This window comes from Trichomycterus rosablanca, chromosome 9, assembly GCF_030014385.1.
Source record: "Trichomycterus rosablanca isolate fTriRos1 chromosome 9, fTriRos1.hap1, whole genome shotgun sequence".
Classification (NCBI taxonomy): Eukaryota; Metazoa; Chordata; class Actinopteri; order Siluriformes; family Trichomycteridae; genus Trichomycterus; species Trichomycterus rosablanca.
In genome coordinates this window covers 13,001,070-13,145,248 of record NC_085996.1, presented here as the reverse complement: position 1 = coordinate 13,145,248, position 144,179 = coordinate 13,001,070, and the positions used below count along the sequence as shown (strand labels likewise).

Sequence of the window (144,179 nt, the reverse complement as noted above, 5' to 3'; positions counted from 1 at the left end):
TTCTGACCTTATAGTTCTCTACAAAACATAACACCAATGTGGCATTGCAAAATATTTATTTACCTCCAACTCACTAAAGAACAATCCATGCTGTTCGCGTTGCCAAATCCACTCAGATTCATTAATTTTTTCTCCCTGATTTTACGCTGCACATCAGCGCACAAACTTTGATCGCTCGCTACTTGTTGACGTGCATTTTTGGACGTTTTCATTAAACCCCTCGTCACTTTTCGCGTTTGTTTTCGTGTCAGAACGTAGTTTAGGGGACCAGACAGACTCCCCTGCGATTCCAGTTGGTGATAGATGGTGTAGTGTGAACCCCCCCTATCGCCGATCAGTCTTGTAGTGTGAAAGCCACACCGACTTGAAAGACTGCCGATTACAAGAGATTCAGTCGTGTAGTGTGAACTGTACAGCGATCTGACGACTTGGAAAGTCGTGTAGGGTGAACTTGGCATAAGCCCCTCCAACTTCACCATGATTGCTAATTGTTGTTTGAAATCTTCCCAATCGGAAACATTTGAATAATGAAATTAGGTGCAAGAACATCATTTAATACCTAGATCAGGGGTGCCCAAGCAACAGATGCTGGTAGATTGTGCCTCATTCAAACAGGTCAACGTGATTGACGTGAAATCTGGCATTTTCTCCCTATTTTCCTCTTGATTTAGAGCACTCAATTTTGTCTTCTGCTGCTGAGAGATACCAGATTGCATCTGAGGAGAGCACGTCGCTGTACACACCTCTTTCAACACGTGCACAGCCCTCCTCTTCTCGCCCCTGCCTTCTGCACAGCCGTCTCTTCTGCCAATCAGAAGTCCCACCCACCCACACATAGTCCGGCCCTCACCCTGCAGATACGGTGGCCAATTAGTATCTGCTACAGGCACTGCCATCTAGCGGGTATAATTGACAGTGCCTGGTGTGCCTGGCGGAATATCCCGCTACGCCACCTGGGCGCTCACTGTTTCTTTAATTTGCGAATTGTTCCCATAGCTACGCCTCAGTCCGCCTAAAGCACTGCGAATATAGAACGTTTTCATTCATCAGTGGCCAGTTTGTGCCATTTTTGAATTTTTTTTCTTCTTCTCATGACCTGTCAATGGAAAAAAATAGATCTCAAGCCACGAAAGTATGAGCACCCCTAATCTAGATCTTTTTTTTTTGCATTTTTTGTGCATTTAAATTGGCTTAATTCTCTGAACATCTTATTAAAATGAAATAATATAATTTGTTTAATAAAAAAAAACTATAAAAATATCAAATATTTGCCATACTGCCAACCATTATTATGAGAGAATTTACAAGAGCACAATGTGTGGAAATAATCTCTATTAAAGCTGAGAAAATATCACTGGTTTACAACGAGGACCTTTTACTTTTCTGAAGGGATTAGATGACATAATCAGTGATGGAAAAATCTCTCTCTTGCTCTCTCTCTCTCTCTATGAGAGTGTGTGTGTTTGGTTCAGTCTGTTTATATGTATTCAGTGGAGGCTAATCCTCTCATAGTCTCCTGATAGAATTCACGTACATCAGAACAACAAACTCTGTTCAATCTGCCCAATTAAATCTATTCTTTTCAAGAGATCAATAAATAAGTGTGCACTTTTCTTTCCACTTTGTAAAACTAGGAATAGCTTGGGAAACAAGCAGCACATTACCATACCAACACTATTACCTCTTTGTGAGGTCTAGTATTATTATTATTGAATTTCCCCTCATTTTCCTCCCACCTAGTTGTATCCAATTACCAGATTGTAATATACACTATATTGCCAAAAGTATTCGCTCGTCTGCCTTCACACACATATGAACTTGAGTGACGTCCCATTCTTAATCCATAGAGTTTGATATGATGTCGGCCCACCCTTTGCAGCTATAACAGCTTCAACTCTTTCGGTAAGGCTTTCCACAAGGTTTAGGAGTGTGTTTATGGGAATTTTTGACCATTCTTCCAGAAGCGCATTCGTGAGGTCAGACACTGATGTTGGCGAGAAGGCCTGGCTCGCAGTCTCCGCTCTAATTCATCCCACAGCTGTTCTGTCGGGTTGAGGTCAGGACTCTGTGCAGGCCAATCAGGTTCTTCCACACCAAACTCGCTCATCCACGTCTTTATGGACCTTGCTTTGTGCACTGGTGCGCAGTCATGTTGGAACAGGAAGGGGCCATCCCCAAACTGTTCCCACAATGTTGGGAGCATGAAATTGTCCAAAATCTCTTGGTAAGCTGAGAAAGAGTTCCTTTCACTGGAACTAAGGGGATGAGCCCAACTCCTGAAAAACAACCCCAATATAGTGTGCAATATAGTGTACTTCCCCTCCACTCCTGACTGAGGAGAGCCGTGACTAACGCACGCCTCCTCCGACACGTGTGCAGCTGCACGAGGCGAGTTCATATGTGGATCAGCTTTGCGTCCGGAGAGTCACACCCTTATCACATTATCCCTAGTCTCTGTGAAGGCGCCATCAATCAGCCAGCAGAGGTCGTAATTTCATCAGTTATGAGGAATCTCCTGCGACACCCTCATTTACATTTACATTTTTCGGCATTAGCAGACGCTTTTGCTGTGACAGTATACAGTCTAGGCAATTGAGGGTTAAGGGTCTCGCTCGAGGGCGCAACAGTGGCAACCTGGCAGTGGTGGGGCTTGTCAAACTCGCTCAAATCCTTACGCTCACCCAATTTTCCTGCTTCTAATACAGCAACTATGAGGATAAAATGTTCACTTGCTGCCTGATATATCCCACCCACTAACAGGTGGTGTGATAAAGAGATGATCAGTGTTATTCACTACACCTGTCAGTGGTCATAATGTTATGCCTCGTCGGTGTATTTCACATTACCATTATCCAGAATTCAAAACTTCGCCAGACTTTCTAAAGAAGCTGATTGAGAGACGTTTCTTTTAAGAAAGAAGGAGAAAGATTTAGCGAAGAAAAAATCTACACACCATACACACCCCACACAAAAACGCTTAGGACACAAAGCACGGAGAGGACATTCCATTCCTTTCTAGCCAATGTGTGTTTTTCCTGGACAGCCCAGGCGTCTATATGTGTGTGTTTGCAGTTGTTGGAATGTGTATGTTTGCGTTTGTGTATACAGTGAGGAAAACGAGTACTGAACCATTATGATATACACTGATCAGCCATAACATTAAAAAGACACTCACTGTCCATTTTATCAGCTCCACTTACCATATAGAAGCACTTTGTAGTTCTACAATTACTGACTGTAGTCCAGACTGTACTACATACAGAGCAGGTATTATTTAGGTGGTGGATCATTCTCAGCACTGCCGTGACACTGACATGGTGGTGGTGTGTTAGTGTGTTGTGCTGGTATGAGTGGATCAGACACAGCAGCGCTGCTGGAGTTTTTAAACACCGTGTCCACTCACTGTCCACTCTATTAGACACTCCTACCTAGTTGGTCCACCTTGTAGATGTAAAGTCAGAGAAGATCGCTCATCTATTGCTGCTGTTTGAGTTGGTCATCTTCTAGACCGTCATCAGTGGTCACAGGGCGCTGCCCACGGGGCGCTGTTGGCTGGATATATTTTTGGTTGGTGGACTATTCGGGGTGGGATATATTAGGCAGCAAGTGAACATTTTATCCTCAAAGCTGATGTTTTAGAAGCAGGAAAAATGGGTGAGCGTAAGGATTTGAGCGAGTTTGACAAGGGCCAAATTGTGATGGCTAAAGGACTGGGTCAGAGCATCTCCAAAACTGCAGTCTAAAGTGGTCAGTATCTATCAAAAGGAAGGAACAGTGGTAAACCGGCGACAGGGTCATGGGCAGCCAAGGCTCATTGATGCTCGTGGTCAGCGAAGGCTGGCCCTTACCTGGGGAACACATGGTATTTCACATGCACTATGGGAAGAAGGCAAGCCGGCGGAGGCAGTGTGATGCTTTGGGCGATGTTCTGCTGGGAAACCTTGGGTCCTGCCATCCATGTGGATGTTACTTTGACATGAACCACCTACCTAAGCATTGTTACAGACCATGTACACCCTTTCATGGAAACAATATTCCCTGATGGCTGTGGCCTCTTTCAGCAGGATGATGCGTCCTGCCACAAAGCAAAAATGCTTCAGGAATGGTTTGAGGAGCACAACAACGAGTTTGAGGTGTTGACTTGGCCTCCAAATTCCCCAGATCTCAATCCATTCCAGCATCTGTGGGATGTGCTGGACAAACAAGTTCGATCCACAGGAATTAAAGGATCTGCTGCTAATATCTTGGTGCCAGATACCACAGCACAACTTTAGCGGTCTAGTGGAGTCCATGCCTCGACGGGTCAGGGCTGTTTTGGCAGCAAAAGGGGGATCAAGATTAGAAAGGTGGTTTCTTGATGCAGTGCAATGAATTTTATATCCAATATTGTCCATCATCCTACATTATATATAAATAGGTTTATTATAGCTGGGTGTGAATGTGTTTACTTTGCATAGACCACGACAAACGATCACCAAATAAGGAAAGGGGGTGTCGGTCCACCAAACCCCTCGCTTTATCCAATCAGAGGGCTTGGACCGAGGCGTGTTCACTGTGTTCCAGCTGTCATCCGACTGATAGATCACACACACGTGCACTTATACAAACACACACAGTTTCCACAGTCCGCTACTACCTAGCACCGAACTACCTTAGGATAGAAATGTCATTTCCAGATGTATCATGACATAAAGTACAAAGCATTCAGATTCATATTCATGCATTTTCTTACATTAAATGAACAAGTGCTGTAACCCTGCTGGTGCAACAACAAGATAGTAGCTCAGAACATATTTATCAGAGTATCTGGTGTGATTTGTTCTGTGCCTCCAAATTTTGTTTCATAGCCAAGAACTGCACGTCCCATCTTCCAGAGCGAGCCAATGTAAACACACACGAACATCAAACTGGCTAAGAGAAAATTAAAGTAGTGGAGCAAGGCAGATCTTTGGTCTCAGACATCGTTAATCCCTTTCATGTGCTTTTTCTTTGCTGTGTTTTATTTTCACATTGTTTGATCCATTAACAATGTAATGTGACAGTTCAGGAATGTCTGTTTTCCCTTCTGGAAACACTCTTCACAGGTACCTACACTGATCAGTATTTCTTTACATACTTTTTAAGCCTGTTTCACCCTGTTCTTCAATGGCCAGGACCCTCACAGGACCACTACAGAGCAGGTATTATTTAGGTGGAGGATCATTCTCAGCACTGCAGTGACACTGACATGGTGGTGGTGTGTTAGTGTGTGTTGTGCTGGTATGAGTGGATCAGACACAGCAGCGCTGCTGGAGTTTTTAAACACCTCACTGTCACTGCTGGACTGAGAATAATCCACCAACTAAAATATCCAGCCAACAGTGCCCCGTAGCAGCGTCCTGTGACCACTGATCTAGAAGGTCTAGGAGATGACCAACTCGAACAGCAGCAATAGATGAGTGATCGTCTCTGACTTTACATCTACAAGGTGGACCAATTAGGTAGGGGTGTCTAATAGAGTGGTCCATTCATACCAGCACAACACACACTAACACACCACCACTATGTCCTTGTAACTGCAGTGCTGAGAATGACCCACCACCTAAATAATACCTGCTCGGTAGTGGTCCTGTGGTGGTCCTGACCATTGAAGAACAGGGTGAAAGCAGGTTAAAAAGGTATGTAGGTATGTCATGTTTATATTATCTAAGCAATTAAGGGTTAAGGGTTAAGTCAAGGGTTAAGTCCCAGCAGTGGCAACCTGGCAGTGGTGGGGCTTGAACCAGCTACCTTTGGATTACTAGTCCAGTACTTTAACCACTAGGCTACAACTGCTCAAATCACTTCTGGGAATCTGACCGTCGATCAGACCAAGCTGGGCGGGGGACACCTTCTTCCCCCCAATCAGGAAGCACTAAATGGCCCTTTCCTGTCAACAGTTGACAATGACCACAACCTAAGAGGAAAACCATGACCATCGAAATGCACTACACACACCAAGATAATCTGGACAGACCTGATGGATGGTAAGCTCGGACCAGGCCGCAGAGTGTAACCTGAGCCTGGTCGCTTCACCTCTCTTGCGAACACATACTCACCCCGTATTGCTCAATCCCTTTCCCGCTTGTCTGTCTGGCCATCCCTATCCAATTTTAGCATCTACTATAGGAATGGATACCCAACCATAAAGCTTTCCTGGATGCCCCACCCGAAGGGAGGGTGGGGGGGAATTCCTCACACACTTAAAACACACATAGTGAGCAATACAGGCGTATAAAGGTATTTTTAGTAACAGTAAAGTACACTCTGTTCTTTAAGCTCTTGCATAAGGTGATATCACAGTGACACTTTCAGGCGACCTTTGACCAGACGACTGCTGGGGCTGCCAAGATACCAGCTTGTTGAAACCCTTACTAATCAAACACGGAAAAGTGGGAAGAACCAGATATTCCACCACCGCTGTGAAGCTGATTCCATTTCAGATATTGTTTAGAGTCAGCCTGGCTAACTTTAGGTGTTTTGGAGTTGTATTTATTCAAGCAACATTGAAATCAAAAACATGGTTTATATGAATCCTGTTTGAAATCCTCTCACTAATGCTGATCCCTGCTCCTGATCGGGGAAAACGAGGCTGCTCCACGCCCCTCCGACACGTGCACAGCAATCGAACATCTTATCACCTACACTTGACGAGCGCAACGCAATACAGCGCTGTGTACGGAGAGCCACTCCCTCTACCGCACTCCTTTCCCATCTCCGTGCAGGCGCCACCAACCAGCCGGCAGAGGTCGTGATCACACTAGTCCGGCTTAATCCCGGCCCTATCTGAACAACAGGCCAGTCGTTGTTCATGTGGCCGCTCAGCCTCAGCCGGCAGGCAGAGCCGAGATTCGATACGATGTATTCGAGATCTCGGCTCTGGTGAACAGCGTGTGTTTTTACCGCTGCGCCACCTGAGCGGCCTAAACTGAAGATTGCAGATGGTCAGGTTGATTTCACTGATGTATTTATTAATTTATAAAATAAGATAAAATAAGATTCCTTTATTGATCCCCATGGTGGAAATTCGATTGTTACAGCAGCTCCAGTACAGTGTAAGTACAGTAAATAGAGTAAATAAAATAGAGTACAATAAAATAAAATAAGAAAATTATAAAAAATATTAGCTATGAGATGCAATTACTATTATACTACATCAGTATGGTAAAAGTATGGTTATTAGAATGGTTTGTATGGTTATTACTGGAGACAAGATCCATCAGTTCAAGTTTTAATATCAAACAGTCATGGACAATTTTGTATCTCCAATTCACCTCACTTGCATGTCTTTGGACAGTGGGAGGAACCCGGAGCAGACACGGGAAGAGCATGCAAACTCCACACAGAAAGGACCTGGACCACTCCACCTGGGAATCGAACCCGGGACCTTCTTGCTGAGAGGCGACAGTGCTACCCACCGTGCCACTCCAGTGAAAAGTAAGTGGACACCTGAACACAGAATTGTTAGACATTGTTAGCTATAACTGCTTCAGGTCTTCAGGATTTTGGACTGTGTCTGTGAGAACCTGTGCTCATTCAGACGAAAGAGCATTTGTGAGGTCTGGCACTGATGTAACAACCCAACTAAACAACTGTTTGATAAACTGGGAAAATCCCAGGTCCAGGCTTTGTGCAAGCAATTCCCCAAACTGATGACACAATAGCACAACCTCTATGTATTTAGCAAATAAAACAAATAAACTAAATTATGAGAAAAAATCCAACTATTATGCAAAGATAAAAAAATTCATAATGGAAGTTTTAAATCCATGTTACTGTGTGCTAATATTAGCCAAGGCTGCTAATAACAAACTATTAATAATTATAAATAATAAATAACATTTTATAGTGACTTTTTTGTAACCCAGTATAAGTATTGCATAAAAGTGCTAATCACACTTTCAGTGTTTATAACAGTTTAGTGGCTTAAAACAGCAATAATACCACAAAAAACAGCATGCTAAACATTACTAGCATGTTTAGCACGTTTTGGTATTGTAATCTACATGTTACATTTAGCTTCTGTTACTGTTCATGAATATTGCTGTTGGAATCTGATACTACCCACTTCTCACTGTGATAATGCAGGCTAATTAGCTAGTTAGCACTTTAGCTCAGTGGTTTTGTTTACATACATACATTTGCAGTTGTTTTGGTATAATATGAAATATTTAGCAAGTGTTAGCAACACTGAAAGTATAATATTGAAAATATACACCGATCAGCCATAACATTAAAACCACCTCCTTGTTTCTACACTCACTGTCCATTTTATCAGCTCCACTTACCATATAGAAGCACTTTGTAGTTCTACAATTACTGACTGTAGTCCATCTGTTTCTCTGCATGCTTTGTTAGCCCCCGTTTATGCTGTTCTTTAATGGTCAGGACCACTACAGAGTAGCTATGCATTCTCAGCACTGCAGTGACACTGACATGGTGGTGGTGTGTTAGTGTGTGTTGTGCTGGTATGAGTGGATCAGACACAGCAATTCCGATGGAGTTTTTAAACACCTCACTGTCACTGCTGGACTGAAAATAGTCCACCAACCAAAAACATCCAGCCAACAGCACACCATGAGCAGCGTCCTGTGACCACTGATGAAGGTCTACAAGATGACCGACTCAAACAACAGCAATAGGGCCGCTCAGGTGGCGCAGCAGTAAAAACACCCACTGTTCACCAGAGCTGAAATCTCGAATACATCGTATCAAATCTCGGCTCGGCTTGCCGGCTGAGGATGAGCGGCCACATGAACAACGATTGGCCTGGTTGTTCAGATAGGGGCGGGATTAAGCCGGATGGGGACTCTCTCTCAGACTAGTGCGATCACGACCTCTGCTGGCTGGTTGGTGGCGCCTGCACGGAGATGGGAAAGGAGTGTGGTAGAGGGTGTGGCTCTCCGTACACAGCGCTGTACTGCACTGCACTCGTCAAGTGTAGGTGATAAGATGTTCGATTGCTGTGCACGTGTCGGAGGGGGCGTGAGCAGCCTCGTCCTCCCCAATCAGGAGCAGGGACCGGCATTAGTGAGAGGATGATTGACGGGCAGAAATTGGAGTACTGCTGTGTCTGATCCACTCATACCAGCACAACACACACTAACACACCACCACCATGTCAGTGTCACTGCAGTGCTGAGAATGATCCACCACCTAAATAATACCTGCTCTGTGGAGCTGATAAAATGGACAGTGAGTGTAGAAACAAGGAGGTGGTTTTAATGTTATGGCTGATTAGTGTATATTTTGATGAGTTACATTTAAAAAAATAATACTAATTCCACTGACCTAGCCAGCCTGGTATAAAGGACATGTGTCTTTTCTGAACTCTCCTGATATTTTAATAAGGTTAAGGGTGTGGAGGTGTTCCTAGGCTATTTTTGAAGTAAAAACATGCTCCTATAAAGGGCTCTAGTGGTTCTGCAAAATATGATATAACTTGTGTTTGGCTAAGACCGTCTGCACGTGTGTACGTTCCTTGCGTGCCCATCTGTGCTTGATTATAGCAAGGGGCATGCTGTGCTTTATTTTCCTGTGAGTTTGAGGGAGTGGGACCAAATCTGAGAAAAAAAAAACACAGCAGGGCGCGGCTGACTTCAAGAGGCCCACTGAACTCCTCTCCGAAACATAATATCTCCTCGCATGCTGCAGTGTAAGATCTGTATTCGACGCTGGTGATGGATTGTACTTTTACCTAGTGTTTTATTTTAATTTTGAGTTCGTTATTGTATCGTTTGTAATCGTGGTATTGTTGTTTGAGTTCTGTGGGTCACCAGAGACGTGTGTTCTGACTTTCCTCGCTTATAAATGCTGAGTCTGAGTCACAGCCTTATCAGTACTGAGCAGTAGGTTTTTTTCTATGTCCATGTACAAACTGAAACTTGCTGAGCTCATCAGTCTAGGCCGAGCCAACACACATATACAAAATGTTCTAGTTTGTTAAGGCTCGCTAAAAAATCCTTAATTCTCATAATTCATATACACTATATGACCAAAAGTCATGTAAGTCTTATAATTATTGAGTGAATTGGCACACTAATTGCTAATAAGTGTGTAAAATCCATTCATGCTTATGACTATACACCGATCAGCTATAACATTAAAACCACATCCTTGTTTCTACACACTGTCACATACTTTGTTAGCCCCCTTTCATGCTGTTCTTCAATGGTCAGGACTCTTCCAGGACCACTACAGAGCAGGTATTATTTGGGTGGTGGGTCATTCTCAGCACTGCAGTGACACTGACATGGTGGTGGTGTGTTAGTGTGTGTTGTGCTGGTATAAATGGATAAGACACAGCAGCACTGCTGAAGTTTTTAAACACTTCACTGTCACTGCTGGACTGAGAATAGTCCACCAACCAAAAATATCCAGCCAACGGCGGCCCGTGGGCAGCGTCCTGTGGCCACTGATGAAAGTCCAACTCAAACAGCAGCAATAGATGAGCGATCGTCTCTGACTTTACATCTACAAGGTGGACCAACTAGGTAGGAGTGTCTAATAGAGTGGACAGTGAGTGGACACGGTATATAAAAACTCCAGCAGCACTGCTGTGTCTGATCCACTCATACCAGCACAACACACACTAACACACCACCACCATGTCAGTGTCACTGCAGTGCTGAGAATGATCCACCACCTAAATAATACCTGCTCTGTGGTGGTCCTGACCATTGAAGAACAGCATGAAAGGGGGCTAACAAAGCACGCAGAGAAACAGATGGACTACAGTCAGTAATTGTAGAACTACAAAGTGCTTCTATATGGTAAGTGGAGCTGATAAAATGGACAGTGAGTGTAGAAACAAGGAGGTGGTTTTAATGCTATGATGTTATAGTGTATTTGCTTTTATTTTGACTGTAAACCTGCAGCACAGCTTGTGTCATGGGATTTTCTGCTGCACCAGCAATTCTTATCCCCCATAGTTCCCCTTCCCTTTCCCCTTGTTAAGTCACATGACTTCCTGTTTCTGCTGCTATAAAAGGAGGACACATATTTCTTTAAATGTGGACTGCACATTTAATACAATATAGCACTTGACGTAGGACTGTATAAATATTTCCAGTGTGGGTGTAAATAAACACAAATATTTAACCGTAGTATTAGTGCAGATTACAATTCCACAATCTGTTCAAACATTTCAATGGAATTGTTTGAAAGATATAAAAAATCCACCCATCAATCTACTGCCAGAGGAAAAATGGTTAGGATTCGAGCCAAAGTAAACATTTATATCAATTCACAAGAAGATAAATATAACAATGATGGCTTTTGGAGGACAATTCGAGTCAGGTCAGACCGGTCCAGTAGGGGATTCCAGTAATTTACATGGTAAGTGTTGTTACTGTAAATGGAATGTTTAAGAGGAGCCTGATGTAAAGCACAAGCCGTTGGATTCTGGAGCAGTGAGAAGAGACTCTAAAAATGATAAATTGGATTCCATTATCTGATCTATGGTAGCTCCACCTACCATATAGAAGCACTCTGTAGTCCTACAATTACTGACTATAGTCCATCTGTTTCTCTACATACTTTTTAACCTGATTTTAACCTGTTCTTCAATGGTCAGGACCCCCACAAGACCACCACAGAGCAGGTATTATTTAGGTGGTGGAGCATTCTCTGCACTGCAGTGAAACTGTCATGTCGTGGATCAGACACAGCAGCACTGCTGGAGTGGACACTGCAGAGTCCACTCACTGTCCACTCTATTAGACACTCCTACCTAGTTGGTCCACCTTGTAGATGTAAAGTCAGAGACGATCGCTCATCTATTGCTGCTGTTTGAGTTGATCATCTTCTAGACCTTCATCAGTGGTCACAGGACGCTGCTCATGGGGCAGCTGGACTATGGGGCAGCTGGACTATTCTCAGTCCAGCAAGGACAGTGAGGTCTGATCCACTCCTACCAGCACAACACACACTAACACACCACCACCATGTCATTGTCACTGCAGTGCTGAGAATGATCCAGAACCCACATAATGCCTACTCTGACCATTTGAAGAACAGCATGAAAGGCGGCTAACAATGCATGCAGAGAAACAGATGGACTACAGTCAGTAATTGTAGAACTACATGGTAAGTGGAGCTGATAAAATGGACAGTAAGTGTAGAAACAAGGAGGTGGTTTTAATGTTATGGTTGATCAGTGTATTAACGAATGGTCCAGCATGTTCCAGCTCTTTGCAAAGCTTGAGGTCAGTGCTGTAGAATTTCACTGGTCTGCACAGAGCCCTGATTTCAATCCTATTTAATGCAGCCGCGATTAGCATCGCTGCTTGATCGCACTAATGCTTATGTGGTTGAATGAAATCAAATCCCGTGTTTGTAGTCATGCGCCAAGATCTACTGGGAAGTCTACAAAGTTTAGACTGTTTTGGGGATAAAATATTAATGCCCCTGGTTATAATAACCTGCACTGATTTCTACAAACCAATCAATCACTAACAGAACTTGAAAGAACGACAGCTTGACAACCAGTAAACAAACAAACCTAAGTGACCCGTGGGTTCCCTGCTGCTTGGACCTTGTGCACTTTAGGGTTAGGGTTTTGTGCTAGACCACAGACCTTTCCTTTGTACACCAAACAAGACGCTCTTATTAGTCACTCCTCCATTCAGCTCCCTTTGGCTTTTTTATTCGGCATTTCTCTCTCCCTCTGTGTCTTTGTTTGGGCTCTGTGAGGTGCGAGGGCTTAGCAGCATTCTCCGTAATGCATCTTAGTAGCATGACGAAAACCCACTGCAACCCATCACACAGGCTAAACATTACAACCCCCTTCTTTTCTCGTAACACATCATTGTGTGCAGTACTGGGTTTGCGCAATATGCAAGGATGAACATTTACATACAGGAACAGTGTTGACACAGTGTTGGGATTTTTCCCAAGATCTTGGGATTTGGGGATTTTGCCAAGTCATTTTAATCTGCAATTAAAATCTGCATGCAATTTTATGGTCTACAGTCGTAAATAAGGAATACCAAAGCATACTAGTACTAAATAATGACATTTTTCAGTCGCTGGCCATTTCTACGGCCAAAGGCGTAACTAGGAGCTCATGGGCCCCAGTCCAAAAAATTTTGGGCCCTCTTAACAAATTTCATATTGATATTCACCATGTTCTTCAATGGTCAGGACCCCCCACAGGTATTATTTAGGTGGTGGATCATTCTCAGCACTGCAGTGACACTGACATGGTGGTGGTGTGTAAGTGTGTTGTGCTGGTATGAGTGGATCAGACACAGCAGCACTGCTGGAGTTTTTAAATACCGTGTCCACTCACTGTCCACTCTATTAGACACGCCTACTCCTAGTTGTAGATGTAAAATCAGAGACGATCGCTCATCTATTGCTGCTGTTTGAGTTCATCTTCTAGACCTTCATCAGTGGTCACAGGGCGCTACCTATGGGGCGCTGTCGGCTGGATATTTTTGGTTGGTGGACTATTCTCAGTCCAGCAGTGACAGTTATGTGTTTAAAAACTCCATCAGCATTGCTGTGTCTTATCCACTCATACCAGCACAACACACACTAACACACCACCACCATTTTCAGTGTCACTGCAGTGCTGAGAATGATCCATCATTCAAATAATACCTACTGTAGTGGTCCCAGGAGAGTCCTGACCATTGAAGAACAGCATGAAAGAGGGCCAACAAAGCATGCAGAGAAACAGATGGACTACATTCAGTAATTGTAGAACTTCAAAGTGCTTCTATATGGTAGGTGGAGCCCTTAAAATAGATGTGTGTAGAAACAAGGAGGTGGTTTTAATGTTATGGCTGATTGGTGTATATATATACACGTATCCGGTGAGAATGCTAGGGGTCTTTTTCTGCGTGCGGTGGTGGAGGTGTGGGAATAATTGCACACGACAAGGTAGAGTTCACGTTAACTGTTTAGTCAGGACTTCAATGAGCGTTACAACACTTTAGACTGCCTAGCTCCAGCACCCGAACTACCTACTGGGTTCAATGCTGGGGCCATACGGCGAGTCTCATATACAAAACTAACTAACTACTGCAGAACGTTCGAACGCACATGTATAAACCGGGTGCTGCATTCTGATTGGCTGAGCTGAATGTCACTCACATATCGCCGCTACAATATTGTAATATAATAATAACGGTGGGGGGTTGAGTTCATCACTCAAGCCAAACGTACGCTAAAGATGTGCATACATCATATAACACACATGCACCAGTTAGATAAAAGTACATTCAAATCAGATAATCAAAAAAACTAATGCAAGTCACCGTGTTGCATCCTGAGCTGCAGAACAGAATGTACTTTTGCAGCGACTGCAAGGCTTTATGGGTGCAGGCTAATTTCCCCCCTCCCCCATTTTACTGACTGACTGCCTGACTTTAGGCTAAAACTGTGAACAAAAGCCTGCCAGAAAAGACTGTGTGGGTCTTATTGGCTTTGTGCCAGGATACACACACACATACACACATACCCTTGTACCCTAGTGCTGGAACCATGCCAGAATAGTCATACACCAGTGGAGCTGCACCCTTTTCTGCACAAATGTAAAACAGTAAACAAACCGGATTAATTTCGCTAAAAAAGCAGCACTTGATAAGCTTTACATATAGTTAAATCCAGGTGGGGTGGAAAGTTCTAGAATGGCATTCTTTCTTCTTGGTAAAGCCTTTTAATTCCTTGTAAGTAATTATGAGTAACTACCGCTTATACAGATACAGTTTCTAATTCATGGCAGTTCTTGCATTGCCAAATTTCCATTTCCAAATAGGATGCCAGATGGGTTTTTTTCCAACCCTACCAGTAACTAGAAACTAGAAAAGACACTAGTTTGGTATACACTGATCAGCCATAACATTAAAACCACCTCCTTGTTTCTACACTAACTGTCCATTTTATTAGAAGCACTTTATAGTTTTACAGTTACTGACTGTAGTCCATCTGTTTCTCTACATACTTTTTTAGCCTAATTTCACCCTGTTCTTCAATGGTCAGGACCCCCACAGGACCACTACAGAGCAGGTATCATTTAGGTGGTGGATCATTCTCAGCACTGCAGTGAACATGACATGGTGGTGGTGTGTTAGTGTGTGTTGTGCTAAGTGGTACGGTGGTAAATTACGCTAACCCACTGCAACAGGGATCCAGAGTTTAAAACTCCAGCGGTGATCCAGAGCGAATCATTCACGTTGTAGAATTCCTATATAAACACGTATCAATCATTTAAAATTCTCAGTGGTTGTTTGTCTATAATCTTGACATTTTATCCACCTTTACATGGCTTTTCTTTTGTCAAGCAGTGTAAAGTAAAAACAACATTCACACCCCCTAATTATTATAACAAGCCTATACATTCATAAACCGAAGGCTGTATTCCAAACTGCTTACCAAATAGTATACCTAAATTGGTTTAGCATTTAGTATGTGGTTTGGGGTAGGTATTCAAGCCTGAATATATACATATATGGTATTAAATGTACCACAAATCCAAAGTTGTTAAGAGAGCTTGACCAAAAATGGTTCAATAAGGGTTTTTGGATTGCTAATGGGATCTAGAGAGGACCAGTTATGTCTTTAAAAATCACATGAGCATTTTTCCCCACCTTATTAAATTTATATAAACATGTGTATTAATCATTTAAAATGTTAAATGGTTGTTTATTTATAGGGCGGCACGGTGGCTCGGTGGGTAGCGGTGGCTCGGTGGGTAGCACTGTCTCCTCACAGCAAGAAGGTCCTGGGTTCGATCCCCAGGCGGGTCGGTGCGGGTCTTTTCTGTGCGGAGTTTGCATGTTCTCCCCTTTTCTGCGTGGGTTTCCTCCGGGAGCTCCGGTTTCCTCCCACAGTCCAAAAACATGCAGTCAGGTTAATTAGAGACGCTGAATTGGCCTATAGGTGAATGGGTGTTTGTATGTGTGTCTGCCCTGCGATGGACTGGCGTCCAGTCCAGGGTGTTACTGTGTGCCTTGCGCCCATTGAAAAGCTGGGATAGGTTCACACCCCCACCAGACGCGACCCTGATTGGATAAGCGGTTAAGAAAGTGAGTAAGTGTTTATTTATAATTATTTTATCCACCTTTAGACTGAATGATTTTTAATTCTTTTGTCAAGCAGTGTAGAGAAAAAAAACAACATTCACACCCCTAATTATTATAACAAGCCTATACATTCATAAACTGAAGGCTGCATTCCAAACCTGCATGCCAAATAGTACACCTGAATTGGTTTTGCATTTAGTATGTGGTTTGGGATGCAGCTCTAATTGGTTTTTGAGTCCGAGTATATAAATATCTCTCATTGTTATTATTTCAGTATAATGAGAGTATTACATAAATAAAAAATCAACATATCTGTTACAGTCACCCAGTACTAGCTGAAAAAGCAAACCCTCATAGCAAGTTTTAGCAAGCGGGTAAATGTTAGCACTTTTATACTGTTTTTAAGGCTTCCCCCTATAGAACTTACAAAGAATGTTTAATGTTGCTGAGTATTTCTTATGAAATGAAAGTACATAAAACAAACACACTTGGTTTTCAGTAAAACAGAGAATTGCAACTCTCAGAAGACCTGAAAAACCTGCAAAACTACCTTCTGACTGACGGTAACGTCCTCCACCCTGCCCGAGGACACATTACACTACCTACGTTCAGTTCATTTCCATTTATTCAATGCAGTTCAAAAAAACATCATATATGCATCCCATTCCAAAATCTAAAGCATTAATATAGAGTTTTGCAGGTATAACAGTCTCCGCTTATCTGGAAAGGGTTTATTCAATATTCTGGACTGTGTTTTTTGTGTGCTCTGATGTTGTAGTCACAACTAACATTTCAATTCTAGCTTTCAAGGCGGCTTCACGGAATTTTTCAAAACGCCCACTACCACTGGGATCCAGTTCTTGGATTACATACGACCATCTGGACATTTTTTTCATGCTGACTGCACAAGACCGTTGTATTCAGGTATTTTTAATGGGTTCAGTGCAAATAAACTTACTGGTCTTCATTAGGAACACATACTGTTGGTGTATATTTAGAGACTAGGGCTATTTTATTATTTTATCCACAATATGTATTATTATACTTTATGATCACTGGATGCTGCTGGTTTTGTATTTTTGGTTGGCGCTCTATTTTCTTTCAAGCGTTGACACTGAGGTATTTAACCTTCCTATTGGGTAGAGCTTTGGGCTATCAATCTAAAGATTGTCAGTTCAGCTTTGGGCTATCAATCTGAAGATTGTCAGTTCAAATCCAGGCTCTGCTATGCAGCCACTATTGGGTCCTTGGGCAAGGCCTTTAACACTGTGTTCTCCAGGGGCGCCGTACAATGGCTTTATTTATTCGATTGTAACTGCTTCATTCTAATCACCTCATCATCTTACTGCATTGTGTCCAGTGATTTCAGGACACTTGGACCTGCAGGAACTCTGCCCAGAATAATACGGAGGTACAACACTTACCCACTTACTCACAACTAGGGGCAGTTTGGGGTAGCAATTATCAATTGCGCCTACTGCCTGTTTACAGGCAAGTTGGCTGACTCCTTAAGACAGTGCCCATGGCCATAAAACAAACCAAGGCACACAGGTCAGTAATAATGTGCAGCACCCACACTAACTGCTCTGCCACTGTCACACCCTAAGCATCACCTTGTCTTGAATTTGATCAAGACAAAATAATCCTTTGGCCAAACACTAAACAGACACAATTGGCCATTTCTGTGGAAGCAGTATGATAGGAGTCCACTGGTGGTCAGTATAAAGAGTAAAGAGAGTCTGGTCAGGTTGGCAAAAAATTTGACACTGAAGTATTTAAAAATCCCAATAATAGACAGTGGTAGCCTAGTGGGTAAAGCTTTGGGCTATCAATCTGAAGATTGTTGAATCAAATCCAGGTTGGGTCCTTAAGCAAGGCCCTTAACCCTGTCTCCTCCAGGAGTGGTGGACTGAGAATAGTGAACCAAAAATATATCCAGCCATCAGCGTCCTATGACCACTGATGAAGGTCTAGAACAGGGGTGTCAAACTCATTTTCACCGAGGGCCACATCAGCATTATGGTGGCCCTCGAAGGGCCGATTGTAACGTATCCTGCTGTGATTGCAGTCACATTGCTGTTTTTCTTGGAGGCTGAATTCTGCATTTATGTTGTTCTACTTTAACACAGACACGGCCTCATAACACAAGAGACGCACCGGTTTTTCTTCCTGAAGCACAAACTTGTTTTCACTTTCATTACATTTCCTCCTTCTGCTTAATTTTCTTATTTATCTTCTTGTACATTTTAGGATCATGTGTAAATATGTGTAACATCATCTACTGGCGGGATGTGTCACTTTGCAGGTCACAAAATCAGCATGCATTTTGAAAGATGCAGTTTATTTAGGATTTTACAGTGTGTTTTTAAGACAATCATTCTGCCCTCACTAATAGTTTATCCGCCTTTCTCAGCTAGACAGACAGACAGACAGACAGACAGACAGACAGCTCTCTTCAGAATACAGTCGGTTTATTTGCTTCCTAGCTGTGTGATACACTGTGTGCATCAAAATGAAGTAAAAATACAAACAATAAAAACAATAAAGAACCTAATACAGTACAAGCACACAGCTGTAGTCAAGTGTTACATCTGGTACAATATGAGATTTAACCAAACGTAAAATAATGAGTTAAAATTTTGTGTAAAGTTACTAATTGCTATAGTAACGGTAACAACAGTATTTAATTACGGTAAATTTGTAACTAAAACGCTGTGATATACTCTTACTATATATACTCTTTACTAACAACTGAGAATATAAACGCCACTACTTACAGACAATGCTTGGGTATTATATTGCAATATAATTATTTGTATTTATTTATTATTGTTTACATTACTGACTACGCTACCCCGCGTTCTTTTGCCGTAAAAGTCACATGGCTTCTTAGCGAAGGTTAAAGTTAGTTGCCATGACTACGATGTCACGTTGTCTCTTAAAGGCGCAGGAGCGCATTAAATTATAAGCGCGTCTCTGTAACGACTCGAACCATCACAACAATCATACAGTCGTTTAAGCTCTCGCGGGCCGGATCAAATGACGCGGCGGGCCGGATCTGGCCCGCGGGCCTTGAGTTTGACACCTGTGGTCTAGAAGATGACCAACTCAAACAGCAGCAATAGATAAGTGATCGTCTCTCACCTCCCATCTCTCAAGGAGGTGGTTTTAATGTTATGGCTGATCGGTGTATATTTACACCATGTCTATATTGTCTCCTAGCCAGATAGAAGTGATAGTAAGATCACAAGACTACAGTGAGCTAAACAAGGTGTGATATTGTTTGTAGGTTCTTCTGAGTATACAGTCACGCTTCAGGTAGACTTGTTCACCTGTTTGCTAGTTTGTTTAAAGGTGTGTGTTGAATGTCTGTCTTGAAAAGTCCTGCATTATCTGACACTGGAGCTGTCTGAGTGTTTAGGAGGGTTAGCAAAGTGCTTAGGTAAACATAGCCTTCTCACACTATGGCTTAAGCGGACTTGCGAGGACGTTTGCGGCTTTTGTAACCAGCCGTAAGGGGACGTTTATTACTTTGGGAACTGACCGCAAAGCCAAACTGGATAACGAGGCTGGTTTCTGGCAGTGTTGGGTAGAAGTGGTACTACAAGTACTGACGCTAATAACTGCTTTATTCTAATCACCTGGAACACTTGGTGCAAAATCACAATCCATCACAGGCCAATCAATCATTTCCCCCACTCATTTACTCACTCACTGACCTAGGGGCATCTGGGTGGACAGCGGTAAATTACTAGCCCACTACCACAGGGATCCAAGGTTTGAATCTCCAGCTGTGCCACTGGCCGGTCAGACTGATACACATATAAACATTACCATAACCACTTTGGGACAGTGGTAGCCTAGTGGGTTAAGCTTTGGGCTATTCAAAAGGTTGAGAGTTCAAATCCAGGCTCTGCCATGCTGCCAATGTTGGGCCATTGAGCAAGACCCTTAACGGTCTCAGCTCCAGGGGTGCCGTACGGCTGACCCTGCATTCTTACCCCAGCTTCCAAAACTGGGATATGTGGAAATTTTTTTTTGTTGTACTATACACCTGTATACACCAACCAGGCATAACATTATGACAACTGACAGGTGAAGTGAATAACACTGATTATCTCTTCATCACAGCACCTGTTAGTGGGTGGGATATATTAAGCAGCAAGTGAACATTTGATCCTCATAGTTGATGTGTTAGTAGCAAGAAAAATGAGCGAAGTTGAGCCAGTTTGACGAGGGCCAAATTGTGATGGCTAGACGACTGGGTCAGGGCATCTCCAAAACTGCAGCTCTTGTGGGGTGTTCCCGGTCTGCAGTGGTCAGTATCTATCAAAAGTGGTCAAAGGAAGGAACAGTGGTAAACCGGCGACAGGGTCAAGGGCAGCCAAGGCTCATTGATGCACGTGGGGACCGAAGGCTGGCTCGTGTGATCCGATCCAACAGACGAGCTACTGTAGCTCAGATTGCTAAAGAAGTTAATGCTGGTTCTGATAGAAAGGTGTCAGAATACACAGTGTAGCGCAGTTGCAGGGCTGGTTTTGGCAGCAAAAGGGGGACCAACACAATATTAGGAAGGTGGTCATAATGTTATGCCTAAATGGTGTATATATACTGTATATATACAGTGGGGAAAATAAGTATTTGATCCCCTGCTGATTTTGTAAGTTTACCCCCTTACAAAGACTTGAACAGTCTATAATTTTTATGGAAGGTTTATTTTAACAGAAAGAGACAGAATATCAACAAAAAATCCAGACAAAAAACATTAAATAAAAGTTATAAATTAATTTGTATTTAATTAAGGGAAATAAGTATTTGATCCCCTACCAACCAGCAAGAATTCTGACCCCCACAGACCGGTTATGTGCACAAAAGGCCCACAAATTAGTCCTGTCCCTGTATAAAAGACTCCTGTCACAGAATCTGTTTCTTCCGTTCAAATCTCTCGACCACCATGGGCAAGACCAAAGAGCTATCAAAGGACGTCAGGGACAAGATTGTAGACCTGCACAAGGCTGGAATGGGCTACAAGACCATCAGCAAGAAGCTTGGTGAGAAAGAGACCACTGTTGGTGCGATAATTCGAAAATGAAAGAAATACAAGATCACAGTCAATCGCCCTCGCTCTGGAGCTCCATGCAAGATCTCACCTGGTGGGGTAAGAATGATTCTGAGAAAGGTGAGGTCAGTCCAGAATTACACGGGAGGAGCTTGTCAATGATCTCAAATAAAGGCATTCTATTATTGACTATGTCTGAGAAGTGGGATGCCCAAACAGGTCTCACTGCATTACGCCCAGTGATTCCAGAAAAATCGGTCCAGGTCCAGATAAAACATGAAAATAAAATAGGGTAAGGGTTAGGGTTACATACAACCAGGGGCAATTTAGGGTGGAAGGTTGGCTTCTCACTGACTCCTCAACACTGTGCCTATGGAAACCAAACGAATCAAGGTACACAGGTCAGAAATAATGTGCAGCACTAAACAGACACAACTGATCATTTCTGAGGAAGGGGCACGATAGGAGTCCACTGCTGGTCAGTATAAAGATGTAGCCTAGTCAGGTTGGCAAGCATATTTATATTGAGTACAATAATAATGCGCTACAAACCAATATTTGATTCATGATTTGAGTCTTTACAGATGCCTCATTCGCTGCGGCACTTTTTTCAGAGAAGCAGCATTCACACATGTACGTGTGTGGGCAATATGAAATCTGGGTAAAGGCTGAGAACTGAATAATTCATTGGCACAGGCTTTCACAGCATGCGTTTGTGCCCATTTTAAAGCCAAGTCACACTGGACGTGTATCTATAGCTCTCCCGGCCCCCACTCGACGTTTAAACAAGCGTTTCAATTCATCCCAGACGCACAGGGCCTGGTTTATGCGCTTCGCATCAGGTGTCGCGTGATCACAATTTTAGATTCAGTGTGGCCACCTTTGATGTGGCGTGCTGGCATTCTAGTATTGAGTAAATGCCACTGTTATGATCTTACACTTACACGCAGACCTTGTCATAAACGTTGTATAATATAGCCAGATTGGCAGCGTCCACTCTATTGAGAAGGCTGTTAACAAGACTTTGGACTGTATCCATGGTAATTCGTGCCCACTCTTATTTAGATAAAAGAGCATTTGTAAGTTGAATGAGAAGGCCTGGCTTGCGATCAAAGTTCCAATTTATCAATTCATCAATTCATGTTTGACTGACGTAGTGGAGCTTCGCCAAACCCTGGTCACAAAGTTAGAAGCATATCATTGATTTAATATGCCTCTAACACCTGTTAGCTATGGGTGTGGCTAAAACACATGAACTCAGTCATTATGAGGGATGTCTACATACTTTGGCTATATATAGTGTATATGAATAATGATAGGTTATGGGGTCATTGTGTTAATTATAGACAGTGGGTGTGTTCGAAAAGCTAGTGAGCTCTCTACATAGGCAGCATTTTACGTCATCCTGTGCGCGCTCCCGAGAATGAGGCTGTTCGAAATCCTAGATGCCTTAATATCCTCACTACTGAGGCATCTTAATATTTCAATGTTATTTTGACTCAGAAACGAGTGAGCATCCGACGCTGACTTTGTGATCAAAGCAATCCCAGAATTCATTGCGGCTCGGGTTCTCTTCTCTCACAGAAAAATAAACATGGCTGACGGTGTGGACAAACGAATGGAGTTATTTTCAAACGTAAATAAAATATTACTGATTTTTAACTTGTATAAACTTGTACCGAGTGTTTTTATTTGCAAGTTCGGGCTTGTCAGGAAATGTAACCGTTATCGGTACAAGAAGGGAGGCTATATTGACATGTTAGCGTGCTGTGCTACCTCAATCCATTGGTTTTAATGGCAAGATGCTAAATGCTAAACCCGATGGAATCGCTGTCTAAGTAGCACGTTCGAATAACCTGCCTCATAAGTCATTGACTTATTAGAATCCTTTCTACTTAGGCAGCTGCCTACGTAGACAGTAAGACAGCTTCCTAGGTTTTCGAACACACCCAGTATAAGGTGTGTAATGTGTCTCTGGGTCACTGTGTTGGTTTATTAAACCACGTTCAACCATGTCTCTGCACGGTGCTACTTGAGAAAGTGGAGCTGGTGTATATTTGTGATTGTATTTGTTTGTATATATAAAGCAGGGGTGTCAAACCGCCACGTCATTGTATGTGGCCCGCGAGAGCTTTAAAGACGTATGATTGTTGTGATGGTTCGAGTAGTTACAGAGACGCACTTATAATTTAACGAGACATCTGCGCCTTTAAGCGGCAATCGTCTACATTGTAGTCATGTCAACTCATTTTGACCTTTGCTAAAAAGCCATGTCACTATTACGTTTAGCGGCAAAATAAAGTGGCGTAAAGTCAGTAGTGTCAACTATAATAAATAGAAGTGAATTCTCTTGCAGTCCAATACAGAAGCATCGTCTGTTAGTAGTAGACATTTATACTCTCAGTTGTTTGTAAATGTTTAGCGAGGATGTTACAGCATTTCAGTTTACGAATTTACCGTCATTCTGTAATTAAATACGGTTGTTACAGTTACTATAGCAATTAGTATTTTTACACAAAATGCTAACTCGTTAGCGCTATTTTACGTTTGGTTAAATTTCATATTGCACTAGATGTAACACTTATTAACAACTATGTGCATGTACTGTATTCACTGATGGTCTGTAACGCGTTACTTAGTAACGCGTTACTCTAATCTGACCACATTTTTCAGTAACGAGTAATCTAACGCGTTACTATTTCCAATCCAGTAATCAGATTAAAGTTACTTATCCAAGTTACTGTGCGTTACTATTTTTGTCATTTTCCTTAGTGAAAAGATATTTTTGCTTTCTTCTTGGCAGGGGCGGAGCCAGGGGGTGGCCAGTGGTTGCCATGGCCACCATAAAGTAATCTTCGGCCACCCCTCTGGCCCCCCCACCACCGCTTTGCCGGCAATTTTTTTGCGGAAGCATTTCTGCACGCAGGAGCAGCGCACCTCAGATGAGTAGTTCTTCACCAAAACAGTGCAGTAATACACTCAACATAAATGTCAACACAATTACAGAAGTAGTACTATTTAGTAGTATTCGTGGCGCGCTACGAGTAAAAGCGCCAGCTGGCTCTGCGCATTCCAGTGTTGCCAGATTGGGCGATTATCCGCCAAATTGGGTGGATTTTGTTGGAAAACAATTTAATAGCAGGTAAATAACACTTCTATTTAAAAGAAAATCTTCCGTTTTAAGAAGCTCCAGCATTGTAGAAGGCTATTAAAAGTAAAGTCAATTTTCAATGCTGATTTAGCGTAATAGTGTTGGTCAGTCTGTATCATATTCTTGAAAGAAAATTACAATTTGTTTTCCATGCATTCACACTAGCATGTTCTGGGATTCAATTGAGTCTCATCAGTACACACAAGTTGGCAGCCAAATGATAAAGTATTGCAAAGGAATATCTTTGAAATATTCCGCATTATATAACTAATAAAGTAACTTGTAATCTAACTTAGTTACTTTTAAAATCAAGTAATCCATAAAGTAACTAAGTTACTTTTTAAAGGAGTAATCAGTAATCAGTAATCAGATTACTTTTTCAAGGTAACTATGCCATCACTGACTGTATTAAGTTTGTATTTTGTAATTTTACTCCATTTTGATGCACACAGTGTACAGTTGGGAAGCAAATAAAACCAACGTAACTGTATTTTGGAGGGAGCTGTCTGTCTAGCTGAGAAAGGGGGCAGAACAATTGTCTTATAATACACTGTAAAATCCTACATAAACTGCATCTCCCACAATGCATGCCGATTTTGTGACCTGCAAAGTGATCGCATCATGCCACTGCATTTTGACACCAAATACAGAATTTAGCCTCCAAGAAAAACAACACATTGTCCAACACTTAAAAGACAGACTGCAATCACAGCAGGATACGTTACAATCGGCCCTTTGAGGGCCACCACAATGCAGATGTGGCCCTTGGTGAAAATGAGTTTGACACCCCTGATATAAAGGATGACTGAGAAAACATTACCGTCATATCAATGCCTTTATTTTTAGATTTTTCCAACTTTAAGGTCCTGGGACCAAAGGAGGAATGTCGATCCACTTGCTGGGTAGCACTATCGCCTCACAGCAAGAAAGTCCTGGGTTCGATTCCCAGGTGGAGCGGTCTGAGTCCTTTCTATGTTTCTATAGTTTGCATGGCCTGTTCTCCCAATGTCTGGGTGGGTTTGTCTTTAGAAGCTCTGGTTCCCTCCCACAGTACAAAGACATGCAGTCAGGTATGACAGTGATGGACTGGTGATCTGTCCGGGGCCTGTTTCCTACCTCTCGCCCAATGAATTGTACCCACAGAGACCCTGAATAGGATAAAGCGGTGGTAAAACAGACAATGAATGAATGAACCTATTTAAATTCACTAGATTGGGTTGGGTACTGTCTTGGTCCACTGTCTTGGATGCTTTGATGGACTCTAATTAGAGGGAAAGGTTTGAAGTTTTGGAGCCATTTAGGTATCTCTATGGTCTCTTATAGACTGGTCCTAAAAATGCCTGTTGAAGCACCTTGATTTCGTAATTCCTGGTGATGCATCGAGTCTTAAGCTTAAGCAACGTAGCTGAACCACCATGAAAGACACGCATAGGTTGCTTCTAAAGGATGAGGGTCACTTTGGCAAAACTGGATGAATTTAAATAAAGATACAGCATCAGATTCGCTTGCCAACTGGGCAGCCCTGTAATGTTCTCGCTTGGCATGTCTGGTGTGATTTCAATGTTAGAGCTCGTACAGTGTGAACCTCAGGCACTTGAGTGTTTAGTCTGGCCTTATTATCTCCGTCTAGACAGCTTCTCTCTGATGTCGCAAGAAAAGTGACACTTCAGGTTTACTTCTATTACCAGTTTGGCTGTCTGTGTTCAGTTGGGTATATTTGGTCATTTCCCACTATAGTTCTCCACACTTGGCGCTGCAAAACAGCTGGCAAGCTCTAAGGCTGACAGGGTATTTTGAGGGCGAGGACTCCCCGAGGAAATAATCATTTTCACAAACATTTAAACTGGTTGAATGCAATCTGATCACAGATTTGGGTAAGAAGTTCAGCAAGAGTGCAGTTACATGCACACAAATCCAATCACAATCACATTTTGGTGTTATTAATACAGTGGCAATGATGGTAGCCTGGGTAGTCCTGCCAGAGCAACACGGGTGCTGGGGACCTGGGTTTGTCAGCACGGGTTCTCGTATGATATTCCAGAGACCCTTCACCTCCCAAAAACCTCCAATTAGGTATTTTGGCTGCTCTAAATTTGCCCCTACATGGGTAACTAAATGTGTGTCATGGTGTTTAGGGTTTGTTTGCCATGTGTTTCTAGGTTTTGGCCCAGTGCAGTTTGTGTATATTGTTATTTTGATATGCTGTAAATTTTTGGTTGCCCACCTCTGGTTGCTACCTGAGAAGTTCTGGATGGTCTTCCAGTGTCTGTGTGGGATCCAGCTGGTATGTCATTCATTCAATTATCATTCAATTATCTGTTTGACCACCGCTTTATTTGTTTTAGGGTCGTGGTGAGTCCGACTCACTGGGCGAAAGCTAGGAAACACCCCAGACAGGGTGGCCAGTCGTACCTGGGGGGACTTTAGCATCTCCAATTAACCTGACTGCATGTCTTTGGACTGTGGAAACCCATGTCCAGAAAGGCTCCCAGATTGCTCCACCTGGGAATCGAACCCAGGACCTTCTTTCTGTGAGGCGACAGTGCTACCCACCAAGCCTCCTTTTGCTTTTATGCCATTGTTGCCACTGCTAGGTGCTGTTCTTTCATTACATTATGAATATTGATTACATTTAGACAACAACATGATAAACTACAAGGCCAAATGATAAAGAACCGTTGTCCGCAGCCGCTCAGGTGGCGCAGCGGTAAAGTACGCTAGCACTCCAGAGTTGGGGTTTCAAATACATTGTATCGAATCTCAGCTCTGCCTTTCCGACTGGTACACTAGCATTCCAGAGTTGGGGTTTCAAATACATTGTATCGAATCTCAGCTCTGCCTTTCCGACTGGGCTGGGCAGCAGCATGAACGACGATTGTCTGTTGTTCAGGGTTAGAGGGTAAGAAAGTCGGATCATAGGTCCTCATAACTGGTGCAACTGTGGCCCCTGCTGGCTGTCTGCACAGGGCTGAGGAATAATACTGATGGGGGTGTGGCCCTTCATACACAGTGCCCGTCAAGTGCAGGTGAAAAAAATGCAGTCTGTACTGACTGTACATGCCGGAGGGGGCGTATGTCAGTTGAGAGGCGTCCTCAGTTGGCGGTGAAGTGTTCCAATCAATATAGAGGACGCAATCAGGGTAATTGGACACGACTAGATTAGGGGGGAAAAATTGAAAACCCTTGTTCGCTAGCACACCAGCGCTGAGATTCCGTTGGCTGGGTGTCCTAGCAGGCACAGTTGGCAGTGCCTGCAGCAGACAAAATTGCCCACTAGTCTGCTGGGTGGGGAAAAAGGGGTGGTGTTTTCGATGCTGTGGTTCCGGTTAGTAGCCCGGAGGCGCCTGTATAGAAGTGAAGGAACGTGGAAATCAGTGCATGACTCTCCATGAGCAAGACTGGCCTCATGCGCAAATCCACCGAAGTATGGGGGAATAAAAAGGGGTCAGTGGACCGCACACACGTCGGAGGGAGCGTGCACCCTCCTCAGATGTGATCAGGGTCCCTCATCCTTTCTTACGGTCGCTTAGCTGTGAATGTCAACTCTGGCTTTGCAACAAAGGACTAATTTGTGCTGTATGAACAAATTTAAAGATAATAATATATTAAATAACAAAACTAAAAGGGGCTGAATCCTCGTTTCCCCCCGCTGTATATTAGGAAAAGCAGCTGCGTTTCTTTTCTCATTCGCTGAGGGACAGCAGTAGCGTAAGAGGCCTTGCAGTCAACTCTCGCCTCTGTACTTCTCTCTTTCGTTCCCTCCCCCTCCATTCTCTCACACTGAACAAGAGAACTGGAGATCTGCCAGGGTACACGGCCCCGGCTCACAACTCACAACCCGCTGCACGCACACACATAAACACGGCAGCCGCACTGACCTACATACACTTCCAAACCACCGATCGAGCCCTGCTGCGTGTTCCAGCCAATCGGACGCGTGGGTGGAGTGCTGCCTGGCCAATGGCGTCGGCTCCCGTACTCGTCGTGTAAAAAAAACGAGCGAAAGAGAAGCAAAAGATGGTCTGAAAACGCAGTAAAGAACGACTGGGGGAGGGAGACACCGCAGAAGGAGTCTGGCTTAGAAACGGATTCGATGACATGACATTGCTAATGCAAAGCGCTAACGAGCAGACCGCGCGTTCAGGACGATCGGCGCGGCTCATCACATCCGTGCGCTCCCCGGGTCCCGTCGGATGGACCTTCTAATTTTGGAAACGGCATCACTTGGCAGTGTAAACTGAGCAGAGCTACTGGTTTCAGTCTGGTTTTTAAAGGTTCAGTTGGTGCTAGTTTCCTGTTCTGTGGTGCGCACTAGATTTGACCTCTTATTTGGTTTTGGGCAGGAAAGCAGACGCAGAATCATGTCTGCGTTACACAAATAAATATACGCTGTATGGTCAAAAGTATGTGGACGCCTGTCAAATAAGGTTGAGAATTAGAATGTCCAGTTTAAAAGACATTGAATCATTACATTAAAACCACCACCTGGTTTCTACACTCACTGTCCATTTTATCAGTTCCACTTACCATATAGAAGCACTTGTAGTTCTACAATTACTGACTGTAGTCCATCTGTTTCTCTGCATGCTTTGTTAGCCCCGTTTCATGCTGTTCTTCAATGGTCAGGACTCTCCCAGTACCACCACAGAGCAGATATAATTTAGGTGGTAGATCATTCTTAGCACTGCAGTGACACTGACATGGTGGTGGCGTGTTAATGTGTGTTGTGCTGGTTTTTAAACACCTCAATGTCACGGCTGGACTGAAAATACTCCAACAACCAAAAACGTCCAGCAAACAGCTCCCCATGGGCAGCGTCCTGTGACCACTGATGAAGGTCTAGAAGATGACCAACTCAAACAGCAGCAATAGATGAGCGATCGTCTCTGACTTTACATCTACAAGGTGGACCAACAAGGTAAAAGTGTGGACGGTAAGTGGACATGATATTTAAAAACTCCAGCAGCGCTGTTGTGTCTGATCCACTCATACTGGCACAACACACACTAACACACCACCACCATGTCAGTGTCACTGCAGTGCTGAGAATGATCCTCCACCTAAATAATACCTGCTCTGTGGTGGTTTTGTGGGGGTCCTGACCATTGAAGAACAGGGTGAAAGCAGGCTAAAAAGGTATGTAGAGAAACAGATGAACTACAGTCTCCACCAATGCTGAACCCTGCTCTGATTGAGGAGAACGAAGCTAACCCATGCCCCCTCCGACACGTGGGCAGCATGTATCACCGTATGAATCTTATCACCTACACTTTGACAAGTGCAGTGCAGCTGAGAGCACTCTTTTCTATTCTCTGTGCAAGCGCCATCAATCAGCCAGCAGAGGTCGTAAATGCACCAGTCATGGGAGAGAGACCCCATCTGGCTTAGATCCGCCCATATCTAAACAACAGGCCAATCGTTGTTCATGTGTTTTTATCGCTGCGCCACCTGAGCGGCCGGTACCACTGTATTTGTGTGGAGTTTTCTTTAATGCTACAGCCCAACCCCTGTACTTATGCTAACTGGTTGTCTATTATTTACGCTTTGACAAATGTCAATAAAACCCTGATCCAAAAATCTGATCCAAATCAATCACCAAACCTTCAAGTGTAAACTAATAAAATAACACCTCCTGTATTGTATCCGCATCCGTACACACTCAAGTGATTAAACCAAAGTCGTTATGAGGTTTTATCATGTGCCTTCGAGTAACTGGTGACCTCATTACCATGTCTGATAAGCAAATAAAGATCAGACTATCAGTAAAAGCATCTTATCTTGTCTTTTTCATCTATTTCAGTCCATCTCTTTATCTCAGTCTTTCTGTTTCTGTGAATTACTTTCAGAACATGCTAGTGATGGTGTGGCAGATTTAATCAGAGACATCTGTGGGGAGGATTACTGTACAATCTTTTTTTTTTTTTTTCGTACCCAGTGTAATCATACACATCACACGCACAGCAGCTCACAAGGCCAAGCACCTGATAAAGCCTCTGGTTTACATCTTTAATCCAGTACAATTACATTCATACTGGTGAAAATCTGATTTACGCAGCAGCACACAGAATGTACAGAAATACAGCTGGCTGATTATTAACACATGCAAATGTTTATTGCTCTACAATTACTAACTGTAGTCCATCTATTTCTCTACATACTTTGTTAGTCTGCTTTCACCCTGTTCTTCAATGGTCAGGACCCTCACAGGACCACCACAGAGCAGGTATTCTTTAGGTGGTGGATCATTCTCAGCACTGCAGTGACACTGTCATGGGGGTGGTGTGTTAGTGTGTGTTGTGCTGGTATGAGTGGAGTTTTAAAACACCTCACTGTCACTGCTGGACTGAGAATAGTCCACCAACCAAAAATATCCAGCCAACAGCGCCCCATGGGCAGCATCCTGTGAGCACTGATGGAGGTCTAGAAGATGACCAACTCAAACAGCAGCAATAGATGAGCGATCGTCTCTGACTTTACATCTACAAGGTGGACCAACTAGGTAGGAGTGTCTAATAGAGTGGACAGCGAGTGGACACGATATTTAAAAACTCCATCAGCATTGCTGTGTCTGATCCACTCATACTAGCACAACACTCACTAACACACCACCACCATGTCAGTGTCACTGCAGTGCTGAGAATGATCCAACACCTAAATAATACCTGCTCTGTGGTGGTCCTGTGGGGGTCCTGACCACTGAAGAACAGGGTGAAAGCAGGCTAAAAAGGTATGTAGAGAAACAGATGGACTACAGTCAGTAATTGTACAACTACAAAGTGCTTCTATATGGTAAGTGGAGCTGATAAAATGGACAGTGAGTGTAGAAACAAGGAGGTGGTTTTAATGTTATGGCTGATCGGTGTATATATATAATATACAGTACATTTCCCATACCCACTGTGTGTGTGTGTGTGTGTGTGTGTGTGTGTGTGTGTGTGTGTGTGTGTGTGTGTGTGTGTGTGTGTGTGTGTGTGTGTGTGTGTGTGTGAGAGACTAAACATAGAAGCACATCTACCAGTTTCTATGCAACTGAGATTTGCATGAACTGCTGTGAGACTGCTGCAGTAGTCCCAGGGGAAAACCGTGAGATATGACAGGTATATACGCCGCTTTGCTACATACTTATACTACACAGACCATCAGCAATTAAAACACTTCACATTCTCACAAAACACACTATTTTATTTTCACAGAAGCAGAACTCCACAGGAGCAGATTCAAAGTAAATTTCTTAGGAATGTGAAACAACAATAAGTTTAGGTTGTGATCTGAGGTTGTGTGTTTTGTCGCTGCAGCTTTTTGTACTTGAATGGAAAAACCTTGGATCTCTCCTCACAGCTGCAGGAAGCGAGGGAAAGGGGGGAAAGAAATACTGGGTGAAAGAAGTAAAACTAACAAAGAGACGGGAAAGGCACAGTAACCCGATTTTACGAAGCTGAGCTGAAAATAATAGGAAGGATATGTGTACGGGTATGTGTACGGGTATGTGTGAGCGCAGGGATACTGATACTGTATATAGGTTTGAAACATTAGACACAAGTGCAGTCCTGTACGTTATGTAAGAGATTACAGCCAACATGATGGTCTGTTATACAGAAATACCTGATGAGGCGGAAACTAGAGCTGGGCGATATTGCAAAAAAAAAAAAATCTCGATTATTTTCAAATTTATTATGATTCTCGATTCCGATTGCGATTTTTGTTTGTTCTTGTACACTGCCTGGCCAAAAAAAAGGTCACCACCTGGATTTAACTAAGCAAATAGGTAAGACCCTCCCATTGGATAATTACTGCATGGGTGATTATGTTTCAGCTGGCAGCAAGTTATTTAACCCTAACCATTGCAGTGAGTAGCTTCTCATTAGTTCAACAACCATGTTCCACGAACACATCCTGTGGTCGTGGAAAAGATGTTAATCTGTTTCAGAAGGGTCAAATTATCGGCATGCATCAAGCAGAGAAAACATCTAAGCAGATTGCTGAAACTACTAAAATCGGGTTAAGAACTGTCCAACTCATTATTAAAAAGTGGAAGGACAGTGGGGAAACATCATCTTCGAGGAAGGAATGTGGTCGGAAAAAAATCTTGAATGATCGTGATCGGCGATCACTTTAACGTTTGGTGAAATCAAATGGTAGAAAAACTCCAGTAGAACTCATGGATAAGTTTAATAGTGAAAGTAAGAGCATTTCCACACACACAATGTGAAGGGAACTCAAGGGATTGGGACTAAACAGCTGTGTAGCCTTAAGAAAACCACTTGTCAGTGAGGCTAACCGGCAAACACAGCTTCAATTTGCTAGGGAGCATAAAGATCGGACTCTGGAGCAATGGAAGAAGGTCATGTTGTCTGATGAGTCCAGATTTACCCTGTTCCAGAGTGATGGGCACATCAGGGTAAGAAGAGAGGCGGCTGAAGTGATGCACCTATCATGCCTAGTGCCTACCATACAGGCCTGTGGGGGCAGTGCTATGATCTGGGGTTGCTGCAGTCGGTCAGGTCTAGGTTCAGCAACGTTATGTGCCCAAAGAATGAGGTCAGCTGACTACCTGAATATACTGAACCACCAGGTTATTCCATCAATGGATTTTTTTCTTCCCTGATGGCACGGGCATATTCCAAGATGACAATGCCAGGATGGATTCATCGGGCTCAGATTGTGAAAGAGTGGTTCAGGGAGCATGAGACATCATTTTCACACTTGGATTGGCCACCAAAGAGTCCAGACCTGAACCCCATTGAGAATTTTTGGGATGTGCTGGAGAAGACTTTGCGCAGTGGTCCAAATCTCCCATCATCAATACAAGATCTTGGGGAAAAATTAATGCAACTCTGGACAGAAATAAATGTTGTGACATTGCAGAAGCTTGTGGAAACGATGCAGTAATCAAAGCTAAAGGCGGTCCAATGAAATATTAGAGTGTGTGACCTTTTTTTTGGCCAGGCAGTGTATAATGCCATTGAAAAAGTGCAAAATAGTAACAGCACCACCTATAATTATCCTTTCAAGGGACTCAAACTTTAAGCAGTCAGCTCAGCTTTGATTTTGTCCTCTTATGATGGGGGGTGGGGGTGGAGGTGACATGGACCCCTTCTAACAATATGGACTACAATTCCCATTCTCCCACGGACTCTCACGTGACTATCAGCCAATCCTGATCGGTCCTCAGGAGTTTTGATTCAGTTCAGCTGTGTTCAATTCCACGACTCTTATTTAAAACTGTTCGTGTCTTGTTGTGAAGTTTTGCTGACTGTGTTTGCGTGCATACCGAGCGGTCCTTGTTTCTGAATCTAGCGTTACTGTGTATGACCCTTGTTGTCTTCCGTTTACTGTTTTTGTCTGCGCCCTTTGATTCTCTCTGCCTGTGTGATTATCCTCTGATTTTGCACGCTGCCTGATTTTGTCTGATTTTAGATTGCCCCTTTAATATTAAACTTTCCTTGATATATATTCTGCCTCATGACGTTGGTATTTTAATTAAAATATAAAGTATGTAAACTTGTACAATCGTGATTGTTACATTTCTTTTTTTCTTTTTTTTTCTTTTTTTTTTTTTTAAATGCATTTTCTCCAATTGCTCAATTGCGTTCTTCCTCTGTCTATGCCGATCTCTGCTCTGACCGAGGAGATCGAAGCTAACCCACGCTCCCTCCTTCACGTGAGCAGCAAGCCGCATGCATCTTATCACCCACACATTGACGAGTGTTGTGCGTTGTGTACGGAGGGACACACCCTAAGAGCACTCTTTCCTCATCTCTGTGTAGGCGCCTCTAATCAGCCAGCAGAGGTCATAACCGCACCATTCTGACAGAGAGAGACCCATATCTGGCTTTTAGTTCCACCCATCTGAACAACAGGCCAATCGTTGTTCATATAGCCACTCAGCCTTGGTCGGTAAGGCAGAGCTGGATTCGATACGACGTATTCGAGATCCAGCTCCGGTTGCAGCACGTCTTTTTACTGCTGCGCCACCTGAGCGGCTGATTGTCACATTTCTAACATCGTGTGAAAAAGTTCATTCGAATTAACCGAATTAATCGTGAAAATCACCCAGCACTAGCAGAAACCAAGATCACCATGTTGAGAAGCGGAAGGTTTGGCAGCAGTTGTCGAGTTTGATGTGTGGCTACTTGAGGGTATTAAAAAAGTAGTTTTAAGGATGTTTTACATAGTGGTGGCTTAAAATAGATACATACACTATATGGGTAGAAGTGTGTGGACACCCCACCCCCCTCCCCACGGCTAAGAAAACAGAAAAGTATGCTTTTCTATCCACCTTAAAACCAAATCAGTTTAACACACACAAGATTCTCCAGACGTTTTTATATTAGGTGTAAGGTCAAGCCAGGACATTGCCTCCTAATTACACTACATACACTACAGTGAATTTACAGTATTACAAGAGCATTTCCCAGATTGCCTTGCGAGCTTTTATTGTACAGTATTTAAAACTTCAAGTCTCAAGGACATCTGTATGAACGATTGTCTAAAGGAGCAAAATACATGGACTTAAACCCCATGCTGAAAGGCATTTGTCCAAATAGACAGATGTTATCCAAGGAACACAAAAACAAGTATGCCATGAATTAGAAGCTGCTGAAACCCAGGTGTCACAGTCCACAGTCCTCAGACAAGCAAGCTTTGCCATGCAAAAACAAGCCAGTTTAAGGATTTGCACATTAAAGCTGGATCAGACAAAGCAAATCCCACCAAAACTGGAGCTGCAGCCAAAAATGTTTGCGCTGGCACGGTTTGCTGCCAGTAGAACTGGTGCTTTGCAGAAAAGTTGAAAAGATGAAGCATTTTGGATGCATTTCTGTTTTTTTTTTAAATTTTATATTCATCAAACAGCTCTATCCTGGCCAGGTTTGCGCTGGTTTGGGTTCCATCTGGAATAGGTTGCCACCTTGTAGAGTTTCGCACCCTTCCCATATCCCAGACGTAGCCAATCAATTCCCTCTGAGAATATGTGGACTGTAATAAAAAGTCAGGTTTGTGGCCGCTCAGGTGGCGCAGCGGTAAAAACGCACGCTGGAACCAGAGCTGGGATCTCGAATACATCGTATCGAGTCTCGGCTCTGCCTGCCTGCTGGGCTGAGCGGCCACACGAACAACGATTGGCCTGTTGTTCAGATAGGGGTGGGATATTAAGCCGGATAGGGTCTCTCTCATAACTAATGCGGTCATAACGACCTCTGCTGGCTGATTGATGGCGCCTGCACAGAGATGAGAAAAGAGCGCTGTCAGGGTGTGTTTCTCCATACACAGTGTTGAGCTGCACTGCACTCGTCAAAGTGTAGGTGACAAGTGACTGCGTACAATGACTGACCCTGCGCTCTGACCCCAATTTCCCACCTGTATATGTATATATGACAAATAAAGACATTCTATCTATTCTATCTATGAAACATGTGGAACCTGTGTCTACCTGTCCTGTCAAGGATGTAACCAAAGTGTAAAATATGACATTAACAACATCTGCCATGACTTACACATTCCTCAAAACTGTAGGTAAAAATTTTATCATACTCATGTACTCGTGTACTCATGGACATAAGTCTATACACTAAGTGCATTACTTGCACGACTAATAAAACACCTTTCTGTATGGCGTCTATATGTGGAACAGCATGCTTTTCATAAATTATGAATCATTTACTGTAAATGGATTATGGCCTGCTGTTGAGAGAAACACAAAGCATGTATATCTGCATTATGGCTGTCCAGTCTACAGTATCACTGTTCCATTTAATCAACCATTTATTCAGTACCCATTTGACATAACATTATGACCACCTTCCTAATATTGTGTTGGTCAAAACAGCTAGGCATGGACTCCACTAGACCCCTGAAGGTGTGCCCAAAGCATCACACTGCCTCTGCCGGCTTGCCTTCTTCACATAGTGCATTCTGGTGCCATGTGTTCCCCAGGTAAGCAAACTGTGATCTAAAAGAAAACACGATTCATCAGACCAGGCCTCCTTCTTCCATTGCTCCGTGGTCCAGTTCCGATACTCACGTCACGTGCACATTGTTTGGTTCAGAATGAGCACCCTGACTGGTCTGTGGCTATGCAGCCTTAAATGCAACAAACTGCGCTGCACTGTGTATTCTGACACCTTTCTATCAGAAACAGCGTTAACTTCTTCAGCAATTTGAGCTACAGTAGCTCATCTGTTGGATCGGACCACACAGGCCAGCCTTCGCATCAGTAAGCCTTGGTCGCCCATGACCCTGTCGCCGGTTTACCACTGTTCCTTCTTTAGAGCACTTTTGATAGATTGACCACTGCAGACCGGGAACACCCCACAAGAGCTGCAGTTTTGGAGATGCCCTGACCCAGTCGTCTAGCCATCACAATTTGGCCTTGTGTGTGACATGGTTTGGTGTGTGACAGTTCCCTAATTTGGGAGGTGGGGGGTCGGATAGGAGACGAGCAAGCCAGATCAAAAAGAAGCCTGACTTTGAAGTGACTCATCACAAAGCGGACTCAATTACATTAATTGCCGATTAACAGCAGGCTCCAGTCGTAAAGGCTCAGTCAAGTCACACTTTGATCTGAGATTCAAACATGAGGCAACTTACAAAGTTCCAAAGAGGCCAAAATGGTAAGCAGGTTTACGTACTGCTGAACACGTGGGCAAGGTGGTGGGTGCCGCATTGCAGCATTGTTCCTGAGGACCTGAGTTTCTGTGAGGAATTCTGAATGTTCATTTGATTCCCACATTGAATCAGATTTGGTATCGTTGATTCCTTTTACCTCCCAGAACACACATAGGACATATCTGCTGCTCCGAACTGGCCCTAAAATTAAGTGATTGAGTTAATGTGTAAGTGTATCTGTATTCCAAGTGTCCAGCCAAGCCTTTCTGTATGTTGCTGGACCCACCCTGACCCTAAATGCACGTAATGAATGTTGTACATATACACACGACCCCCTCACTAGAAGAATGGGACAAAAGGGCTCCTACTTTTGGCACTCTGCAACAATCCACAGGGTCACATGACATGTCTTTGCTCTGTCCCTTGTAAGCTGAAGCACTTAGCACTCAAAAGGTTGCCTGGGAATGGCTTGAAAGGATGTGGTGTCCTTCACGCATGATTAATATAGCTCTGTTTGCCTACCCAAATCGGTGGTTGTGCTGGTGAGCTACAATATATGACCAAAAGTATGTGGACATTTACATCTGTGCTTGTTAGACAACCTTTTCCAGCCTTCCATGCAGCTCTAAGAGCTTGACTGTAAGCATAGAGAGGTCCAATGTTGGATGAGAATTAATGTTCCAATTAATCCCGACGGTGTTTACAGGACTTCTTTTAGATCAAACTTGACAAACAGGGTTTAATAACGTTAGCCCACTGCAGCTGGGATCCAGGGTTCGAATCCCCAGGCATCTACATACACACATGATTGGCTGTGTCTGGAATGGAAGGTTGTTTGGCCGAATCCCAGCGATGAATTGGCGTCCTGTCTGGGGTGTGTTACTGCACTGAATTAAATAAACTATCGTAACGATTATTGAACAAATTAGCTATGAATCAATTGAATACTAAATCAATCATTAGTTGCAGCAATACACTGCACTGCACTGTGTTTATACATGTGTGTTTTAGATAAGGAATCACTTACCAGCTAAACACAGGGGATTAACAGGGGTGTGGGGGGGGGGGGGGGGGGGACTGGTATGTAGGAAAGTACATCAGGGGATTTGGGGACTGGTATGTAAGAAAGTACATTCACTAAGGCTCATGACCCTGAGTGCTCTGTGTTTGAGATTCAAACTAGTGTGAGAATCTGTGCAGTGAATGCACTGGCTACAAAACAGTAATGCTATAGCGTGATGTATGTGTCATGTGAATTTAGCTAAACAGGAAGTCCATGGTTTACCATATTGCAGACAGAGATATACCCTCATGCATGGATGAAGGCCTGTACAAATTTGCATGTGAATGCTGTGTGATCCAGAACATGTGCGTGCATGTGCGCCTGCTTAAGCGTGTACACGAGCAAGCTGTGTCCCACTGCACATGTGATTACGGGCGTGCGTGTTAACATACTGTGAGGGGTTGTGCAGGCTTGCATCACACCCTGTTCTAACAAGTGGATTGAACTATTCCCGCCAAGCCTTGCATGCATGCGTAACATGAAGCATACAGTCATACAATCCCTATAGACAAAACAGCTTTTTTAAACATGGTACTATCATGGTAAAGCTGCCCATGTGGGAGCACAATGGTGTCTTGATTTGGATTGTTTCAGGATAACACAAGTCTTAATGCTATTTAATTTAAAAATCACTATCTATAACTGTTATGCCAGCTGTGAAGTATGGTGGTGGAAGTATGAAGCTCTGGTGCTGTTTAATGGTGGCTGACAAGGTAATTCTATTTTAAAATGACCTCTCAGCAATGTTTGCAAACTTAAATGGCCTGGACACAGCCCTGACCTCGACCATGTTCACAATTTTCAACAATTATCCAACAACAACATCCATCCAAACAGTCATGTGTCAAATTTTTGTGGGCAAGTAAAGGCTGCCAGGGCAGCAAAGAAGGGACAGATTATATATTAATGCCTATTGTTGTAATGTGATATCTATGGAATGTGAGAGCTATGGCTAGACAATGCAACAATATACACCAATCAGCCATAACATTAAAACCACCTCCTGGTTTCTACACACATTGTCCATTTTATCAGCTCCACTTACCATATAGAAGCACTTTGTAGTTCTACAATTACTGACTGTAGTCCATCTGTTACTCTGCATGCTTTGTTAGCCCCCATTCATGCTGTTCTTCAATGGTCAGGACTCTCCCAAGACCACTATAGAGTAGGTATTATTTGGGTGGTGGGTCATTCTCAGCACTGCATTGACACTGACATGGTGGTGGTGTGTTAGTGCGTGTTGTGCTGGTATGAGTGGATAAGACACAGCAGCGCTGCTGGAGTTTTTAAATACTGTGTCCACTCACTGTCCACTCTATTAGACACTCCTTCCTAGTTGGTCCACCTTGTCCTCATCTATTGCTGCTGTTTGAGTTTGTCATCTTCTAGACCTTCATCAGTTGTCACAGAATACTGCCCACGGGGCGCTGTTGGCTGGATAAATTTTTGGTTGGTGGACTATTCTCAGTCCAGCAGGGACAGTGAGGTGTTTAAAAACTCAATCTGCGCTGCTGTGTCTGATCCACTCATACCAGCACAACACACACTAACACACCACCACCATGTCATTGTCACTGCAGTGCTGAGAATGATCCACCACCCAAATAATACCTACTCTGTGGTGGTCCTGTGGGGGTCCTGACCATTGAAGAACAGCATGAAAGGGGGCTAAAAAAGTATGTAGAGAAACAGATGGACTACAGCCAGTAATTGTAGAACTACAAAGTGCTCCTATATGGTAAGTGGAGCTGATAAACTGGACAGTGAGTGTAGAAACCTGATCGGTGTATATTAACAGATCGCTGTTATACCCCTTTGTGGGTATAACAGACTTAGTGCCTGTTTAGTCAAAATACCATTTATGAGGTGGGCATTAACGGTGGATAAGAAGGCCCCGGCTTACAATCGCCATTTGAACCAAAGGTATTTAGTGCGGTTTGGATCAGCTGAGCAAACCATTGGTGTTCCTCTATACCAAAAGTATCAAACCACATCTTTTACCTCATTGTGCACAGTCATGCTGGTCATGCTGGTTGAAAAAAACCACCTTTCCATAAACTGTCCCCACAAATTTGGAAGCATATAATTGATTTTTTACACTTTGATTTCAATGTGTGGATAAACCCTAAAGTCAGTCATTTAAAAGGGTGATCACATACTTTTGGCAATACAGTGTATATCGTTTCCATGTTATAAAATAAAATGACCCCTATTAGAACCCAAAAGAGAAAAAATTGAGAAGTGACAGCAGTCTGAGTAAGCCATGGCTCGAGATGCCTCGCAGCTCTAGAGCAATTTCATGCCCTTATAAACACTGCACTGCATGCGAGATGACCGAGAGTAAACGTGGGGGAGGGGAAAGAGGGGTAAGGTAAATGAAACCGAACAAAACGCACACCTCCAGCCACAGAAAGTCAGCTGTAAATCTAGATCAGTACCGCAGCCTCAAACCGGTGTCAAAGCGCTGATAACGTTACGTGCTTAAACCTGTTCAGCCACTTTCTGAGAGACTGAACAGGCACTGAAAGTTTACAGCGCGAGCAGGGCTGGAGTGCTGACGCTGCACTTTTTTTAAACACCGGCTCACATATCAGCAGAGCTGCCCTGGGGTCAAAGCAAAAACAGGTGAGCAAACACTGAAAGTGTAGAGAATTGTGATAAAGAGTTTCAGATAGCGAATGGAAACCTGGCCCGCACGCCTTAGCCGCATGCTCAATGTAATCCATCGCGAACTATGGAGATCGGCCTGCGGACGGTCGTGCGGGGCCAGACTTTTACTCGGCGTGGATTAGAGTCTGAAGAATCTGTTGGTTGAATTTGATTTAAAGGTGGGTTGGAACGAAAACTTTAATTACTAAAATAACGGCTGTGTCTCAAATCATACTGTACTGCATTAAATGGTACACTATATGAAGAAAATGTTATTTTATTCTAATTATTAAAGTCATGTGTTTTAGCCACATCAAATACATCTTGGTTGAAAGAAACTCCAGTTGTCAGCATAGAGCCCTGACCTCAACCCCACTGGAACTTTAATTGAGGCTTTCTTGGTCAACGTCAGTACCCAGCCATACAAATGCTCTTTTGACTAATTGGGAACAAACTAGTCTAGTGAGAAGCCTCAGATATCTGAAAATACACTATATTGCCCACCCATCCAAATAATTGAATTCAGGTGTTCCAATCACTTCCTGCTTCTACAAACATTTGTGAAAGAATGGGTCGCTCTCAGGAGCTCAGTGAATTCCAGCATGGTACTGTGATAGGATGCCACCTGTGCAACAAGTCCAGTTGTAAAATTTCCTCGCTACTAAATATTCCACAGTCGACTGTCAGTGCTATTATAACAAAGTGGAAGTGATTGGGAACGACAGCATCTCAGCCATGAAGTGGTAGCCACGTAAAATGACAGAGCGGGGTCAGCGGATGCTAAAGTGCACAGAGATCGCCAACTTTCTGCAGAGTCAATCGCTACAGACCTCCAAACTTCATGTGGCCTTCAGATTAGCTCAAGAACAGTGTGTAGAGAGCTTCATGGAATGGGTTTCCATGGCCGAGCAGCTGCATCCAAGCCTTACATCACCAAGCTCAATGCGAAGTGTCGGATGCAGTGGTGTAAAGCACGCCGCCACTGGGCTCTAGAGCAGTACAGACGTGGTCTCTGGAGTGACGAATCACGCTTCTCCGTCTGGCAATCCGATGGACGAGTCAGGGTTTGGCGGTTGCCATGAGAACGGTACTTGTCTGACTGCATTGTGCCAAGTGTAAAGTTTGGTGGAGGAGGGATTATGGGGTGGTGTTGTTTTTCAGGAGTTGGGCTCGGCCCCTTAGTTCCAGTGAAAGGAACTCTTAATGCTTCAGTGTACCAAGAGATTTTGGACAATTTCATGCTCCCAACTTTGTGGGAACAGTTTGGGGATGGCCCCTTCCTGTTCCAACATGACTGCGCACCAGTGCACAAAGCAAGGTCCGTAAAGACATGGATGAGCGAGTTTGGTGTGGAAGAACTTGACTGGCCTGCACAGAGTCCTGACCTCAACCCGATAGAACAGCTATGGGATGAATTAGAGCGGAGACTGCGAGCCAGGCCTTCTCGTCCAACATCAGTGTCTGACCTCACAAATGCACTTCTGGAAGAACGGTCAAAATTTCCCATGAACACACTCCTAAACCTTGTGGAAAGCCTTCTCAGAAGAGTTGAAGCTGTTATAGCTGCAAAGGGTGGGCCGACATCATATTAAACCCTATGGATTAAGAATGAGATGTCACTCAAGTTCATATGCATGTAAAGGCAGACGAGCGAATACTTTTGGCAATATAGTGTATCACAAACAGGTCACTCTGGACCTGTAAAAGGAAACTTTGTCATAATTTGTCTTTAATTTCATCGTATCGTGAACCCAGTATCGTGAATCGTATCGCATCGTGGGTAGAGTGTATCGTTACATCCCTACAAAGTGGTATTAAACCATCTGAGAATACAAACTGAAGCAGAGTTTTCAGAGTTCCACAAAAAACAGGCTGAGTAAAAGCTAAATAATAAAATGAAATTAAATATACCTCGAGAGTCAAACCTGGAATCCACCAATGCTGAAGACCCCAACACTAACACTATCAATCTCTCTCTCACTCACCCTTGTATTGGTTGTATTGTTTTCTTTGTCCAGATCTGCTTAGCTTAGCTTTTTTTCCACTGAGGTTTTCACACCACAAGATATTTTTTGAATTGTTTTTTGTAAACATGGTACACTAGACGACACATTTTCCATTGTATAAAAAGCCTAAAGAAACAAATAAAGCTATGACATTTACATTCATGGCATTTAGCAGAAGCTTTTATCCAAACTGACTGTAAGTGTAAATTAGGGATGTCCCGATCCGATCTCAAAGATCGGAATCGGGGCCGAACAAGGCATTTTTTAACTGATCTGTATCGGCTTTACTAAAGCCGATCGTAACTCCGATCCTTTGTTTTACGTCAGCAGGTCCGCTGTGTGTAAATACTTTAAATTGGAAAGTGAAACAAGTCCAACAGCGAAGTGTAATGTCTGCAATGCGAGCGTTTCACGAGGCGATAGGAGCAGAGCTTTGTTCATTACTGTAGAATTTTACTATTTATATGGTGTGTGAGTCAAGGATCACACCGGTTTACAAAACAATAACTTTTAATCCCAGTATGAAAACTTCAGGACCATAACATACAGCTCTTACAAGTTTACGTGTTACAAGACTGAACGACATCTCAGTATCAAGCACTCTGATTGGCTTAGTTATGTAACCGAGCGTGGTAGTGATGCACTTGCTTAATGAAGAAAGAAATACACGGTATATTTACAAATTGTCGGGAGCATAACACTTTATTAACTTCTTCTGTTACGGTACCGAATAGCAGACAGCTAGTCATCGCGTTAGCCAAGCACGCTATTTCATGCACTATGGAAGCCCCAAAGGGTCAAAACACACTCACTTGTGTAGAAACGTCCATCAAACCATTGTCACAATACAACCACAGAAAAGTTTGTTACAGTTACAACACGGCAGGCAATTTTTTTCCTACAGCACTGCAGAGCTATTCAGTTGTACTGAGCTATTGTTCATGTCAACATATACATTGGATTAATTTGAATAACTGTAATGTACTTGAAGTGTGCACTGTGTAAACAGTGTTATCTAGTTCTTATCTAGACAATATCTAGAAAATACAAGTATCAGTTTGAGACTCGGTATCGGATCGGGATCAAAATTAAAGATCGGGATCGGGAACAAAAAAACGTGATCGGGACATCCCTACTTACAATTGTTATTAAATACAATGAGGGTAAAAGGCCTTGCTCAGGGGCTCAACAGCAGTCAACAGCGGTTGTACGGCCTGAACCAGCAACCTTCTAATTACTAGGCCAGTACCTTAATCACTAATCTACCACTGACCATTATACAATACTGTACAATGAGAAATGTCCAGACCTTCATAACATAAGATCCTGCAGGTACATAAACAAAGGAAGTTCTCTCACAAGACGTGACCCACTAAAACAGGACTAAAGTAACTGAGAGGCACGAGGCACCGAAACGGAGAGAGAAAAAAAGAGATACAAAATGCAAATCAAAAGTGAGAATCACAAACATCAAGATTAACCATTTGCATCATAGCAGCTATTTTAATATCAGCCCACACAGTCAGCTCAAACACTGCCGTTTGGTTATTGTTCACCAGGCAGATGAATTACAATACTTGAGTCAGTAATGTCCTTCAACGCTGTCAGCTTTTTTTTCCCTCCCCCTGTTCGAAGTCATTTTTTCAATACATCTTTTCAGCACTGCCATCTCTGTGTGGCCGGGAGCTTTTGACACAGAACGCTGGCTTTATTATAATCAATTCGTTTTTAATCAAGGACAATTTAGCTTTCTTCGCTTAGGGAGGAGAAGGAGGGTAGGAGTAATTGGAAATGACAGGTTGTGGGGAAAAGAAATTAAACTTTCAAAAGCCTTGGGTCAAAGTGTGTCTCTGAGGGGGGTGGGGTGGGTTAGGCAAGGGAGTACAAGAGGGAGGGGAGGGGTGGTATTTGTTGCAAAGAAGAGTTGGGATAGATAGCAAGTTGGCCGCCGCTTTCACTGGGTACGATTCACTGGGCGAAATGCAGGAAACACCACGGACAGGTTGCCAGTTCATCACAGGTCAAACACACACACATAGCTAGGTGGGCATTAGTATCTCCAGTTAACCTGACTGCATGTCTTTGGACTGTGGGAGGAAACAGGAGCACCCGGAGGAAACCCGGAATTCCACACAGACACAGAAAGAACATACAAATTCCACACAGATGGGACCCAAGCCGCTCCACTTGGGAATTGAACACAGGATCTTTTTGCTGTGAGGCGACCATCCCATGCAGTTGCATATTTAGGACCCTTAACTGTGAATTGAGTTACATTTAGTGATTACAGGGTGAACTTTAAAACACTGGAAAGATCAATTTACTTCTTAAGGCCACAACAGTAACCCAGAGATGGGGAATCGAGTCGCACGTAAGTCGTACACACGGTGACTTCAGACTCGACACGGACTCGTTTCAAATGACTCGGACTCGTGACTCGCATAAAATGACTTGTGGACAACAAAAGTCAGCAACATTAGTTAGGTGTGACAATTATATATATGAATGATCCGACATCATTCTGATCGTGTCATTTTCTGCTCTCTAATAACGCTCGGGCCGTTTTAAACCGCAACACACGCAATGGGTAAATGTTCCAGCCAGCTTCCGGCGTAGTGATGAAGCGTCACTCCCTACTTAAATTGGTGGAATACCCTACATAGTGCACTTCACAGTAACAGATAATGTGAATGGAATGCGCCTACAAAATTGGCGCTAATGATTGTAAGAACCGCATCTGAACCAATCAGACCTTCTGATTTTAATTGTTAGTAAATGCTGTTATTTGCGTGTGTTTGCAGTGTCACACAGATGATTGGCAATGAGATGCTTGATTGACTTTCTAACGAGTTCGTGTTTTACTTCACAACCGGGAAAAGTTTGGAGGTTTTTAATTATAAGCACATTTACAAAATAACGGATTCTATTCCTAATGGGAAACACGGTTATAAATTTAATAGCATCTGGAAGAACATAAGCTAAGGTAAGCAGTGTTATGGATTTTTTTTTTGCTGTGTTTGGGATTTTGGCCGCTGTGCCGTAATTTGCAATGAAAACAAAACATCAGTTTTAGCTTTTAACTGGTACCTAGGAAAGTAAAACCGCAAAATACAGTTGCTAATCTGTTGTTTTTGTCCGAACTTACATATTATTTGTTTATTTCTACGCTACATTTCCAATATGTTTTGTGTAGATTATATTGACTCGTGACTTGACTCGAACTCTAGCCTAAAGACTCGTGACTTGACTCTGACTCGTATTTTGTGACTTGTGAACATCTCTGCAGTAACCATTAAGAGCGGTTTGACTGACAAAAGGGATGCAAACAAAGAAAGGAGTCCAGCCCAGACCTGTGCTTTTAAGAAACTGTGCTGTTTTTTATTGTAATAGTAAAAAAAAAAAAAGCATAAAAAGCATAAAGGTTTTACTGCTTCTCCCAAACATGTCTGACTGATGATTTAATGTCGCTAAAATGATCACACTTAGCCACTGGTTGACAGATACTCCACACCCATGAAGTTTCGATCACACCACAAACTTGCTGTTTGCATCAGTTTGCGAAGTGGGAGTGTTCAAACTGGGATTAGGAGCTCGGTAATGGAAAAAGTTGTGTTGACAAAAAAAAAAAATGCTGGTCGGTCAGGAATTTAGCCATATTACAACACACTCTATGGAACACAAGTTTGTTGTGCAGATGCATATGTGGTTATCATGAAGGGCATCTGCCACATAGTTATCACAGAGCATGGGGAAAGGCAGGTTAAACAAATTTTGGGTGGGTTGATGTGGGAGGGCATAATTTGACTACCCATTCCAACTAATTATTTATGAATATTTTCATTTGCATGGAAGAAGTCTTAAATGGAAAATCCAAAAATGTGTAAATTGTTGTGTAAAAATGGTTTTACTGAGGTAGGGAGGTAGAAAAATACACCATATTGATACTTGGCCTTGGAAACATCTGGGTAACTTTGTATCTATCAGACTGCACATTGAACTGCCACTTTACACTCTGGAAGTTCCCGTGATAACACACCTGTGCCATCAAAAAACATGTCATACTGTATCGGTGACTATCTACCCTTACCAATCAACCACCCTTCGTTCTGTTCTCTTTTTCCTGTCTGGCTTACACACACGTGTGCTTTGTGGTCTCAGTGCCAGCCAGAGTTGGTTCCCACATCACCTCCCCCACTCGTGACCCTACACCACACATAGGCAGCATTCTAATTGCCACCGATCATATGATGGTATGTATGTAAACATCATTTACTCTAGCATTATGAGCATGGTTTTAGTCACAGTGCCACTGTAATGATACTAGATGTAATACCCTGAATGTATCCCAATAGGGGTGCAATTATGCTCATGTACATGCTACTGAAACTGTGTACCACCTGACCATAAGCTGGCTGGACATCCAAACCCATATGCCAAATCCTTCTTTTCAGCTACAGACTCTACTCTTCTAAATAGGCTTTCCATTTTTACATTTTGTCTGTGATAAACCATTTAAGAGCTCACTACCAACGAGGTGTAGAGTAGATCATTTGGCAACGCAGTGATGAGCCACACGCTGTAATGAAATGCAAAATCAATACAATATCTCTCCCACTTTCAACTCTACCACATATACACATACACCGAAAGTGACGGACTATTAGGAATCCCAACGACTATTAGGAGTCATGCCACGTTACGTAGCTCCCAGGATTGGTAAACTTTACAGACCTTCACAGAATGTAATGCAATTATGATACAAGGTGGCACAATGTGAATATAAACCTTGACGCATCTCAATTCTAAATATACCTAACATCCTATTCCAAAGCCAATTAATGTATGAATTATTGTGTATTTTCCCTGCACCCCCTTTTGCAACTATAACAGCCTCCACTCCACTGAAAAGGCTTTCCACAAACGGTGTATCTTTGTTTATTGGTAAGGTTGGATGAGAAGGTTGACATTTACCGCATTCATCAGACGCCTTTATCCAAAGCGACTTACAGTACTGTGACAGTATACAGTCTGAGCAATTGAGGGTTAAGGGCTTTGCTCAAGATGCTCATGGTGGGGCTCAAACCAGCAACCTTTCGATTACTAGTCCAGTACCTTAACTGCTAGGCTACAACTGCCCTAGGATAACAAGGCAGTGCACACTTGGTCAGTCACATGGTCAGTTGACCACGACAGGATTTTTTTAGTTGCTGACCAAAAGTGTTGATTGGCCCAGCACTTGAGGTAACTCCCTACATATTTATTAATATCCCAATGCTGCTGGCCAATACTGATCAATAATCAGGCAGTGTGTCCTTGTTGTAGCTATTTATAAACTACCTTTCAGTAATCTATTGGGATTTCTGTGGGCGGGCACAATATTTACATCGGATAATGGTTAAAATATAAAAAGGTATATATATAAATTATAAAATAAGGTACATTTTTCTCATTTTCCTCTGCTGTATACAATCCACCTTAACCAAGAAGAGCTGCGTACTATCACTTGCCCTTCTGACATGCACACAATCAACAACCGCTTCTTTTCACCTGCCAGGGACGGGGTCTTACAGAGAGCAGTAGTGTAAAGAGTCACTCACTACTATCTGTGAATCAACCAACCCTCAAAGCAAAGACCAAGTTGTAGAATCCATTCGACCCTTTCTTCACTCGGATACAGCTCGGCTGGTCTGACTTGCTCCATCAGGCGGCACATGAACCACAGGAAAGATGCTAAAGATGATTTGTCTCAATCCATCCAATAGTCTAGTGTGCTCAAAAAAGTGAGTTAAATATTGGTGAAGATTTGTGATTGGTACATTTTGTGATATTTGGGACACAACAGCTCTCCTCTGCTTCATGTGTAGTGGTAGCTCAGTGGTTAAGGTACTGGACTAGTAATCAGTAAGCTGATTGCTAGTATTCATACATAATTGCAAGCAGTTTGGGCTTTATTAGCTGTTTCTAATCACTAGGCTTTCAACTAACCATTAAGCAGTACCTCTACATGACTGGTCGCCAGTGATTTCAAGCATGGTCCAAATTAGCCGATTATTGACTGTGGGAAAATCGGTACACTAAGCGCTTCATACCACACAAGCGCCTGTGATGGACATGCGCCGAGTCTACTCTGCTGGAAAATCAGGCCGAACATGGAGTAGTGTGCACTAGGCATTAATGGTAACTGGAGGTTTACGAGCACTGCAATATCACCTACTCTGTGAGTCCAACCCCCATCCCCCTCTTCTGCAAGTGCAGACAAAGGAAAGTCCTTCACCAGCCATATATGCTCATTAGTCTGGACAAAGACTCGTCCCGTTTTATCTCGTGTGGACAGGGAATGAAATATGTCGATCATTTATGTCTGTGTGCCTCCTTTTTAATAAATCTACCTTATAGACCAGGAGCTGTTCACCAATTAATGCTTTTTAAGGTAGACGTGTCTTAAATGGGCATTTCTAATCTTACTATTACAATAATTAAAAGCACTATAGTGTAGCATTTAATGTTCCCCCACATGAATAGAATTAGCTGTATAGCTAGTGGGGTGTTTTAGCTAGTGATACCAGTCAGTAGCTAATTTGTCTTCCTTCTTGTATGTGTCCAGACTTAATTTGACATGTGGGCAGAGTGCCAAGTCTATAGGAAGCGCTCTATGAAGGAACTTGTTTGGTAATAGACAGGATATTTTCCTCGATCAGAATTTTCCATATTAGACTGCGGCTAGACCATATGGTCAAAAATCAGTGGACACTTTTATATATAAGAAGATCAAGTCATGCCAATGGTGTTCAGCAGGCTTAAGGTTAAGACCTCACTACGTAAACAGGGGCACAGTCATGCCGAAACAGAAAAAGCCCTCCCACAAGCTACTGCCACAAACTAGCATATCATTTGTATCATGTAATTCATTTTACACACCTGTGAGCAACTGGGTGTGGCTGAATTCAATAATCAGAAGAGCTGTCCACATGTTTTAGCCATATAGTGTATATAGATACACCGATCAGCCATAACATTAAAACCACCTCCTTGTTTCTACACTCACTGTCCATTTTATCAGCTCCACTTACCAGATAGAAGCACCTTGTAGTTCTACAATTACTGACTGTAGTCCATCTGTTTCTCTAGATACCTTTATAGCCTGCTTTCACCCTGTTCTTCAATAGTCAGGACCCACACAGGACCACCACAGAGCAGGTATTATTTATGTGGTGGATGATTCTCAGCACGGCAGTGACACTGACATGGTGGTGGTATGAGTGGATCAGACACAGCAGCGCTGCTGGAGTTTTTAAATACCGTGTCCACTCACTGTCCACTCTATTAGACACTCCTACCTAGTTCGTTCACCTTGTAGATGTAAAGTCAGAGACGATCACTCATCTATTGCTGGTGTTTGAGTTGGTCATCTTCTAGACCTTCATCTGTGGGCAGAGGACGCTGCCCACGGGGGCGCTGTTGGCTGGATATTTTTGGTTGGTGGATTATTCTCAGTCCAGCAGTGACAGTGAGGTGTTTGCTATGTCTTATCCACACACACTAACACACCACTACCATGTCAGTGTCACTGCAGTGCTGAGAATGACCCACCACCTAAATAATACCTGCTCTGTGGTGGTCCCGTGGGGGTCCTGACCATTGAAGAACAGGGTGAAAGGGGGCTAACAAAGCATGCAGAGAAACAGACAGACTACAGTCAGTAATTGTAGAACTACAAAGTGCTTATATATGGTAAGTGTTATAATGTTATGGCTGATCAAGGTCTTCTTTTGTCTTGTGGAAGTCTTGTAGAAAGCTTTTCCAGAAGGATGAATGCATATAAATGTCCACTGTTTTGGAATGGGATTCCCAACATGCTCATGGTTAGGTGTCTATGTACTTATAGACTCTACTTTCTTGTGTAATATTTTATGCCGTGTCAGATATGTTAAATAAAGTACTAAAACACTACTAATAAGCAGTTTTATTACTCGTCCTTACCTCCTACACTACTTGTGTCAACAAAAATGGCAAAAGCAACCACATATCAGCCAAACACAAAAATACCATGTGAGACAAATGTATGACAAAAGTCCACTAGTGGCGGATGCACAGTGCTAACCACAAGCATCCTGCGTTCCACCTGTGGTTTATGATGTGTGTCAAAACTCAAGATTCCAGACTGTAACTGGTGTAACATTAACATAAAGTGTCTTTACATGTTGTTGTTGTCTTGTACATGTTGTCTCTTTACCCAAAGTACATTCCTTTGAGAAGAAATCTTTATTATCTTTGGTATTGTCTAAGATCAATGCTTACCAAGTGCACCAGGCACCTAAAACAGGTTTCCATTGTGCAATTTAAGTGGTCCTATAGGATCACTACCTCCCCCATATATGAGATTATTCAAAAATATATTGTCTGATTTTATATGACACATTGTGTGATATGTCATGTGTAGGGATGTAACGATTCACCACAAGACAGTTAATAACCGATTCATAAATTTCACGATTCGAATCGATATTCACTTTAAACAGCAGAGGGCGCTGGCGCTATTCACTTCGCCTGGTTCACGTCACTGGCGCTATACGCCTGGTTGCCAAATTCGGGGTTTTTCAGCCAAATTGGGCTTAATTCAAAATTGTTTTGCATAGCTTGTACCTACCTCAGAAATAAAAGGGAATTTATTATTTAGATAAATAAAAAATAATCACAAAACAGTATTTCATTTTCTTTTTTTTAAGAGAAATAATAAATGGAAACTTTGTCATTTGTCTTCAATTTCAGTCTAGTCATATCCAATTACCCAAATGTATTTCTCTACCTTATCTGCTGCTAACCTCCATTCTGACCAAAGAGAGTGACTAACACATGCCCCCTCTGACACGTGTGCAGTAGCCCACCACTTCTTTTTCACATGCACAAGATGGGTTCATATAAACATCTGTATCGCACACAGAGAGTCACGCACTGATCTCTATTATCCCTCCATTCTCAGCACTGCAGTGACAATGACATGGTGGTGGTGTGTTAGTGTGTGTTGTGCTGGAATGAGTGGATCAGACACAGCAGCACTGCTGGAGTTTTTAAATAACGTGTCCACTCACTGTCCACTTTATTAGACACTCCTACCTAGTTGGTCCACCTTGTAGATGTAAAGTCAGAGACGATCACTCATCTATTGCTCCCTTCTGCATTCCCAACCCTTTTAAACCACACAAAATAGTAATGGCACTAAAGTTGTGTACTGACTTGACGTGTGTTTGGTAAAAAATAATGTGAATTGGGACACAGCCATTGAATAGAATATAGAATGCTTTTATTTGTCATACAGTATGTACATGTACACTTGTACAGTACAATGACATTCTTTTTTCGCATATCCCAGCTCATTCGGGAGTTGGGGTCCGAGAGCAGGGTCAGCCATTGTACTGTACCCCTGGAGCCAAGAGGATTAAGGGCCTTGCTCAAGGGCCCAACAGTGGCAGTCTTCATTAACCTTAATGACTTTTTTTTATTTAGTTGTGTGGTTAATGCATGGTTATGTTGGGCCCATTACAAGTAAATGATCTGGATGCCCACCAATAAATTCTGGTGGTTCTAAACACCACCCAGCTCACTGTTTGCTGTGTTTGTTGTGATGGATTACAGGTGAACAATGGTTCTTAATCTATCAGTATAAATAGCATAGCATGAAATCACACATTTTGTAGCTGAGGTTTGTGACCCGACGTCAGCGTTAGTCATCCTCCGTGCGCTCTTTATCCTCGAGAGAACAGGTCTGCCAAAATCCGTGTTTAGATTGAAACCTTTTGTTGGCGCCTGGCTAATGATGTCATTCGGTTCACTACAAAGTCACACTGAGTCACGCGAGCTGCACTGAGATGATTGTGCTCCACTACTAAGATGCTCACGCATACCAGAACATGTGGTCATGTTGGGTGTTTTTGTTTTGGTTGTTTCGGGTCTTTAATTACACATACTTAAATTAATATACACACCAGCTATAAAATACTGTCCATTTGTTTTTTAAATGTACAAACAATGGTAGCCAAAAGTAGACTATCATACCATGGTTGAGTCTGGTTAAAATATCATTTTATTAGTCATTTGTTAATACAGTGGTACCTTGTAACTCAACATCCCCTAAACTCATCAAGAAATTCATACCTTTGAACTCAACGTTCCCCTTAAACTCAACAGCAAGGCGAATTTGCATTTGTGTGAAATAACTATCAAATTCACTCTGAAAGCTCCACATGTATCTGTGTTTATCTGGATTTTCCTCTGTTTCACTTTTAAACGTGTGTTACAGCTCGAGGTTCTGAGAAATTGTGAGAATCAGCTTTTTTGTTAAAATAAAGCTTAACATGGGTTAATGTACTAAAAGAAGGAGAAGAACACTAAACTTCTCCTAATTATTAATGATTATAAGTTCTCTCCACTAATTAAGAAGCATAAGAAAACAAAGTTAAGGTAAAGTGGCGGTTTTATGGTATTTTTTATTGATTTGAACTGTTTTAATTGTATTTCAGTGTTTTTATATTATATTTGTGTTATTTTCAGTATATAAGTGTCAAAAACAACCCCATTATTTACATTAGACTAAAATCTATGCAGTTCCACAGGACCATGGAACACCATTTTCCATACATTCTTATGGAAAAAAATACCTTGAAACTCAATGCCACTCCCACAATTCATATTCATATTAGACATTTCCAGTTTCCCACTGAAGTTTCTTTCTCGTATGCACTACCAACACTGGACTGCAGGCTTTATTTCTTCACCACTTGTGTTGGCACTTTAACCACACAGTAGGTGTAGGTGTTGCATGGCCAAAAAAGTGAAATCTCTTATCATGGTGTCGGGCAAGAAAAAAGCCCCTGCTCATTAATCAGGACCTTAAATCTGATATTGCTTGAATCTTATAAAGCTTGTTTGCCTAATCTAATCTCCTCTAATGCTGTCAGTTAAAAATGTCATTTAAATTCATTTCCAACAACTAAAACTTGATTTACATTGAGAGCAGAGCTACAGTAGTTACAGTGTAAGAGCGCTGATTTGAAACACACCAATATGATTTCTTTCTATCCATTTGTTTTTCAATGTACAACCAATGGTAGCCAAAACATAAAGAAGGCATTTTCTCCCTATTTTCCTCCCCATTTAGCGCACTCAATTTTGTCTTCCGCTGCTGAGAGATACCAGATTGCATCCAAGGAGAGCACGTCGCTGTACACGCCTCTTCCTGTTCTCGCTCGTGCTTTCTGCACAGGCGTCTCTTCCTCCAATCGCCCACCCATCCACACATAGTCCGGCCCCCACCCTGCAGATACGGTGGCCAATTAGTATCTGCTGCAGGCACTGCCAATTATGCCCACCAGATGGCGCCCAGCCGACCGGTGGCAACACCGAGTTTCGAACCGAGGTGTTCAAAAACTTGGTGCTGGTGTGCTAGCGGAATATCCCGCTGCGCCACCTGGGCGCCTTCAAACAAGTGAATCTTGATTTACATTGAGAGCAAGAGCTACAGTAGTTACAGTGTAAGAGCGCTGATTTGAAAAACACCAATAGAGTTTCTTATCTAAGGTTCATAATAAACAACAAATCTATTACAAGTTAAAAGCTCAAACGGTGAAGCTTTTTAGCTTCAGTATGGAGTCTGAATGCATGTTATGTGGATCTGTGTGTGTGTGGTTTTTTTAATCCACAAAATAATGTGGATATTTTGCATCATGCCCCAGTATGAAAGTAAAACTCTGCTTATCATCCTAAAATAACTACACCAATGTTAACAGGATGAGCTTTAACACACTGACTGCATCTCTTAGGTGCTATTTGATTAGCAAAAGTAAATTCTACTACATTGATGATGCTGAACTGGTTCTGCTTATGGTAATCATGACCATCTTACATCTTACTGTTCTACAGTACTGCCATGTTTGCTACATTACGCTGTTTATTAATTAGTAATACGTGTGACTTGTTGATCTATGTTTGGTTTGGTTGGCAGGGAATGTGGTTTACACATGACTTTCTATTTTAAAATGTATGCATTTTAATCTTAAGACTGTATATGTGCATAAAAATACTTATACACTCTTATTTAAATGGTAATGTACTGATTTGTTTTTTTATCCCTAATGTCAATAGAGGAGGTACTACACGGGTCCATTTTTTTCTCAGAGGCCAAGACAATACAGAATCATAACAATGCATCTAGGCTATTTACAGTATAGATCAGTTAAAGATTCAATACAGTCAGTTTTAAAATGTATATTTCAAATGGTATACTCTCTGTATTGATAAGCCTTACAGCCTATAATACAATTACAATTTTTATATTTATTGACAGTGTACAGTACTGAGCTGCCTGCACACATCATGACTTGCATTGTTTTCTTCAAGCAGCTGGAAAGCAGAACAATAGAAATATACCAATATGGTCCATGTGCTCTTTTTATGTACACTCCTGGCCAAAACCCAAATTTATTTTATGGTCTTAACAACAAATCATTGGTCAGAAAATTAGAAAGAATAAGAGAATGGACTCCTGAGTCATGTGCCACCATTTGCTCATCATTGCTTGTTAGTACAGTGAACTGTTGTATGCAAAGATGCAAAGTGTTTGAGATTTTGCAAAATATCTAATGGCTGTTTTTTTTTATTGAGATTAGTGCAATTTTGGCCCTTTTCATACCAGGAGTGTAGAGTCCAAATCAGGTGAAGTAGAAAGTTCTAGAATTGCATTTGATTTTATGGACAGGTCTTCTAATTCCTGCAAAGTAATTATGAGTTACTTCAGCTTGGAAGGTCTTGCATTACATATGCAAATTACATACAGACAAATATCCTTTCCTAACCAGTTATAGTAACCAGTGATACCAGTCTGATACATACAGGCCCATGAAAGTCAACAGGGGAAATCTTACAAATAATATTTTTGTATGCATTTTTTCCCTTCAGCTATAAATCGCCATCATATCATGTTCAATTTTATATTCCGAAATATCTTCTGGGTGGCACAGTGGTGAATTACTCTAGCCCACTACTGCTAGGATCCAGGGTTGGTGCATTGCGCCCTGTGTTTTGGGTTTGGCCAGTTTTTTGCCCAGGACTATAGGTCTAGGTACAGAGGTACAGTGGGGGGATCTATTGTATACAATATAATATACTGTATTTGACCCAGTATTAAAACTATGGCACTCAAGCCTAAATTCCATTACATTAATATATGAAGTCAACAGACTGTGTATTGTTTGTATTCTAAACAATGGAAGTGTAAGTGGTCCGAATGCTCTAATTGTGTGCCTTTTATGGCATTTATATGTATTTTATGTTCATTTTATGTTGTTTAGCCTAGAAACTGATGAATACCTGACACAGATGAGAAATTCACAACACTGCATCCGAAACAATTGTCTTATGTAACAGTTTTAGATTAAGTAAAATGTAAAATGTATAAAAACATATTATTTACAAGCCGTATAGCCTAAACCAGTACAGATCTACTGATTGGATGTATTTATTGACAGTGTAGAAGTGCTGAGCTGCCAGCCCAAATCAAAACCTGTGTTGTTTACATGCAACTGGCAATCAGAACAATAGAAATCTACCAATCTGGTCATTGTGGTCTGTAAACATACATTTCCTGAGCATTACACCCTAGTGGAAATTGTTATACTAAGCAAGTGAGTCGAGCAGCTGCACTGGATGCGCGCCTTGTGCGCGTGTGCGCGCGCCCATCCCGAGAAGCTCGTGCATGCCAGAGCATGTGGTCATTGTTATTGTTTTTGTTTGGGGGGGGGGGGGGGTACTGCGTGATGCTATGCAAATATGATCAGCTTAATGATCCTAAAAACTACATTCAGCTCTATTTTGACATTTTTACTACATGCCCCCCTGGGGGTCCTTGTTTACCAACGACATTTGGAAACATTCCACATTCCCTTGCTTAACAGCACCCCACGTGCTTAACGGTTCCACTCTGCCATGCGTAATTGCCTGAAGGATCCAGCTTAATGGGGTGTACAAATGTACCACTTACCTTCCATCCAGCAGAGCTGTTGCTGTCCCCTTTGTCCTTGAAGTAGGGCACACTTCTGACCATCCAGTCGTAGATCTGAGACAATGTGAGTCTCTTGTCCGGGGTGCTTTCGATGGCTTTCGTTATGAGATCTGCGTATGACAGGTTCCCCCATGCGTTCCTGCGCGATGAGGACTTGCGCGGTGTTTGCTGTTGCGCGCCCTGTCCGTTCACCTCCGTGGAGAGCGTTTTGTTCTCGATCTGGCTTTGGGAAGCTCCTGGTGACCCGGTGAGATCCTGATCTCCTCCAGAGTTGAGTCCATCACCATGATCAGTGGATCTCATGGCGTCCTGCACGGCCATCGCGCTGTCCTCTTCATCATCCTCTTCTTCAGGGATGATGTCCGGCTCTGTGGCTCCAGGTTTCACCGAGCTGGACTCGGGCAGGGGCCAAGTGCATGATCTGGGTCGCTTTTGGGGTTCAAAGTCAGGGTCGATAGCCACGTCCAGACCGGACAAGGGCTCGTTGGGTGTCGATTCAGCCATCGTACCTGGTGTATAGGTGTATAGATGCACGGAATAAAACTCAGTAGATGACAAGAAGCGCGCTGGCCATGAATGCCATGAATGCGCCCGCACACTAGAGTTTTTAGAGTATTTAGAACAATGCGCACCTTCAATGAACAAAACAGCTGTCCATAAGAGTTGCAAAGGTACCCACAGATGTTGTCCCTGTGTTAAAACAGCGATCAGATCCTGCTGTATCCGTTTCGACTGATAATGCAGCTATATCTCCAGCGCACTTCGCCAATAGGCATGTACCAAGCCGTGCAACGTCACTAAAACCATCCCATTCAGTCGGTCACTCAATGCACTAAGACTAGCCCAAGATTCGGATTAAAATGCACCTGTACAGACCGCGGATTTGCCCGATCGCTCAAATGCTCATTTGCGGAAAAGGCGCAATCTGCTGCACAAACTACTCAGTCAGTACTACTCTCTCCAGTCTAACTCAAAGCACTGGCTGAGCAGACTCACACAGTAAGAGATGTACTTAGTCTAAACCCGTCATCCTGCCCCCTTTTGCGCATAGGATCGCCTTTTAAAGGGCCACAGCGCACAATACAGTAAAAGCGCACGCACAAGGGCATGTTCAGACAAGCCTCGTGTGATTGCCAAAAATAGAGCAAGCTGTGCAAGAATGAAGACGCTTAAATGCTCGCAATATTACCTCTGGACTCTCAGATATATATATACCAAACTCTCCACTTCACACACAAGTTCCAAGAAATGTTATTATTCGTGTTTTGTTTGAACTAAAACGTGTGCTGGGAATAAAATAGATTAAATCGATAAGACTGATATAGACTGACTAACAAGATACAAACAGATCAATAGAATTAGAATAGAATAGAATAATAAGTCGAGTTATTATGTATATTTCGGTATAAGTAGCTCTGTGTTGGCCCTTTAATCAAAATATGACGACACACCTTCTTCAAAGAGGTGACGTCATTAAAATTGAAATAGTGAACTATTACTTACAGCAAACCAGAATAATGTTATTAAAACTAATAATGTATAAAATTCATATTGGTCATCAATATTTGTATTTGAACCAGCTGGAAAATATGGGGACAATTATTTTATTAATACAATTAAGAAACTTACATTTAAAATGTACATAATTTACTTTATTAGGTACACTTATCTGCTACACACATTTATTGATTATTATATAAGCTACACCTACCACACAGAGGACTATTATGTCTATACAATTACTGACTGTAGCCCATCTGTTGCTCTGTACACTTTGCACCTCTCTGTTCCCCATTTATCAGTCGAAAGGGACCCCCATGAACTGATAATATTTAGGTAGTAGACCATTCTCAGCACTCAGACACAAGCGTTTTGTTTGGACTAGAACGTGTGCTGAGAAAAAATGGATTGACAAGACTGATATAGACTGACTAACAAGATACAAACAGATCAATAGAATTAGAATAGAATAGAATAATACGTCGAGTTATTATGTATATTTCGGTGTAAGTAGCTTTGCACTGGCCCTTTAATCAAACTATGACGACACACCTTCTTCAAAGAGGTGACGTCATTAAAATTGAAGAAGTGAACTATTACTTACAGCAAACCAGAATAATGTTATTAAAACTAATAATGTATAAATTTATATTGGTCATCAATATTTGCATATGAACAAGCTGGAAAATATGGGGACAATTATTTTATTAATACAATAAACACCTATCTGCTACACACATTCATTAAATATTATATAAGCTACACCTACCACACAGATGACTAATTTGTCTATACAATTACTGACTGTAGCCCACCTGTTGCTCTGTACACTTTGCACCCCTCTGTTCCCTATTTATCAGTCGAGAGGGACCCCCATGAACTGTGTTTAGATGTTTAGGTAGTAGACATTTACATTACATTTACATTTTCGGCATTTAGCAGACACTTTTATCCAAAGCGACTTACAGTACTGTGACAGTATGCAGTCTAAGCAATTGAGGGTTAAGGGCCTTGCTCAAGAGCCCAACAGCAGCAACCTGGCAGTAGTGGGGCTTGAACCAGCAATCTTCTGATTACTAGTCCAGTACCTTAACCACTAGGCTACCCTAGACCATTCTCATCACTCAGACACAAACATTCTAATGATGTGTGATATTCTAGATTGAAGTATCAGGTGCAGCAGTGTTGTTGGGATTTTTAAATACTGTTTAAACATATTGGCCGATTTATTAGGAACACATGTCCTGTTAGCACTTAGAGATTAGAGCTTTTTCTTTTTTTAATCAGAATGTGTTAATCTACTTGTAGGGTTTTTATTTGTGGGCACTTTGTTTTTTCAGTATTGACTTTGAGATGTTTAAAAATCCCAACAACACTGCTGCACCTGCTATACTTAAGTAAGTCCAAGTATTTTTATAGTAATTGTGTAAAAAAAAATACAGCCCACGTTTGTCAGGTGTAGAGGTTCAGAATGCTTTTATCCTTTTTATCTTCAATTTTTGATTTGAGGTGTCTCCAGTTTTGGTGTTTAGTGCCTCATTCAATAGAATCAAACCACACTTCTCATATTAAGCTTTTGGTTCAGTGTTGTATCTTTGAAATCCCATTTTTGTAATCCTTATGTATTTGGAGATGTACTTGCAGAGAAATAATTAGCTGCAACCTGCATGTCATAGCAAATCTGTGAACAATAACATCCCCACTGGAGATTTCTGTCTGTATTAGCCTATCATTTGATTATATCATGTTTTAATAAGGGCGGCACAGTGGCTCAGTGGGTAGCACTGTTGCCTCACTGTGCAGAGTTTGCATGTTCTCCTCGTGTCTGTGTGGGTTTCTTCCGGGAGCTCCGGTTTCCTCCCACAATCCAAAGACATGCAGTCAGGTTAATTGGAGACACTGAATTGCCCTATAGGTGAATGGGTGTGTGTATGTGTGTCTGCCCGGCGATGGACTGGCGCCCCGTCCAGGGTGTTACTGTGTGCCTTGCGCCCATTGAAAAGCTGGGATAGGCTCCAGCACCCCCCGCGACCCTAATTGGATAAGTGGTTAAGAAAGTGAGTGAGTGATGATGTAATAATTGACCTCTTTACTAAATACACCCACCCACCAAATTAACCTTTTTGAACACACACATACTGGACATGGACTCAACCATTAAATGCCTCAGCCTGTATAATGGCCTGGGTACAACTTGTCCATCTAATAATGGCTATTTCCACCACTATAAGCCATGTCACAAAACAGTCATGCTAAACTGGTTCCATAAACATGACAATGCGTTCAGTGCATTTTACAAATTTGAATACCTGTGGATGTATATCCTCTAGTTTTCCTCCAATGCACCAGTAGAACTACAGCTTCCTATATTTATAAAAATGTTGCTCATCCAAGGCACTATCATGATGGCAACAGTCACATGACCATCCATTTTCTTCATTCTCAACAAGTGTGGAATATTATTTTATTATTTTTATATTACATATCAGATATTCCGTGTGGGATTTATTTCGTAGTACGTTTTGGAAAGAAACCTCTTGTAAGGGTTTGAATTGTAAAATGTCAATTTCAGTTTGCCAGGGTCACGTTGAGTATCACTTAGCAATGCTTCAAGTACCACCACCAGTACTTGTATCACACTTTAAAAACCACTGATGTATGCTAATGTGATTCACAGTTAATTCCATCTGGGTGGAGTTCCACCCTGTGATGAGAAAAATAAATCTCAGTGTGTCATTTACTGCCATTTTTTAAATGCTTATTAACGAAAGCCTGGTTTATTAATTACGAGTTATAGCCATTAGCCACAATTAGTCTCAATTAAATGTTTTGTAATATGTATTGCATACAAATGATAACATTATTATCTAGGGTTGTGTGCTGCTTCTTCTCAAACATGCTCTTTTTACAGTATCATCACTGACCCTTCCCCCAACACTCATCCCTTTCTTCAGTCTTTTGTTTCCACCTGAGGCTGAATCTGTGGTTTTGGTCAGCTGGTGGCAATGAAAGATTTACGAACATCTATAACATATAATTTAGTAATTGTGTGTACATACTGTATATACAATAGAATTCTAACACAAAGATGTTGCATTCAGTATGACAATCTTGCTTATTAAATTGGTGACCACTGGTCATCATTAATTCATTTATTTATTTAAAACAAATGACACATTTAATCTATGTACACACTCCAGCCTGGTCATTATTGAATAGTCAGTCTACCTACTGTCATGTTTTTGGGAGGTAGGAGGAAGTCGGAAAAAGGATACAGCAACCCATCATCCCAAGTCGATGCAAAACTAACAGACAGTGAACCTCAACCTCTACGCCTTTGTCTACAACCTTGGCTTAAAAGGGGCAGAACCCAGTACATCCAGATGACCCAATTTAGTTAATTACCTGGTCAGCACTCAAGGCAAAGCAAAGAGGTCATTGATCACACAAGACTTCAAACTCTCAAGACAGGAGCTGTGAACTCCTGGTCTAGGGTGACTGATAAAAAGCCGTAATAAATGAGTCCACTTGAATGTCCAACTTGCCATGTATAAAGGCACATATGTTTTTAATTTCAAAATAAAATAAGTCCTGGCTGCTCAGGTGGTGCAGCGGTAAAGTGCGCTAGCGCACCAGAGTTGGGGTTTCGAATACATCGTATCGAATCTCAGCTCTGCCTTTCCGACTGGGCTGAGCGGCAGCATGAACAACGATTGGCTGTTGTTCAGGGTTAGAGGGTAAAAAAGTCGGATCATAGGTCCTCATAACTGGTGCTGGTGATGGCGCCTGCACAGGGCTGAGGAATAATGCTGATGGGGGTGTGGCCCTCCGTACTCAGTGCCCGTCTGTGTATGAACCCGACTCGTGCAGGTGAAAAATGCAGTCTGTACTGACTGTACGTGCCGGAGGGGGCGTATGTCAGTTGAGAGGTGTCCTCAGTCAGCAGTGAAGGGTCGAATCAGTATAGAGGACGTAATCAGGGTAATTGATTAGGGGATTAGGGGAGAAAACCTGGATTGTAGGGTTAATGAGTTCATACAGATACTGTAAAGCCAGGGCATGGATAGCTTTCTATGCTGGTAGACGTTTTTGTATGGTTATGCATTTATGCACAACTATATCCATTTTTGTCATTTTCATCAACCGCATTATCCTGGTCAGGGTCCCGTTCAAATCAAAGCGACAATCCATTGCAAGGCTTTTGTTCATCTCTCCTCAGACATAGCCAATCATGTCTGTCTAGACACCTGGCCCTGAGATTCAAACCTGAATCTAAGCACTGGTGGTGGTGGGCTAGCATAACAGACCACCTGAGTGTTGTACACACCTCTACCTTAAATGCTAATTTGCAAAACGTTATCAGTAAATTAAAACAAGTGAGTGGTAGTCCTATGGTTTAGCTATCAAAAAATCCCTTTATCATTAATATAAAAATGTAATTCCTGGTCCATCACAGGGCAGCATATTTACTCGCTCATGCCAACAGTTAGTTTAGAGCCAACAGTCCATCCATCTACTAGCATGTTTAAAAGGTGTGGAGAAACCAAAATACCCAAAAGTAACCCACACAGACACATTGACAACATTGTATAAAACTTTTGACAGACTATAACCAGAGGCTGTGATATATTTATGACTATTTATTAATGACTAGAGAGCATTATTCATGCTAGTTGGGTTGAGTAGCCTCACAGGCGGGGTGCACAGCTTTCTTTTGCTGCCATCTATCGGCCAACAAGAGAAACTATGTTAAAAGAGGCAACTTTTAACCTGTATCGTGATCTTGAGATCTAGACCTCATTGGAGGTCGTTTGAGATGTTCAGGGGGAGATTATTCATCAATAATAATAACAGTAATGGACTGCAAAAACCTGGAGTGAGGAGTGGGGTTGAGTCCCTAAAATAAGGTCACCAGTCAAAACCAAGGACGGATTAAGGATAGTCTGGGCCCCTGGGCAAAGAGTTGCCCAGGGATACACCCCCCCACCCCAACCCTGCACGCGCCCCCCCCCCCTCCAAAAACATAAATAAATTAATACATTAAACAACCTGTCAATAACTAACCCTAACACAAGAATCTATTTTATATAAGTTTCTTTCTACTCTTCTTTCTTGCAAAGTCATCCACTAATTCATCAAAATTAAGCTGTCTGACCAAATCTGATTCAATGGCCAGAAGTGACAGTGAGTTCAGGCGGTTTTGGTGCATCCTAATCCTGAGTTCATTCTTAATACGAGCCAGTTTGGAGAATGAACGCTCCCCTTTACAATTTGTGATAGGCACAGTCAAAATAAGTCTAAGTGCTATGTAGACATTTGGAAAGGTTGACTCTAAATTCAAATTTATCATGGTTTTGAGCATTTTACTAGGACATTTTTCTTTTTCTGTTATGAATGATTTATATTGTATCAATTCATCTGCCAGGCTCATGTTCAGATCTGAAGGATATGCTGCAGCGAGTGAGTTAGCCTTTAAAGTGAGCTCACTGTTGGACATGTTGTCAGGCATGAAAAGAACATCAAATAGCTCAGTTAAGTGTGTGTATGCATTCAAACTGCTTGAAATTGCTTGTCTTAAATTTAAATAATTGCAAAATTGCTAAATTAATTTGTGTCTCTGCGCTTAAGAGAAATTGAACATAATAATTTTGAAACAATACAAGTTCAGAAACATTAAGTAAGGGCCTGAATCGCATATTTGCAACAAAACGTCTGTTATGAAATATGGTAGCTTGCCTGGCAATTTGTAGGTCCCTAGAAAGTCAAGGAGCCATGGTAAACGACTTCTATGGAAGTCAAGGGCCCCATAGCAGGGGCCCTCGTGATCAAGGGCCCTCTAATGGTATGCCCTGCTCTTCTCTAGGGCCCCCTGGTAGGGGCTCTCATAACCAGGGCCCTCGAAAAATATGCCCCCCTCTTTCCTAGGACCCCTAATAGCCAGAAGTCGAAGTCAGAGCAGTGCCACAACGCCTCATCCATTTTCATAAGGGGCCCAAAAGCATGGCTAGGGCCCAAAAGCATGGCTAGGGCCCCCAAAAGCATGGCTAGGGCCCCCAAGAGGCCCTGGGGTCAAAGTCCCTAATAGTCAGAGGATCCTTAAAATGGAGGGCCCTCGGAAATAAAAATATATTGTATCATAAATGTTGATAGGCATCGCAAAATGTTTTGGGCCAGGGCCCCCCCGGGGGCCCCCTGACCTCAAGGGCCCCTGGGCGCTGGCCCCACTGGCCCGGTCAGTAATCCAGCCATGGTCAAAACCCTTGAACTAGAATGTCTATAACTTAACAAACACATGACCTCCATACAACGTTGTTTCCACCTTTCTGGAACATACCAGTCATTCTTTTGTCAGTGAGCAGGAGACAAAAATGGTCTGTTGGTGAAAATGTCAGTTTGGCTTTAAATGTTATTTAATGTACAAAGAAATTACTGTTACTGTTTCCACAGGGGCAACACGGTGGCTTAGTGGGTAGCACTGTCTCCTCACAGCAAGAAGGTCCTGGGTTCGATCCCCAGACAGGGTGGTCCGGCTCCTTTCTGTGCAGAGTTTGCATGGTCTCCCCGTGTTTGCGTGGGTTTCCTCCGAGAGCTCCGGTTTTCTCCCACAGTCCAAAAACATGCAGTCAGGTTAATTGGAGACACTGAATTGCCCAATAGGTGAATGAGTGTGTGTGTGTGTGTGTGTGTGTGTGTGTCTGTCTGCCCTACGATGGACTGGCGTCCCGTCCAGGGTGTTACTGTGTGCCTTGCGCCAATTGAAAAGCTGGGATAGGCTCCAGCAATCCAGCAGTCATTGATAAGCACTTGGAAAATTTAAGCAGGCCAAATATTTCTGGGTGTACTTACTACTATACTATATACAGGGGCTGTATATAGGAATAGTTTTCACAGGCCGACTTGATTGTATTTTGTATTTGTAACAGCATTGTCTATTAGTTAGCAAATGATTTAGATCTTCTACCATCTACCATGCATAATATTGTAAAAAGATTTATAAAATACTGAGAAATCTCAGTCTGGGCAACAGTGGGACCTTTGAGCCCTCAGACAGACTGCATAATAAACATTCATATATATACAGTATATATATATATAAAAAAAATAGGCAATATTTACCACCACAATGTGGCCACGTCTGCATTTTTTTTGGTGCACCCATTGTTGCACCCACGTTCAGTTGCTCTGTCCATAGAAGAAATCCATAGAAGTCTGGATCGCAGTTTTTTTTATTTGAAATAAGCACTGTTTACTGTTCTTGTGTAGTCTCTTTTGTATTGAGATTCAACACTGACCTTATTCGAGGCTCAATACATCTGCAGAACTTCAGATGTAGTTCTGGGAACTTTGTGACTTGAATGGGTCATTGATGCTGGTTAAGCACTTGGAAAATTTAAGCAGGCCAAATATTTCTGGGTGTAATTACTACTATTGAATATACAGGGGCGGCATGGTGGCTTAGTGGGTAGCACTGTCACCTCACAGCAAGAAGGTCCTGGGTTCGATCCCCAGGCGGGGCGGTCCGGGTCCTTTCTGTGCAGAGTTTGCATGTTCTCCCCGTGTCTGCGTGGGTTTCCTCCTGGAGCTCCGGTTGCCTCCCACAGTCCAAAAACATACAGTCAGGTTAATTGGAGACACTGAATTGCCCTATAGGTGTATGAGTGTGTGTGTGTGTGTGTGTGTGTGTGTGTCTGCCCTGCGATGGACTGGTGTCTTGTCCAGGGTGTTGCTGTGTGCCTTGCGCCCATTGAAAAGCTGGGATAGGCTCCAGCATAATAGGCTCCAGGCTCCCCCTGTGACCCTAATTGGCTAAACAGATAAGAAAATGAATGAATGAATTTACAGGTTTTCTTGATTGGAAAACAATAGCTCTTACTGTGGTTCTGTTAGTCCTAAAGCTTTGGAAATGACTTTTTTTTAAGAACCTTTGGGAGACGCTTTTATCCAAAGCGACTCACAGCACTGTGACAGTATATGGTCTAAGCAATTGAAGGTTAAGGGCCTTGCTCAAGGGCCAAACAGTGACAACCTCTCAGTGGTGGGGCTTAAACCAGCAACCTTTTCATTACTAGTCCTAAAACTTAACAGCTAGGCTACAATCTTATTTGGCATCTCTTTTGTAAACTGCTTAGGTAGGGGTGTAGTGTTTCTATAAAACTTCATTTAAACTCAAGGCTCAAGACTAGTGAGATTAACATTTAATGTGGCTAAGATAAGCTTGGCTTACAAAGCTCACAAGAGTGATATGGGTGTTGGGCAACTTTGTTCTCTAGATAAATCAAGTGATATTTTGTAATATTGTGTTATGTTTAATCGTATGCAAGAACGTTAAGGATATAATGGATTACATGGGTGGATTCATTTATTATTATTATTACACTTACAACACCCCAATAAACAAAACAGTAATATTCCTAACACTACACTTGTGCATGCCTTTCTTTACTAATTTCACCAGTCAAACATTAGGTGGTGCTGTGTACCTTTCATTCTCAGTCCAAACAATTCCTGATCACCTATGAAACCCTGTTAATGAATAAAATACTGTACAGATTTAATGTTATGGGGAAGTACAGTGTGGAATACAACTAATCACTCTTGTACTTTAATATACTCCCAATGTACTTGTTTAGTATGTTAGCCCATTACCACTGAGGTCCAGGATTGAATAGTACAGTAGTAATACACATCTTACTGGACTTGGCTACTATAAATATGTAACCCCTTGCCTCCTTTTACAGAGATACCAGCCTTCACTGTCCAACAAAACTTTCAAATGTGTCAATGGGAATGTGTGTGTGTCAAAAGACCATTTTTGCTAGCATTGCCAGCATCCTTCAGCTCAGGTTTTTAGGAACTCAGTCACTCTTTAGTCCCCCATGATGAATTATGTATTCTTTAGCTGCTGCCTGTCTCTAGTTTAGGTTGTAACTTACCAGTGGACTACGTAACTTACCAATGGACTACGTAACTTACCAATGGACTAAGTAACTTACAAATGGACTAAGTAACTTACCATTGGAGTAAGTAACTTACCAGTGGACTAAGTAACTTACCAGTGGACTAAGTAACTTACCAGTGGACTAAGTAACTTACCAATGGACTAAGTAACTTACAAATGGAGTAAGTAACTTACCATTGGACTAAGTAACTTACCATTGGACTAAGTAACTTACCAGTGGACTAAGTAACTTACCAGTGGACTAAGTAACTTACCAATGGACTAAGTAACTTACCAGTGGACTAAGTAACTTACAGTGGACTAAGTAACTTACCAGTGGACTAAGTAATTTACCAGTGGACTAAGTAACTTACCAGTGAACTAAGTAACTTACCAATGGACTAAGTAACTTACCATTGGACTAAGTAACTTACCAATGGACTAAGTAACTTACCAGTGGACTAAGTTACTTACAGTGGACTAAGTAACTTACCAGTGGACTAAGTAATTTACCAGTGGACTAAGTAACTTACCAATGGACTAGGTAACTTACCAGTGGACTAAGTAACTTACCAATGGACTAAGTAACTTACCAGTGGACTAAGTAATTTACCAGTGGACTAAGTAACTTACCAGTGGACTAAGTAACTTTGGACTAAGTAATTTACCAGTGGACCAAGTAACTTACCAGTGGACTATGTAACTTACCAGTGGACTATGTAACTTACCGGTGGACTAAGTAATTTACCAGTGGACTAAGTAACTTACCAGTGGACTAAGTAACTTTGGACTAAGTAACTTACCAGTGGACTAAGTAACTTACCAGTGGACTATGTAACTTACCAGTGGACTAAGTAACTTACCAGTGGACTATGTAACTTACCATTGGACTAGGTAATTAAAGCAACTAAAGTCTGTCCCTCAGTCTCCTGTGTTTCCCGGTGATTTTGTTGTATGGAATACCGTGTTTTTGCTTCTGTAATTTAATAATCTGTACTTTTTTGTACAAACCCCATTTCCAGAAGAGTTAGAACATTAATAAAATGAAATTAATACAAAATCTGTAATTTGTTCATTCTCTTAAACCAGGGGTGCTCGTACTTCAGTGGCTTGAAATCTATTTCAGTCTACAGCGCTTTTTAAATGCGCTGTAGTTGCCTATATTGATATTCAGCATTACAGGGCAAGCACTTGAAAAACCACACTAGTCCTATTCTGATGATTTGCACTAAATGGTGTCAGCCAGGTTTATGTAATCTGGATGGTAGCTGCTGATGCCAATTCTCAAGTCGGCTTCCAAGTGTTCATCAGTAAGTGTGGACTGAAATTTAGACTGATTACCACAAGTAGATCCAAAAATGCTGTCAAATATGTGACACGTTCTTATGTTTGGATATTTTTCCTCAGCCAGCAAGTTCCAAAATTGTCCAGCAGAGGCCCTTGACTTCATATGAATGTCAGATTGTAGGGTTAAAATCTCTGTAGGTAACATGAGATCTGAATTCTTTATCAGCTTCTTCCCTGTATGAACGAAACAGCCACCTTTGCAGTGGTCTTGCCTGAATCGAACCGTTTTTGGTTTCTTTGTGATTGGTTGCGCACTCATGTTCACAAACAGTGTAGGTTATAAAAAGAAAAATACGAAAATGGCGCAAACTGGCTACTGATGAATGAAAACTTTCTAGATTAGAAGTGCTTGCAGGGCAACCCTGTCTTAAACTTTTATAAAGAAATAACATTTAATGTTTTCACAACGTGTTTCAGTTGCTTTCAAACCCCAGAACACGCTACGCCAGAAATTAGTTCAGCCAAAGGACCGGGTTCCTCGACACAAACAGAGTAACGTAGTGTATGCTGTTAGGTGCCGGGAGGATTGCCGGGAACTGTACATCGGGGAAACTAAACAGCCACTGGCGAAACGGATGGCCCAACATAGAAGATCGACCTCTTCTGGCCAGGACTCTGCGGTTTACACGCACCTGCAAGCCAGCGGCCACTCATTTAATGATGACGATGTGCAGATCCTTGACAAGGAGGAACGCTGGTTTAAACGTGGAGTCAAAGAGGCCATTTACGTGAAGAGGGAACCATCCCTGAACCGGGGAGGGGGCCTGAGAGTACATCTCTCACCATCGTACAACGCCGTAATAGGAGCTATACCCCAATCATGTGTGAAAGACACACATGACCATTGTAATTAATTGTCATTATGAATTGCATATGGACCTGATCACCAGTTCCATTGTTATGCAATGGGCTGTGATCGGTCATTATGCAAATCAACTGCATATAAGGTTGGGGTATTCACCACCAGCTCAGACTGAAGAAGTCATTCGGATTGAGTGACGAAACGTTTCTCTACAACAAACTTGTGTCCAGATGAACTGATTCAACTTTGTGGATTTGTGTACCTGGATTATTGAGCATGCATCAACAGAGTGTTGCCCAATGTTTTCATGATCAGGAATTCTGGAATGACTTGTTTTATATAAATATTTGTGTCGTTTCTCTACAACTGCTATGAGTTACAGCTGCATACTGTAAATGCAATAACCTACAAGAACAGATGTTTAGTGCAAATACAATCCGGTAATTAGACAAAATGGCAAATAATTCATGGACAGGTTCAATTTGTTGTTTTGATGTCCTTTTGAAGGGTACAGGGTGATCAGATTCGACTTCGGTCTCCCTGAAGCCAGTATTGTTTTGACAGCATCTCAGTGAGTCGGGACAGTGTCCTCTGCAGGGCAAATATTTCTTCTTCAGCTGTGAAGAGTGTTAGACGCTTCCCAGCTTCCTGAAGACATACAGATACAATCATAAACAACAACTAAACAATACCAATCAGTATTAAAACAGCCCTGTAATCAAATGATTTATAATGATTCTTTATTATTATTATTATTATTAATAGTATTTTGTTTTAAATCAGTTACTCATTGTTCTTTTACTGAATCTTACTATTTTATTGCCAAGACTGGCATCAGTGTATTTATGAAACTTAATGTACTAGATAGCTTTAAATTATATAATATATGAAATTATGTTTATATATAAGATAGTTTTGAATTATATAATTTGCTTCAGCTGTAATGAGTTACATAAACATCACCCAGAAATTTGAGTGTTCACGGTGTGTTGCAACCACACTATTTTTTCCAATTTTCCTCCTAATCTAGTCGTATCCAATTACCCGATTGCACTACACTTCCCCTCTATTGATGCTGATCTCCACTTCTGATTGAGGAGAGCGAGACTGACATACGCCCACTCCGACATGTGTGCAGTAGTCGACTGCATCTTTTCACCTGCACTAGGCGAGTTCATATGCAGATCAGCTTTGTGTACGGAGAGCCACACCCTGATCAACGCATTATAAATATATTTATATATTTAGGAGTTCAGAAACTCGGCGCTGGTGTGCGAGCGGATTATCCCGCTGCGCCACCTGGGCGCCTTTAACGCATTATATTATGTATTGTGGTCAGATAATGCAGATTCCAGGTCTTCGTTATATATAATGTTATACTTTATAATAACACATTTAATAACACTAGGGTGACCTTGAGGGATGCTAAAACAGCTGCTAAAATTGTTCCTGATTAAATTGTTGCTCACATTGGTCAGGCCAAGCTCATCAAGCATTAGAAGGTCTCGCTCTTCCTCTCCGGATAGAGAGCCTCCAGCAAAGAGATGGTACAGGGGGGCCTCAGCTAACACCACCACCCTTACCTAAAAAAACAAAGCTTTTTATACAGAATCACATGCTTGTAGAGGAGCTGGATAATTAAACTTAACAGGAACCGCAGTATCTACAGCACTCGTGTGATAGAAAGACCTGACCATAAGCTTATTGGACACCCCATTTCAAAATAAAGGGCATTAAAATGAAACGAATTATGTTTTCAACTTTGTTGCAACAGTTTGAGCAAGGTCCTTTATTGTTCCAGCGCCAAGGTTTAGAAAGGAACTCAATGCCAAAATCTGAGCCCTGAACAGAATCATTGATTGTGCCCAACCTCACAAATGTTCTTTTGACTGAACGGGCACAGATTTCCATAGACACACAAGAATGGAATGTCCAAAAAGCTCATAGTCAAAAGTGTTGTGCTTTACCTTTTGGTCATATAAGATGTCGATAAGTGTGATCAGACGCCTTGCTTGGTCCTTCAGGGCGACTCTGAGCCTAGGAACATTACGGATTATGAGCGTGTCAAAGTGACGCGCTATCTCCAAATAATCACCGGCGCCTAAGGGCTGAAAAACATCCAGACAGGAACAAGCAATAAATATGTTATCATTCAATTACCAAAGCACTCTGAAAACGTTTAAAGAGTTTAAACTTAAAAAGAGCACGTCTAATTGGATAGGAGTAAATTCTAAGTGAGTAAAATACATCAGTGGGTTCGTGAGAGCTCTCTCTCTCAACCTTGGGAGACAAAGAGTATGTGGAGTGTACTATTCATGAAGTGCCCTATGAACATTTTTACCCATCCATCCATCCATCTCTTTATCGGCTTTCAGTCTTTTCCTCTCTGCTCTCTCCCCCTCAGCCTGTCTAATCTCCTTCCCCGTGTTCAACACAGTTACCCGCCTGTAAGTGTGTACAAGAGTGTAGGTGTGTGTGTGTTAGTAAGATGGAAGGCACATTAAAACATGCTGACATTGTCCCAACTGCATTAGTCTGGCCATGAGGATAAAGAAGTTGAGGACTCTTCACACACACATACACACACACACACACACACACACACACACACACACGGTGCTCAGAGTGGATGGAAATGAACAGCACTCTGGAAAAGGCTGAAGGACGCTGAGACAGTAGCTCAGCTCCATTAGAGAATGCCATACTGATTCACTATTTTTGTATTCCAGTACAAAGAGCTACAACACACAACTGGTAAAGAGCTACAACAACAACCTCGCTTTCTCTACAACTTACTCTGCCTTGTACATCTCAAGATTATTTCACAGAGATTTCTTATCTTATACTGTGATTAGCACATATACTGTACCATGTGGTTTAGAGTTCTTTCACAGTGGCGGTAGGTCGGAGCCTCAAGCTGATTGTTTGTTATATAGAAATAAATACCTTAATAAATACCGAAAAACAGCCAAAAAGGGGTGGACTTACTTATAATTATAATCCAGTTAAGTGTTTACCAATCAGGCAATCAGATGCATATAAATGGCACACTTAGGGTGGTAAAAACCACTACCATTTTTTTATAGAATGCCTTTTTCTTTGTCATATATACACCAATCAGCCATTACATTACGTACTACACTCACTGTCCATTTTATCAGCTCCACTTACCATATAGAAGCACTTTGTAGTTCTACAATTACTGACTGTAGTCCATCTGTTTATCTGCATGCTTTGTTAACCTCCTTTCATGCTGTTCTTCAATAGTCAGGACCCCCACAGGACCACTACAGAGTAGGTATTATTTGGGTGGTGAATCATTCTTAGCACAGCAGTGACACTGACATGGTGGTGGTGTGTTAGTCTGTGTTGTGCGGAGTTTAAACACCTCACTGTCACTACTGGGCTGAGAATAGTCCACCAATCCAAAATAACCAGCCAACAGCGCCCCACGGGCAGCGTCCTGTGACCACTGTTGAAGGTCTAGAAGATGACCAACTCAAACAGCAGCAATAGATGAGCGATTATGTCTGACTTTACATCTACAAGGTGGACTAAATAGGTAGGAGTGTCTAATACCTACCGTTTTAGATCGTTTATTCTCTCGGCTTTCGTGGTAGAAAGCTGAAACTAGTAATTCATTCACTAAGCTGTGTCTTACTTATCCAACAACCAATGAAGAGAGAGCGTGAAATTCCAACCAGAATCTGATTTCGGAAGCTCTGATTGGTTTATGCAGCTGTTTATCAAGGCCTGACCTCGGAATCTCTTTAACAAATGAACCGATTCATTAAGTTGTTTGAGCATGACACTGTAATGACATAGAGTTCGCAAAACGAATGAATCTTTACCATAGATAAGAGCACAGCTCCCTGATTCGATTCCAATGAATAATTCGTTTGAAAAGAGTCGTTTCTGACTTGGTGACTCAGTGATTCAGTTTGCAAGCCCTACTCTATGTTGTAAATGCTCAACGGGCTGGATCAAACAGCCTTACTACGTAGTTTGCCCACCACTGATTTAGACAGTCAAGGGCAAACCTCGTGATAGGTAAGACTAGGATGATTAAGAGCTAATATACATAAAATGGGGGGCACAGTGGCTCAATGGGTAGCACTGTCGCATGTGTGGGTTTCCTTCTAGTGCTCCAACAGTCCAAAGACGTGCAGTCAGGTTAATTAGAGAAACTTAAATTGTGTGTGTGTGTTTAATGAAGGTTTAATGAAGTCTTCAAGAACTCAGTTCTGATTTTTTTCATACTAGTGTTGTTTGTGCACTCACTCGATCACAGAGCTCCTGAAATGTGCAGTCAGCGATGGTTCCACAGGTCCGTCTGAGCATCACTTCTCTTCCCTGCACGTTTAAAACTCTCGGCTTGGTTACTACAGAACAACATGCAATAAGAAACGCATTAGCAGCGTTTATCGTGCTGTTGCAGTGAAAACTAGCACTCAACAAATGTTGAGAACTTCTATCAATCCAGCCATAAGCATGAGGCCAGCTGTCTGAGGAAATTAACTTGCGTACCATCATTTTGTCTGTAAGCCAATTCACGGAAGAGCGTATTCACAGCAGCCTCGGCATCGGGTTCACTCCATCTACATAGAGCCACGGCGAAAGAGAAAAGAATAGAATATGAAATTAACCAGATCTGAAGTGCTCAGATCAAACAGAGAGTGGTGCTCCTGTGTTTAGCTTTTCAGGGCTACTCAATAGTCGCAGGATGTTGGGCTCAAAACAAACATTGTGAGTGTGAATGGAAGCGAGTGGCAATTGGGAACCTACCAACACACATACGCACTCGCGTATTAGCATACACTGAAAGGGCGTCTATTGAAGAGCGGAGATTTCGACTGAGTCAGTGGAAGGTTCGGCGCTGTAAAAAAAGTAATTGCCACTTTCCCTAATGATTTCAGATCATTAAACAAAGCATGAACTCCCACAAAAGGGAACTTGACTAAAAAATGACATTATTTTATTTGTTAGGAGCTACGTTATCTGACACTGATGTTACCCCTGTGAAAAAGCAGTTGCCTCAGCACCACCTATAGCAGTAATGACTGTAAATAAACACCGTCTGTGAATTCGTATTCGTCTGTTGCCTCACTGGCAGAGATGTTCACAAGTCACAAAATACGAGTCCGAGTCGAGTCACGAGTCTTTAGGCTAGAGTCCGAGTCAAGTCACGAGTCTTTAGGCTAGAGTCTGAGTCGAGTCAAAAGTCTTTAGGCTAGAGTCCGAGTCGAGTCACGAGTCTTTAGGCTAGAGTCTGAGTCGAGTCACGAGTCTTTATGCTAGAGTCCGAGTCGAGTCACGAGTCTTTAGGCTAGAGTCCGAGTCGAGTCACGAGTCTTTAGGCTAGAGTCCGAGTCGAGTCACGAGTCTTTAGGCTAGAGTCCGAGTCGAGTCACGAGTCTTTAGGCTAGAGTCCGAGTCGAGTCACGAGTCTTTAGGCTAGAGTCCGAGTCCAGTCACGAGTCTTTTGGCTAGAGTCAGAGTCAAGTCACGAGTCTTTAGGCTAAAGTCTGAGTTAAGTCACGAGTCTTTAGGCTAGAGTCTGAGTCAAGTCATGAGTCAATATAATATACACAAAACATATATTGGAAATGTAGCGTAGAAATAAACTAATAATATGTAAGTTCAGATAAAAACAACAACAGATTAGCAACTGTATTTTGCCGTTTTACTTCGTGCCTTTACTTTCCTAGGTACCAGTTAAAAGCTTAAACTGATGTTTTGTTTTCATTGCAAATTACGGCACAGCGGCCAAAATCCAAAACACAGCAAAAAATCCATAATACTGCTTACCTTAGCTTATGTTCTTCCAGATGCTATTAAATTTATAACTGTGTGTCCCATTAGGAATATAATCCGTTAATTTGTAAATGTGCTTATAATAAAAAACCTCCAAACTTTTCCCGGTTGTGAAGTAAAACACAAACCTGTTAGAAAGTCAATCAAGCGTTTCATTGACAATCATCTGTGTGATGCTGCAAACTAAATCCATCCAAATAACGGCATTTCTTACTAAAAATTACAATCAGAAGGTCTGATTGGTTCACATTAGTTGTTCCTGTGAAGTACACTACGTAGGGTATTCCACCATTTTAAGTTAGATTGCAATCCAAAGGTAACGAAAACGTTCAAATGAAGTGAACTTCAAACTGTGTAGGGAGTAGGGAGCGACGCTTAATCACTACGCTGGAAGCTGGCTGTAACATTTATCCATTGCGTGCGTTGTGGGATAAAAGGGCTGGAGCGTTATTAGAGAGCAGAAAATTACACGATCAGAATGATGTCAGATCATATACAGTGTATCACAAAAGTGAGTACACCCCTCACATTTCTGCAAATTGTGCCCAAAGTGTCAATATTTTGTGTGACCACCATTATTATCCAGCACTGCCTTAACCCTCCTGGGCATGGAATTCACCAGAGCTGCACAGGTTGCTACTGGAATCCTCTTCCACTCCTCCATGATGACATCACGGAGCTGGTGGATGTTAGACACCTTGAACTCCTCCACCTTCCACTTGAGGATGCGCCACAGGTGCTCAATTGGGTTTAGTCCATCACCTTTACCTTCAGCTTCCTCAGCAAGGCAGTTGTCATCTTGGAGGTTGTGTTTGGGGTCGTTATCCTGTTGGAAAACTGCCATGAGGCCCAGTTTTCGAAGGGAGGGGATCATGCTCTGTTACAGAATGTCACAGTACATGTTGGAATTCATGTTTCCCTCAATGAACTGCAGCTCCCCAGTGCCAGTAACACTCATGCAGCCCAAGACCATGATGCTACCACCACCATGCTTGACTGTAGGCAAGATACAGTTGTCTTGGTACTTCTTACCAGGGCGCCGCCACACATGCTGGACACCATCTGAGCCAAACAAGTTTATCTTGGTCTCGTCAGACCACAGGGCATTCCAGTAATCCATGTTCTTGGACTGCTTGTCTTCAGAAAACTGTTTGCGGGCTTTCTTGTGCGTCAGCTTCCTTCTGGGATGACGACCATGCAGACCGAGTTGATGCAGTGTGCAGCGTATGGTCTGAGCACTGACAGGCTGACCTCCCACGTCTTCAACCTCTGCAGCAATGCTGGCAGCACTCATGTGTCTATTTTTTAAAGCCAACCTCTGGATATGACGCAGAACACGTGGACTCAACTTCTTTGGTCGACCCTGGCGAAGCCTGTTCCAAGTGGAACCTGTCCTGGAAAACCGCTGTATGACCTTGGCCACCTTGCTGTAGCTCAGTTTCAGGGTGTTAGCAATCTTCTTATAGCCCAGGCCATCTTTGTGGAGAGCAACAATTCTATTTCTCACATCCTCAGAGAGTTCTTTGCCATGAGGTGCCATGTTGAATATCCAGTGGCCAGTATGAGAGAATTGTACCCAAAACACCAAATTTAACAGCCCTGCTCCCCATTTACACCTGGGACCTTGACACATGACACCAGGGAGGGACAACGACACATTTGGGCACAATTTGGACATGTTCACTGTGGGGTGTACTCACTTATGTTGCCAGCTATTTAGACATTAATGGCTGTGTGTTGAGTTATTTTCAGAAGACAGTAAATCTACACTGCTATACAAGCTGTACACTGACTACTCTAAGTTATATCCAAGTTTCATGTCTATAGTGTTGTCCCATGAAAAGATATAATGAAATATTTGCAGAAATGTGAGGGGTGTACTCACTTTTGTGATACACTGTATATATATATATACAGTACAGGCCAAAAGTTTGGACACACCTTCTCATTCCTGTGGTTTCTCTTAATTTTTTTAAATTTTCTACATTGTAGATTAATACTAAAGACATCCAAACTATGAAGGAACACATATGGAATTATGTAGTAAACAAAAAAGTGTTAAACAAACCAGAATATGTTTTATATTTTAGATTCTTCAAAGTAGCTATCTTTTGCTTTAATGACAGATTTGCACACTCTTTGAAATTTTCTCAACCAGCTTTATTAGGTTTCCACCTGGAATGGTTTTCAATGAATGTTTGTGCCTTGTCTAGAGTGAATTTTTGGAATTTGTTGCTTTTTTAATGTGTTTGAGACCATCAGTTGGGTTGTGCAGAGGTAGAGTTGGTAAAATATAAAACATATTCTGGTTTGTTTAACACTTTTTGGTTCACTACATAATTCTTCATAGTTTGGATGTCTTCAGTATTAATCTACAATGTAGAAAATAAAAATAATCAAGAAAAAACATTGAAGAGAAGGTGTGTCCAAACTTTTGGCTGGTGTGTCCAAACTTTTGGCCTGTACTGTATATATATATATATATATATATATTAGGGCTGTCGAAGTTAACGCGATAATAACGCATTAACGCGATTTCAATTTAACGCGATTAAAAATAATAGTGCCGTTAACGCAAATTCTAGTTAATGTTGAGACTTGACTGGTAGAACTACAACGCTCGGTTACATTATGTTAACAAAAACGTTTTAATGTCGGACTTGCCACCGTTTTTCATTTGCGGTTTGTTAACATAATGTAACCGAGCGTTGTAGTGATGCACTTATAAAGAAATAAATACACGCTATATTCACAAGTTGTCGGGAGCAGAACACTTTTATTAATTTATTCTGTTAAGGTACCAAATACCGGAAAGCTGAGTCAAGCACGTTAGTCCATGCACTATGGAAGCCCCAAAGGGTCAAAACACACTCACTTCGTGTAGAAACGTCCATCAAACCATTGTCACAATACAACCACAGAAAAGTCTGTTACAATAACTACGCCTTATCCCACCTAAAGCACCGCTGATCTACAATGTTTGCTGATGGAGAAATTCTAACCTACAATCTGACATTTACTGCCTAGTATGTGAGTGAATAAAACTCCCTTACAGTTTTCTCTTGTCCCAGCAGTTTTTAACATCAGTACATTTAGCATAAAATGTGTTCACCATTTTAATAGTAACATTTCACTTAAAAATCCTTGTTTTCTATAACATTTACACAGATTTTTTTTAATGCGATTAATCGCGATTAACTATATGAAATACTGAGATTAATCGCGATTAAAAATTTTAATCGTTTGACAGCCCTAATATATATATATATATATATATATATATATATATATATATATATATATATAATTGTCACACGTAACTAATCCGTAACTAAACCCCTCAGTCCCATTCAACACAGCATTCAACGTTCACCTAGTAATAATATAAAGTTCTGAACACTGTCTGTCTGCACTTGTTTAGATGTTTAGCTGGGAGTAACTGTGATTGTCTCTATGAGCTAGTATAAGTAGTCATATAGCAAGCCAGCCATTCCTGATTAGATTCATCACTGTTCCAGGTTCACATCCAGTGACTACTGTGGTTCAGTGCAGTCCTAGAGCCTTATACATGTCTTTATAACTTTTTTAAGACTGAAATAGTGATACAGTATACCTTTTGGGATCTTGAGGAATTGATTCGTTTGTGGTGTAGTGTTCCTTTGGAAACTTTAAGTTCAAAATATGAAGAAATTATTATACTTGACTGGCTGAAATCATTTGCCTACACTAAAAGTGTTTTATTTATTTATTTTTTTTTTTTTTTTTTTTTTTTTTTTTACAAATTCTGGTCCAATTTACAGATTCCTCATTATTGGTTTGAAATAATTCAGTGTAAGACTTGCAATTGCAGAGATACTGTAGTAAGAAGGGGGTGGTACTCATACCACCACAGTCACTTTATAGATTTTACATTTATTTATCTCACTGTTTTCCATTTCCTGCTTTATTTCCTAGTTAATAAACACTTTTTTTACAGTAACATGACAATGCTGAGCAGGCAAACACAAATTCTTACGTGTAGTAGAGCTTTCCTGCAGGTTCCATCTTCCTCTGGCGGTAGTCTTCAGTATCCAGACTTACAATGCTGCAGTGTTCCTACAAGGCAAACACCAATACTTAAATATAGCCACAAAAATAGATTACTTGGAACAGGCTATTTATTTTTATTTTTTTTAAAAGTCTTTGACAACATTGACTTTATACACCTTTTAGCATGGGTGGGGTTGTCCCACACTTCATATACCCTACATTTACATTTTCGGCATTTAGCAGACGCTCTTATCCAGAGCAACTTACAGAAGTGCTTCCATAGTGAACATTAACCTTACCTTAATCTAGTTTAAGTAGACAACAGTCCAAGAACACAAATCTGCTGAAACCCTGTTAAAACCAATTTTTTTAATAAGAGCTTAAGTGTTTAGTAAAGACGTGATGAAGGTTTTTAATCATCTTTTGAAGACAGCGAGAGACCTTAAATGTTCGGACAGACAAGGGAAGTTCATTCCACCACTTGGGTACCAGTACAGAGAAGAGCCTTGATGCTTGTCTTCCTTGAGCGGGGTTTGATTAGAGCATGAAGGTAACTTGGGGGTGGTCCATTTTTGGCTTTGTAGGCAAGCATCAGTGTTTTAAACTGAATGTGTGCAGCTACAGGAAGCCAGTGACTTCATATACTTTCAGACATATACAACAATGAGCCAAAACATGTGACCACCCACCTAATATGCTGTCAAAAAAACTTTGACCCACTGTGACATGGACTCCACAAGACATTTGAAGGAGTTCTGCGTTATCTGGTAACCAGGTGGATCGTCCCTAAAGCGCATCCTTGTGCCATCTCTTCTCTGAATAAACCAATGCACACTTGCATGGCCGTTCACATGATCTTGATGCCCAGTTTCGACGCCTGTGTGTCCATTGTAAGTGCTTTCAACAGTGAACAGGAGTAAGCATGGGCATACTGACTGGTCTGCGAATACTTAGCTCCATGTACAGAAGATTTTGATGCACTGTTGTGACACATTGACCTCATCATTAGTAATAAAATTTGCCCCATGGGTGCCCAGGTGGTGCAAAAGTGGCCACTAGTCTGCTGGGTTGGAAGAGACCGGACTAAAAAGGGGGTGGTGGGGTCTTCAATGCTGTGTAAGGATCTTGGTTAGTAACCCACATAAGACAACAACCTTGGTACTACTTGACTTGCAATTTGCACATGGTACTGTTTTTAATTTTATTTTAATTATATATGTAAATCAATATGTAAATCAATCAATCAATTAATCAATCAGTCTTGGACAACTTAGTGTCTCCAATTCACCTCACTTGCATGTCTTTGGACTGTGGGAGGAAACCGGAGCACCCGGAGGATACCCACATGGACACGGGGAGAACATCCTGATCATTGTAGTGCATTTTCTGCTATTGTGTCTTTCCAATGATTGGCTCTTTTACTTCTACCGATGCTCGTATTCGGGTTTAGTGCTCGAAGGCTTGATGAAAAATAAACGTGAACAGTAAATCCAGCCCCTGTGGTAGTTTATTAAGCACTCCAACATGAGAGACTAGGTAAGCTATGACAGAAACAGGGCTGATGAAAAGAACGGGTGATTATTTTTAACAGAAGTAATAATATGTGGCATTAACGCAAAGAGGCCTTTGGCTGAATCAGTCCTCAAATCCGGCGAATTATGAAATCAGTGAATTTCCCGCCACCCTCCTTCTTGAACCGGAGATAATTAGCAATCACCGCGCGGAACGAGAGACGACCGATACGTTCTTATTTTACCCCCTCCATCACCGTGCGCCTCTTTTACTCTTCTGAGCTGTCAACTTTTCTCTCTCCAGCCCAGAGTTCCGCGTCCGAGGCAATTGGCTGAATCCGATGTAATGACAGGCTGACAAACCGTGAGCAGCGCGATACAAAAGGGAGCGCGTCGCTTCATCAGCCCGGCCTGACCTCATCACGGAGTCGCCGGGTAAACAGCCACCACGCTGATGACAACCGCCAAATCAGGTTGTCCCTCTTTTTTTTTTACGATCTCACCTTATCCACCTGTAACTAAAAAAAAAAAAAACTTTTTTTTTCTGGTGAGTGTATCTTGACAGCTGGCGGGTTACTGAGACGGCCCTCGGTTAGGAAAAATACAGGGTTGAGAATGGAGGGAGAATAAAGAAACATAATTAGACTGGTGAATTGTGGCTGCTTGCGCATCAGTGTATGATTATGACTTCTGATAGGTTCATCGTAGGCCTGCTGTTAAAGTCAAAAGACACAAGCTTTTCATTTCTGTGATGGAATGATTGCAGCACATCATTCCTTGTCAAGAAAAATGTGCATTTTAGGGTGGTCTTATTTTTTTACATTTTCAGCATTTAGCAGACGCCTTTATCTAAAGCGACTTACAGTACTGTGACAGTATACAGTCTGAGCAACTGATAGTACTCTACACACACTGATCAGCCATAACATTAAAACCACCTCCTTGTTTCTACACTCACTGTCCATTTTATCAGCTCCACTTACCATATAGAAGCACTTTGTTGTTCTACAATTACTGACTGTAGTCCATCTGTTTCTCTGCATGCTTTGTTAGCTCTGCATGCTGTTCTTCAATGGTCAGGACTCTCCTAGGACCACTACAGAGCAGGTATTATTTGGGTGGTGGATCATTCTCAGCACTGCAGTGATACTGACATGGTGGTGGTGTGTTAGTGTGTGTTGTGCTGGTATGAGTGGATAAGACACAGCAGCGCTGATGGAGTTTTTAAACACCTCACTGTCACTGCTAGACTGAGAATAGTCCACCAACCAAATATATACAGACAACAGCGCCCGGTAGGCAGCGTCCTGTGACCACTGATGAAGATCTCAGAGATGACCAACTCAAACAGCAGCAATAGATGAGCGATCGCGTTACATCTACAAGGTGGATCAACTAGACAGTGAGTGGACACGGTATTTAAAAACTCCAGCAGCTGTGCTTTGTCTCATCCACTCATACCAGCATACCAGCACAACACACACTAACACACCACCACCATGTCAGTGTCACTGCAGTGCTGAGAATGATCCACCACCTAAATAATACCTACTCTGTGGTGGTCCTGTGGGGGTCCTGACCACTGAAGAACAGAGTAAAAGCAGGCTAATAAAGTATGTAGATAAATAGATGGACTACAGTCAGTAATTGTAGAACTTCAAAGTGCTTCTATATGGTAAGTGGAGCTAATAACATGGACAGTGAGTAGAAACAAGGAGGTGGTTTTAATGTCATGGCTGATCAGTGTAGTTTCTGATTGACTTCTCAGTGCCCATATCAATCTGGTTCAAGCCTCCTGTCTGAAATGTCACTTTAAAACAAGGTTTTATAGTTCGTGTTGCTAGTAATAAAGTAGCGCTTCAGGTGACTGAAGGATTCAGTCAGTAGTGGAAGTCCAATAAGTTTTAGGACAGTTTCAAATACAAATAAAAAGGAGAAATAAATTTATGTGAATCTCTCTCACTCTTCCTCGGCCTGTCTGCCTCTCCCAGAAAATTTGCCTTTCAGTTTTTTTCAAAGCAGGCCTGACCATTGAGACGGAACAAAAGCCAGAGATAGCCGGCGATCGGGCACTGATGAGGTCCACTAGCTCATTACCGACGGCCAAAAACATTTGATGCTTTTTTCCCCGACTCCCTCCTTTTTTGCAGGGTAGAGAATTGACAGAGGCGGGCTCAAAGACCTGCAGGGTGGGAAGACTGAAAAAGAGAAGGGAGTTGGGAGTGCTGAGGGGGGGTAAGGATGTCGTCCATTCATCTATGTGTGTCTTACAGCCACTTTGGAAAAGGGAAAGAAAGAGGGGGGTGGGACGGAGGGAGGGGTAGAGAGAGAACGAGAGACAGCTTAAAACAGTGCCTTTATGCTTCTGAGTCCGGGGACGACTCTTCTTACATCAAAGTGTTTTCACCACTCGGGTGTGTGATTTCTGTATGTGTGTGTGTGTGTGTGTGTGTGTGTGTGTGTGTGTGTTCAGAGATTAAGTGACTACTGAGAATGTGTGTGTGATGGGGGGGGTTCAAGATGTGAACACACTAATTACTCCTAATTATCCATTCCTTTTGCACGTACCAGTCCTTACAGGCTACTCAGAACCTTCTTACAACGTACTCAGAACGTTCTCACAACCTCTCACTGCCCCGTCCAGAGCTCTTAGGGAAACATCACTTTAGGAACATCTGCACCGCTTTGAAAGTCGGGACCACCCCAAACAAACACGGGGTCTGAGTGTTCTCTGCGTTCTGTCTCTTTAGCGCCTCTTTATATATTCATAGCGCAGGCACAGACGCTGAATAAGAGATGCATGCTGGGTGTTCCTAATAAAGTGCTCAGTAAGGGTACATGGTTCCATCACTGTCCGAAGCGTCGCACTCTAGCTGACCACCCTTTGATAATTAGCTACAGGTTCTTCCAACGAATAGAAAGAATGTTCTCTAGCATAGGTTTTTTTATTTTTATAGTAGTAGCTTATAACTCAACGTCCCCTAAATTCAAAATCTTTAAAACTCGACGCCCTTCGTGGAGAAATTTATACCCTTAAACTCAACAATTTCCCGTAAACTCAACGCTTTGTTCAGCACATTGCTGGAACGGTGCAGTAAAATGTCATCAAACAACAGGTGATTGTAATCATGGTTCGGTACAAAAGCAGCATCCAGTCTCTGATGAGCGAAGATGATCAGAGGATCTCCAGTTTGTCAACAAATGTGTGAGAAAATGATTGAAATGTTTAAAGACAATGAACCTCAAAGAAAGATTGGAAGGGATTTGCATATTTCTCCCTCTACAGTGCATAATATCATTAAATGGTTCAAGGAATCGGGAGGAATTTCAGTGCATAATGGCCAAGAACTCAAGCTTAAGCTTGTGATCTTCGACCCCTTAGACGGCACTGCATCAAGAACCGCCACTCAACAATAGCTGATATAACCACATGGGTGAGGGATTACTTTGGCAAACCTTTGTCAAGCACTACAATACAGAGTTACATGCACAAATGCCACTTACAACTTTACTGTGCAGAAAAGAAGCCTTATGTTAACCACAGAAGCAGCGTCGACTTCTCTGGGCTCTGAGGCATCTAGGATGGACCATCACACAGTGGAAACGTGTATTGTGGTCAGATGAATCAGCATTCCAGGTCTTTTTTGGAAAAAATGGACGCCGTTAGCTCCGGATTAAAGACGAAAAGGACCATCCAGACTGTTATCAGCAACAAGTCCAAAATCCAGGGTCTGTCATGGTATGGGGCTGTGTCAGTGCTCTTGGCAAAGGTCATTTACACTTCTGTGATGCAACATTAATGCAGAAAAGTTGGATGTTTGGATGTTTATTAATAAATAAAATAGGGTTGAACAGACAAAACATGAAATATCTCAGGTTCATCCTGTCTGCAATGAAATAAAAGTCAAAGTAAATGCAAGAATTTGCATTTTCCATGCTGTCCCAACTTTTTCTGATTGGGGTTGCACTTTTAAACTTGTGTTATAGCTCGCGGTTCTGAGAAATTATAAGAATTAGCTTTTCCTGAGTGCTTCATGTGACAAAATGTATTAAAAGAACAACACAGAAACACTAAACCTCTTAAACTAATGAAGGAATATGGTATTCAAAGATCAACCATCTTCACGATTAAGAAGCATAAGGAAACAATGAATAAGTAAATGTAAAGAGCAGGTTTTATTGATTTTGTGCAGTTTCAATAGTATTTACAGTGGTTTTACACTATAAACAACCCCATTATTTTACATTAGCCTAAAATATATGCAGTTCCATAGGACCATGGAACATATTAACAGGTTTCCCATGCATCCTTATGGAAAAAAATACCTTAAAACTCAGCGCCTTTTAAACTGGACGCCATTCCTTGAACCAACTGACGTCGAGTTTCAAGGTACCACTGTATTATTACGTTAGATTTTCAAATGGCTTCAAGGTTGAGTCATAATCTCCGAACATGCTGTCCTTTACCAAGTAGGTTTGTTCATTCTGTTTCCAAGCAGTCATGTAAAAGGGAGGAAATTAAAAGAAAGGAAAAAAATATGAAAACATAAGGAGTTATTGTTGGGTAAGAAAAGGCTAGCGTGACAATAACAGTCATTCAACATCAATTCCTCGCTCTGAAGAGCGGTCTTTGACCGTGTCACTTCATCATCATGCGTACGATTTGACACAGCACAGTCCTTCGCCACGTAACCCCCCCTCCCGCTCACACACCGCCTACCATTTCTATGTATTTCTCTTTGAGTAATGTTTAAATACCTGGCTTACTGGAGGTACCAATTAGTTCTGACAAAAGCACTGAGCTGGAGAAAAAAGAACAAGGAAGAAAGAAAAAATCAAGCAACAACAACAATAAAAAGAATGAAGACACTTGAGCTAAACTCGGGTTATCATATTTCGGAAAGGATATTGTAATTCCACGGCATGAACGAGAGGGGAGGGAGAGGGGGGAAAAAGTCACAGGGTTGTTAAGAGTTTGACAAATAAGGCTTGACCCTGAACGACTGGATGAGTAAAAAAATAATTTTTTTTTCAATCTGACAAACTTACAGTACCTCAAAACAGGTAGAAAAATAATAAAAGATCAACAGAGTCTCTAGTGAAAGAACTGCTATATGGCCGACACCCAACATCACATATAAAAATATGGACATTAATTACGATTGGTGACTTAGTCTATTAATCCATAAAAGCGTCACTGAAATAGGCCACAAATACTTGTCATGCTTGACTGTCAGGGTTCCAGTTTAGCCCAAAGCTAGTGGATAAGGTTAATTCCAGAGATTGGTACAGGACAGTCCAATTTGGTCACTTTTTAGAGGCCCTCATTTTCTAAACTTTAGTTTAACTGGTCCACCAAGAAACAGGTGTGCCAGAAATTAGAAGTTGGTGGTAGCTCAATCATAGTGACCCTGTTCACCACAGAGCAAGCTGTGAGAGACGTATGATTGTCTTAAAATACACTGTAAAATCGTACGTAAACTGCATCTCCCACAATGTATGCCGATTTTGTGACCCACAAAGTGACCGCATCCCGCCACTAGATGGCGGCGTTTCCACATCAGCGTTTAACTGAAGCGGTTTTCCAACAAGTGATGTTGAGAAATATTCACAAATAATCCCAAAATGTACAATAAGAGAAAATTGAAGCAGAAGGAGGAAATTTAATGAAAGATGGGAAAGTGAATACAAGTTTGTGCTTTAAGAAGAGAAACCGGTACGTCTCTTGTGTTATGAGGCCGTGTCTGTGGTAAAGGAGTACAATATAAATTTAGATGTACATTATAAATATACAGTATACATTTTTTTGCTACAGCAAAAAAGACTCTTTAAGGTGTGCATTAATTGCTTCTTACTTATGCAGCAGTCTCTAAACCACGTGTCAAACTCAAGGCCCGCGGGCCAAATCCGGCCCGCCACGTCATTTTATGTGGCCCGCGAGAGCTTAAAAGACGTATGATTGTCTTAAAATACACTGTAAAATCCTACATAAACTGCATCTCCCACAATGTATGCCGATTTTGGGACCCACAAAGTGACCGCATCCCGCCACTAGATGGCGGTGTTTCCACATCAGTGTTTAACTGAAGCGGTTTTCCAACAAGTGATGTTGAGAAATATTCAAAAATAATCCCAAAATGTACAAAAGGAGAAAATTGTAGCAGAAGAAAGGGAAATTAATGAAGGATGGGAAAGTGAAAACAAGTTTGTTATGTCTCTTGTGTTATGAGGCCGTGTCTGTGGTAAAGGAGTACAATATAATGTAGATATACAGTATATATATATACAGTATATATACAGTATATATACACACAGTATAAATTTGTCATTTTGACATCAAACACAGAATTTAGCCTCCAACAAATTGTCCAACACTTAAAAGGCAGACTGCAATCATAGCAGGATATGTTACAATTGGCCCTTTGAGGGCCACCATAATGCAGATGTGGCCCTCGCTGAAAATGAGTTTGACACCCCTGCTCTGAACCAAGGGCAATGTAAATCTCACTAGACTGTAGATGGCGTCATCTGAGTTCCTACAGCTTCTAATTCATGGCAAACTTGTTTATGGTGGCTTTCGGATCATATCTGAGCAAAAGCTGACTTGTTTTGGCAAGTATCAATTGTTTAATGTTCTTTATACTGGTTGCAGTCACACTTAACTTAATTATATAGGCACTATCAAATGATATTAAAGATCCTTCAACACAACCAAATGAATAATCTAGGTTTCTGCATCTCAATAACTGAAACTGGAGTTCTTTTGGACAATAAATTATGTGTTACGCAAAAAGAATAGCTTCAAAAAATGAGTATCAGCAGTTAGTTTTAATTCCTTAGCATTTTTGATTTGTATATAATCGTATACATGTGATTTTGACACAGCCAGAACTCCACAGAATGCATACTTAGGTCTCTGGAAAGGTTTAATTCAGGCAATGCTTCTTCTGGGTTGATCCCCTGGTCTTCAGGGTCAGTGGTCCAACACAGTGGTCATGTCTCTTTCAGATCATTCTTTCCCTATTAGGGTCCCTAAAGTCAGCCTGCTCCTCGCCCCCCGTTAATTCTGCCTGATAAAGGAACTGAATAGCACTAGAAAAGCTTCTGTGGGCTTTTGTGAGACCATCTGGGTTTGGTCAGTCTCTGAAATGCAGAAGGCCGACCCAATGCAGGGTGGCCTACAAATAATTGTCTGGTGTCCACTCAGGCCTGATGACTCGAGATTTGGAACAGAGCGTCTTAAAACGTGGCCGAGTCGTGCTTTCCGGCCTTTGTGCAGAAGGCCCTGCCCTTGCCAATTTGTTAAAACTGGACCCTTTATCTACCAGTTTTTGAATGGTAGTTTTTTTTTCCAGTTCATGATAATGCAGGGTCCAGACAGTTGTAATTATTCAGACCTATTCAAAAATAATGCATTTAAAATATGTATAATATATTTAATACAATATGAAATAATCTTGTTGATTTTTGTATTTAGAACTGGTATGCAAAAGCCCATTAGAACGATATTTAAAGGGCTCTCCCAGATGCAGCGCATTACCACTGATAAGACAAAATAACTGTCTGTTTAAAGAGAACATTTGCCTCTCCGTGCCCCTGCCGACCATTAGTGGCAAGGCAAATGGACACGATTCTGTGATGCAAGCCCTCTGCCAATCTCCACAGCAGGTGGACCTGTTATAAATATTGCAAAGAAGTTTCTACTTCATGTAACGCATACAAAGTATGCGCTCCCCCAGATGCAGCGCATACCCCTGCCGGCCATTAGTGGCAGGGCAGAAGGACATTATTCCGTGATCCAAGCCCTCTGCCAATCTCCACGGCAGGTGGACCGGTTATAAAAATAGCATTATAACACCAGCCAGATTGTAGGGTAATTATAGGCTACGACTTTATTATTCCTCCTTATTTGTGTTGCATTTTGCAGATTTGGTCCTAAACCAAACTACACACGTTGTAGTCAGGACCAGAGCGCAATTTGGTAAAGAATTTTAGTGTTCACCAAGAGATTTTGATGTTTTTAACCATAAAAAGATCCCTGCAAAAGCCCATGAGATCATTATTTAAAGGGCAAGGCAGATGGCAAGGCAGCTGGACATTATTCTGTGATCCAAGTTCTCTGCCAATCTCCACGGAAGGTGGACCGGTTATAAAGATAGCATTATAACACCAGCCAGATTGTAGGGTAAACATCTATGTTGCATTTTGTGGATTTGGCCCCTGAACCCAACAACACACGTTGTAGTCAGGACCAGCGTAATTCGGTAAAGAATTCTAGGGTTCACCAAAAAAAATCTTGATCTTTTTACCTGGAAAAGTTGGGTGTGAAGTTACAATTTCACCCACAATTTACCTGAAAGCATGTGTGACGCATAGTACGTGGGTTAAGTAGGAAGGCCCGACGTTTATCAGTCCGCCGCTTCCTGGAGCGTACGCATCAACGCCCGTCAAACGTGTAAGAATGTGGGCTGCTGCTAAATGCCTGGAAATGATGCTCTGATTATTTATGACGGCCCGTGGCAGAACTGCTATAATTACCCAGATAGCGCGGCGGATAATGCCAATACCTGCCCACAATGACGCTATTAAATTACAAAGCAGATCAGAGCATCCGAGCATCTGTGACAGTCCTCACTTTGAAATGCAAGCAGGCGGTTTCATTCCAGCCGACCCACACCGGTCATTAAACAGCCGTCTCAGCCCATCGTTTTCTCCATCTATTTCTATCACGTTCACCCCGTTCGGCAGGTACGATCAAAGCAGAAAAGCGTTTTCTGTGTTGTGGGTCGCTACGGACTTCAGGTGGTGTTTGGAAACAAGTGTAAAACACATCAAAACCTGGACACAGAGGTTGGAGACATGAACAGAGGGAAAAGACGACCATAAAAGCTGAAATAAATTAACATTGTCTTTACCTTGAGAACATCAATGAAAGGCACGAAGGCCGCCCTCTGAAGTCCGTTTTTGTAGAGTTCTGAGACAAACACACACACACAAATACAGAAAGACTGGTCAGCCCGGTTATTATTAGCTCCACTCTTTAGACATCTCGTAATGTCATTTTCCCGCACTGATTGGCAAACAAAGCGTCTACCGACGAAGCGAAGCGAGGGGAGGAAGGACAAAAGGGGCCGAGGAGAAGCAGAAAATGATTTCTCTGTACCTTAAGGAGAACAGCGGCACATGAAATTCATTACATTCCCTGACAATGAGCTCAGGAGAAGAAGTCTCTCTCTTTCAGCACAGACAATAAGGCAGCATCAGACTGAATAGGGTCTTCAATTAGCCCCCCTGGCATTATAGACCCCGATACTACACACACATTCAGCGAGACGTAAAAGAGAGCATGACGAGATACTATTATCGGTGACTTGTTTAGAGATACACACTAGGCAGTGACGATTTCTGAAAGCACTGGAGTATTTCGTCTTTAAACAAGTCGTCTATAGTATGTGGTTCTCGAGAACAATACTTTGAGAAGTTCTAGAGTTGACAAAGACTCTAGAGTCTTTCTCTTGGCCCAGGTGCTCACTGGGTAACCTCAGGTTTACACTATGTGGTCAATCAAATAATCCACATCAATGAGCTTGTTGAGCATCTCTAAAATCATTGGTATTAATACAAAGTCTCCCATTTGTTGTTGCAAGTTGGAACCTGAGATATTTCATGTTTTGTCTGCTTAACTTCATTTCATTTATTAATAAACATCCATTCCTGCATTTTAGACCTGAAACACATTCAAAAAAAGTTGGGACACTTTGTAATGTTGCTATTCCTTTCCACCACACTTAAAACACGTTTTGGCACTGAGGAGACCAAGTGATTTAGTGTTTCAGCTTTTATTTTGTCTCATTCTTCCTGCAAACACGTCTTAAGATGTGCAACAGTACGGGGTCGTCGTTGGCGCATTTTCCGTAACAAAATTCTTCACACGTTCTATATTGGGGACAGATCAGGACTGCAGTCAGGCCAGTCCAGTACCCGTACCATCTGTTTCAGCAGCCATGCCTGTTGAAAAATGCATGGACGTCCCTGGAAAAGATGAAGTCTTGAAGGCTGCGTATGTTGCTCTAAGATCTCAGTGTAGTTTTCTGCATTAATTAATGCTGCCATCACAGAAGTGTAAATGACCTTTTGCCAAAGGGCACTGACACAGACCCATACCATGACAGACCCTGGCTTTTGGACTCGTTGCTGATAACAGTATGGATGGTTATTTTCGTCTTTGGTCCAGAGCACACGGCGACCTGGAATGCTGATTCATCTGACCACAATACACGATGCAAATCTTTTCCAATCGGACACACAATTCTCACACATTTGTTGACAAACTGGAGATCCTCTGATCATCTTTGCTTATCAAAGACTCAGCCTTTTCTGGATGCTGCTTTTGTACCAAGTCATGATTACAATCACATCATTATTTAGTTTTTTCACCTCATTACTAGCCCTAAATTGCCCCCGGTCCAACTTTTTTTGGAATGTGTCGCAGGCCTGAAATGCAGGAATGGATGTTTATTAACAAATGAAATGAAGCTGAGCAGATAAAACATGAAATATCTCAGGTTCATCCTGTCTGCAATCAAATAAAAGTCAAAGTAAATGTGAGGAACACTGCATTTTTATTTTAATCGCATTTTCCATACTGTCCCATCTTTTTCTGAATTGGGGTTGTACTAAAGAAGGCTTACTATAGTTTGGAGCAAGTCTACTTGGATTTACGTCCATTTAGCAGCAAGCACACCATTTCTGGACTTTGCTTTGTGTCCAGAGGCAGATTGTGCTAAGTAGAACATACAACTTATGCCACATATCTGAAAGGACAGATTTTCTAGAATGCCATTGTACTGTATGTAGTGGCATTAAGATTTACCCTACATGATTTCATCTGTCCACTTAAATACAAATACAGTGGTACCGTGTAACTCGACGCCCCCTAAACTTGAAATCTTTGAAACTCGACGCACTTCGTGGAGAAATTTGTACCCTTAAACTCAACATGTTCAGCTTTTTTTTTTATGTATTTATTTAGGCCGCTTAGGTGGTGCAGTGGTAAAATACGCTAGCACACCAGAGCTGGGATTTCAAATACATCGTATCGAATCTCCGCTCTGCCATCCGGCTGGGCTGGATGGCCACATGAACAATGTTTGGCTGTTGTTCATACAGGGAGGGAGCCGGAGAGGGACCTCATAATTGATGCAATTTTGACCTCTGCTGGAATAATGCGATCAGGATGTGGCTCTTCGTGCACAAGTCTGATGCATTATTGGTGGAAAAACCCTTAATAAAATACCTCAAAAACTGGATTTTAGGTAGTAAAGTTTTAGGCTTATCTGCAGAGAAGGATCACACAGGCCGAGTCTCACAGAGAGGCTCTGTGGATGCGGTAACAATAATAATAACAAACATCCTTATACTGTATATCTTGTTGGTGACCTGTGGACCACAGTTAACATAGAAACTGGTCTAAATCAGCTAGAACTGGGTTTTGGACATCTTGGCGCACTCATGTACACATCCAGTAACTGTAACTATTGTAGCAGTATTCTTGGAATATGACTACTGGCAAAAATGCCCTAATCATATTAATTCATAATAAATAATAATAATAAGCATAATTAATGTATTAATACTTCTGTCACATTCTTCTTTGTCATTTTATGACACTTTCTCAAAAGAGTGGTTGTTGTTACAGCTTAAACAATCATGTAGAGGTCACTCTATTATAATACCATTTGTTTTGAAATGGGATGTCCAACAAGCTCATGGGCAGGTGTCTAAATACTTTTGGCCGTATAGTGCATGTGGATTGCAATCCCTCCCAACACCTTAACATCAGTGCTCAAAGGCAAAGTGAATGCGGTTATGTTACAAAGTCTATTAAGAAGCCCTCCTGTAAGAGCGGAGGCTGTTATCATATGAAAGCTTACTGATGAGCCTGAGAACCACATTCGCTTCTCCATCCATCCGACTTCCAAGAGGCTAAAGAAAACGTGAAGCGGTCGCTCCAGACGGACGCGCAGAAAAGAGCTTCTGAGTTCAAACACGCCAGCCTCTTTGGCGGCTCTTTTGGCGGACCGTCGTGCTTTGCCATCGTCTCCCGTCCGCCTTTCATGTCTTCCATTAGTCTTCCTAATTAAAATTGAATACGCCGGCTATCACATTTTAGCGGGTGCTTTGTTCTCAGTGGCTGGTTAATGTCAGAAGAGAGTATTAACGTAAGTGCTCGGCTTAGTGCCCTCCACGTGCGAGACCACTTCACGCAACAAAACGTTAGACGTACCACCATAGCAGAAAAAAATATATATAACTTCCCAGGGCTCTCCACATTAATCTAACATCACAGCCATTACAAAACAACTGCTTCAATCGAAAACTGAGGATGAGGTGTAGACAGAGATTAAAGAGTAACTGCTGGCACTTTGCAACGTCCTTCCGCGTTTTATGACAGACGGCACGGAAAGACGTGCAAAGAGACTTTGATGCTGACCGGGATGAGGTTTTATTCAGGTGTTCAGGTGTAAATGACGTAGAAATTGTGTGAAACATCAAAGCCAGCTTCTCTTTACCTCTCTTAATCTCCACCTGTTACATTAAAAAGGTGTAAAAAACACAGCTGTTTTTTCCTATAAAAGACCTCGTTTAGGTAGTGTGATTCACTAACCCAACATCAATGACACCAGAGGTTTGAATCGCTGCAGTGCTGTTAGCTCAGCCATTTACTCAACAGGTGTAATCCGTCCTGATATGAGAACACTTTGTGTGCCTGTTGGAATTTGTGCCGATTCACTCAGGTGTCTGGCACAATTATTAGGCTTTGTTAGCAATGGCGGCTCCTGCCAAATCTCTCAGGGGGGGCAATTGTTGCGATGATGGCCAAGGTGACCCGTTCAATGGGTAAATTAAAGCTTAAATAATTAACATCTTAAGTCATCTGTCAGTTTGCCCTCACGAATAACTTTGAACATGGAGAGAGACCAGCTTTACCATTAATCATAAAATGAAGTAAAGCCTTCACACTAACAATTTAATTCAGTCTTCATCAGATAGCATTTTATGTTAGGTGCAGCAGATCCAGAATAAAGATTGGCATCGGGGCTGATGTGCAAAGAATAAAGAAGTACAATGAAACAATTGGAGAAATAAAATAAGTGCAATCACAATTCACAATTTAAAAATGACATTACTTACTTGTAACTTACTAGTTACTTATATGATTTCCCCCCTTTGTAGATACTTGATGTTTAAATTTGGTCTGGGTGGCCCTAATTCTTAAGTTGCTAATTTATCCTGATTACACGATGGAGTTGCTCTGAACTGAAGTGATGGTAGTCATGGTGACGAGATCACGACACCAGGTTACGTGTGACGCAAGCACGTAAGTGCGAGCCCTCCCGGAAGCCATTCAGATTGTATTGCAGCGCCTGCAGTTCGAAAAAAAGAGCCTTAACATGAGAGTCTATGAGAGCAATCCAGGGCGATTTTCAGTCAGACTGAAATCGCCCCAAAAGGGGCGGTACTGTACAGAACACAACTCGACGCTGATTGGACTACGATATTCCGAGGCAAGACAGACTCCAGAACAGTCACAGCTGTGATAGAAAAATTTCTTCTCTTTCGCCCTTTGGTGGTGCATCACCCGATCGCCCTAATGAACGAGCCGCCCCTGTTTGTTAGCCCTTTTTGACCAATGTGGAAGGGCTCCATTCTGGAAGACACACAAGTTAGTCCAGATAAATAATCAAAGCTTTTATTAGTTTTATCTGTATGAACTGGGCATGTACCAAGCTCCTGTATCAAGAGCTTGCCACATTGCATGCTGATTTGTCTTCCTTATGCAACTCAGAGTTTTCAATAATATGACAAAATCTGCTGGGTCAAACATCTACATATAAGTTTATATGTATGTTTAGGGCAGCACGGTGACTTGGTGGGCAGCACTGTCGCCTCACAGCAAAAAGGTCCTGGGTTCTCCCCGTGTCTGTGTGGGGAGCTCCGGTTTCCTCCCACAGTCTGTTTGTATATGTGTCTGCCCTACAATGGACTGGCACCCTGTCCATGTGACCACTAATGAAGGTCTAGAAAATGACCAACTCAAACAGCAGCAATAGATGAGCGATCGTCTCTGACTTTACATCTACAAGGTGGACCAACTAGGTAGGAGTGTCTAATAGAGTGGACAGTGAGTGGACACGGTATTTAAAAACTCCTGTCATTGTCACTGCAGTGCTGAGAATCATCCACCACCTCAATAATACCTGCTCTGTAGTGATCCCGTGGGGGTCCTGACCATTGAAGAAGAGGGTGAAAGCAGGCTAAAAAAGTATGTAGAGAAACACATGGATTACAGTCAGTAATTGTAGAACTACAAAGTGCTCCTATATGGTAAGTGGAGCTGATAAAATGGACAGTGAGTGTAGAAACAAGGAGGTGGTTTTAATGTTATGGCTGGTCAGTGTATATCTTATGTAACACCTCTTAGTATTGGGTGGGGCTGAAACACAGAGGCTCAGTGATTAGGAGGGGTGTCTGAATACTTTAGTTCATTTGGAAATACAGTGTGGAAATACACCATGATTTAAAAATATAAAATTACTGATGCCACATTTTGAACCTGACACTCATTCATGCATAGCACAAGCTTGTAAACCCTGATGATTACCGGTGGTGTCTCAAATATTCACTCAAGATTAACTAAAGTTCTTGCCGTCAGGTCAAGATTTGGCATGAGGTAAGTTTGATGAGGTAAGTTTGGGGTGAAAAGGCTATATGAGCCGAACAAAGGCGTTAAAAGGAAAAGCACGCCGACATCTGAGATCGTTCGGTAATGGATTAAGAACATGAGAAGGTCTAGCAGCTCTTGGAACGTTTGACTTTGTTCAGCCAACAAAAACGCAGCGGTGAAGTGAGAGGGCGAATTGTTTTAGACAAACACGTTGAGCCGAAGAGACAATAGGTGAAAACGTAAGTCATATGATCTGTACAGGTGAGTAGGTCAGGGGCAGAAATAAACTTTCGTGCACGCACACGGTCATTAGTGCAGTCAAAGAACCAAACGGTAGGACACAATAGACCTAAACGTCATGTTTTGTATGAATGCTGCGCAATACAACCCTCATACAAATCGGAAACTTGTGACAAAGAGCGGTCAAGTCTACAGTCCTCTCAAAAATGTAGGTCCAGCTTATATGTAAACCTTCTTACATTTACTTTGACTTTTATTTCATTGCAGACAGTAAAAGAAAATGAGATATTTCATGTTTTATCTGCTTAATTGAGGCCAGGTCAGTACTCGTACCCTCTTCTTTTACAGCCATACCTTTGTAACGTGTGCAGCATGTGGTTTTGCATTGTCTTGTTGAAAAATGCATGGACGTCCCTGGAAAAGATGCGTCTTGAAGGCAGCAGATGTTGCTCTAAGATCTCAAGAGAAGTTGACGCCGCTTCTGGACATGGTTAACATAAGGCTTCTTTTTGCACAGTAAAGTTTTAAGTGGCATTTGTGCATGTAACTCTGTATTGTAGTGCTCGACAAAGGTTTGCAAAGTAATCCCTCACCCATGTGGTTATATCAGCTATTGTTGAGTGGCGGTTCTTGATGCAGTGCCATCTGAGGGATCGAAGATCACGGGCGTTCAGATTAAGCTTGCGCCTTTGGCCTTTACGCACTAAAATTCCTCCCGATTCCTTGAATTGTTTAATGATATTTTGCACTGTAGAGGGAGAAATATGCAAATCCCTTCCAATCTTTATGTGAGGTACATTGTTTTTAAACATTTCAATCATTTTCACATGCATTTGTTGACAAACCGGAGATCCTTTGATCATCTTTGCTCTAAACCATGATTACAATCACCTGTTGACATTACCTGTTTTCCCCCAATTAGAAACTCCATTCCTGTTTGACGGCACCTTTTCAATAGACTGGGGTCAAATGACTGTGACACGTCCACCACACGCTAGGTGTCGCTTCTAGAAATGTCCCTCGAATTTTGAGTGTCATTACTGATGAGCAAAAACAGCTCTGACCTGCCGATACACCCTGTGGTAACTGGTACCAGAACATCACCAGCAGGCCCTTTAACTTCTGTAGTAGTCAGAGGGATCATCCTACAGTGCACACTGGTACCATCTCCCCCGCAGGAAGATGATGCACACAGGCCTGGCCGTCCACCTGATCTTAGACAAGGCAGGATTCAATTGACCAGTCAGCTTTCTTACATTGCTCCGATTACCAGTCAGCCAGTTCTGATAGAGGTATGCTCACTGTACGTACTTTTGATGGTGGACAGGTGTTAGTATGGTCAATTTGGCTGGCCTGCGACTACGAAGTCCCATGCAATTTGAGCCCCAGTATCTTTTCTGTTAGTCTCTACCAGACCGCACAGACTTCATGTCCACTGGCATCAGTGAGTCTAGGCCATCCAATAACTTTCTTAAACCACAGATCACAGCTGCCTGTGAGCCCCCAATGCTGTTTTGGTTACACTTCAACCCAATTGAGGCAAAGGCAGGTGCCTCAAGAATGTTTGCCTCAAGAACTGGCCTCATCAGCCATCAGAGAGCCAAACACTGACGGAGAACCAAGCATCGTACTGGAGATCTGTCCTCGGACTACGAGGGGACGCCATCAAACCCATTTATCTGACCATAATAATAATAATAACAATTTACCATAATAGCAATTACTTGGTTTCATTCATATAGTAGACAGAGAGATAGATGGATGGATGTAGGGAGGATGGGTGGAAGGATGGATGGATGGATAGAAGGATGGAGGGAGGATGGATGGATAGATGGATGCATGCATGGATGGATGGAATGGAGGATGGGCCTTTTTACAATGCTCCTTACCTTCTGGAGGTCTGTTGGAGGTGGCCACCAGCACCACACCACATGAGAACAAGCCCTCGAAAAGCTGCTTCAGTATCATAGCACTGGCAACGTCCACCACCTAAATAAATCATGACAGACAGAAACTTGTCACTGAACCTGTCTAAAGCATAATTAGTTTCAGTTCTATTAACAGTGTGTTGATAGAGGCTTTTGATTAAATAAATCCCATCCATTGAATAAACTGGATATGAGCTTCCTTGACCCTTGGCTCAAAGCCAGTGTATCATTTTAGTCTCTCTCTATTAAAGGACAGTCGAAGGCTATAGGAGCAGACTCAGGTGGAGAGGCTGAAGATGAGCAGTGCACACTTCGTCGCGGTGAGCTAATTGCCCCGATTGTGAGTGTGTGTGTAGACGTGAATGAATGAATACCAGGCGTCGTTACATTTCCAATCACCAGCCTTGGCCGAGGTCCACTGACCACCACACAGGCACAAAGCCGCTCCACCTGACAGCAAAATGGCCAGGGAGAGCTGAAAGCCTTCCGTACCCGATGAGGACAAGTAGCTTGAGGTGGCTCAGATGAGATAATCAAGTCAGTACAAAGCCACAAATAAAAATAAATGCATAAATAAATAAATAAATAAGCACAACAACATGAGGAAAATGAGTGGCACAATGGCAGCCAGATGGCCACACATAGACACGTATGTACTCATACACACACAGATGCGTTCCCATTGTGCTCTTAAGGGCCTGACATGGCCGTCCCTGAATTTCGGCAGCGAGGAGGGGACGAGTGGTTCTTTCATTATCATTCTCATCATCATCATTGTCATTATTATCATTTAAACGTTGCCTTTTCACGGAGCCGAGCTGTCGCCTCACACACATCTGCAAAAACACAGGAGCTGCTGACCCTCCGTCAACAAAAGCAGCCCTTTAGTCAATAACCCACAATGAGATCCTCCTTCCTTTCATATTCCCCGTCTCGATCGTCCTGCGTCTCTTTAGCGACCATCCTTCCATTTCTGCGATCTTTTGTGTTTAATATCCTCTCCATACGAGACAATATTTTTATGACCCTGGGCCTGGTGTATAGTAAATGCATTTCAAGTTTGAAGATGTCCTTCAGTGAAACATCATAGATTCTTCAGGTTTCTGTCTTACCGTACATTTCTATTAGCCACTTACAGGCTAGATATTGGGAGCTGGCAATACAATACACAGTTGGGCTCAGAGGTTTACATACAGGCATACAAGGTGTCTGAAGTAGAGGAAGGATTCGAATCCTTGATAGCTGCTTTTACTGTCAGGTCAAGTCACCGGCATGACCGGTGGAAGAATAAAGAGAGAGTAGCATGGTCCTTCATATGATGTCATTGTAAAAACCAGTGCATGCCTCAGAGATGTTCTTCTTTTGAGAGTTAACAATACAATATACAGTTGGGGACCAAAGTTTACATACATGCACTTAACTGACAATTGTCTGAAGTAGAAGAAGGATTCAACTCCTTGATAGCTACATCTACTGTCAGATCAGGTCACCAGCATGACCGGTGGAAGAATACAGAGAGAGTAGCGTGGTCCTTCATATGGTGTAGAAAGAGCTATATGTTCTTCTTCTGGGAGTTGACAATACAATATACAGTTGGGGACCAAAGTTTACATACATGCACTCAACAGACACAACTGCCTGTGTCTGAAGTAGAGGAAGGATTCGACTCCTTGATAGCTACATCTACTGTCAGATTGGGTCACCTGCATGACCGGTGGAAGAATACAGAGAGAGTAGCGTGGTCCTTCATATGGTGTAGAAGGAGGCGTATGTTCTTCTGGGAACTAGAAATACAATATACAGTTATGAACAGAAGTTTACATTCAGGCACTCAACGGACACAAGTGTCTGAAGTAGAAGAAGAATTCGACTCCTTGATAGCTGCATCTACTGTCAGATCAGGTCACCAGCATGACTGGTGGAAGAATACAGAGAGAGTAGCATAGTCCCTCATATGGTGCCATTGTAAAAACCAGCATTTGCCTCAGAGTAGGGCATATGTTTTCCGGTAGCCCTTATGGCCAGCAAGGACGTGCTGCCAGAGTCTACAGGTAAAATTAGGAAGCTGTTGCAGCCACCCCTATTGCTAACAGGCCTATTAGTGAATTTATAGTTGTATGGTCTTTCAGTTACTTCTCTCTACTAGCTCTACGAGCCTTCACTTACCATATAGAAGCACTTTGTAGTTCTACAATTACGGACTGTAGTCCATCTGTTACTCTGCATGCTTTGTTAGCCCCCTTTCATGCTGTTCTTCAATGGTCAGGACCCCCACAGGACCACAACAGAGCAGGTATTTTTTGGGTGTTGGATCATTCTCAGCACTGCAGTGACACTGACATGGTGGTGGTGTGTTAGTGTGTGTTGTGCTGGTATGAGTGGATCAGACACAGCAATGCTGATGGAGTTTTTAAACACCTCACTGTCACTGCTGGACTGAGAATAGTCCACCAAGCCAACAGCTGCCTGTGGGCAGTGTCCTGTGACCACTGATGAAGGTCTAGAAGATGACCAACTTAAACAGCAGCAATAGATGAGCGATTGTCTAATAGAGTGGACAGTGAGTGGACACGGTATTTAAAAACTCCAGCAGCGCTGCTGTGTCTGATCCACTCATACCAGCACAACACACACTAACACACCACCACCGCATCAGTGTCACTGCAGTGCTGAGAATGACCCAACACCTAAATAATACATACTCTGTGGGGGTCCTGACCATTGAAGAACAGCATGAAAGGGGGCTAACAAAGCATGCAGAGAAATAAATGGACTACAGTCAGTAATTGTAGAACTACAAAGTACTTCTATATGGTAAGTCATGCTGATAAAATGGACAGTGAGTGTAGAAACAAGGTTTTAATGTTATGGCTGATCAGTGTATAGTGTACTTGTGAATGTCGACCTTATGTCTGGCATGTCCTGACATTAGTTCTGTGTGTGTAATCAGGCATGTTTACACACACACACACACACACACAGATGCAGAATCGTTCATGTTCTCACGCAGGATCAAGGGCCGCTCTTTTCATTAGCGCCTTTTAAATCTGAAATGTTTAACTCTGATCCAATATTCAACCGCGCACGCATCTATCACGTGCCTCCCCGCACTCACGGATCGCTCCGAGCTGCAACGCGGAACCCGTGTTTTGTTTGCGGTACATAAATTAGAAGCCTGATGGACCCTTACCAATCAGGAGCTGCGGCCACTTAGGCATGCAAATGAGGCGTCAGGTTTCAGCCGGCCCCTCTCGCTTCCTTAAGTGAAGGGGTAATGGAGAGTGGCCGCGGCGGGTCGCGCGCATCCTCGCCTCTTAAATGCTAATGAAATTTCTTCCTTCTCTTCATTAGTCTACCGTCATTATCAGTAATTTATAGTCTTCCCTTTTTTGTCCTCGTCCGCTGCCTTAATGAAGGTGAGGTATTGAGAGAAGAGCCAAGAGAGATATAGAGCGAGAGTAAAGGGAGGAGGTGGGGAAAAGGGGAGCAGTGACTGTTCGCCGCATTGTTTCGGCCTCCGGGACGAAATTACTCATCGCCGGCTTGAGTAAGTAAAGGTTTAAGATCAAAAGAGAGTAATTTGGCACCCGTGTGCGCCGCACAAAAGTGACTCTTTGCCGGCGTAATTGGATGCTCATTTAAATATCTGCGTCGTTGTTTTTGAGGTCGTCCTCGACAACGCCGCGGCTTTCTTCTCCTGAAACGGGCTATCAATAAATCCCCCCCACCACCACCCTTAGCCCGCATAGGCCGAGAGAGTGTGTTTGTGCTTGCGTGTCGCCTGCGTGACAAACAAAAAACAAATACAGCAAGGATGAAAAGGTCATAATTAAATGACACTTTTGAAATAAAGAGAAAAGGCGGTTAAAGGACATGCGATCCAATTTAGGCGGCGGCACCTCGGCTTTGTGATACGCCCCCTCGCGCGCCCGCGCACTCAGCCGAAAGTACGGATGCTAATGGGGTTCGATTAAGAGCCGGAGGTTTAGTATGCAAAAAAAAAGACAGCACTTCAGGTTAAGAAAAACAACATATGCTGGAGGTATGGCTGTCTTAAGTGTCTCCGTTTAGAGGTGATTCACGTCCTGAGCAGGACGGTGCGAGATGATTTCGACGAGCTACTTGGAACGAAATGCAATTTAAAACTTAGGACAGGATGCCAATTCACTGCAGGGCCTCGGCCATAGCCAGTCATGTCTGTACGTATACACCTAACCGGGTGACGGCACCGCTGAGGATTCAAACCCTAGATACCAGTGGTAGTGGGCTAGTGTTTGTTTGTTTGTTTATTAGGATTTTAACGTCATGTTTTACACATGGTTACATTCATGACAGGACCGGTAGTTACTCACTACACAAGATTCATCAGTTCAAACACAGTCATGGACAATTTAGTATCTCTAATTCACCTCACTTGCATGTCTTTGGACTGTGGGAGGAAACCGGAGCGCCCAGAGGAAACCCACGCAGACACGGCGAGAACATGCAAACTCCACACAGAAAGGTGGGCTAGTAGTTTATAGCTGTGCCACCCAAGCACCCATGTAATGTCCAGACATCAGACAATCCTGGTAAAAACAAGGGTAAAGATGCGAAGATCATTAACAATATTGTTGTGATTTCTTGGGCATTGATACTTATTGAGGTGGGGGGTGACCTTGGAAATTGTGTTCCATGCAGTATTATATATTAACATGGTTTTTATATTTATGTTGTATTATAATTAGTTTGTGTTTGGTGTTTAATATAAAAACCACCATACGACACACATGCCATTTCCAAATCTCCTGAATCTTACAGTCCAAATACATATATTCACCTCTAAAGTGGACCATACCATTTCTTGTCTTGTCCGCCTGCCTTTACTCCAGTGGCGGCTCCTGCCAAATCTCTCAGGGGGGTAATTGTTGCGATGATGGCCAAGGTGACCCGTTCAATGGGTAAATTAAAGCTTAAATAATTAACATCTTAAGTCATCTGTCAGTTTGCCCTTACAAATAACTTTGAACATGGAGAGAGACCAGCTTTACCATTAATCATAAAATGAAGTAAAGCCTTCACACTAACAATTTAATTCAGTCTTCATCAGATAGCATTTTATTTTAGGTGCATCAGATCCAGAATAAAGATTGGCATCGGGGCTGATGTGCAATGAATAAAGAAGTACAATTAAACAATTGGGGAGATACAATAAGTGCAATCACAATTCACAATTTAAAAAATACATTACTTACTTGTAATTTACTTGTAATATATGATTTTCCCCCCTTTGTAGATACTTGATGTTTAAATTTGGTCTGGGTGGCCCTAATTCTTTAGTTGCTAATTTATCCTGATTACTACGATGACTGAATGGCATTTCCCTTAATGACACGATGGAGTTGCTCCGAACTGAGGTAATGGTAGTCACGTTAATGAGATCACTAGCTGCTCCAATTATCGCTACACCAGGTTAAGTCTGACGCAAGCACGTAAGTGCGAGCCCTCCCGGAACCCATACAGATTGTATTGCAGCGCCTACAGTTCGAAAAAAAAGTGCCTTAATATCAGAGTCTATCAGAGCAACCCGGGCGATTTTCAATCAGACTGAAATCGCCCAAAAGGGGCGGTACTGTACAGAACACAACTCGACGCTGATTGGACTACGACATTCAGAGGCAAGACAGACTGTCCAGAACAGTCACAGCTAGTTTAACACTGGTTGAATGTGATAGATACATTTCTTCCCTTTCGCCCTTTGGTGGTGCGTCGCCCGATCGTCCTAAGGAACGAGCCGTCATGCTTTACTCCCATTATGGGTCACGTCTTCATTAAGGTTAGAAATGCGCAAGCCAAAGAAGGTGCTGTATGTTAATGTAAGTAGTTGCTATCTAGCTTCTTTAATACACATTATAGCTTTCTGAGTTTCTGAATTTTATTGTGGCAACTGCATATTAATGAATGTTAACATCAGCTAGTTTTTAAGTTTTGCCCGAAGTTTAGCTAACTAACTCTTGTTTCTATTTTTTTGTATCTTCTTTTTTGGGAGGTCCAAGTATTAATCAGGAGGATCAGACCCCCCAATCTCCCCTATAATTTGAACCATGGCCAAGACCAACCACATTTGCCAGCTCAGATGGGTCAGACATGCCACAATGGCATGCATCAGAAATGAACTACAAGATTGTACAATGCAATTTCTGTGGTGTGTGTGTGTGTGTGTTTTCTTGTAGGATGACTATCTGGTGTTAGTTGCATGGTCAGGGGTAGAACCACTGCTTGATGGTGTCTGTGTTCGTGTACAGGTTCTGGACTCCACTAGATGGCTCCAAACTGTATAAAGTTGTAATATAGTGTTCAACTTAGATGTGGTAAATTCGGTTCATTTTGAGTCACTCAGTAATGTGATCCAGTTCACTTGACTCACTTGTACTGACATCTTGATTGCGATTGATTTACTGCATGAAAATGCATCTAAATATCACTTGTCCTCTGTGCACTCATCTTCTGTAAATAAATCCTTCTCTCTTAATTCTCTTGGCACCTCACACTTCTCTTGTCAGTGACGAGTTGACACTTTTTACCTACCAATCAGATGGGTATATTAATGGATCAAGGGTTCAAGGGGGATGGTCAACAACAAATCGCCATGGTAACTTGACCCAGTCAGGCAGCCACAGTGGCACCAAAACCAACAGTCAATAAATTATGTAAATAATTTTGCTTACAAGAAAATATGCTGCATTACTAATCTATACCACTACTACTGATAATAATAATGGTAATAGCATGTGCAAAAAATCAGCCACCTAACGAACACCAGTTTGTTTAACCGCTTGTTTATTGCGATATTTAACTTATTACTTAGATTTACAGACTGGAGTGAAGCCGGTTTAGCCAAATCATCCGAGTCCGCGGTGTTTCCAGTGAGTCTGCTTACTCACCTTGTGTACTTAGCAGCAGCTAATCAAAGGACTCATACAGTAGGGTCCGGGTTAAATGAGACCTCGGACTCGTGATTCCCGATTCAGTACGAAGATTCGAATCATTAACCCGTGTGATTCAGGAACCGCCCAGCTCTACTTACCAAGTCAACGGTTCTCAACCTTACTTGGTTTTCGCTGTTATTTCTGTAGTATTATAAGTTCATCGCCCATTTTTAATAATTCACAAGTTCACATATCAGCCACACACACTGTTAACAGGTATATAATATTAATTAAATCAAATAAATAGTATCTTTTAAACTGTGTCAACAGGTTTGAGACCTTTCTCTGTACCACCACAACGTGGTCCTGTGGAGAGTGACAATAATGTGTATAGTTTTTTAAGCGGATGTCCAACAATCTCACGGTCAGGTGTCCACATACTTTTGAATATGTTTGAACAGTCCACTCTTTTAGCTTGCATTTATATACCACAGTACCTGTTTAAGAAGGTCATTTGTTTGACCGGTAGGAAATTCATTATAGTAGTATGTTCTGGTGTGATGTCACATTTGTAAGAGCTGGTGAACATCCCAAACCCAACCCGAGAACTCAAGCAGGCCTCCTAGGCACAGCGCATGACTGGCAACTGAGGGTGGACCTGGGCAAGCAACTTACATTTCCAGAGAACGTCATCAAAGCCACTCTTAGGCCAGACATTGTGCTGGTGGTCATACTGGAGCTGACAGTACCTTTGGAAGAACGGATGGAGGAGGCCAACGAAAGGAAGAGAGGCAAATACATGGAGCTGGTGGAGGAGTGCCGCAGAAGGGGGTGGAAGGCACGGTGCTTGCCTATTGAACTGGGGGGTGAGGGGCTTTGCAGGAAGGTCAATTTGCAAAGCTTATAGTGTCCTGGCCAGCACTGGCACACAGAAAAGGAAAGCCATCAGACAAGCTTCAGAAGCAGCAGAGAAAGCTTCAAGATGGTTGTGGATTAGGAGGGACAAACCGTGGGCTATTGCTACTTAGACACAGGCTGGGAAATGATCATTCCCGGTCGGGTCGTCTGAGTGAGGGTGTCTGTAGTTGAAAGACCCGAAACACCCTATGACCCTAGGTACTATCACTGATGATGTGTCCATGTGCAAATAATAACTTAAGTTCTGAAGTCACTTCGAAAACGTCAGACACTCAAGAAGCAATAAGAAGAAAGAACAGCGTCTGCAGAAGTCTGATCTCTGATGAAGGAGGACTAATACATAATCAAGCAGTGTTACATGTTCCATTATACATCACCCATGCTTCATTTAGCATTTCAATGTTGTTATTTCCATGCTAACGATTTAACCAAACTGGCTTTGTGTTTTCCTTCTGTTCTTGAGTTACAACACCTGTTGATCGCCTCCACCCACGCCGGGCCCCGAGCACCTTCCTGCGACTCCTCAGCCCGCCACCCTCCTCACCTGAAACTCATCCAGGCATAAGAGGCAGGTTTCCACACCGATCTCCATGGCAACTGGGAAGATGGGGTCGTACGTTGTCGTTTCGCCTAACCTTCGTTTTGGCGTCTTCTGTTTTAGGCGGTGGATCCCTGAAACCGAACATTTCGAATATTATAAATTAGCTACATACAAAATAGAGGTGGAGGGATATGATGAAGTCTGATAGTACTAATGCCAAATAACTCAAATTTGAGTTTCCTTAGGTATGTTGGATCTTCAAGAAAACTAGACAACCACATTATAAAAGTGTTTGTGCTGCATGTGGAAAAGTTAATGGACATCAATATTAATTTATTAATTTAATAAAATGTATATAATTATTAATTTCATTACTGGTTGCACTTTCTATCCGTTCTTGAAAAGAATACAGTAATGGGGAAAAGGCTCTAATTTTTATATTACATCAAACAGCACAAAAAGAAAAAGTCAAACATTAAATTAACATTGAAATTAAATTTAGGACCAAATTGGGGAGATAATAAAAATTGTTGGAGAGAAAGTAGAGTGGGGGCGGCACCGTGGCTCGGTGGGTAGCACTGTCGCCTCACAGCAAGAAAGTCCTGGGTTCGATTCCCACGCGGGGCGGTCCGGGTCCTTTCCCCGTGTTTGCGTGGGTTTCCCCCGGGACCTCCGTTTTCCTCCCACAGTCCAAAAACATGCAGTCAGGTTAATAAGAGACACTGAATTGCCCTATAGGTGAATGGGAGTGTGCTCTGTGTGTATTTTATATATACTGTATATATATATATATACAGTATATATACAGTATATACTGTATATACAGTATATACAGTATATATATATATACAGTATATACAGTATATATATATATATATATATACAGGGGTTGGACAATGAAACTGAAACACCTGTCATTTTAGTGTGGGAGGTTTCATGGCTAAATTGGACCAGTCTGGTGGCCAATCTTCATTAATTGCACATTGCACCAGTAAGAGCAGAGTGTGAAGGTTCAATTAGCAGGGTAAGAGCACAGTTTTGCTCAAAATATTGCAATGCACACAACATTATGGGTGACATACCAGAGTTCAAAAGAGGACAAATTGTTGGTGCACGTCTTGCTGGCGCATCTGTGACCAAGACAGCAAGTCTTTGTGATGTATCAAGAGCCACAAGGGTCAATATACACGGCCGGGCTGCTATAGCCAAACCTTTGGTCACTCGTGCCAATGCCAAACGTCGGTTTCAATGGTGCAAGGAGCGCAAATCTTGGGCTGTGGACAATGTGAAACATGTATTGTTCTCTGATGAGTCCACCTTTACTGTTTTCCCCACATCCGGGAGAGTTACGGTGTGGAGAAGCCCCAAAGAAGCATACCACCCAGACTGTTGCATGCCCAGAGTGAAGCATGGGGGTGGATCAGTGATGGTTTGGGCTGCCATATCATGGCATTCCCTTGGCCCAATACTTGTGCTAGATGGGCGCGTCACTGCCAAGGACTACCGAACCATTCTGGAGGACCATGTGCATCCAATGGTTCAAACATTGTATCCTGAAGGCGGTGCCGTGTATCAGGATGACAATGCACCAATACACACAGCAAGACTGGTGAAAGATTGGTTTGATGAACATGAAAGTGAAGTTGAACATCTCCCATGGCCTGCACAGTCACCAGATCTAAATATTATTGAGCCACTTTGGGGTGTTTTGGAGAAGCGAGTCAGGAAACGTTTTCCTCCACCAGCATCACGTAGTGACCTGGCCACTATCCTGCAAGAAGAATGGCTTAAAATCCCTCTGACCACTGTGCAGGACTTGTATATGTCATTTCCAAGACGAATTGACGCTGTATTGGCCGCAAAAGGAGGCCCTACACCATACTAATAAATTATTGTGGTCTAAAACCAGGTGTTTCAGTTTCATTGTCCAACCCCATATATATACTGTATATATATATATATATATATATATATATATATATATATATATGCACAATGCATATTACTTACTTTGGTGTATGTCTAGCATGAACATGTTGAAATGAACCCTTTTCTTCCTGCTGATTTGCACATGAGAGAAAAACAGGTCCATCAGCATAGTTTTTCCAGTGCCTGAATAAAAAACAGCACAGATTAACATGATGTACTGTTCTGTGCATGTCTACTTATTATTTCTATAACTCTATATACTTAATTAATTTCCGGTTTCCTCCCACAGTCCAAAGACATGCAGTCAGGTTAATTGAAGATACTAAACTCCCGTAAGGTATGAGTGTGTGTGTAAATATTCCTAAATCCACAGTCCAAACTCTTGTGAAAAGCCATCCAAGAAGTGTGAAAGCTGTTCTTAAAACCTTTCTTTTTAAATCATCCTTTTCTTGTTAACTGTGTTTGATTTGGTGTTGGTGACTGTGATTGTGACTGTGAATATGTTGATTTATTATTAATCTATTATTATAGCCACAAATAGGAAGAAACTTCAGATCAATGTCCAAGGTTTTATAAGTTTATGGTCAAATGTCCATATACCTTTCTCATATACAGTATAGGTTTAGTGAACTCACCAACTCCACCATAAATGTAGCATCCAGGAGGAGTAGGTGGCTTTTCTTGGTCCTGTGAAAGAAAAAAATACATATATATATACAGTGTATCACAAAAGTGAGTACACCCCTCACATTTCTGCAGATATTTAAGTATATCTTTTCATGGGACAACACTGACAAAATGACACTTTGACACAATGAAAAGTAGTCTGTGTGCAGCTTATATAACAGTGTAAATTTATTCCTCCCTCAAAATAACTCAATATACAGCCATTAATGTCTAAACCACCGGCAACAAAAGTGAGTACACCCCTTAGTGAAAGTTCCTGAAGTGTCAATATTTTGTGTGGCCACCATTATTTCCCAGAACTGCCTTAACTCTCCTGGGCATGGAGTTTACCAGAGCTTCACAGGTTGCCACTGGAATGCTTTTCCACTCCTCCATGACGACATCACGGAGCTGGCGGATATTCAAGACTTTGCGCTCCTCCACCTTCCGCTTAAGGATGCCCCAAAGATGTTCTATTGGGTTTAGGTCTGGAGACATGCTTGGCCAGTCCATCACCTTTACCCTCAGCCTCTTCAATAAAGCAGTGGTCGTCTTAGAGGTGTGTTTGGGGTCATTATCATGCTGGAACACTGCCCTGCGACCCAGTTTCCGGAGGGAGGGGATCATGCTCTGCTTCAGTATTTCACAGTACATATTGGAGTTCATGTGTCCCTCAATGAAATGTAACTCCCCAACACCTGCTGCACTCATGCAGCCCCAGACCATGGCATTCCCACCACCATGCTTGACTGTAGGCATGACACACTTATCTTTGTACTCCTCACCTGATTGCTGCCACACATGCTTGAGACCATCTGAACCAAACAAATTAATCTTGGTCTCATCAGACCATAGGACATGGTTCCAGTAATCCATGTCCTTTGTTGACATGTCTTCAGCAAACTGTTTGCGGGCTTTCTTGTGTAGAGACTTCAGAAGAGGCTTCCTTCTGGGGTGACAGCCATGCAGACCAATTTGATGTAGTGTGCAGCGTATGGTCTGAGCACTGACAGGCTGACCCCCCACCTTTTCAATCTCTGCAGCAATGCTGACAGCACTCCTGCGCCTATCTTTCAAAGACAGCAGTTGGCTGTGACGCTGAGCACGTGCACTCAGCTTCTTTGGACGACCAACGCAAGGTCTGTTCTGAGTGGACCCTGCTCTTTTAAAACGCTGGATGATCTTGGCCACTGTGCTGCAGCTCAGTTTCAGGGTGTTGGCAATCTTCTTGTAGCCTTGGCCATCTTCATGTAGCGCAACAATTCGTCTTTTAAGATCCTCAGAGAGTTCTTTGCCATGAGGTGCCATGTTGGAACTTTCAGTGACCAGTATGAGAGAGTGTGAGAGCTGTACTACTAATTTGAACACACCTGCTCCCTATGCACACCTGAGACCTAGTAACACTAACAAATCACATGACATTTTGGAGGGAAAATGACAAGCAGTGCTCAATTTGGACATTTAGGGGTGTAGTCTCTTAGGGGTGTACTCACTTTTGTTGCCGGTGGTTTAGACATTAATGGCTGTATATTGAGTTATTTTGAGGGAAGAATAAATTTACACTGTTATATAAGCTGCACACAGACTACTTTTCATTGTGTCAAAGTGTCATTTTGTCAGTGTTGTCCCATGAAAAGATATACTTAAATATCTGCAGAAATGTGAGGGGTGTACTCACTTTTGTGATACACTGTATATATATTTCTACAGTCACCTTCCAATGCATTTCTCTCAGCGTCATACCAACTTTTTAATTCCATTAAAAGCAAAAAATGCAGGCACCGCTACTTTCACTTCATCACATGAAAATCTTCATCCCCCTCAAGCTTCCACACTATAAGCTCTCTCTCAGTCTCTCAGATACGACCAATTACTACTCCCCCCGCCCTCACCGTTTCCAACCAAAATATAAAAGTATTTAGGAAACTTTTTGAACATCCCTCGTATATAATATTCCCTAAAACTTTTTGGGGGGTTAGCTATGGCTAAATCTTTCAGTTTGACAATGTGTGTGTATATACCAGTAAGGACATCTGAGCTGTCTGCCAAAAAAACACCCGCCTGTCTCAGTGGAGCCTCTTCTATGATCCCCTTTGTCTGAACTTGGTCCCCTCGTTAACCCCCCTACACATCCAAACTGCAAAACAACTCCATTTGACCCAGATAAACAAATAGCAAACTGACAATGTGATGAACACAAAGACAATGAAGGTGTTGAATGTCTGGGTAAATAATAAAAGTGGCAGATACTATATGGCCAAAACTATGTGGACACTCGACAATGAGCTTGAGACACTTTATTCTAAAACTATTGCAACTCATGTACAGCTATTACATTCACAAGATTGTAGAGTGTGTTTGTGTTTGTGGAAATTTGGTCAGGCCTGTTCCCATAGTGTTCCCATTCCCCCCCCCAAAAAAACTTTTCAAACCATGTTGCTGGAGCAGGAAAGAACCTTTGCCAAAATGTATTTCATTACATCTGAATAAAAGCAAGGGGGTCCACATACTTTTGCCAATATGGTGTAACTCACAACACTAACCTTTTCTGTACCACATTCCATGAGCTCTTCACTTAAGCAACTGTCATTACTCTTTCTTAAAGAAAAAGGAAGGTTGTTATAGCCTGTCATCTCTCGATGCAGATTATCTAGCTGCTGAAGTGCGGCTCTCTGCTGATTGTCCTCATGAAGTAACCCAGACCTCACCAGTTCCTCATAGTGGGGGACTGGTCCATTGTGTTTGGTGCAGTCTGGGATACTCGACAGGGGTCCATGACTTGCAGAGTATGTTGAACAAGCTGAAAGAAGATAAGCAGGTGTGGTTACGGCTACAGATACAGACTGTATGTATTATTTTCTGATTACTTTAGTCATGTAATATGTTATTATGTTTTTTATTATAATTATATAATTTACTATATTAATCAGTAGACTAAAGGTGGAATTTAGCAGTTAGAGTGACATAAGAAAGAAATCTGTAAGATTTGTTCACTTTTTGAGCCTACAAAACTGGCCAATTACAAGAAATGTAAACCACACACACTGATCAGCCATAACATTAAAACCACCTCCTTGTTTCTACACTCAGTTTATTTTATCAGCTTCACTTACCATATAGAAGAACTTTGTATGTCTACAATTACTGACTGTAGTCCATCTAATTCTCTACATATCTTTTTAGCCTGCTTTCCCCCTGTTCTTCAATGGTCAGGACCACTACAGAGCAGGTATTATTTAGGTGATGGATCGTTCTCAGCACTGCAGTGAGACTGACATGGTGGTGGTGTGTTAGTGTGTGTTGTGCTGGTATGAGTGGATCAGATGCAGCAGCGCTGCTGGAGTTTTTAAATACCATGTCCACTCACTCTCCACTCTATTAGACACTCCTACCTAGTTGGTCCACCTTGTAGATGTAAAGTCAGAGACGATCGCTCATCTATTGCTGCTGTTTGAGTTGGTCATCTTCTAGACCTTCATCAGTGGTCACAGGACGCCCACGGGGCGCTGTTGGCTGGATGTTTTTGGTTGGTGGACTATTCTCACTCCAGCAGTGACAGCACAACACACACTAACACACCACCACCATGTCAGAGTCACTGCAGTGCTGAGAATGATCCATCACCCAAATAATACCTACTCTGTAGTGGTCCTGGGAGAGTCCTGACCATTGAAGAACAGCATGAAAGGGGGCTAACAAAGCATGCAGAGAAACAGACGGTCTACAGTCAGTAATCGTAGAACTACAAAGTGCTTCTATATGATAAGTGGAGCTACAATAGTGTGTTATGCTGGTATAAGTGGATCAGACACAGCAGCACTGATGGAGTTTTTAAACACCTCACTGTCACTGCTGGACTAAGAATAGTCCACCAACCAAAAACATCTAGCCAACAGCGCCCCGTGGGCAGCGCCCTGTGACCACTGGTGAAGGTCTAGAAGATGACCAACTCAAACAGCAGCAATAGATGAGCGATCGTCTCTGACTTTACATCTACAAGGTGGACCAACTAGGTAGGAGTGTCTAATAGAGTGGACAGTGAGTGGACACGGTATTTATTAACCCCAGCAGCGCTGCTGTATCTGATCCACTCATACCAGCACAACACACACTAACACACCACCACCATGTCAGAAATAGATGGACTACAGTCAGTAATTGTAGAACTACAAAGTGTTTCTATATGGTAAGTGGAGCTGATAAAATGGACAGTGAGTGAAGAAACAAGGAGGTGATTTTAATGTTATGGCTGATCAGTGTATAGTCAATATGACTGTTTTCTGTCCTGGTAAGGGCAAGCACCAACATAAACCCAGCAAAGTAGGTAAACCAGTTAGTCTTCATTCGTACTGTAAGCAATTCTGCAAAGAAAAGTGGGCCAAATGTCCTACACAGTTTTTGGAAGTGCTTGGTTGCCGTTGCTGTTGGCACACCTAGTAAATCATTCATTGTAGATTACTTTTTACACTGGTGATTCTTAAACAATTGTTTAAACTATAATCTACCATTAAAATGAACCAGTCAAACAGGTATTTTTTAAACGATCGCACCTTTGAACTATGTATTAGGAAATCCCATATTTAGAAAAGTTGGGACATTTTGTAATATAGAAGAAGAAGATATACTGTACTTTATTTGTCATATATACATGTACACAAGTACAGTACAATGAAATTCTTTCTTTGCATATCACAGCTTGTTTGGAAGCTGGGGTCAGAGCGCAGGGTCAGCCATCGCACGGCGCCCCTGGAGCAGACAGGGTTAAGGGCCTTGCTCAAGGACCCAACAGTGGCTGCATTGCAGTGCCTGGATTTGCTCTACCCTTGATTATTTTTAATTGACAAAATACAAAAATATTTCACATGTTTTCTGTAAGCAGCTTAATTGTGTTTTGTAAATGCCAGCAACACACTAAAAAAAAGCTGGGAGCAGGGTAAAATAAATGAAAAGTTATACTGCTTTGGACCATTCCACAATAAGCAGGTGAATTGGTAGCAGTGTTTTTGAATTGGTAGAGGTTTTCATGATTGGGTATGAAAGGAGGATCCATCAAAGTCTTTGCAAGCAAATCTGGGTCAATGCTCTTTACTATGTGTCATGATTCAAGCCTCTTAGCACTTTTCCACCAAAAGAACCATGGTTCTTGAACCGGTTCTGTTTAGGTTTCTTAGAACCTTGGTGTTCTGTAGAGAACCGATGCGCGTTTCCACCAGTTTTTGAGAACCAAGCTTGCGTCATCAACGGTGGGCGTTGCTTAACGAAAGTTAAGAGTAGTAACATCATGGTGGAGTGTGTAGACTATCTGTAAGCATTTGTGCTGTTGTTACAGATGTTCATTTTTATGTAAAAAGCATCGATCAGCTGTTGGTGATAAGAAGACGTAGACGTGTTTGTTGCAGTTGTTGTTTTGCGCTTCGCTTTCACCGCGACTCTCGGCGCAAATAATTGATTTGCTCAGCGCTCGGCTTGAGCGGTGAAACATCACTAAAGCTCCACGACACACGAACATCCATCTGTGTGAAATAACCATCAAATCTACTCTAAAATACAACATGTATCTGTGTTTAGCTGGATTTACTTCACGTGTGGTGTTTATGCAGCTCGGACTTGTAAATCTTGCCGGGAGAGTCGAAAAAGCTTTACGTAAAAAATAAAACGTAACGTGGCTAAATGTACGGAAAGTACGACATAGAAACACTACATTTCTCACCGTTATTACTGGTTATAAGTGCTCTGTACTGGTTATAAGTGCTCTGTACTGCCCAAATTCATCGGTCGTTGTTTAAGTACAACAAGCCACATTACGCTTTATTTTTCACGTTAAGCGTTGTTTGTACTGTCCGGGTCATGTTTATCACGTCATATCACACAATTAATCTTTTTTAAGGCGCTTTGAAAATATCAGCAGCAAACTGGCTCAAAATTTAATCAGGTGAAATTTAAAATATAAAAAATGGTTCGCGCTAAAAAAAACAAGTATTCTGTGGTGCCAGATTGGCCCCCTCGTTCGCTGTCTGGAACCGGAAACATTCCGCATCGGTGGAAAAGGGCTATCTGTGTTCCTGGAACTCAGGTGCACCTGCCACACCCACCTCTCCAGGAGCACGTTAGAGGAAAGTCTGTTTTCAGGGGCAAGCCAACACCCCTTATGATGATTGGTCCCATTCTGCTAATTAGCCCCAGCTGCCTCTCATCTGAGGACATTTAAGAGGGGGAGCTGGGGAACAGTCAGTCGGACACTATTTTGCCTTCAAGTTTTCCTGTTTGCCTTTGTTAGTCTAGTCTATGCTCTTGTTTAGTCTTGTTCCTGTTTTGCTCATGTCTTGTGTTAGCTTAGCTTTGGGTTTAGTATAGTTTAGCCAAGGTTCATGTTCTGAGGCCCTGTTTGAGTTAGTCTAGTTCTTGTTTAGCTTAGGGTTCATGTTTAGTTTAGCATTTAGCATAGCTCCTGTGTGTTTAGCATTAGCATGTAGGTTAGCATCTAGCATAGGTCACCTGTAAGTCTGTCTTGTCTTGTGTAACCTTGTCGTGTCTTGTTATTAATAAACTTTAGTTTTAATTCATCTCTGCATGTGTGTCTGCCCCTCTTGTCTGTCATAGCCCAATAAGTGTTACATAGTGCTAAATGTTGTAAGAGAAAAAGACCTTTCCTTAACCCAGAATTGTGAGTAATGTAGGTATTTCACCATGTTCCATACATAATATTGTAAAAAGACAATCTAATTCCATGTAGGACAAGGTCAGAAAACACTGTTGAATATGTAGGCGACAATGCATAAGAAACCATCATGCTATCGAGATAGATATAGCCACATGTGCAAACATCTGCACCACCGCATGGATGACTTGCGTGTGTGAAGGTACCCTAAACACAAAAGGAAATAATGGTATTTTAGAGAGACATATGATACCATCAATGCAATGTACTGTATTTTCCAGACTGTCTGCAGTCCAGATCTGTCTCCTATTGATAATGTATTTTGTGTCATAAAGAGGACAATCAGAAAACAGTGATTAAGAATTATTAGCTGATGTCTTGTTTCAAGCAACAATTGCAAGAATTCTCAGTTTCCAAACCATTAACAAGTGTAGTTTTTGACCGTGTTGCGGGTAGCACGGTGGCTCAGTGGGTAGCACTAGCAAGAAGGTCCTACGTTCGATCCTTAGCTAGGGCGGTCCAGGTCCTTTCTGTGTGGAGGATGGATGGAGGGAGATGGATGGATGGAGATAGATAGATAGATGGAGATAGATAGATAGATGGATGGATGGATGGATGGATGGATTAGATGGATGGATGGATTAGATGGATGGATGGATGGATGGATGGATGGATGGATTAGATAGATGGATGGATGGATGGATGGATGGATGGATGGATAGATTAGATAGATAGATAGATGGATAGATGGATAGATAGATAGATGGATAGATGGATAGATAGATAGATAGATAGATAGATAGATAGATAGATAGATAGATAGAGTGTATACACAGTATTTCTACGACTTAAACAAGAATCTCTGTATCAGTCAAAAATCTATGATTAAATAATAAATAATCATATTTGCTATAATCAGAATTTTAAAAATCAGAGACGGAAATAAAAGTTAGAAATGATCACGGCGATTACAGCTGTCAGTCCAGCTGTTGCATCTGTACACTAATGAAATTGGGGCTGGGTGTGCGGAATCGGACGTCGGTTACATTAAGTGTTCTGTTCGAAATATAAACGCTGATGAAAAGCCGCTCACCTTTTACCCGACTGTATACTATACCACACCATATTCTGCAAAAAGATGTGTTTTTTAAATAACTAACACTAATTCTTGCTCGTATGGGCGCTGCCATCTTTGTTCAAAATGAAAACTTTATTTGACATGCAAACCGTTTCACAACAACAAGGCAACAGGACGGCTAGTCACTTAGCTGTTCTTTTAAACAGACAAATAAATCACCTAAAATGAACTGGTCAAGATTTTATTGTTCTGACTATTACAATAAAGTGGAAGTGTTTGAAAAACACAATAAAACCAGTAGAAATTATGTGACCAAAGCAAGTTCCAAAGCACAAAGCCACCCTGCTTTGTTTACATCCCTCCTGTTTATGTTACAGACCCCTTTCACACTAGGTCTTATGCATCTTGATCTGGTTAAAGATAAGCCACATACAAATGCAAGTCTAAATGCTCATAAAACACAGATTTTATATTTAAATCTGATTACTTGTACTAATCAAGAGGTGGTTTGAAATGCACTGTAGTCATATAAGTTCCTTTTTATTGCACAGTACCCTACAACACAATACAGTACAGATTAGGGTTGCCAACTTTCAGAACTGGAAATAAGGAACACCCTGGACTGGCGGGTTGGCAGAAGGCGTAGGGTGGGGGGTGGGATAGCGAGTGTTTACCTGACCGGGAGCGGGGGGTAGGCGGTTAGGATTGCCCTATAAAAAATATAACGGATCTTACACCGTCATATGAACATTATCAAAATGTTTTATTTAGGCTGTTACATAATCCATCTTCACACTGACATGCAGCCCCGGTTGTGGACAGCGTTGCTTAGGGGGCAGAGAGAAAATCTGGGGGGTCAATGCCCACCCCAGCGCCCCCATAGTGCCGGCCCTGCTTGTGTTACTTTACTTCCGCCCTAAGTCGGATTCGAACCTAGGGCGAAAAAATATGCACGATGCGCTCTGCTCACTGCGCTACTCAAACAGCGGAGTAATTAACAGGTTCTTATGCTTATATATAGACTAAAAGTAAACACTACTTAAAATAATAACCAAACGCTTTCTAATTCCCACGGTAGCAGCAGTTTCTTTCTGTTTCATACATATCGCCCTGTCTCAGTCTAATCTGCAGCATTTCTCTCCCATTGATAAAAACACGGAACAAAGCGACGTTTAGTTTCCAAATAAGGAACGATTCCGTATTTCCGTATTGGCAACCCTAGTACAGATCCAAATCCAGAACTATTCGAGCCGTACCTAATGTGCTATTGTTTGTTTTCAATTGCACAAGGGTACCCGTGTAAATAGGTTGTGATGACATTTTCTTCCAAATGCTGTATAAGAGCAAATACACCACATTAATCGTTTAATTTTTTTGTTTTTCACTGCACCATTTTCATAAAATCCTCATTCACTTTGTTTTTAAATATGGTGTTTGTAATGTCGTGCTATTGCACTTTGACTAATCAATACAGCCCTGTACTGTGTGCTTTGTCTTTTAACATGAGTGCATAGGTACAGCTTGGGTCAGCTTGGGTTTAAAATGTTCTTTACCATATTGCACTGTGCAATGGAAAAGAGGCACTATTAAACAGTACATGTAGTAGTAGTAAATGCCCCCAAGAGATATTTATATCTTCACATATATTTTGATCACAGGCAGTTGTAGCATAGTGGTTAAGGTACTGGACTAGCAATCAAAAGGTTGCTGCTGTTGGGCCCTTGAGCAAGGCCCTTAACCCACAATTGCTCAGACTGTATTCTGTCACATTACTGTAAGTTGCTTTGGATAATAGGTGTCTGCTAAATGCCGAAGATGTAAATGTAAATCACAAACGAAAACATGACAAACGAAAACATGACAGACTACTGTTGGGGTTGGGGGCTTGATCTGCTGCTGTAGTTCACCTACTAGAGCTAAAACTTTACCCCATGTAACGGTAAAGTTGGTCAATATTTTATTGTATCATTTATTTCCAATTAAAGTGGAACTAGTTTGAGAATTAACAGTCATTAAACAGAATTGTTGATACAATGTGACCAAAATAAGTGTGTATTTAGACTGGGAACACATCATACATACATCTGACAAACTTAAAGCCAGGCTGGTTTGTTTATATTCCTATTGCATGTCACGAATACACTTTACAAGGTTATTTCATTTTTCTTATGTATTGATACAAAATCCTACATCAGTTGGCTGTTGACCAGTGACCTAGTGTCATATGTCTGTGCCGAATACCAAATACATGCACATTAAACACATAGGGCACTACGTGTTATTCCTTATCTACCTCTATGTAGTTTACTTGTATAGGGAGTAAGTGTGCATTTGAGACGCAACGCACTTATGCATGGGTTGGTGTACAACAGCGTCAGCTGCTCCTCAGCTGATCGGAAGTAAAATTCAGACTGGTTTTGTAATTAACGGGCACTAATGGCAGATACCATAGCAGATACCAGGCGGCTTTTTGCCAAACCACAGAACCTAAACGATGCCTACGGTCCACCGAGTAACTTTTTAGAGATCGATGTTGGAAATCCGGAAACGGTGGGCATCGGTCGGGCGAGATTCACTACATATGAGATCAGACTGAAGGTGAGCTAAGCTAGTTGGCACGTTAGCTTGTTTGAATTTAGTTAGACTGGCACCTTTTAGAGCTTTTTGTTTTAAAGTAATTACAAATATGGTTATGCATTGCTATTATACTTTACCAAGACAGGAGTCCAGTTGTCAAAAATAATTAAAAAGTAATTCAATAATATGTGCTACATCTTGATGAACCAGTACTCATACTTCTGTACTAATTAGTATGTTACGTTGATTAACTTGGTAAATGGTGGTTACTATTCTAACACACTACTTAGTACGCAAGTACTTGTGACTGTTATTTACATAGTTAGGTCGTTAGCTGTCTGAGCTAATTGTATTACTTTATCTAAGTCAACGCACTGTTTACCTGGTCTATAAAAATACAGACATTATTTGCTATATTTCTAAAAAAAAAAAAAAAAAAAGTGTTTATTAAAGGTAATTAGTTCTTTATTAATGTTAATCTGCTAGTTATTAAATAGTATGTCAGACTTGTAGTTGTATTTTATGACTAGCTGAGGTGTTTGTTTGGTATTCTAGTAAGTAAAGTTTGGAGCTAGGTAGTGACTGGCATGTCTTGAATGTATGCTTTAGGCCAAAAGAATGTGGACACCTGACCATAAGCTGTTGGACATTTCTTTCCAAAAACTATGGACATTTATGTCTGTTTGTCTCCACTCTCCTGGGAAGACTTTCCACAAGATTTTGGTGTGTGTCTGTGGGAATTTGTGCCCATACAGTCAAAAGAGACGTGACCACTGGGCTTGCAGTCAATGTTCCAGTTAATATCAAGCCACTGGAGTTTCTCCATGTCAAACTATGTCTTTATTGACCTCACTTTGTGCAAAGAGACCCAGTTAAATGTATCCTTTATGCACTATTTGGCCAAAAGAATGTGGACACCTCAACATTAGCTGTTGGACATTTCTTTTAAAATTCTATGGACATTAATGTCCGGTTGCCTCCACTCTCCTGGGAAGACTTTCCACAAGATTTTGTTGTATGACTGTGGAAATTTGTGCCCATACAGTCAAAAGAGACATGGCCGATGGGCTTGCAATCAATATTAAACATGTTGGGCAAGCCACTGGAGTTTCACACACCAAACCGGTCAAACTGTGTTTTTATTGACCTCACTTTGTGCAGAGACCCAGTTAAATGTGTGCTTTATGCACTATTTGGCGAAAAGTATGTGGACACCTCATCATAAGCTGTTGGACATTTCTTTCCAAAACTATGGACATTAATGAAATCATATTAGTTGTTTTTTTGAAGTACAACGTCCAGATATTATTAGTAGAAGTTTACGTCCCTAGCAAGGTCACGTACCATCGGCTCCTTCCCACCCAACAGAATGCAGCACCAAGATAATAGTATTGTTACTGAAATGAAAAAAGACTAAAACCCTGTGGTTCTTGATAATGAACACAACCCTGGTTTCTGATGAAACGTAGAACTTAGCTTTACTAGTTTTACAGCCCTGGTGCTGAATTTTCTATTATAAAACCATGTCTTTATTGGCCACACTTTGTGCAAAGAGACCTAATTAAATGTATGATTTATACACTATTTGGCCAAAAGAATGTAGATACCTCACCATAAGCTCACCATAGTGCTGAATTGTCTATTATATATATAGTGCATAGTGAATTTTAGTTAAAGCAAATCCAGTAGTATTGGCTGTATGTGTTCTCGGATGTTGACTTACATGACTTGGCTACACCTACACACCTAACTTTCATTTTATGTGGTGACATCTCAGCCATGCCAGCTCACGTCCATTATAGTCTTTATGTAAAGAACATCATCCCTAGGGCTGTCGCGCTAACCGCAATTTTGAAATATCGCGGTATAGACCAGCCAACCGCAGGGCATGCCAAGCAACCGCATCACCGCGATATTCACGTTTTTTCTTTCTTTCTTAACTTTTTTTTTTTTGCAGGGTCCATCTTGTTTTATACGCTTACAATCGGGCGTAATAAGTGTTAAATAAATTCATAATAAAAATGAGCTAGGAGCGTCATTTTCCCGCAACTTGTTCGCATGCGTTGCTGCTGAGTGTCAGGCTTTGTGTTTTAAAATGTAAACAATCACAACAGGAATTATAGGCAAGTTTATTAATGATCAAATTGAGTTCACACTCAATAAAATACTTGTAATTTAGACTATATTCAAACAGCCTCGGCGAACTAAAACACTTAATGACGGTTAATATGGCATTGCAGCCTGCAAATATTCTCTTGCTGGCTTGCTGGAATGATTTAAATGTATTTTTTCGTTGAATAGAAATGTATTGAAACGAATAATAACTTAAAATGTAGTATATATTGTTATGTTAATTATATCTACTAAATAGATAGTTAATAGTGGCGCAATAACCAGGCTAGATTTGCTTTGATCTGTAAAGTCGCATGCAGGATCAGTACACGTGTATAAGTGCAACATCGGTAACGTCGGGAACATCACTACCCCACTCAGATCCTCTCTAAACCACATCAGATGAACATGTTGGTTCTTCTAGCGCGCATGATAACGCAGGTTTAAACTCTTACAGACTTTATTCTTTATTCTATTTTTTTTTTACCATATTTTGATTAGATGTGCGTTTAAAATATTTAGCCTAAACTCTTTTTTTTCGTTTCACAGTGTATGTCTATCCTAGGCTAGAAGCTAAATTTAAACCTTTTTTAATAGAGAAAAGACGCGCATCCCTGCTCTGTTCTGTATTTAACATTAAACACGCATTTCATTGGTCTTAAAGCTGTCTCATCTTTGTCATTATAAAGCAATAATATACCGAATCATAGCCTAACAATAAAGCTTGTTTATATAGCTCTAAAATCCAGATTAATTAAGTAATTTTCAAAAAAAAAAAAAAAAAATGGCGATATCACCGCATACCGCGATATTGAGACAGGTTGAATATCGCAAGGGGAAATTCTTTCACCGCGACAGCCCTAATCATCCCTATAAAGATCAAACATCTGGAAAAGTGTTTGCATGCGTTTGTTAATAACTGCACTGAAATGTTCCACGACACAACAAAAACTTAAAACTGACTTTACTTAACGGGCGGCACAGTGGCTAAGCGGGTAGCACTGTCGCCTCAAAGCAAGAAGGTCCTGGGTTCGATCCTCAGGTGGGGCGGTCCGGGTCCTTTCTGTATGGAGTTTGCATGTTCTCCCCATGTCTGTGTGGGTTTCCTCCGGGAGTTCCGTTTTCCTCCCACAGTCCAAAAACATGTAAGTGAGATGAACTGGAGATAGTAAATTGTCCATGACTGTTTGACATTAAACTTGTGAACTGATGAATCTTGTGTAACGAGTAACTATCTGTTCTGTCATGAATGTAACCAAAGTGTAAAACATGAAGTTAAAATCCTAATAAACAAACAAACACACTTAAAAAGTAACTTGAACTTAAAAAAGTATTTGACCAAAAGTATGTGGACACCTACCCATCTCATTTGTCAACCCTGGGCATTAATATAGTCAATGGTTGATAGTTCTGCTTACCTAAAATCAGGCATTTCACTACTAAAAAGTTTACCATTTTTATCTTATCTAACACAGAAAGCATTGTAATATTTTAATTTTTAAATGCTGCCCATTTTCCCAGTAAAAACCAGTACAGAAAGAAATTGGTATTTTGGTATCTTAAACTGATACGTTTTGTTTTCATTGCAAAACAAAAGCGCGCGATAAATTACGGCACAGCGGCCAAAATCCAAAACACAGAAAAAAAAGAAAAAAAAAAAAAAAAAAATTCATAACCACTGCTTACCTGAGCTTTTGTTCTTCCAGATGCTATTAAATTTATAACCGTGTGTCCCATTAGAAATATAATCCGTTATTTTGTAAATGTGCTTATAATTAAATACCTCCTAACTTTTCCCAGTTGTGAAGTAAAACACGAACTCGTTAGAAAGCCAATCAAGCGTTTCATTGACGCAAACACTTTATGTGTGACGCAAACTGAATAAATGCAGATAACGGTATTTCTTACTAAAACTGAAAATCAGAAGGTCTGATTGGTTGAGAAAGCGGTCTTTCTACTGTACTATTAGTGCCAATTCTGTAGGAGCGTTCCATTCACCCTAGTTGTTTCTGTAAAGTGCACTACGTAGGCTACTCCACCATTTCAAGTTAGATTCCAATCCAAAGGTTACGAAAATTTTCAAATGAAGTGTAGGGAGTAGGGAGCGACGCTTCATCACTACGCCGGAAGCTGGCTGGAACATTTACACGTTAACACATGCTGACGCTAGGGACTCTTGTTGTTTACGAGTCATTTTCGTCCGAGTCATTTGAAAAGAGTCCGAGTCGAGTCCCCATCTCATCCTAACAAGTCTGTGTAAACTTTTGACTTTGACAGCAGCTTCATAAGTTGCATATAAACACTTAATCAGCGTTGTTTACACCATAGCGCAGAGTTTTATCTGCTCAGCTATCATCTGCTTCTTGAGAAGCTACATATCTTTAAACGTTTTGATTGAGTATTGTGATTTTCATTTGAAACTCTTAAAGCATGTGGTACGAAGCAAAGCTTTAGCACAAAGGACGCAGGCAGAAGACTCATCTGAAGACGAGTTTGCCGGCCCCTCTCGGTTTAAGCAGTCGTGTTGCAGAGCTGATGAGTTTTGACAGCGGCTCTTGTGCCTGGCAACGGACGGCGGGCCCCGCTGGCTTCCCTATAGTATTTATAGCCTCCCTCTACCTACGACGCGAGACATTGGCAGCCATTAGCCCGTATCTAAAGCTACTGTACTTGATTAGTGTGTAATAATTAGCATATGCGTGTAATCAACTTTATTGTGTGCCTGGGAGCCCACGGTGACCCTGCTTTGCATGAGGGAGGACAGGCGCTCTCGCGTCTCGCCGCCACCGCCGCTCCCTCTCCCCGGTCTCGAAGACACCAAGAGACGAGAGCCGGCGTGTTTTTTTGGATTCGTTTCTGAAGTATGCCAACGCACGTTCGAGATAGTCGAAGTTAAAAACGCTCAAGCGATGATTGTTTAACTGGCACCTTTCTTCTTTTCACGCCATTCAGCGCTCACCATTACCACCCCCCAAATCAACTGCTGTCTTCATGTCCCACGTTTCAGGGACGATGCTAGTGTGTGAAAGAGAGCTTGTGAACGCCTGCCTTCTTAATCCCCTTATTGAGAGAGCAGTGGTGTGAATGAGTGCTGCTGGTAGAGGGGTGGATAGCACCCATTTGAACTCCTTTCACCAAAATTACCCCTTGCCAGAATACACTGAAGCCCCCCTTCTCATTTTAGGTTTTCTAAGATCAATACACTATGGAAAGTTGTGTTGAACTCACAAGTTTGCGTATGAGGGCTGAAATAGATAAAGCAAACATTTAAAACGATTAAACATTGGACATTTTGCGTCGCTTACCTAGGGATCACATGGCACCAGGATGCACTATAGGAAGAAGGCAAGCCGGCGGAGGCAGTGTGATGCTTTGGACAATGTTCTGTAGGAAGGTGGTCATAATGTTATGCCTAATCGGTGTGTGTGTATATATATATATATATATAAATAAACACACACACTGATCAGCCGTAACATTAAAACCACCTCCTTGTTTCTACACTCACTGTTCATTTTATCAGCATGACTTACCATATAGAAGCACTTTGTAGTTCTACAATTACTGACTGTAGTCCATCGGTTTTTCTACATACTTTTTAACCTGCTTTTACCCTGTTCTTAAATGGTCAGGACCCCCACAGGACCACCACAGAGTCGGTATTATTTAGATGGTGGATCATTCTCAGCACTGCAGTGACACTGACATGGTGGTGGTGTGTTAGTATGTGTTGTGCTGTAAGAGTGCATCAGCTGGAGTTTTTAAACACCTCACTGTCACTGCTGGACTGAGAATAGTCCACCAACCAAAAACATCCAGCCAACAGCGCCCCTGTGACCACTGATGACGCAATAGATGAGCGATCGTCTCTGACTTTACATCTACAAGGTGGACCAACTAGGTAGGAGTGTCTAATAGTGGACTGCTGTGTCTGATCCACTCATACCAGCACAACACACACTAACACACCACCACCATGTCATTGTCACTGCAGTGCTGAGAATGATCCACCACCTAAATAATACCTGCTTTGTAGTGGTCCTGGGAGAGTCCTGACCATTGAAGAACAGCATGACAGGGGGCTAACAAATCATGCAGAGTAACAGATGGACTACAGTCAGTAATTGTAGAACTACAAAGTGCTTTTTGCATGCTCACAGAGACTGGAACCTGACTGACGTTGAACCTGGTCCCAGTGCTAAAGCACGGCAGAAGTCTTCAGGTCCCCCCCTTTCAAGGTCCCACCTTCTTCTTCCTTTCATCTTCACTTCTTCATCCCCCTTTCAATCTCGCCTCCATTTCCAAACCCCTTCTTATTCTCTCACTCTCAGCCATAATAAAACCAGCTTGCTTTCCTGGCTGTCATTCCCAGTCAAGTGTAATCCACAGTCTACAGCATCTTCCCCGACAACTATTTTAATGGTAATGGGAGCCATATTGTATCAAGACTACCATATCCTACTTGAGATGACAGTATCAAAAGTAGGAGTTGATGCTATGGGAACAAAAAGAGGGGGCAGCTTTTTTTCCAAAGCTAAGGGGGTTGTATTTGTGTGTCTCTGGATGTGGATGTGGATTTGGGAGGGGAAGGGGGGTCATCGCTGGCTGTGTGAGTGCTTTCGTTGTGTCTCTGTCTTCAATTCTTTAGGGACATGATGCGATGAGATGGCATTGTGCATCCATTTTTGTGCTACTTTTATTTTGAAACGAGAGCGGGCCTAGATGCGCTCTCTTAAACTTGACTCAATGCGGCTTGCTAAAAGCTAATGCATAGCCGGCGCTGAACCCTTACAGTGAGCGCGGTGACCTTTTAACGCACGGCTTCTTTTTTTCCCCCCCGCTCTTCTGCTTCTAATGAGGACACACCATTGCCCCCATCCCTTCCCCACCCCCAGCGCACACACGCATTTTCGAAAAAGAGGAGGGAGACCCCCTCGCCTCGTTCAGCATAAGCCATGTGGAGGCTTTTAACAGTGCTGAGGAGTGACTGAAAGAAGAAGCGCTTTTAGTACATCTATCAGACAATCGGCTAGTTCGGGGGGTGATGCGTGGAAAATGGACGCTGTTTTTCTCTCTCTGTTATGGTGTCATTTTTGTGTCCTCTCTCGTCCTTTGTCCCACTGTCTATTTTATTAAGGCTTTTGTTCTTTTATATGACTTTCATATCGAGATAAAGAGTTTAAAGTCTATGTTCCTAAGTGTACGTCATATAATGTGACCATAAGTGTGTAGTAAAAAAATACAACCCCAAATCAGAAAAAGTTGGGACAGCATAAAAAACGCTAATAATAAAAAAAACAGTTTCTTACATTTACTTTGACTTGTATTTGATTGCAGACAGGATGAACCTGAGATATTTCATGTTTTATCTGCTCAACTTCATTTCATTTAATAATAAACATCCATTCCTGCATTTCAGTCCTGCAACACATTCCAAAATACCACTTTGTCACCACGCTTAAAAGACGTTTTGTCCCATTCTTCCTGCAAACACGTCTTAAGATGTGCAACAGTACGGGGTCGTCGTTGTCGCATTTTTCCTTTCAAAATTCCTCACACATTCTCTATTGGGGACAGGTCAGGACTGCAGGCAGGCTAATCCAGTACTCGTACCCTCTTCTTCAGCAGCCATGTCTTTGTAATGTGTGCAGCATGTGGTTTTGCATTGTCTTGTTGAAAAATGCATGGACGTCCCTGGAAAAGACGACGTCTTGAAGGCAGCATATGTTGCTCTAAGATCTCAATGTACTTTTCTGCATTAATGCTGCATCACAAACGTGTAAATAACCTTTGCCAAGGGCACTGACACAGCCCCATACCATGACCGACTATGTCACCATGTCAGTGTCACTGCAGTGCTGAGAATTACCCACCACCTAAATAATACCTGCTCTGTGGTGGTCCTGTGGGGGGTTCTGACCATTGAAGAACAGCATGAAAGGGGGATAACAAAGCATGCAGAGTAACAGATGGACTACAGTCAGTAATTGTAGAACTACACAGTGCTTCTATATGGTAAGTGGAGCTGATAAAATGGACAGTGAGTGTAGAAACAAGGAGGTGGTTTTAATGTTATGGCTGATCAGTGTATAAAGCTAATACTGATAAACCAAGAGGCATTTACTATTCTTCACCCCACTTGAAGCTAAAGGTTGTCACATTTATTAAATTTGTCCATTTTAAATTTGAGTGAAAAATGCCTTTGTGCTTTGACCTCCAGCAATGAGTAGCTAAATAAAGAAATAAAATCTGACCGTAGGGCAGCAATAAAATTCATAAACCTTCGAAACCCCTTGCTCACCTGAACCACTGATATAATACAATCCTACATTTCGAGTAGGGCTGCACGATATTGGAAAAAACTAACATTGCGATTTTTTTTCTTCCTGCAATATATATTGCGATATTAAAAATAATATTAGTAATGCATGTATCTTACTTTAAATAAGGGGCTCACCTGTGAGAAAAGGTGGTGCCTACAAGAGATACAAAAGATTATGACAAGCTACATCTTTGTACTCGGTTGAAACTGAGCATTAAACTAAGAAAGCTTCAATATCACATGAGGGAATTGACAGGATTGACAAAATGGGTCATTTAATATTTTATTTCACAATCAAAACCTCTTCAAGTAGTAAACATTATTAAAAAAAAAACTATACAAACAAAAGAGCAGCTATACACCTGTTCGAAATCCGAGATGCCTTACTAAGCTCACTACTGAGGCATCTTAATATTTCAATGTTATTTTGACTCAAGAACGAGTGAGAATCGGAAGCGTCCTTAGTGATGAAGGCAATCCCAGAATTAATTGCGGAATCTCTTCTCTCACAGAAAAATAAACATGGCTGACGGTGCGGACAAAGTTATTTTCAAACGTAAATACAGTAAATAATTATTGATTTTTAATGAGTGTTTTTATATGCAAGTTTGGGCTTGTCAGCAAATGTAACAGTTTTCTGTACACGAATCGAGATGTTATATTGACATGTTAGCGCTGTTCCATTTAATTCCATTGGTTTTAATGGCAAGATGCTAAATGCGAAACCCGATGCAATCGCTAGATCGCGCTTGATTTTCCGGGTCGGGAGCAACTCGCCGTTCGCTCGGCGATCAAAACTCGGCTCTCAGTCGCTAAGTGTGAACTATCCAACAACTCGATCCGACCGGCTCGCCGACCGCTCGGCGACCGGATTGAGTTTTCTAGCACGTCAGATATCTGATCTCAGATGTGCGACTGGGAATGAGTGACATGTCGAACAGCCAATGAGAACGCAGGATACAGCGTGAGGGGAAACGCAAGAGACGAGTGGTACAGGGGCTTAATTAATATAGTTTATATCAGAATACACCGGCACACACATGTTTTACAGTATTACTGACTTGATCGTCCTCTACAAAACAACACCCACGCTGCATTGCAAAATTATTAATTAATCTCCAACTTACTACAGAACAAGCCACATACTGTTCGTGTTGCCCAATCCACTCAGATTCATTTATTTTTCTTACGGTGTGAATTTTCGTTTCGTGTCGAGCAGCAAAAAAGTTGTAGCATGACGTATTTGATTTAATTTGCATTAAGTGACATCGCACGTCCTGCGATGTGACTATTGCGCATGCACACATCGCGATGACGATGCTGAAACGATATATCGTGCGGCCCTGATTTCGAGTATGCGAATTAGGTTACCTGATCCGTTAACCTGGGATTAACTTCTTCACACCTTTCAAATGATTTGATCTCCGAACACGCAGTCACTCCATAATCATCCTGTACAAGCGTAACCCTATACTTACAGTTCACAAGAGGACCTGGTATGACTCAGAGATTAAGAGACTGTTAGCACTTGGTGTAGAATGAGCACTTCTTAGATGAAAAGGAATTTATAAAGTGCCAGACGTTTAAAACATAGCGTCAATCAGAGCGCGAGAGTAGTGCTCAGAGGATTTGGTAGAAACTGACAGAAGTACAGGGAAAATACTTCTATGGTTTTGGCTGACAACTGAAAGCATCTGGATTAGATCCTAGATGCTGGTTAGATGCTTTTAAAGAAGGTGACACTAGTAGGGTAAATTCTGCACCCTTCATTGCCTTTAGTTAAACATTTCTGCAGCCTGATGCTCAGTCACTGAAGTCCTGAAATGTGTGTGTGTGTGTGTGTGTGTGTTTCTTAATGTTTAATAATGAATGGTTCATGAATTCATTTCAGCCCTTTTACACTTGCAGCCAATTAGGGTGCTGAATCGCAAACTAAAATTTGATAACGCTCAATCTCTATTTCTTTTTTTTTTCTTTTTCTTTTTAATTTTTCCCCCTTTTTCTCCCCCTTTAGCGCATCCAATTGTTCAAATTGCATGCTCTGTCTATGCCGAACCCTGCCCTGACCGAGGAGATCGAAGCTAACCCATATCCCCTCCGAAACATGAGCAGCAGCCGGATGCATTTTTGCCACCCACACATTTTTATGAGTTTGGCACCACCTAGCGTTGCATGCGGAGAGACACACCCTAAGGGCACTCTTCCTCATCTCCTGTGCAGGCGCCTCTAATCAGCCGGCAGAGGTCGTAATCGCATTCTGACAGAGAGAGACCCACATCCGGTTCTTTGTCCCACCCCCCCCAACTGAGCAACCGGCCAATGGTTGCTCATACAGCCACTCGGCTTCGAACCGGTGAAGCAGCACGCTGGTTGCAGCGTGTCTTTTTTTACCACTGCGCCACCTGAGCGGCCCCCTCAATCTCTACTTCCTCGGCTGCTATCGTTAGGGGTCGCCGGTGGATCGTGATCCGCATCATTGATTTGGCACAGTTTTTACGCCGGATGCCCTTCCTGACACAACCCTCTCTATTTATCCGGGCTTGGGACCGGCACTACGATGCACTGGTTTATGCATCCTAGAGCCTAGGTACCGGATAATTCTGATATAGGATAAATTAGTGTCTCCAATTAGCATGGCTGCATGTTTTTGGACTGTGGGGGGAAACCGGAGCACCCAGAGGAAACCCACGCATATCGTGTTCATTCTTATTTTGAGTGCCTTGTTTGTTTATTCTTGTTCTTAGACTAATCTTCCGATCTTCAAGCTAAAGGAGTCGTGCGTCAGGAGGAGGTACAGTGACTTTGAGTGGCTTAGAGGAGAGCTGGAGAGAGAGAGCAAGGTGAGTTAACTGATCCAGCAATTTAACAACTTTCCAAATGGTAGATTTCTAGGGGGGAAAAAGGGCGAAATGCAGCAGCGGTGAAATTCTTTAGTCCACAGACGGTCAGGCATTTGCATACAGACATGACTGGCTATATCTGAGGGATGGCTGAGGTCCCATGATGGATTGGCATCTTGTCTGGAGTGTGTTACCCCATTATGCCCAGTAATTCTGGGTGAAGTCGTTCAAAAGAGCAGTAAAACCTAACACAATATGATTAAAAGCTCTTTTTATTTTAAATCTCGATGTCAAATGGGATCTGGACAACGTGGGTTGTAGATGTAGATGCTGCTGTTGAAATGCTGTTTAGAAGCTCTCAATGATTTTGAAATCCAAAGAGCCTCCACTGATGCTTCTAGCTGAGCTTGTGTCTCATTCACCAGGTTCTGCTGTTGGATTTAACCCTGGTATCTGCAAGTAGATGAAGTACATGTCATCTAAGGGTGTTAATGCTGACTGATGCTGCTGGGAGTCCTGGTTTTGATAGGTGTAGGTAGAGCTTGTATCGCATTTACACGGTTCTGTTAATGGAACTGATGCTGGTCTGGTTGTTTCTGTTTCAGGTAGTCGTTCCTCCTCTGCCTGGAAAAGCTTTGTTTAGGCAGCTCCCATTCCGAGGAGACGATGGCATCTTCGACGATTCCTTCATCGAGGAGCGGCGGCAAGGCCTGGAACAGTTCCTTAACAAGTAGGTCTAACATGAAATGTGATAAGAGGGAAAGAAAATAATCATTCTTTATACTCCCATCAGTGACCTTGTAGGATAGTAGAAGATTGCACTGTTAACAGAGATTTCCTAACTGGTCTAAAACCAGCTAGAACTGGGTTTTGGACATAAAACAATGTAATTGACACACTTCTTGTCACGTACATCACTTTCCAGTAATATTCCATTGTAGCAGTATTCTTGGAATACTGGAATATGACTACTGGCAGTCATGCCCTAAGCATATCTACATAAGTAGTAGTTGATTATGTATTAATACTTCTAGTGTAAATTTATATTTTTCTCCTACACCAAGTAGGACAGACATTCCAGTGTGATAGTCATGAGCTGAAATTGGACTACTGCAAAACAACAAAATTCATACAGTTTGTGTCATAAATGATGTCACAAAATGTCTGTCTAATAAAACACTCCTGATATTTGGTCTTTTTTGTCAACACTAAAGTTAGAATGCCCTCCTTTATATATTCATTTCCAATTCTCAACTGTAAATCCGCTGCCACTTGCACAACTTCTCATATGATCAAAGGAGAGCAGATCACCACACGCTGTACAGTAATCCCTCCTCGATCGCGGGGGTTGCGTTCCAGAACCCTCCGCGAAAGGTGAAAATCCGCGAAGTAAAAATATGTGTTTATATGATTATTTTTATAACCCGATTCCATTGGCTTTAGCATTTAGCATCATGGATTGAGGTAGCACAGTATGCTAACGTCAATATAACATCTCTCTTCATCTACCGATAACGGTTACATTTCCTGATAAGCCCGAACTTGCAAATAAAAAAAACTCGGTACAAGTTTATACAAGTTAAAAATAAGTAATATTTTATTTACGTTTGAAAAGAACTCCATTCGTTTGTCCGCCCCGTCAGCCATGTTTATTTTTCTGCGAGAGAGGAGCACCTGACCCGCAATGAATTCTGGGATTGTCTTGATCACTAAGGCAGCGTCGGATGCTCACTAGTTTTTGAGTGAAAATAACGGATTTGGAACAGCATCCTAATCGGGAGCGCGCACAGGATGACGTAAAATGCGTCTATGTAGAGAGAGAGCTAGCTTTTCAAACACACCCATCTGCACACCTGTCTGCAGAAATCCGTGAACCAGCGAAAAATCCGCGATTTATATTTAGACATGCTTGCAAATAAAATCCGCGATAAAGGGAAGCCGCAAAAGTCGAAGCGCAATATAGCGAGGGATTACTGTACTTAGTAAATAAATAAATACCTACGTGTCCAATCTGCAGCCGCTTCTTATCACCTGCCAGTGTCGCGTACTCGCAGGGACTCGCAGGGACGTCAGGGCCAGTCTCTCTGTCACAGCAGCAGTTGAAAGAGACCCCATCTGACCTTCCCCCTCTTAAACACAACCAATTGTGTTTGTGTTGACGCCCGGCTTATTTACTTCTTACTTAATGCGTACTTACTTACTACATACTTAGTGCTTACTTACTTCTTACTTAGTTACTTCCTACATAATTACTTAGTGCTTACTTACTGTGTACTTAGTGCTTACTTACTTCTTACTTAGTTACTTCCTACATAATTACTTAGTGCTTACTTACTGTGTACTTAGTGCTTACTTACTTCTTACTTAGTTACTTCCTACATAATTACTTAGTGCTTACTTACTACATACTTAGTGCTTACTTACTTCTTACTTAGTTACTTCCTACATAATTACTTAGTGCTTACTTACTGTGTACTTAGTGCTTACTTACTTCTTACTTAGTTACTTCCTACATAATTACTTAGTGCTTACTTACTACATACTTAGTGCTTACTTACTTCTTACTTAGTTACTTCCTACATAATTACTTAGTGCTTACTTACTGTGTACTTAGTGCTTACTTCTTAATTACATACTTACTTCTTAATTACATACTTACTTCTTACCTACGTACTTACTTCTTAATTACATACTTACTTCTTACCTACGTACTTCTTACCTACGTACTTAGTGCTTACTTCTTACTAACTATGTACTTAGTGCTTACTTACTTACTTACTATGTACTTAGTACTTACTTACTTACTATGTACTTAGTGCTTACTTACTTACTATGTACTTAGTACTTACTTACTTACTATGTACTTAGTGCTTACTTACTATGTACTTAGTACTTACTTACTTACTTACTTACTTACTTACTATGTACTTAGTGCTTACTTACTTACTTACTATGTACTTAGTGCTTACTTACTTACTTACTATGTACTTAGTGCTTACTTACTTACTTACTATGTACTTAGTGCTTACTTACTTACTTACTATGTACTTAGTACTTACTTACTTACTATGTACTTAGTGCTTACTTACTTACTTACTATGTACTTAGTACTTACTTACTTACTATGTACTTAGTGCTTACTTGCTATGTACTTAGTACTTACTTACTTACTTACTTACTTACTTACTATGTACTTAGTGCTTACTTACTTACTTACTATGTACTTAGTGCTTACTTACTTACTTACTATGTACTTAGTGCTTACTTACTTACTTACTATGTACTTAGTGCTTACTTACTTACTTACTATGTACTTAGTGCTTACTTACTTACTTACTATGTACTTAGTGCTTACTTACTTACTTACTATGTACTTAGTGCTTACTTACTTACTTACTATGTACTTAGTGCTTACTTACTTACTTACTATGTACTTCGTGCTTACTTACTTACTATGTACTTAGTGCTTACTTACTTACTATGTACTTAGTGTTTACTTACTTACTTACTATGTACTTAGTGCTTACTTACTTACTTTGTACTTAGTGCTTACTTACTATGTACTTAGTGCTTACTTACTTACTTACTATGTACTTAGTGCTTATTTCTTACTATGTACTTAGTGCTTACTTACTTACTTACTATGTACTTAGTGCTTATTTCTTACTATGTACTTAGTGCTTACTTACTTACTTACTATGTACTTAGTGCTTACTTACTTACTATACTTAGTGCTTATTTCTTACTATGTACTTAGTGCTTACTTACTTACTTACTATGTACTTAGTACTTACTTACTTACTATGTACTTAGTGCTTACTTACTTACTATGTACTTAGTGCTTGCTTACTTACTTACTTACTATGTACTTAGTGCTTACTTACTTACTATGTACTTAGTGCTTACTTACTTACTATGTACTTAGTGCTTACTTACTTACTTACTATGTACTTAGTGCTTACTTACTTACTATGTACTTAGTGCTTACTTACTTACTATGTACTTAGTGCTTACTTACTTACTTACTATGTACTTAGTACTTACTTACTTACTATGTACTTAGTGCTTACTTACTTACTATGTACTTAGTGCTTACTTACTTACTTACTATGTACTTAGTGCTTACTTACTTACTTACTATGTACTTAGTGCTTACTTACTTACTTACTATGTACTTAGTGCTTACTTACTTACTTACTATGTACTTAGTGCTTACTTACTTACTTACTATGTACTTAGTGCTTACTTACTTACTATGTACTTAGTGCTTACTTACTTACTTACTATGTACTTAGTGCTTACTTACTTACTTTGTACTTAGTGCTTACTTACTATGTACTTAGTGCTTACTTACTTACTTACTATGTACTTAGTGCTTATTTCTTACTATGTACTTAGTGCTTACTTACTTACTTACTTACTATGTACTTAGTGCTTATTTCTTACTATGTACTTAGTGCTTACTTACTTACTTACTTACTATGTACTTAGTGCTTACTTACTTACTATGTACTTAGTGCTTATTTCTTACTATGTACTTAGTGCTTACTTACTTACTTACTATGTACTTAGTACTTACTTACTTACTATGTACTTAGTGCTTACTTACTTACTATGTACTTAGTGCTTACTTACTTACTTACTATGTACTTAGTGCTTACTTACTTACTATGTACTTAGTGCTTACTTACTTACTATGTACTTAGTGCTTATTTCTTACTATGTACTTAGTGCTTACTTACTTACTTACTATGTACTTAGTACTTACTTACTTACTATGTACTTAGTGCTTACTTACTTACTATGTACTTAGTGCTTACTTACTTACTTACTATGTACTTAGTGCTTACTTACTTACTATGTACTTAGTGCTTACTTACTTACTATGTACTTAGTGCTTACTTACTTACTTACTTACTATGTACTTAGTGCTTACTTACTTACTATGTACTTAGTGCTTACTTACTTACTATGTACTTAGTGCTTACTTACTTACTTACTATGTACTTAGTGCTTACTTACTTACTATGTACTTAGTGCTTACTTACTTACTATGTACTTAGTGCTTACTTACTTACTTACTATGTACTTAGTGCTTACTTACTATGTACTTAGTGCTTACTTACTTACTATGTACTTAGTGCTTACTTACTTACTATGTACTTAGTACTTACTTACTTACTATGTACTTAGTGCTTACTTACTTACTATGTACTTAGTGCTTACTTACTTACTTACTATGTACTTAGTGCTTACTTACTTACTTACTATGTACTTAGTGCTTACTTACTTACTTACTATGTACTTAGTGCTTACTTACTTACTTACTATGTACTTAGTGCTTACTTACTTACTTACTATGTACTTAGTGCTTACTTACTTACTTTGTACTTAGTGCTTACTTACTATGTACTTAGTGCTTACTTACTTACTTACTATGTACTTAGTGCTTATTTCTTACTATGTACTTAGTGCTTACTTACTTACTTACTATGTACTTAGTGCTTATTTCTTACTATGTACTTAGTGCTTACTTACTTACTATGTACTTAGTGCTTACTTACTTACTATGTACTTAGTGCTTATTTCTTACTATGTACTTAGTGCTTACTTACTTACTTACTATGTACTTAGTACTTACTTACTTACTATGTACTTAGTGCTTACTTACTTACTATGTACTTAGTGCTTACTTACTTACTTACTATGTACTTAGTGCTTACTTACTTACTATGTACTTAGTGCTTACTTACTTACTATGTACTTAGTGCTTACTTACTTACTATGTACTTAGTACTTACTTACTTACTATGTACTTAGTGCTTACTTACTTACTATGTACTTAGTGCTTACTTACTTACTTACTATGTACTTAGTACTTACTTACTTACTATGTACTTAGTGCTTACTTACTTACTATGTACTTAGTGCTTACTTACTTACTTACTTACTATGTACTTAGTGCTTACTTACTTACTATGTACTTAGTGCTTATTTCTTACTATGTACTTAGTGCTTACTTACTTACTATGTACTTAGTGCTTACTTACTTACTTACTTACTATGTACTTAGTGCTTATTTCTTACTATGTACTTAGTGCTTACTTACTTACTTACTTACTATGTACTTAGTGCTTATTTCTTACTATGTACTTAGTGCTTACTTACTTACTTACTTACTATGTACTTAGTGCTTACTTACTTACTATGTACTTAGTGCTTATTTCTTACTATGTACTTAGTGCTTACTTACTTACTTACTATGTACTTAGTACTTACTTACTTACTATGTACTTAGTGCTTACTTACTTACTATGTACTTAGTGCTTACTTACTTACTTACTATGTACTTAGTGCTTACTTACTTACTATGTACTTAGTGCTTACTTACTTACTTACTATGTACTTAGTGCTTACTTACTTACTATGTACTTAGTGCTTACTTACTTACTTACTATGTACTTAGTGCTTACTTCTTACTAACTATGTACTTCGTGCTTACTTCTTACTTACATACTTATTTCTTACTCATGTACTTAGTGCTTACTTACTTCTTCAAGTACAAATTCAAATAAACAGCACAAACATTACAGCCAAGATTGAAAGTTATCTGTATTTCACATATATTTGATAATCTTAGTAATATATTGGATAATTTTAGCAAATCTGTGCAAGCGTAATGCCACCACTCAATCGCCTGATCAAGATCGCATTCAATTAGTTTATAAACAGACTTGTCACCAACTTCTTGCAAGGCAAATTTACTTAATCCTTTGTAGTTGTTGTTTCCCGTTAAGTGTTTGGAACGGTGCCATGCTTTCTAGGAGAAAATGTATTTCCTTGGTATTGAACCCCCAAACAAAGCATGTCATTTGTCCAGCTGCAGTGTGAATCCAGTTGATCCAGTTTGTGGAAATGAGTATGATTGAAACCTGGAAGCGAGCGTTCTCTGCTTTCTCGTATTGTTTCCGTAACAAAGCCAGACTGGTTACGAGGAGGCGGTTCAAACACGGGATGAAATGCTCGTAAAACTTCACCACAATGAGCAGGAACAATACTTCTTGCTTTCCAAGTTAATTTAAAGTTTTTTTGTTTGATAGAAGTGAAACAGAGGAACAGATACTTATGAGTCTTCCTGTCAGCTGATATCTTCACTCAGAGTTTTTTTTTTTTTTTTTCTTTCATTTCGCATCTCTCATAATTACCTACTAAAGGATCGGATCTGATGAGAGGCCGCGAGTGCACCCAGCTTTACTTTTTACATTTGTTTTATTTTCGCTGTGTAATTTATGATAATTGCGAGGGAAATTACAGCCGTGCGTTTCAGGATGTTACGTGCACCCGTGCTTATTTTTGATCTGAGGTGTCGTTCCTCCGCCGGCAGAGACAATAAAAGTTACAGTGCGATCGTAATTATTTGCTGTGATTGCAGACTTTGCTGTTATCTTTGTTTCATGTGCAAATGTGCCGTCTCTACCTGTTTCAATTTTAATATGAGCCGAGGCGCCGCAAATTAGGTTTGGAGGCAGAACGATACGCAATACGAGTTATTAAGACGGGAATTTTTTTCCTTCGCTTCGCGGAAACTCCTGAATTAAGTGGCATTGTTCGACGTTATTAGCAGGTAAGGGCTGCGCAAGCTCCGGCCGCTTCGAACAGACACGACGATCGTGCGTTCCTGAGTACTGGTAATTAAGTACATTGTAAGATTGTTTCCAACTCTACTTAAGACTCTTCAAATCGACAGGTACTGAACTACAATCAGTGGTCAAAAGTATGTAGACACCCCTCATGGAGTTTCAGCAACACCGGTCGCCGATAAACAGGGCACATTTCATAGCAGTCATTAGTGCGGAACAGTGGCTAAGTGGGTAGCACTGTCGCCTCACAGCAAGAAGGTCCTGTGTTTGATCCCCAGGTGGGGCGGTCCGGGTCCTTTCTGTGTGGAGTTTGCATGTTCTCCCTGTGTCTGTGTGGGTTTCCTCCGGGTGCGCCGGTTTCCTCCCACAGTCCAAAGACATGCAAGTGAGGTGAATTGGAGATACAAAATTGTCCATGACTGTTCTCGATAAAACCTTGTGAACTGATAACCCTTGTGTAATGAGTAACTAACGTTCCTGTCATGAATGTAACCAAAGTGTAAAACAATCATTAAATTACACTCATACATTGAATGATAGAATAAATGGAAGCTACAATACACAGCACAGCTCACCATAACGCTTTAATGTAAACCTAGAACGTTCAGCAACGGTGTGAGGCTCCGTCTCAAATACGAAAATTCTTGTCCATTTTTTGAACCACTTCCCTCTGCGTCCACAGAATTGGTTGGAAGTTTTCCAAACTCAGTTACCCGAGTTGTTTTATAGCTGTTTTATACTTCAACATCTTGGACATTTTGTCTCACCGATTGCTAACTGAATTGCCGTAGGATTGAATTAGGTAGGGACTTAATTATATGACTCCAACATTGTGTACTGAAGCAAAGGACCAACATGTTGCCACAAAGTCAAGTCCATAAAGACATAGTTTGATGATAGTTTGACAACATCAGTACCTGATCTCACAAATGCTCCTTTGACAAAATGGGAACGAATCTTATGGAAAGGCCTCTCCGAACAGTCAATTTCCTCGGCTGCTCCCGTCAGGGGTTGCCGGCGGATCGTGATCCACATCATTGATTTGGCACAGTTTTTACGCCGGATGCCCTTCCTGACACAACCCTCCCTATTTATCCGGGCTTGGGACCGGCACTACAATGCACTGGTTTATGCATCCCAGCGGCTAGGTACCTATAGGACAATTCAGTGTCTCCAATTAGCCTGGCCGCGTGTTTTTGGACTGTGGGAGGAAACCGGAGCACCCGGAGGAAACCCACGCCGACACAGGGAGAACATGCAGACTATGCACAGAAAGGACCTGGACCACTCCACCTGGGGATCAAACCCAGGAACTTCTTGCCATGAGGCGACAGTGCTACCCACTTAGCCACTGTGCCGCCCAAAGGCCTCTCCGAACAGTGACACCAGGTTAAAGGAGGTGTGAGTGGATGCAATTTGAGATGGGACGATCGATCGGCTATGAATCGGTATCGGCCGATTTTTAATCAAAATATGCTATCGGCGATATTTCCTAAAAGTAGCCGATCCGATCGTGTGATATATAAAGATCACGTTAAGTTAACAGCTCAGTGGATTGATCCAGACTTTGAGCTACGACGCGCCAACCATCACATCACCATTCATCAACCATCGTACAGAAACCACAGTGAAAGCTCTTCATGACCTAAAATAACATCATTAACGTTGTGCATCATACATACGATGTAATTTAGCTGATTGTAATATTTACTTTAAAAAGATAATTCAACCCGGTCACATCCGAGTCGATTCTATCAGCACGTTATATAAACTCCTGGTTCACTTTGGTAAATCGTAAGTGGTTCTTACTTGTGATGTAGATGAGAACAGAAAACGTTACAGAGCCAATCAGAGGCAAAAGTTTATTCATTACCAAATTCGTTAGTTCAGGATCATCTGCTGAACTTTTAGCTCCTTAGACGGAACGAGTCTGACGGTCGGTTACAGATCTGTGGTAATAACAGTTTAATTAAGCTTTTTAATGAAGCTTTTTAATGTAAGAGAGTCACACAAAATGTTCTGTAGTAGCTGGTGTTTATTTAAAACCACGACATTTAATTAATAACAGTAAACACGGAGAGATAACTGAGAAGAGAAACTTACGCTTCGCGAAAAATGACTCGTGAATCAATGAATCACTTATAGCGATACTGTGAACAAAGTGTCTCTTCTAAAGGCACACACACACACACACACACACACACGCTGCTCCGGTTTATCTTCACTGTGAGGCTCTTTTTAAGTTTATTTATTTTATTTACTGCTAAACCCCAGCCACCCCCCCCCCCGATCGCAATCGGCTATCGGCTATGTCCCTGAAAGGAGATCGGAGATCGGAATCGGTGCCAAAAACCCCGATCGTCCCATCTCTAGATGCAATGTTATTTTAATGCCATGGTTTTGAAATTTGATGTCCAACAAGCTCGTGTTTAGGGGTCTGCATACATTGAGGTCAACATCTTATTGAAATCTTTTTTTGTGTGTTTGTGTAGAGCTTCTTAAAAATACCTCTCCTAAGGTCTCCTAAGACCAAATACTACAGTGATTGGCTGCTTTTATTTATTATGCCCCCGAAATTTTTTATTTTATATCTAGTCATATCCAGTTACTCAGACATAGTTTTATTTGTTTGTGTAAAAGGCCAACAGTGTAAAAAACTCCAGCAGCACTGCTGTGTCTGATCCACTCATACCAGCACAGCACACACTAACACACCACCACCATGTCAGTGTCACTGCAGTGCTGAGAATAATACCTACTCTGTGGTGGTCCTGTGGGGGTCCTGACCATTGATGAACAGGGTGAAAGCAGGCTAAAAAAGCATGTAGAGAAACAGATGGACTACAGTCAGTAATTGTAGAACTACAAAGTGCTTCTATATGGTAAGTGGAGCTGATAAGCTGGTTTTAATGTTATGGCTGATCTGTGTCCACTTCAGAGCCACTGTAGTAGTATGTAGTATGTAGTAGTGTGAACTAGGCATTAGTGGAACCGGACCTGCCTCGACCCTGACCAGGATAAAGCTTTTGATGGAAATAAAACGAACTGAATTCATGAGTCAGTTCTTGGTAACCTGAAATACAAGACTTTTGTACAGCATTAAAAGTCATTGTTTGACTTTTAAATGTTAACATGCCACAACAGGCCCCCCTCTCCTCCACCTGCCTTCTGTATGCCCCCCTCACCCTCCTCCTCACCCTCGAAAACACTTCTCATGCTCACGTGTCACTCACTGTACTTGGAAAAACTTTAAATTTGATCTCTTGTGTGTTTTCTTTCCTTTTTCTATTTTTTTGCAGAGTGGCCGGACATCCACTGGCACAGAACGAGCGCTGCCTGCACATGTTCCTTCAGGATGAGTCGGTGGATAGAAGCTACACCCCCTCCAAAATCAGAAACGCCTAAACCGACTACACTAGAACTCATTAGACGTTTGGTAAGGCTCGGTCAACCAGAACCCGTCCCAGGGATTAAAACGGATGGAATAAGCGCCCTAACCAGAATGAACTGTCCAATCTAAATAGCACTTACGGTCCTGAGCGGGATCTAGCACGCGTCGAACTTCACACTGAAATGATCTTTCGGGGATTTTTAAAAAATCTGGACTCGATTCCTCATCCGAATAAATTGCTCTGATAGATCCAGTTTCAAATCCCACTTAAAATTAAATCTGATTAACGGTCTCCTTGTGTGTTAAATTGTGGATATTTATAGTAGTTTTGTGTTCACGAGCGCCGCCAGCTAACATTTTTATATACTTTAGGATCGGTCCGCCGTTCCTGCTAGGAATTTCTGACAAACATGAACCAAAAATACACATATGCAAACAAATCAGTATTGAGTTTGGACCTTCATTTAACCGAAACGTGGTTTAACGTTCAGAGTCAGCTTTTTCTGTCCGATACTTGCACTACTAGTCGTTTCCTCACGGAGCAGAACTCACAGAAATGTACCAGCCGCTAGCTGAGCCCTCAGCGTTGTTCCTTATTCCCTCCAACTGAAGCACATGTACACACGTAAAGCCGTTCATGCTGCATGTTTCTAGATTTGTATACTGCTGTGCCATTATTTGTTTGTTTCCAATTAAAAAAAAAAAAGGATTTTCCAATAAAACTGCACACACAAGTGGTGATAAAGGTTGTTGGGTGTTTTTCTCTCTTCTAAATTCATGTATTAATACGTATTGTTTATTTGGCACCATATACACTGATCAGCCAGAACGTTAAAACCACCTTCTTGTTTCTACACACATTGTCCATTTTATCAGCTCCACTTACCATATAGAAGCACTTTGTAGTCCATCAGTTTCTCTGCATGCTTTGTTAGCCCTCTTTCATGCTGTTCTTTAATGGTCAGGACTCTTCCAGGAGGTGTATCATTCTCAGCACTGCACTGACAATGACATGGTAGTGGTGTGTTACTACTGTGTGTTTTGCTGGTATTAGTGGATAAGACACAGCAATGCTGATGGAGTCCACTAACCAAAAATATATCCAGCCAACAGAGCCCTGTGGGCAGCATCATGTGACCACTGATGAAGGTCTAGAAGATGACCAACTCAAATAGCAGCAATAGATGAGCGATCGTCTCTGACTTTACATCTACAAGGTGGACCAACTAGGTAGGAGTGTCTAATAGAGTGGACAGTGAGTGGACACGGCATTTTAAAAGTCCATCAGCATTGCTGTGTCTTATCTTCTCATACCAGCACAACACACACTAACACACCACCACCATGTCCGTGTCACTGCGGTGCTGAGAATGATCCACCACCTAAATAATACCTGCTCTGTGGTTGTCCTGAGCATTGAAGAACAGGGTGAAAGCAGGTCTAAAAAAGTATGCAGAGAAACAGATGGACTACAGTCAGTAGTTGAACTACAAAGTGCTTTTATATGGTAGGTAAATGGAGCTGATAAAATGGACAGTGAGTGTAGAAACAAGGAGGTGTGTATGTGTATATTTATATACGTACAGTATATATGTGTGTGTATGTTTATATATGTGTGTATGTGTATATATATATATATATATATATATATATATATATATATATATACAGTATATATACTGTATATATATATATATATATATATAAGCATTAGATGCGCCCTCATTATTCATGTAAGATTCTGTCATATCTTTTAATTAAGGCACCTTAGTAGGCAGCATTTTAAGGTGGCTAAGAATCCGAACAGCCTTCCTCTCGGGAGCGCCTAGGATGACGAAAAATGCGTTTATGTAGAGAGCTCACTAGGTTTTCAGACAGACCCTACGACAGCCATTGTATGTAAATCGTAGGTGTCACTTTATATTAATACTTATGATTATTAAATGTAATGCCCTGCACATCATTTTTGCCATATCATGCGTTTCCAAAACCGCAAGAAGAGTTTCTGCCTTCTCCTCCCGTAACCTTCAGCTCACTCCACGCCACATTAAAGGAAGAAGCTAAATTGGATTGAATATTGTCATCTGCAATCATGATTATTTTCCATTGTGCCTCCCCTCCATCAAAAACGAAGATTAAAAAATGCAATTTGGCCAAAGCCCTTGATTTATCAAAGAGTGCTTGAAATCCGAGGAACAGCAACTTAACTCAAGGTCCGGGAGTATTGTAGCAGTGATGGTTCAATATGCACTCCAGACTGGGTATGAACCTGGCCGCGTCCTCGCTTAGCAGGGTCTTGGGGTCTTGGGAGCGTGGATCTTTCAGCACGACGAATGGACTCAATATTTCAGACCAATAAATAAAAAACACCCCAATTACAGGATCAGCCATTCGAATTGGTACAATTAATCAAGATCAATATTTTATTCTAATATTTAGACAACTTTCACAAAATTATTACTTTTTACAACAAAGGAAGATATTTACAAACTACAAAATAATACAAGTGCTGAACATGGTTCTGAACATTTGTTAGTAGCTACTCAAAGACTGCTGGCAACAAACGGGCATTTTTAAATGTTTATATAAGAAGAGTGTAGTTTTGCACTACAATACAGGCTCGATCTTCGGCTACGTCTCTAACTGCACCGTATGCAGTTTGAGATGTAGCCTGTCTGTCCAGATAATTAAGAATAAGTGTTTTCTGTACTGGTGGGGTATAAAGGACTGGTGGGGTCTCTCAGAATGCTAATCGCGTTGGAAATGGATGATTAGACTGATATCACAGTCATAGTGTGATGAATCTGCAATGGCGCTCTAGTATATAATAGTTATTCATCTTGTGGGAATTCCAGTTTAGACTAAGAACTTGAGGCGATCGGGATCTCGCTAAAGGAAAGGTGGCTTTGTGGCAGTGCTGGGACTTGAACCTAAAACCTTCTGGTTGCTGAATGGATGTGAATCCCAGTACTAAAATCTGCTGGAAAGTTCATGCTATGTACTGGCGTCTGCATACTTTCGGTAGCCTTGGTCTAGCCTTGGACACACCAACACAACACAGCCTTGGACACACTTCAACAAATTCGATAGGTAAGCAATTAAAAAAAATTTAAGAGTTTGATC

General features: G+C 41.6%; 3 protein-coding genes across 3 annotated transcripts in view; 1 reads left to right on the top strand and 2 right to left on the bottom strand.

Moving 5' to 3' along the window:
- foxo3b (forkhead box O3b) overlaps positions 1-57,604 on the bottom strand; it is a 69,147-nt gene extending 11,543 nt beyond the window's left edge. The window contains exon 1 of the mRNA XM_063001913.1: positions 56,619-57,604. Within this exon, the coding sequence (XP_062857983.1) occupies positions 56,619-57,143 (525 nt within the window). The 5' untranslated portion in view covers positions 57,144-57,604. The remainder of the gene's footprint in view (positions 1-56,618) is intronic.
- Positions 57,605-69,690: 12,086 nt separating this feature from the next.
- On the bottom strand, positions 69,691-114,603 carry afg1lb (AFG1 like ATPase b). The gene is made up of 13 exons (XM_063002464.1): positions 114,531-114,603; positions 110,982-111,238; positions 108,408-108,459; positions 107,854-107,955; positions 105,847-105,974; positions 97,438-97,537; positions 89,496-89,554; positions 79,056-79,135; positions 73,754-73,824; positions 73,508-73,608; positions 71,194-71,334; positions 70,696-70,809; positions 69,691-69,874 (listed from the first exon to the last, which is right to left on the bottom strand). The coding sequence occupies exons 1-13, from the start codon at positions 114,601-114,603 to the stop codon at positions 69,746-69,748; spliced, it is 1,407 nt and encodes a 468-aa protein (XP_062858534.1). The 3' UTR covers positions 69,691-69,745.
- Positions 114,604-118,523: 3,920 nt separating this feature from the next.
- snx3 (sorting nexin 3) lies at positions 118,524-141,801 on the top strand. The gene is made up of 4 exons (XM_063001912.1): positions 118,524-118,772; positions 129,930-130,025; positions 130,631-130,755; positions 140,965-141,801. Exons 1-4 carry the CDS (start codon positions 118,611-118,613, stop codon positions 141,068-141,070), a joined length of 489 nt encoding a protein of 162 aa, XP_062857982.1. The 5' UTR covers positions 118,524-118,610; the 3' UTR covers positions 141,071-141,801.
- Positions 141,802-144,179: the final 2,378 nt, after the last annotated feature.

Excerpts from the sequence above, each read along its gene's own strand:
- afg1lb (XM_063002464.1), bottom strand. The coding sequence starts at position 114,603 with ATGGGACCAATCATCATAAGGGGTGTTGGCTTGCCCCTGAAAACAGAC. Across the intron at positions 105,975-107,853 it reads CATGCTAGACATACACCAAA|GGATCCACCGCCTAAAACAG; the intron begins GTAAGTAATATG and ends GTTCGGTTTCAG. Across the intron at positions 79,136-89,495 it reads CTTTCATTGATGTTCTCAAG|GAACACTGCAGCATTGTAAG; the intron begins GTAAAGACAATG and ends TTTGCCTTGTAG.
- snx3 (XM_063001912.1), top strand. The coding sequence starts at position 118,611 with ATGGCAGATACCATAGCAGATACCAGGCGGCTTTTTGCCAAACCACAG. Across the intron at positions 130,026-130,630 it reads AGCTGGAGAGAGAGAGCAAG|GTAGTCGTTCCTCCTCTGCC; the intron begins GTGAGTTAACTG and ends TTTCTGTTTCAG. Across the intron at positions 130,756-140,964 it reads CTGGAACAGTTCCTTAACAA|AGTGGCCGGACATCCACTGG; the intron begins GTAGGTCTAACA and ends ATTTTTTTGCAG.